At 41.8% G+C, this 113,587-nt stretch overlaps 4 protein-coding genes and 1 long non-coding RNA gene across 7 annotated transcripts; 3 read left to right on the top strand and 2 right to left on the bottom strand.

Annotated features, from left to right (window-relative positions):
- The first annotated feature begins 33,329 nt into the window (after positions 1 to 33,329).
- On the top strand, positions 33,330 to 34,742 carry LOC307035225. Its single transcript, XR_013807055.1, has 3 exons — positions 33,330 to 33,841; positions 34,220 to 34,281; positions 34,585 to 34,742. It is a non-coding gene; the product is annotated as an uncharacterized lncRNA (long non-coding RNA).
- Positions 34,743 to 34,921: 179 nt separating this feature from the next.
- LOC307035222 (uncharacterized protein) lies at positions 34,922 to 50,488 on the bottom strand. 2 transcript variants are annotated; one of them, XM_079674303.1, is made up of 23 exons: positions 49,898 to 50,488; positions 48,646 to 49,316; positions 48,481 to 48,526; positions 47,997 to 48,088; positions 47,780 to 47,890; positions 46,980 to 47,631; positions 44,563 to 44,737; positions 40,831 to 40,900; positions 40,287 to 40,482; positions 39,903 to 40,104; positions 39,626 to 39,699; positions 39,078 to 39,357; positions 38,947 to 38,997; positions 38,804 to 38,857; positions 38,624 to 38,697; positions 38,441 to 38,512; positions 37,978 to 38,183; positions 37,698 to 37,794; positions 37,451 to 37,611; positions 37,188 to 37,291; positions 36,885 to 37,029; positions 35,859 to 35,985; positions 34,922 to 35,552 (listed from the first exon to the last, which is right to left on the bottom strand). In XM_079674303.1, exons 12-19 carry the CDS (start codon positions 39,252 to 39,254, stop codon positions 37,536 to 37,538), a joined length of 807 nt encoding a protein of 268 aa, XP_079530429.1. In that variant the 5' UTR covers positions 39,255 to 39,357; positions 39,626 to 39,699; positions 39,903 to 40,104; positions 40,287 to 40,482; positions 40,831 to 40,900; positions 44,563 to 44,737; positions 46,980 to 47,631; positions 47,780 to 47,890; positions 47,997 to 48,088; positions 48,481 to 48,526; positions 48,646 to 49,316; positions 49,898 to 50,488; the 3' UTR covers positions 34,922 to 35,552; positions 35,859 to 35,985; positions 36,885 to 37,029; positions 37,188 to 37,291; positions 37,451 to 37,535. The 2 variants fall into 2 exon arrangements, with proteins under 2 accessions (XP_079530429.1, XP_079530430.1); XM_079674304.1 differs by lacking the exons at positions 46,980 to 47,631; positions 47,780 to 47,890; positions 47,997 to 48,088; ... (1 more) ...; positions 48,646 to 49,316; positions 49,898 to 50,488 and adding an exon at positions 45,041 to 46,933.
- A 284-nt stretch (positions 50,489 to 50,772) lies between these two features.
- Positions 50,773 to 76,620, top strand: tmem91 (transmembrane protein 91). 2 transcript variants are annotated; one of them, XM_079674306.1, is made up of 6 exons: positions 50,773 to 51,002; positions 51,287 to 51,391; positions 51,703 to 52,009; positions 61,706 to 63,292; positions 64,608 to 64,754; positions 73,793 to 76,620. In XM_079674306.1, exons 4-6 carry the CDS (start codon positions 62,867 to 62,869, stop codon positions 73,946 to 73,948), a joined length of 729 nt encoding a protein of 242 aa, XP_079530432.1. In that variant the 5' UTR covers positions 50,773 to 51,002; positions 51,287 to 51,391; positions 51,703 to 52,009; positions 61,706 to 62,866; the 3' UTR covers positions 73,949 to 76,620. The 2 variants fall into 2 exon arrangements, with proteins under 2 accessions (XP_079530432.1, XP_079530431.1); XM_079674305.1 differs by lacking the exons at positions 50,773 to 51,002; positions 51,287 to 51,391 and having other exon boundaries at positions 51,558 to 52,009.
- A 132-nt stretch (positions 76,621 to 76,752) lies between these two features.
- On the bottom strand, positions 76,753 to 89,514 carry exosc5 (exosome component 5). The gene is made up of 6 exons (XM_079674307.1): positions 89,324 to 89,514; positions 87,052 to 87,165; positions 84,648 to 84,769; positions 84,416 to 84,556; positions 77,092 to 77,181; positions 76,753 to 76,925 (listed from the first exon to the last, which is right to left on the bottom strand). The coding sequence occupies exons 1-6, from the start codon at positions 89,421 to 89,423 to the stop codon at positions 76,830 to 76,832; spliced, it is 663 nt and encodes a 220-aa protein (XP_079530433.1). The 5' UTR covers positions 89,424 to 89,514; the 3' UTR covers positions 76,753 to 76,829.
- A 4,924-nt stretch (positions 89,515 to 94,438) lies between these two features.
- On the top strand, positions 94,439 to 98,976 carry LOC307037147 (uncharacterized protein). The gene is made up of 4 exons (XM_079677928.1): positions 94,439 to 94,817; positions 95,530 to 95,731; positions 96,303 to 96,457; positions 97,134 to 98,976. Exons 1-4 carry the CDS (start codon positions 94,440 to 94,442, stop codon positions 97,536 to 97,538), a joined length of 1,140 nt encoding a protein of 379 aa, XP_079534054.1. The 5' UTR covers position 94,439; the 3' UTR covers positions 97,539 to 98,976.
- The last annotated feature ends 14,611 nt before the right edge of the window (positions 98,977 to 113,587 follow it).

Genomic DNA, 113,587 nt, shown 5'->3' with positions numbered 1-113,587 from the left:
ATAGTGTCACCATTATGTAAAACTTGCACTTTTACTGGCTAGCACTCAAATTTCAGACAGAGGGTGAAAAGAGGTGCTGCAGCACAGGCAGTATGAGAAATCTAAAGAGCTTTTTGAACATTAAAGCATGAAGACATGTCACAGTCGAGTACAAATATAAAACCAACAACTGCTGTAGCTTTATGAAAACAATAAACCTGAATAAAACCGTTGCATCTGGGAACCACTCGTATCCGTGCACACAGACATTGTTGCTGACATGATATAAGATGCCTCTGTTTTAAGATGGCAACCAGTGGACCCATGTTTCATCAATGTTGTATTGCCTTTAAAATATTTAGCATGCCCCTCTCAGACATGCTTTTCAAGAGATTGCTTCTGTCACACCGGCGGCAGGAAAGTATCTTACAATAGCCACTTTCACACCAAGTACTTTGCCGTACTTAGTGCCGGCACTTATGGCGCATTTCCACTACATGGCCTCACTCGGTATGGCTAGGCCTCGTTAGGCCTTAGGACTGGCTCACTTTATGCTGCGTTTCCATATCCATAGTTACGCAGTGTAGGCGGAGCCGTGACGTCATCTTCAATGAGAACCACAGAAAAACAACATCAGCCGTTAGCTGTTACCACGCTCACAGCTCCTCATATCTGTTCAGAAACTAGACAAAAGTTAAACAAATACAAACCACAGACTGTCTGTGTAATTGTGAATACAGTCGTTGGTTTATTTATGTCTGTATAGGCCGTTGTTGTGATTGTGGACTGTCGGAGCATACTGCGTTAGCTTAGCCGATCTCCATTTAGAAAACACGCATTTTAAAAGGTTTTTTGCTTGCCGTCTGTCTGCAGACTTTGCAAAGCATTAATTCATGGTTTTTACTAACCGGTATCAGTATGATGTTACTTCGGTATCATTTTGAAACGTGTAGTACAAATAAATCACGGTCAAATATTTTCATTTTGTTGTAGTTCTAGCCCCCTTGCCAGCAATTCTCTCTCTAGTTTAGCATACTCAGCCCGACTCAGCCTGGTTGTTGGCCTGGAAAGAACCTCGATTTTATGGGGCCAGAAAAACGGTGAAATAGTACCCGCTAGCCGGAACTACGTCAAGTGGAAACGCAACCAGGGCACATCACGCTTAACCCTCTGAGACCCACATAGGACATTTTCGTTTTTGTATATGTTTTGCCTAATACATTTTCATTTCTTTGCAGTAAAATCAAGTTTTACACATCCCAGAAATCGGCACAACCTCAGCTAATGATATGTGTCACTCATTAGAGACTTATATATACTATAATAGGGGATATTTGCCCATAAATAAAAATAAATAAAAACGGAGCTTGAATGTTTTACTTATTTCATTAAAAAGAACTGCTAACCATAACATTGAAAGAAACTTTCAACACAGAAAATTGCACACATTTATTATCATTGTATCAGAACTGATTAGAAGATTCTAACTTATTATGTTCATTAGTTATGCCCATTCTTTTGGGCAGTGTCCATGGGCGTTTTTTTTGCGAGGAATTGTCATTTTTTGTCCTGCCAATTTTGAAGAGTAGGCCTACACACTGAGCAGATTCATCTGAATTTTCACCAACATTGTCCCCTTGAAAAATCTGCTCCAAAGCCTCAGCTGTAGTAAACGTCCTTGCCATACCTCAGTTTACTTTCAAAACACTAAAAGAACGTATTCCAACTTTGTGCAATTTCACCAAAATAAGTAAACGCCTCTCAATGAAAAACTTTCTGTAGTTTAAGAGGCTGAGAAGTTATGACGCTTTGAACACAACGTGATCTTTGGGATCGTATACGGCCCCGTGGGTCTCAGAGGGTTAAAGCGAGCTCCGCGCTGTAGTGGAAATGCGCCATTAGTGCCCCGGCACTTAGTACCCCCATGGAACTTAAGCCCTGGCCACACGAGGACGATAACGGTCGTATCTGCTACAGTTCACTATCAGAAAGACGGTCCGGCCACACAAGGCCGACATGGAAACGCAGAAAACGATGACGATAACGTGGGTAGATCTGCAAACGAAACGCTCTGGGGTCGGGAAACGGCTCCGTGTTTACGCCTATAGACAAGTTTACGCGCCAAAACACGGGTAGCGCCATAACCCTACACAAATGCACTTCATTTCCGCCGGAAGTCTTTTGCACAGCGTCTGTCGGTGTAAACCGGTGTAAACAGTCAGACGGGCACTGGTGTAAACACAGCGATTTCGATGCTAACAGTGATGCTAGCTTGGGAACACGATTCTACTTCTTTGACTGGAGATGGCGTTACTCTCCCCCACCCGAATTCAGTGCAAAACTGGGAGGATAACATGACGACGTGGCCCAGCATAACGTACAGCAAAATTTGCTCCTACTTCGTTCAATCCATGGCAATAGATGGAAAAGCAATGGACAGTCTGAAGGCATATCATAAGGCTGCGCACATTCTACTTTGCCCACATGCTCCCGAAAATTGTTGACGATTTTGTTGAGGGAAGGTTACAGTTCTGCAGTAAATATCTCAGCATTTTAAAACCAAAATAAACTGCCTTATTTAGGTCATGCCCACAGGAGCCAACAGTTGTCTGTTGTTTACATAATGCACAATTTACATGATCTCTTTATGCTGTGCAATATATCATATGTGCCTGTACTGTTTGAGTGAAAATAAAGTTTGATGTAATTTAATTTCATTATTGCACTGTTATTGCATTTCATATGTTCCTTAGAGTGCTACAATTTCTTTTAACACAGTTCATCATTCATATTAAGCTCATACTGTACATAAATAACACTGAATTAATTAATTGTTGAGAGGAAACTAAAGAAATGGCTTCAACAAGAAAGATCACATGTTTAATCCTAACAGGTATTACAAATTAAAATATAAAAGCAGCCCACACAATTACATCACTATGAAAATATTCATATATAATATTAAAAAATACAATGCATGCAGTATTTATTGTGTTTATCTGTATTTAATGAACAACATGGCTGGGTGCTGGTTTGTGGTCGTAGCACTCTCTATCTAACCACTCGTTCAGGTGCTTTCTCGAGTGATTGCAACCAACTACCGCACACGTAGTTCCCGAACCACTTTTCTTCATGTTGTAATTGTTATATCCTCTTTGTCTCTGCGATATCAGTGCTTTGTCGGCACAACGGAGCTAGCTAGCAAAACAAACCCAGTCCGCCAAAACGGAAGTGCATTGCATCGAAGGGAGGAGTTCAGGATGTAGAGCGGAAACGGCTCAATAACTTGTGTATACGATAATTTCCTGATAACGTTGAAGCAATAGCCCCGCCTCTCCCCACCTCTCCTGCTCAGAGATCAGCTGCTGGGCTGTCAGAAGAGGGGGAGGAAAAGAGAGGCTCCGTTTTTTATTCTTATATTATTATATAGAGTCGTTATTAATTTGTTTTAAAGCTCAATAAATAACAAAGAAGACCTTTGACCGGCACTTTTCAAATTTTGTCCGGAAGATTTAAACTTTAACGGACATGTTGGCCGGCGAAAAAAAATCTAGCTGAAACTCTGCTGCACGGTCCCCTCATCCCTTGGAAGAGGCGGAGAGGTGGGGGTTTTTCATCTGCTGGTGGCAAAGAGAATTACAACAGGAGCACACGCTTGCCTCGGGGAGGGAGAAAAAGAGCCAGAGCTTCCACAGCGGAGAATAAACAGAAGGACAACCATGCGCGGGAAGCCTTCTTCGCTGCTTTTGTGGCAGGACCACAGCGCCACTTACATGCCCGGCATATGTACTACAGCGTCTCCAGCGCTTTCGAGCGGTCTCGTGTGAACGGACACGTTTCTGGTGCATATTGCGTGTGGACTAGAGATGTTAAGATTCACCGATTCGCATCGGTGCACCGGCATAAACGTTCAAGATGCGAGTGCACCGGTTGAAAGAGTGCACATCGGCTACAGTTTGGGTTGAACTCGCGATGCATCGATTGCGTAGCGTCTTTGCATCGGTAAAAAACCGATTCATTCATATAAAATCCCCTTATCTTGTCAACGTTCAGCAGAGACGATCTTTGATATTTGCTTCGCCACTACGGAGAACGAGAGTCTCAGTTATCAACACACACGGAAGTTGAGGAGAAAGAGAAACACAGCGCAGCGAAAAATACCTACAAATCAAACGTTTGGCAACACTTCGGATTGTTCAAGAAAGACGGTGTAATAGTCATTTATGCTATATAGTTGACCGCAGGTCATGGAGAGTAATAAGGTATCCGTAGACCTTTGTATGAGGTATCTTTATTACTTAACAGGTCTACAGCCATGATACATAGATCCGTCCTAGATGCGGACTTGCATACACACAGTATCACTCCGCAGCCGCACCCCATCAGTAACGTCCTGATGGTATATGTGCGCGGCACTATTACTACAGACGGTCAACTTGAAAAATCACTCGCAAATTGTTAACGATGCCGAGCCGCTTTAAAGTACACAAGTAGTACGAGGAACTTAGCGACGCACATAAAGAGGCGACATGGGGTCTGCGGCTGAAAAGAGAAACCTGAAAGTGAGACATATTTAAATCACTCAGTGAGGTGTTCTGTCAGAGAGAGGTGTTTAGCTTACAGCAGCCTGTGACGGCCAATAATAATTTAAATGTCTTCCTTACTGTAAGCAGTTATGAAATACCTGTTTGTGAAAGGTTATTTGTTTTCTTTATTGTTCAGATAGAAACCAATGCTTTCTGCTCACTGGTGTGTTAGCCTCTGAGTGTTAAGCACATCAGGCTGGCAGCTGTATGGGCATTGCTCTATGGTAGCTGTTATTTGCACATTGTTAATCATGAGCAATGCATCCTTACATTGTTTAACTGTGAGGTGTTATACAATTGTACTCTGGAGAGCTTTTAAAGGTAAAAAAATAAACGGCATGATGGGATGTGCAGTACCAAATATGTAAAGCACTTTTTTGTTAATGTATGATTTGCTGCATATCAGGAATAAAACAAAAATCCTCTGTCGTACCATATTGAAGTATCATTATTTTTGCATCGTGTTGAATCGCATCGTATCGCCCCGAATCGCATAATGTTGAATCAAATCGTATCGAACTGTATCTCAACAGGGGTGAATCGTATCGTATCGCATCGCCTGGTGTTTCAAAGGTATCGTTAATGTATCGTATCGTGGTAACGTATCGAGATGCGCATCGCATCGGCCTCAGTGATGGAGATGCACATCCCTAGTGTGGACGGAATACTTTTTTGATAACGATTGCGGTCCGTTTGCTCTTGCGTGTGTTTTTGTGTTTATACATGGTTGCGACAACAGTTGGGTGACGAATCACACCACATGCCATGTCTGATTTCCAGCAGTCGTAACAGGAAGTGGACTAATGTCTTCATGTATTTGAGAGTATTGCATGCGACAGCAAAAAACTGCTTGGAGGGAGACCCTTTGTTTGTGTATGTGTGTGTGTGTGTGCGTGCGTGCGTGCGTGCGTGTGTGCGTGCGTGTGTGTGTGTGTTGGGGGGTTGTTTGCATGTGTGCACGTGTGCCTAATGTTTTTGCATGCATGCTCCACTCTTGCTCTGACGCTGAGGTGGGCAGATAGATGTGCAGCCCTGCAGAAACGTTATCGAGCCTTGTTTCAAGGTTAAAAAGGGAATAAAAACGAACTTAGATAAATACTAAGAAAAGATGGGATTCGGGGGTACAGCCTAGAAAAACGTCCACTCCACTGCTGTCTCTTTCTTTCCCGACTTCAACGAGCCGTGTTCCCTCTCCGTGCTCCCGTGGAGTAATGAATAATAGAGGAGTGCTTGTCCTCCCTCGCTCCCGTAGTTAATCACAGCTCGCCTGGCTGCCCTCCTCTCTGCCACTCCTCACTTTAATAAATCATTCAGGTCTTCAGGAAAACAAGTCCGTCAGCACGGTCTAAGCATGGGTAAAAACCTTCTTCCCTCACTACAACCTCCACCTCCTTCTACCCCGCTCCAAAACCAGAAACACCCCTGTCTTACTTTCACCTCTTTCTTCGTACCTCTCCTTTTTGTTTTCGTGCTTCTCTCACTTTCTTTTTTCTATTTGGGAGACAAATCAGACTAGCATGGAGGCCCATTCCATTCCACCTTCCAACCCCTCCCTCTGTCTCTCTCCCATGGGCAACCATTTCACTTAGGCTCTCATGCTGCCAGAGTTCGACCCAATGTTTAATGTTCCTCATCTCTCCCCTCCCCTCCACATATGTCCCAAATGGATGGTTGCAAACGGTTGCAAACGGGGTAAATAGAAAATGATCTGCAGTGTGTCCGTAGAGACATTTCCCTGACCATCATTTGATTCATCTCTTGATATAACTACACTCAAGCATATAAGATATTATAAACAGTTTGTTTCAGAATTGCATTCTTGTCTAGGCTATTGGTTATTAGGAAAATGATTTATATTTGATTGCAGAGCATCAGTGCAAACATGATGAGACCAGAATGAAGGAGGAGTTTGGTAATAAATAAATTCATCCGTCAAAAGACAATACATCCAAGATTTGTTCAAAGCCATTAAGACATAGATATGATAAAAAAAAAAGATATGATAGGATAAGATCAAACTAAAAACTAAGATAGATACTACAATGGAGAAATGTCTACGTATTCACCTTTTGTAGCCCCACCCCTTTACCACTTCCAGTTCAAACACTTATGTCTTTTTTCCCCCAGTTTAGCACTAGCAGCATTGTAAACAATTAATTTGATTTGAAATAATGTACAGCTACACTTCGGTTGTGAAATGGTTTTACAGTACAACATCAATCATCTGTTAGAGACTGGAATATGACAATGGCCCAAAATCTAAGGAGATAGGATGGCCCCTACGGAGCTACGAAAAGTACCAAAACATATCAGCCGGTCGGACTGCATGTTAAAGCTAATGTTCACAGTGTTGACATTTATAAAATCAAGGAAACCTAGACCGAATGTTATCAAACTGTCAGTGTGCTATTTAGCTCGCAAACGTTAGCTATTAAGCTGATGAATGTTAGCTATTTAGCAAGGGAACGTTATCCATCTATCTATCTGTCTATCTATCTGTCTATCTGTCTGTCTGTCTGTCTGTCTACCTATCTATCTATCTGTCTATCTATCTATCTACCATACGTTCGCTATTTATCTACGTAGTGAGCTAGCTTACCTTAGTTACCAATCTACCAAGCTGGCTAGCGAATATGTGTTATTATTTAACACCCCAAGGTTAGACTTGCAGTGTGGACCTGTATTTACCTTTCAGGCAGTGAGAGTAATTATACAAGCATGGTTGACATGTTTCTTTTTTAAGCAGAATGGCACACTCATACAGCCAGCAGCTCCTCACAGCTCCAAACATGAGTGTATATTCTCAAATATTCGTTTCTTGGAAAAAGTCATTGCAAATTGAAATTGTAATAGTTAGTCTCTGGCCTAAAAAACAGTTTTCAATGATTATCAGTTCATTCAAAGATTAAAACATTTTTTTAGGCAGGTAAAGGTTTATGGAGCTAGCGACACATGCAAATAGCAATTACGCTTCAACAAGAAGTACCCAAACTATTACAGCAATATGGAAGCGCCCTAGAGCCTTTGAAGAATAAGGTGAATACGTTAACAGCTGTTTTAAAAATGCAAAGGAAAAAAGTGGTGAATAAAAAGGGTTAGGGGTTACATTGCATGATGTAATGCTTGTGTAAAAAAGTTTCACATGTTGTTGGAACAAAGTGCCTGATGTAGTGCTCCTTCATGGCAACATTAAAGACAACAATGCTAAACCTCAATGTCATTCCCCCTTGCTATAGTTCTTTATGCTAATAGAGTACACATTTCTAAACGCTGGCAAAAAACAAGGATCAATGTTAGAATGTGCAGCGCTCACACTTACGACCTCTCTGGATATCATTTGTGCAGGAACCTTCACATCTAACTGTCTCCTCTCCTCCCTCTTCTGGGTGTTCTCAGCCTCTCTGACACCTTTACAAACCAATGACCGAGCAGCAATTATTACTAATCTGGCTCGATTAACCAAGTACCCCCAACTCCTTGGCGGGATGGTATTAGTCTCTCTAATTGCCAAAAAGCACGAGACCCCCATCCTGTGCTTCATCTCTCATTGTCTCTTTTTTCACTATCATAATGTCTTACTCTCTCTTACTACAGCAGTGCCCGAGTGACTCATCTGGAGCTTCTTCTTCATCAAAGCTCCCCTCTCACTTTGAACAGCTCATCACTTTAAATGGCCACTCAAGCATTTATTTCATTATTTGCCACCATTTCCTTACATAAAATCCAGCATAGTGTACGTGCAAATTATCTATGTGTTTGTGTGTGTGGGCATGTGTGTGATAAATACACCCTGGTTTGTGTGTATGCCTTGGTATTTTCTTGCTGTCTGATCCGATTAGTGGCCGTTCCACCATCCCTTCCAATGTTCTCAACAAGGCGCTGTTTCAGTTCACTGTGAGGTTAATGAATGAGAGGATGTGGATGTGGATGCATTTGCTGCAGCTGGGGAAACATATAACTAGGAATCAAACAACAAAAAGCATAAGGGAGATAGAGTGAGAGGACAATGGAGTGTGGAGTGCAGAGGAGAGTTGTGTAATGTAATCATTATGTGTGCTTACCTCAGTTAAATATTGCAATCTGTCTTGTTGCTGTGAAGCACTCCACAGCAGGCAGCTCTGTCAAGAATGTTAGCAGGTTCTTGGTGGAAACGATTATACATACTAAACAAGACTTATACTGAGTCTATAGTGTCCCATCAAATATGTTAGTTTTGTCATGTTTGTGATTGTCATGTTCATCCATCCATCCATCCATCTTCTCCTGCTTATCCGTGGTCGGGTCGCGGAGGTAGCAGTTCCAGCAGAGAGCCCCAAACTTTCGTTTCCCTGGTCACATCAACCAGCTCTGACTGGGGGATCCCAAGGCGCTCCCGGGCCAGAGAAGAGATATAATCCCTCCATCTGGTTCTAGGTCTACCCCTTGGTCTCTTCCCAGCTGGACGTGCCTGGAACACCTCCCTATGGAGGCGCCCAGGTGGCATCCTAACTAGGTGCCCGAACCACCTCAACTGGCTCCTTTCGACGCGAAGGAGGAGCGGTTCAACTCCGAGTCCCTCCCGGATGACCGAACTTCTCACCTTATCCCTAAGGGAGACACCAGCCACCCTGCGGAGAAAACCCATCTCGGCCGCTTGTACCCGCGATCTCGTTCTTTCGGTCATGACCCATCCTTCATGACCATAGGTGAGGGTAGGAACGAAAATGGCCCGGTAGACAGAGAGCTTTGCCTTCTGGCTCAGCTCCCTTTTCGTCACAACGGTGCGGTAAAGAGACTGCAGTACTGCTCCTGCTGCTCCGATTCTCCGACCCATCTCACGCTCCATTGTTCCCTCACTCGAGAACAAGACCCCGAGATACTTGAACTCCTTCACTTGGGGTAAGGACTCATTCCCTACTTGGAGTGGACAGTCCATCGGTTTCCTGCTGAGAACCATGGCCTCAGATTTGGAGGTGCTGATCCTCATCCCAGCCGCTTCACACTCGGTTGCGAACCGATCCAGTGAGTGCTGAAGGTCGCAGACCGATGAAGCCATCAGAACCACATCATCTGCAAAAAGCAGTGGTGCAATCCTTAGTCCACCGAACTGCAGACCCCCTCCCCCATGACTACGCCTCGAAATCCGATCCATGTATATTACAAACAAGATTGGTGACAAAGCGCAGCCCTGGCGGAGGCCAACCCTCACCTGAAAATGGGTCCGACTTACTACCGAGGACCCGGACACAGCTCTCGCTTTGGGAGTACAGAGATTGGATGGCCCTGAGTAGAGACCCCCTCACCCCATACTCCCGCAGCATCTCCCACAGTACCTGCCTGGGAACCCGGTCATACGCCTTCTCCAAGTCTACAAAACACATATAGACTGGATAAGCGTACTCCCAGGCCCCCTCCAGGATCCTTGCGAGAGTAAAAAGCTGATCCGTCGTTCCACGACCAGGACGGAATCCGCATTGTTCCTCCTCAATCTGAGGTTCGACAATCGGCCTGACCCTCCTTTCAAGTACCTTAGAGTAAACTTTCCCGGGGAGGCTGAGTAGTGTGATGCCTCTGTAATTGGCACACACCCTCTGATCCCCCTTTTTGAAAAGGGGAACCACCACCCCGGTCTGCCATTCCTTCGGTACTGTTTCCGACTTCCACGCAACGTTGATGAGACGTGTCAACCATGACAGTCCCTCAACACCCAGAGCCTTCAGCATTTCTGGGCGGATCTCATCCACCCCCGGGGCTTTGCCACTGTGAAGTTGTTTGACGACCTCAGTGACCTCCCCCCGGGAGATTGGTGTCGATCCCCCGTCATACTCCAGCTCTGCCTCTAACATAGAGGGCGGAGTTGTCGGGTTCAGGAGTTCCTCAAAGTGCTCCTTCCAACGCCCTAACACTCCATCAGTTGAGGTCAACAACGTCCCATCCTTACTGTACACAGCTTGGATGGTTCCCTGCTTCCCCCTCCTGAGGTGTCGGACAGTTTTCCAGAACAACTTTGGTGCCGCCCGAAAGTCTTTTTCCATGTCTTCTCCGAACTTCTCCCACACCCGCTGCTTTGCCTCGGCCACGGCTGAGGCTGCTGCCCTTCGGGCCTGTCGGTACCTTGCAACTGCCTCGGGAGTCCCCCGGGATAACAAATCCCTGAAGGCCTCCTTCTTCAGTCGGACGGCTTCCCTGACCACCGGTGTCCACCAGGAGGTTCGAGGTTTTGCCCTTGAGGCACCTAGGACCTTGAGACCACAGCTCCCCGCCGCGGCTTCGGCAATAGAGACTTTGAACACCGACCACTCTGGTTCAATGTCCCCAACCTCCACAGGAATGCCCGAAAAGCTCCGCCGGAGGTGTGAGTTGAAGGCCTCCTGAACTTGGGCCTCCTCCAGACGTTCCCAGTTCACCCGAACTACACGTTTGGGCTTACCAGGTCTATCCAGAGGCTTCCCCCGCCACTCTCTTTACCCGAGTGTCCAAAACATACGGCCTCAGGTCCGATGATACGATAACAAAATCGATCATGGACCTTCTGCCTAGGGTGCTCTGGTACCACGTACACTTATGAGCATCCTTATGTTCGAACATGGTGTTTGTTATGGCCAATCCATGACTAGCACAGAAGTCCAGTAACAAACCACCACTCCGGTTCAGATCAGGGGGGCCGTTCCTCCCAATCACTCCCCTCCAAGTGTCTCCATCATTGCCCACATGTGCGTTGAAGTCTCCCAGCAAGATTAAAGAGTCCCCTTCAGGAGCCCCATACAGGACTCTTTCCAGGGTCTCCAAGAAGGCTGTATACTCTGAACTGCTGTTGGGTGCATAAGCACACACAACAGTCAGAGTTTTCCCCCCCATAACCCGCAGGCGTAGGGAGGCAACCCTCTTGTCCACTGGGGTAGACTCCAACAACGAAGCACCCAACCGGGGACTTGTGAGTATCCCCACACCCGCCCGGCGCCTCACACCTTGAGCAACTCCGGAGAAGAATAGAGTCCAACCCCTATCCAGAAGTAAGGTTCCAGAGCCGACGCTGTGCGTAGAGGTGAGCCCAACCAGATCCAACTGGTAACGCTCCACCTCCCGCACAAGCTCCGACTCCTTCCCCCCCAGAGAGGTGACGTTCCACGTCCCCGAAGCCAGCTTCTGTCGCCCGGGTCTGGTCCGTCGAGACCCTCTGCCTTCACTGCCACCCTTCTGGCAGCGCACCCGACCCCATCGCTGTTTCCCGTAGGTGGTGGGCCCGCGGGACGGAGAAGCGGAGGTGTTGCCCACGTCGCCTTTTCGGGCTGTGCCCGGCCGGGCTCCGTGGCAAGCCCGGCCACCAGACGCTCGCCGATGAGTCCTCCTTCTGGGCCTGGCTCCAGAAGGGGACCCCGGGCTTCCTCCGGGCCGGGTATCCTCACTTCGTGTGTCGTCTTTCATGAGGTCTTGTGAACCAATCTTAGTCTGGCCCCTTGCCTGAGACCAATTTGCCATGGGAGACCCTACCAGGAACACAAGGTTCCAGACAACACAGCCCCCAGGTTCATCAGGGCACACAAACCTCTCTACCACGGTAAGGTGCTGGTTCTTCGTCATGTTCATGTTTCATGTTAATTTAGTTTATGTTCCACTTCCTGTTTTATTTTGTACTCACCATGTCTCATTCCAGGTCCGTTTACTGCCTGCCTTGGTTCTTTTTCCCGCCATCGTCAGCGTCTGCCCCGCCCCTGATTGTTTCCACCTGTGCCCACTTACCTCATGTATAAATTGTCCTGTCTCCCCTTGTCAGTTGCCAGTTTGTCTTGTTCGTCGTTCCAAGAAGCCAGATCCAAGCCATTGTTTAAGAGAGTCAGTGTTTTGCCTTTTTTCCTCCATGTGAGCGCTTTACTTTTGAGATTTTGTTATATCCTCTGAAAGAGTGATTTTGTTTTTTCAAGTAAAGATTATTTTCTTTAAACCTTTTTTGTCTCTGGCTTGTGCATTTGAGTCCTCATACTATTGAGTCAAGGTTCCTAGCAGAACTGGCCAGTATAATAATAATAATGGATTACATTTTTTTATTTAGAGCGCTTTTACAGGTGCTCAAAGCGCTTCACAATGAAGTATTACACATATTACATGTAAATGTCATTACTGTGGACATTACCCACAGTATGGACTCAGCCAACCCCAAGAGGCTCCAGACCGCCCTGTCTGCACAGGGAAACATCATCCATCAGCACCAGGAGCAGCTAAAAACCATTAGCCATGCAGTGAAAGACCTTTCAGAACGCCAGGAGGATTTCCAAACCTCTGTCACGTCACAGGTGAACCATCTGGCAGCACAGCTCCACAGAGTCCTCACTCATCTAGAGGCAACCTCTACAGCTCCGATTCCTGCTACGCCACCTGGAGTGGAGTGCACCAGCTGGGCGTAAGCTGGGCGTAATTCTACATCCGACGTAGAACCGAAGGTTAATACCAAACTAAAGTTATGACTAGTGCACCACTTAGACTTAAGCCCTGTATGCGTTTTGCCCGGGTGTAACGGGCGCCCCCTTCCTCGGTGTGGCGTGTCCCACCGTCGCTCCTCTCGCCTCGCTTGGATCTTGTTATGGCATGTCCTAGCCATATGCCCCATCTTTCCGCATGTGTAGCATTCAGTGTCGGCTAAATCCATCTTCTTCCCTCTTCCACGTCCTCGTGTCCTCGCCCCGCTAGTCCTCATAACGCCGTCCTCGTCCGCATTCATGTCACTCGTCCTATATTTGTCAGTACTCTCATAGCTCCGCAGTTTAGCTTTGAACTCACCGAACGTTAGACGGTCGTTGGTTTGAGTGACGTGCACGACAAACGGGTTGAATGAGTCCGGTAACCCCTTCACTACCATGGCAATCTGTAACCCGTCACTGATATTTTCTTCGGCCCTTCTCAAAGACGTGAATATAGTCTTGAATAATATAATCAGTAACAGTCTCGTTGCTTGCTTTGTGGAGAGAAGAGAGTTCACAGTACAGGCTCACGACTCGTGGTTTGTCCTTTCCTGCGTAGTGCTCTCGGAGTATTGCCAACGTTTTTCTTCCATCTCGTTTCGCGTCTCTGATTATGAGTGATAAACTCTTATTATCTAGACACTGCACTAATTCAGCATAAGCTTCTGCATTCTTTGTTGCGTCTTCTTCAAGTGCTTGTTCGTCGTTGTAGTCTATCACTGGCTCTTCCAGGATAACTTCACTGAGGCCGCGCAGTTCCATGTGCATCAAAAACCTTGTCTCCCATAACTCAAAGTTTTTCTCGTCACCGTCGAATAACAACTTAAATCACCTTTGGCCTTCTTGACTGGGCCCATAACATGTTGCGTGAGACATTATATTCAGCAGAAGACTCCACGTTTGCAGTCAGCCAAAGTAGTTTGTAAGTATGCTAACGGAGAGAAAAAACACACAACCACATCGCTCAGAGTTTGGCCTGGAGTACGGGCCATTTATTGTATCTGTGCATGCTCATTAGCATCACCACGTTTCAGGCACATTCTGATGATGTGATACACATGAACTGAAACATGACTTTGTTATTATACAAATATGCTCAACAGGGAGACATGATTAATGTTCATCGCACAACTGCATGTCAGGCTATTAGACAAGTTTCCTTGGCTCTCCAGCGCCGCCTTAGGAATTATATTCACTTACTAACACAAGAAGAAGCAGCAAAATCCTCCTGGCACCCGTGAAGATATGGGTGGACGACAATCACATAATAAACAACATATAGCCCTGTATATATGTAATATGAACGCTGTTTTTTTGCAATTGCATTTCAATAAGCTCTCATTGTGACCACATATTTTCATTAGGCCGTTTTTCTAGCCTATTTTATTCAAAAAACACACACAAGAACATTAGATAACAACATTTGGAGAACTACGGTATTAACCTGAAATTGAGATAAAAACAAGTACAGCAAATATGATTAGAGAATGGTAAATGACAAATTGTCTTCTTCAGTGATTCTTTGCTGATTCTTAAGAATTATAATTTTGAGTCTTAATTTCTCCTTCTCCCGCTCAATTTTGGCATGTTCCGCTCTCAGTTTTGCGGTCTCCACCTCCACACGAACGATCTCTTTCTCCACAAGTTCACGCTGTAGCTCTGTAAAATCCCTTTCTTTTTCGGGGTGTGGGCGTCATTTTTCTCTTCTTTTGGCTTCTGTTATCCATGACTTCGTTATCCAAGTCTTAGCTTGCTCTAAATGGAGGAGTTTGAGTGTTAAATTATGTAGACGTGTGTTGCATGGCAACAATTACTGTTTTGTGTGTATTCACGTGGACGCGCATCTTAAGACCAGGCGCAGCTACGACCTAGACTAGTCAGGCTTGGTGCACTCGGTGTAAATTCGAATCACTAAATCGGACGTAGCTAAGCCCGACGTTAGACTTAAGACCTACTTTTTTACACCCAGCTGGTGCACTCCACTCCTGATGCCAATCCTGCTGCTGATCAGGCCAAGGTCAGTGCTTCTCCTGTCCCACTGCGGTTGGCATCGCCAGAGAAATATTCAGGTGAATCTGGCAACTGCAGAACCTTCCTAGTCCAGTGTGACCTGCATTACAAACATATTTACAAAGATACAAACATAACTCATGCAGCTCAAACAGCACCCCTGGCCAGTCTTAGATTATGCCATAGAGTTCCGTACCTTAGCCACAGACAGTGGCTGGAACAGCCCTGCATTAATAGATGCCTTCCGGAATGGACTCTCAGAAACCATTAAAGACCACCTGGCTCCACTAGAACTACCACAAGACCTTGAATCTCTGATTTCCATGTCAATCCGAGTTGATAACCACCTCAGAAAGAGAAAGAGAGAGAGAACGGCGCCAAACTGCAACAAGACACCCCAGCCACCAGGGGCGCACTCTGGGTAGGCAGCCTTCATGGGATCCCTTGTTCCCCTCCTCATCAGGCCCAGCAGGAACAGCACCACCACAGGCACCAGAGGAGCCAATGCACCTCGGAAGAACAAGGATTTCTCCAGAGGAAAGACGGCACATAACCCACATATTGATTGGCTTTCAGGAGAAATTAAGGGGTGGGGTGGGGAATTGTGAACAGACCTGTAAGTCTGGCTATTTTCCCCACCACGCTGTCACCAAAACCCCACAAACTGTTGCAGTCCCTGATAAAAGCTTAGATTATCCCCAGATTGTCAGTCTTATGTCATGCATGTCCGCCAAGTCCTCCGGAAGCTTCTTGAGAATCAATTGTATGTGAAAACTGAAAAGTGCGACTTCCATGCAACCTCTATCTCCTTCCTGGGCTACATTGTCACCGCCAATCAGGTGCAGATGGACCCATCAAAGGTCAGTGCAGTGACCAACTGGCCCACTCCTGATAGCAGCAAAAGAGTCCAACAATTTCTGGGGTTTGACAACTTTTACCGGAAGTTTATTCGCAACTTCAGTTCTGTAGCTGCACCTTTGCAAGCTCTCACCTCCTTTATGATTTCTTTTCAGTGGACCCCCCAGGCCGAGTCCGCCTTCCAGTGCCTCAAGAAAAAATTCACCACAGCACCTGTACTCACTGTTCCGGACCCCCAGAGGCAGTTTGTGGTTGAGGTTGACGCGCCCAACGAGGGCATAGGGGCTGTGTTCTCCCAGAGGTCCTCCGAGGATAACAGGATACACCCCTGTGCCTATCTATCGCGTAAGTTGACCTCAGCTGAAAGAAATGAGGATGTGGGGAACAAGGAGTTACTAGCTGTCAAAGCAGCATTGGAGGAGTGGAGACACTGGTTAGAAGGGGCGGAGCAACCATTTATTGTTTGGACGGACCACAATAACTTAGAATATGTTAGGAAAGCCAAGAGACTAAATTCACGTCAGGCCCGGTGGACTCTGTTCTTCAGCAGATTTAACTTTACATTTTCTTTTCGACCCGGTACACAAAACTGTAAGCCTGTCTCGTCTCTAACAGCCTGAATCTAATGCCAAGGAACCAGAATCAATCCTTCCACTGAACAGTGTGGTTGGGTCGGTAACTTGGCAGATAGAAGCAGATGTGAAGCAGGCGAATGTTATGCGCCCGGCACGTAGCGAGTGTCCGAGCAACCGTTTGTTTGTCCCTCTGTCTTTATGCTCTCAGGTAATCCACTGGGCTCACACTTCCAAGTTCAAATGCCATCCGGGCGTCCGACGAACTATGTTTGCCATAAAGCAGTGGTTCTGGTGGCCGGCCATGACAAAAGAGGTCTTGGAGTATGTGGCGGCCTGTCCAGTGTGTGCCCGAAATAAGACCTCGTCCCAGGCCCAGGTGGGTCTGCTCCAGCCCCTCCCAGTGCCTCAGCGATGGTCGTACATCTCCATGGACTTTGTGACTGGACTACCGCCTTCCAAAGGTAACACCGCAGTAAAGACCTCGAAACCTGCCTCAGGTGCCTCCTGTCCCAGAAGCAGACCACTTGGAGTGATCACCTTACCTGGGTAGAGTACGCCCACAAAACTCTCCCCTTGGCCGCCAGTGGTCTTTCCCCTTTCCATTGTGCTGACGGGTACCAGCCTCCTCTCTTCCCTGCTAATGAGGAGGAAATCAAGGTTCCATCCGCGTACGCCATGGTCCGACGCCGTCGGCCGATTTGGGCCGGTGCTCGGCAGGCGCTACTCCGGACCTCGGCCCGGATGAACTCAGCGGCGGATCGTCAGCGGCGGATCGTCACCGGCGTGCGGCTCCTCTCTACAGGCCTGGCCAGAAAGCCTGGCTCTCCACCAAGGATCTACCCCTACACATTCCCTCTTTATGGGCCCTTTCCCAATTTCAGAGGCATTAGCCCTGTCTCTGTGCGTCTCAAACTCCCCAGGTCTTTGAAGGTCCACCCCACGTTTCATGTGAACAAATTCAAGCCAGTTCGAGAGAGCACTCTGGTTCCCGCCTCCAAGCCCCCTCCACAACCCCGAATCATTGAAGGCGGCCCGGTGTACACAGTCAGGAAACTTCTTCTTTTTGAAGGCGAGTTTACGCTGTTGACAGGAAGTTGTCGTTTCTATGGAACAAGAAAAGCTTCACAGCGGGCTGAACTTGTCATAAAGTCTGCGATAATAAAACCCACCTATTTAGAGGGAAGATATGATTGGTCAATTGTACTGTCATTTGACATTACTCTCTCGTTCAGTTACTATAGCTGGCCCTCTGTGAATTCATAGTTAGACAACCAATCAGCTCATGTCTTCACAGAAACTCGCAGAGACGGCTAAAGGAGCTTCTTTCATTTAACCCTTCACATTCAAACAGAAACTGAATAGGCAGATTTGAAGGATTTATTTCTTTGGAAATGTTATTTGAAATACAATTAAATCAAGTTATTTTGGTAAGAACCAATGAAAAATATAACTACAAAAATATTTTTTAAAAAATATAAAAAATAATATATGTATTTGTTTAATGTTTTTAAATATGATTTTGTAGAATATCTTAGGCCCTCAAAGAGGCCTAGAGGGCCCTGACGGATCGCCACTGACATTCTCTGATAATCATAATTTCCATTACAGGAGGGTCAAAGGGAGGTTCGGAGGGAAGGATGGAGGGTTAAAGGGATGTTGGAAGAAAGGGAGAGTGGGTCGAAGGGATGTATGAAAGGGATGAATGAATTAAGGGGTGTAGGAAGGGTGGGTTGAAGGGAAGTACATAGGGCGGAAGGATAAATAGAATATAGAAAAGGATGAATGGATGTGGGGAGGGGGACTTGGATAGATTTAGGGAGGGATGATGGGAGGGCGAGATGAATGGATGAAGGAAGGGATGAAGGGTTGAAGGGATACAGAAAGAGGGGCATGTAGGGGTGTGCATAAAGATTATAGTAAGGAGTGGAAAGGAGGAATTAATGGGAAAGGAAGAAATGGTAGTGAACTCAGAGAAAACAGGGAGGGATGTGTGGACCGGGAATAAGAAGTTTATCAGGTGGTCGAGGTGTCGCCCTGCTCCCAGACCTGTGTTGACTAATTGACTTCAAGTAAGTGTGAAGTGTAACAAACAAGCCATTATATTATTTTCATCCCATTTAACAGGCGTCTCTCGGATGTCATGGTGACGAAACGGTGATCCCGCTGGAAGTGTTTACATCACAACAAGCTGCTGTTTTTACTTGTTGGTCCCCAAACTCTCCTCCTCAACGGTGCTCACTTTTTGTCCCCCACACAGCTTGCTGTGTAATCAATTTACTGCTACATTAATCTCTCTCCTCCTGAGAACTCCTCACCCTTCCTCTCTCTGTCCCTCTGTCTCTGTCTCTCTCTGACTCTCTCTGTCCCTCTCTGTATTGCCCTGTTAATTCAAACAGACCAGCACTCCAAATATAGCAAACCAAAACTGTGTGTGTGTGTGTGTGTGTATGTAAACTTGCCTGCTTGTGTGTGGGTTTGTTGGTGATGCTGACACGTGAATGTTTGTGGGTGTGTTTGTGTACCTCACACTGGGCTCTCTCCATTTTCATTGTCCTTGTATCCCTGTGCATTTTTTTCCCCTTATGTAAGATAAATTATTCAGGCCTCCATAGGCAGAGAGTGGAGGGAGAACATTCATGGGGAAAAAAATGAAAGAGTCATGAGCCCCCGACTTTCTCCATACATTGTGTTTCGTGGAAGGACGGAGTACAAAGGCTGCATTTCCTCTTTATGGTGGTGCGTAAACCCCTGCTGTACCACACACACACACACACACACACACACACACACACACACACACACACACACACACACACACACACACACACACACACACACACACACACACACACACACACACACACACACACACACACACACACACACACACACACACACACACACACACACACACACACACACACACACACACACACACACACACACACACACACACACACACACACACACACACACACACACACACACACACACACACACACACACACACACACACACACACACACACACACACACACACACACAGTGCGATTTCAGCATCTCTTTCTCAGCATTGAGAAATCAGCCATCTTCAGTTGTGTGCAGCCCGGACGGGAGATTGAGCTGTTGTATTTGCATTTTGCCCCAAAGTGCTTGGCACACAAACAGGATCTCTTCTTAGCCGTTGTCTGTAACAGAGATAATAGATTACATCTTGCTAAAATATCGATATGCCTCCCAGGGCTGTTTCACAACAACAAAAACAACAACCGGCCTGAAAGAAGAGCATCCTGGACACTTCAGCACATCATACCTGGATTTAATAAATAAAATGTAATGTCATAAGACAGCCACACAGATTCAACGCTTTCTGTGAATAATGAGGTTTGTGAGAACCCCCCCCCCCCCCCCCCGCTTCTCTCCAGCCTCCCTGATGGGTGTGCTGAGGTGGCCATTCATGTATGTTGCAGCCACAGCACTCCTCAACTAAAAACATAAGATGCCTTGCTTTATTTGCTTGCAGCTTATTTATTTTCTTGTCATCAAGAATGTTGTAATTGAACCTAATATCTTACGGTGCTGTGTTGGCAGATTTGTTACAGCATGTTACCGTCTCTTAGGGTGGCTTGTCTTCACATATGTCTCAATCCCCAGTTAGCTCATTATTCTCAAATCAGTTTATAGGAAATGATGGATGCGTAAGGACATAAGAGTATTATTCTAACCTAGTTTCACGTTCCCCCAACATCAGACATGTTATGAAATTAGAAATAACTTTGCATCTGTTAAACAAGGGATGCATGCATAAAGTAACAAAAAAACATGTTTATTGAAATAATCTATCCATTTATTTTCAGAATTGCTAATTTTTACATTTTGAAATTGCTTAAGGAGGTTTAAGTTTTGCTTCTTTGTAAACTGATGGATCATTTCAGGTTTTGCTGCAACCAAATAGCGATTATTATGAGACGAGAAGAAAAATCCTCCATTTGAAGAATCAACTATAGTTTATGAATGGGTCACCTACTCCTGAATGAGCAGATTATGTCAAATGTGTCTTTTTATTGCATTTTTTGTTTGTCTTTCTGTATTTTGGCTCTTTTTTGTGCTTGAGATTTACATTTTTTGTTTTTGATTTGGAGATAATCAAAATTATGTTTACGTAAAACTTGATTCTGCCACATCAAATGGCAGCATGAGATGGAGGCTGATTCAGCTCTCTTTGGCATGAATTCACCAATAAATATTATACCGACCAATTATGTATTCCAAAATATTACTATACTGTCCTCCTGATGATGTTTAAATCAAAAGTAGGCAGCCAGCCAAACTCCCAAATAATGGACACGAGAGTCAGGATATAGCGTTAAGCTCCAGCTTTACTATGGACTCAATGGACATGCCGTTACAGCAAAGGAGTAAAACTAAAATAAAACAGACATATACATTGAATTAGTTACATAGAACGGATGACATACTAAAACAACCAAACAACTCAAATAAGCTTTAAAACTAGAAGATATAGTTTTAAACAACAAATAATTACTCACAAGCAATGCGTACGTTGAGCCAAATCAAAGGATTGCACTGGATAGAGAAAACCATGTGGCTCTGCTGGGCTCTCACATAAAACTGAGCATGTGGCCTGATAGACTTTTAAATACTGGTCTACGGTGCAGTACCACGTTTAAACATAGGGGGTGCTAAACAACACAAAACGCAAGATAAATTGCCTGGAGGGCAGAACAATTACCAATCAGCTTGCTATTCACTGCACCCAGGTTGCCCTTAACAAATCGCACCAGCCTGTCCTCCTACAAAAAACGACCATATAGGCCGATTGTTCATGCCCTTATTACGACCCAGAGACACGTTTTAAAGTGTATGTTGTGCTCTAGTGGTTGTGTAAGAAACAACATGCTCCCGGCCCGTTCATTGCAAACGCTCCGGAGGGACAAATAACCCTCTCTGGAAAATCCTAAATTGTGGAATAGTTTGGCCATTAAAATGCTTTTTGATTCGATTTCTGTATATTGCACTCTTAGAATCCATGTCCAGTCGATGTGTAGGATCTATAGTTTGATAGATATTACGAATATTGTTTGAGGTCTCGCCAGGATAACGTGTATGCAGCTTCCATGTAAAGTTAGTGTGGGTGAAAACAGTTTTTCCGGTCTCGAAGTTTTCATAATAAAACCGGATATATTCCCCTCACTATCAAATGATTACACAGTGATATCTGCATTACTCATCCACTATAAAACATCAGTTTATCCTTGTTGATTACACAACATTGATTGGTTTAAATTGTGTACAATGCTTTTGTGTTTTTAACCTTCGATTCAGAGAAACAAATAGTTTTTTCGGAATTTAGACACTAGAGTTTCCGAAAACACTACACTACCCAGAATCCCCAGCTATCGTTTGGGACTACAACATCCGCCTTGCTTTACAAACCCCGTGATTAGTCATCAAGCCCTGTGATTGGATGTTGGAGTGGGAGTGCGACCGGGGCTACATCAAATCTTATTTTATGCCCCTAAAGAAAAGCCCACCATAAACATAATTAAAAATAGTATTGATGTATGTTACCACTTTCCTTCTTCATCAGACAGCCCTTTCTAACGGAATCTAAGCTAACATCTACTATCGTTTCAAAGCCTCCTTCCTTCTGTGGTGATGCAGGTAGACGGCGTGTGATATGTCTACCCCTACCACCCCCCTCTCTACTATACTAAAAGTCACCATACAAACTGTATTATCCTATCTAAATTAGATTAAGGTTTTAACATGATTTGTGTTAATTAGTCTACTAGCTATGAGGGAGTCTCTGTCTACATTGCAAGGATTAGACCGATTGGTTGTAATTGGTTGAGCCATTGACCTGGCTAAGGGTTTATAAGGAGATCTAGTTTCTACAGCAAGAGAAAGGTGATGATGAACCACCCTGGCATTTCTTCTCTGCGTTTTCCCGAACTGGATCTGATCCTGAAAAACTCTGGTAAGTACTTCATATAATTATTAAATGTTGTATGTTGTGTGTTAAACAACCTCTGTGTATATATTGTATTTATTGTGTATTAGCACTATGATTCATAAGGGTTTTTAAGTTTTGGGGAGACTGTTAACTAATGTTGAAGTACTTTAGTTTATTAAGGGATGGAGTCTCACACAGTGTCTGTCAAGGTGTGTGTGTGTGTGTGTGTGTGTGTGTGTGTGTGTGTGTGTGTGTGTGTGTGTGTGTGTGTGTGTGTGTGTGTGTGTGTGTGTGTGTGTGTGTGTGTGTGTGTGTGTGTGTGTGTGTGTGTGTGTGTGTGTGTGTGTGTGTGTGTGTGACTGTGTGACTGTGTGAGCTTGTCCCTACCCCCTCCTCCCCCCTTCCTGCCATCTTATCAGTAGACAGAGGGGGGATGGAATTTAAAAACAGTTACCTTACACTTGTATTGTTCTCTCTAAAACACACTTTCTGTAAAGTTGGGAGTCTCCCCCCTTCCTGCCATATCTCTGTTTTTGTTGTAAGGCCAGTAGACAGAGTGGGGGAAATATTTTTAAAACAGTCACCTTACACTTAAGTTGACCTCTCTAAATTAGATTTAAGGTTTTTAAAATGATTAGTGTTGATTAAGGGCTATTGTTATTTTGGATTATAAGGGGATAGGAGTTCAACTGTAAAAATCTGTAAAAAACTGTTAACAACTGTTGTAAACTGTTCAACCCTGTTACACAGTGGGGTTTGAACCCCAGCCCATGCAGCCAACATGTCAAAGTATCCTTGGGCAAGATACCCAAAATTGCTTCCGTAGTCATATCTACGGTATTAAATTGTATGTGAATCGTTTTGGATAAAAGCATCGGCTAAATAAATGTAAAGTAATATAACTGTACACATGAATGTGAAACTGTACTCTAGGTTTTTCCGAGTTGTTCTAGGTATTTGTGGCCAAACCTCCATTGTAACATGGTTTGTGTTTTTTGAAATCGATACCGGTCTGACATTAACAAAGCCATACATCGGTATTACCCTATGCAATATCATTAGTGACTTCATCTCACTTCCCTCACCAAATCAATCCCCCTCTCCCCTGCACTGAGGGGGGGCTGTAGGAGGAAGAGACAGGTTGAGGAAGAAGAGCGAGTGGAAGCAAAAGAAGAGATGGAAAATAGAGTGATGGGGGAGGATGTGCTCAGACTAAGGAGGGTGTATTGATCCGTGCTTCATGATGGACTGAGAGGCCGCGTGTCACTCTGACAGCCAAAGACAAATGGAGCATCGGATAGGCAGCTTTGCGGCTGTGCTGACCAGCTGGAAAGAATCAGAAGACAACAACAACAACAACAAAAAACAGCCGAAATGTTAAACCGTTTTTTTCTGAGGGAGGGGGATTCTAAAACAGTGCACCTCATTAGATACTCAGCGTAAGCCCTATGGATTTCATTCATTGCTGGTGTCCAGCAATGCGGGAGCTTTATCCCACGAGGCCTCACGGGAAGAGGCGAAATGAGCATAAGGCTGAGGCAGGGATGATTATTTTCACATCTTGACTGTATTTCTGACAGGAGATCTTAATGTTGGCATGCAGCTAAAACTGGGTCATAGGGTGAAGCAGACATAAAAGGGCTGACTCAAAGTGGAGTCATCCTCACTGGGGGGCATCTCACTTCCACAACACGGGTCTACAGCACACAAAGCTACTGCATAATATATTTTATTTTTCAACCTCCCTCAGTGTAACCCAGTGGTTCTCAAAGTGGGGGGCGCAGAGGCATGCCAGGGGGGGCGCGAGAGACCAGGAGGAAAAATGGCTATTAAAAAAAAGAAAAAATCATAAATTGAAAAATTCTTGATTCGAAAATAATATGATGCAGTGCAGTGCAGTACTATTACGTCTGGGTCTCTGTGTTTCATTAAAGCTCGGCTCTGTGTGTGTGGAACGAGCCATTTTGTGTGCGCGCGCAAGCGTGCGCGAGAGAGAGATAGAGAGAGAGAGAGAGAGAGAGAGAGAGAGAGAGAGAGAGAGAGAGAGAGAGAGAGAGAGCGCACCGGTACCGGAGATCGCTTCTGTTGCTAGCGAGCTAGGCTAACGGATATAAGGAGTTTTTTCAACAACAAAGTGGAGGAGAGTCCTCTCCTGTCAGATTGAGAGGCTCAGTGAGCTAAAGGACTCTCTCAGTGTTTAGATAGTTAACTTTAGTCTAAGTTATGTCAGTGGGTCTCAAATGTTTTGGTCACCATTAATGTAAACAATTATTTCCGAGGCACACGTTTATTTGATCATTATAGTTATACAAAAATAAGAGAATAAATGAAAAACAGTTATGAAATACTATATGACAGTAAAACAAGAATAAAGTTTAAAAGGGTGATTTTTAAAATATCCATAAAGAAAAAGTAAATCTGTTTACAGTTGTTTCAAATGGGTGTTGAGAGATGTATCCATAGATCTCTTCATGTTGCTCTCAAAGTGCACCAAATTGATGTATTTAACTTCAATATTTAAAAATACACACCACCTATAAAAATAGCACTTTACCCCTGCTTACATCTACGTATATTCCGTGAGCTGATTATCGAGCCTTCATTGTAACAGTCGTGGGTACACTGTGTATTTGCGTGGGGAATGTTGCAGTAGAAAATTCCACTGTAGCGCCCAGTTTGAGCACCCTCTATGAAACGTCAAGCTACCCCACAGCACCCCCAAAAGAAATCTCTGGCGCCGCCACTGAGCCTGACTATTTGTGTTGAGGGGGCCCGGGGCCCGATTTTTTTTTTCCTCCAAAGGGGGGGCCTGACAGAAAAGGTTTGAGAACCACTGGTGTAGCCTCATGTAGCAGCAGCACCAGCACAGTTTCATCTCATACTTCACCTATTCCGCACACTATAGATATTACATTCGCAGCTTATTGTCCAGAAACCCTATATGGGCCATTCCAAATTGGACCAAAGTCAGGTTGGAAATGTTTTGAAATTGTGTGTTTTTTCCCCAAAACTTTGTCCATATATATTTTGTACCATATCTAAATTACACATATCTAGTAAAAGAACCGTACATTTTTATATCGTATTTTCAGACTGTATTGGAATGTTCTTCCTCTACCAAAAGTTGTCGCTTCGAAACATAGAATACACTGTAGTAAAAACGTATTATATTAACCTGTTAAGATTGTTTTTGTATCATATCATTTTAGTTGATAACTCAATATACTTAATTTTTTACAAAACATCCAGTGTTTGGGTAGTGACCACAGTATTTTGTTCTCAAGGTTGTATCATATTCCCTCAACCTTATTGCTTAATCTTGACTCATAACATGCCTTATGTTGAAGTGTGAATGTTTGAAGCTACTGACCCAGAATCAGCACTTTAGTAACAGCTGAAAGAGAGGGGGATGAGGCTAGAATGGGTGATCTATTTTGTATTTTGAGCAAAACACTTCATAGACATGTTTTTTATATATCTAAGACCTATAATATATGCCTAAAAATAGTATAATAAGATTCCTTTAAAGTAACACACAGATTTTCAGACTTTAAAACACATTTATTTCAAAACTATGGGATTTACCTGCTTACCATTCCATTTTGTCACTACCGAAACGATCATGTCAATTACCGAAACGTAACCATATGTTTCGGTCGTGACTGTTTCGGTAGTGACGATTCTAGCTCAAATTGAGCATAACTAAAGAATGCAAGTAGCCTACATGGTAGCATACACGTCTTTGAAGAGGTTTGCACACATAAAAACCTAATACTTTGCATAAAACCCCGAAAAAAATGTACTTAATTAAAGATAATATGTGTTCGGTAGTGACAAATCTTAAGGTTACACGGCGATTTTCAGATTTTGTTACAGATTTATATCAAAAGTATGGGATATAGCTACTTGCCATTCAGCCATGAGGGACAGGGATGCAATGTCACTGCCTTGTCAAAAATGCAGGGGTGTGGCTAAAAACCAGGCTCAGCCATTGGACTAAAATACCTTGTGTTTCGGTAATGATATGAAAACTGGGGACATGTTTTAAAGAGCAACTTCCAGGTTAAAGACACCTGTGAATAAATGTGTAGGAAAATGATGAATACACTAGATTTTCAAAAAAATATACAGAAATATACACTACAGTGACATCTGGCGTCGTTTTTGTAAGAAATGTTCACTTCTGCATAAAAAAGCCTCGGCACGTGACCTCCCGCGTGTGACGTAACACGGGGGACACAAAGGGAGAGCGGCAGGTGTAACGTATTAATAAACATGGATCCCAATGCTAGTTTCGACACAGAAGACACAGAAGAAGTTGAACATGAATATTCGAATGCATATGACGGACCACAACCTTATAATTATGAGCCTGCTAGGCGTCCAAGAGACCAGGAGCAGCCAAGAATTAGAAGAAATAACGTCCATCGGAGAGAAATTGAGCTGTGGTGTGAGGAGAACCAGTGGAGAACTGGGCAGCTATCTTGGTGAGTGACCGGCGTTAGCTACAGAATGTTAGCTAACGTCACATCAAAACATTGTAAAGTTAGCTATCATATATCAGGCTATAACTAAAGCAGCATTGATAATATAGTAACGTTACTGGCAGGACTGTTGATACTGATCCATAACAGAAACTAATGCGCAAGTATCAGCCGTATCTCGCGTTACCTAATGCAACTCCACACTCCGGTGCTGTGTACCGGAGGAGAGACGCGAGATACGGCTGATACTTGACGATCTGGCGGAGAAAGGTTGTGGAGCCTCCGTTGATATGCCGTTGTAAATGGCTTGATGGAAAGCAGGCGTGTAGTTGGGGAGGGTGCAAAGCTGATTGCAGCAGGTGAGTGGAGGTTGAGCCGGGAGCCGGGAGTGACAGCCACCACGCACAAACAAACAACACAGACAGGGGGAAACAAACAAACACAAAGGAGACGGCTGGAGCAGTACAGCCACCAAAGTGTTACCTAATGCAACTCCACACTAGTCTTACGGTGCCGTGTACCGGAGGGGAGAGAGATAGAGCAGCGAAGGGGGGGGGGAGAGAGAAGTAACACGGTTTACTGATAAAGCTGTGGAGAGTATGTGCTGCAGGGAGGTGGATGCACAACGCACCCAGGAACGAACGCTAGCTCCAGTCCTTTTTACTGTGGACTCGATGTCCTGACAGGCTGGTATTTGTGCAACCTGCACAAACACAATACTGCACCATGATTACAAATGGTGAAATACACTGTAAAACTACCGAAAAATACCAGCTCACTAAAACACAACCGCTCAACTCAACGCAACTCTACTATACCCGCGGTCAGAGAGCGGAGATGTGTCCCCTGTGTGATGTAATATGACGCGTTTGACGTATGACCTTAAAAAAAAGCCGTTTTTAAGAGCAGAGCTCAAAATTGCTCCTTTCCCTCTGAATTCCTGCCCTTATGTCTCGTAAAACATATCAAATCCTGCATTCACTTTTTTAATTGTAATTTTCAAGCAAGTTTAAGCATAAATGTAGAAAAAATAAAAACCTGCAAGATGCTCTTTAAGTGTTATTTACAGAAATTGAAATTTAGATGTCAGGGTTCGGGACAGCTACTTCCCAATAGAAAGTAGCCTATAAATGATGTTTTTTTGTATATATTAAGCTTAACACTATCTAATTTAATGCCTTATGTTTAAATAGACCATAACATATTCTTAGTAAATATCCATGTCTGAATACTTAATTGTTTTGTTAAATAGTTTTTCTTGTTGTGGGACCGCACTTTGTACTAATTTGGTAGAATGCCCCATATAATATCGCCTTGCATCCCTTAAAGCAGATTGATTTGATGTTAACTTTATATGACCTCCGCTGCTACAGTCTTAACTCAAATCCTGATTCCAACCCAAAATCAAGCCCTGACCCTACTAATCCTCTTAAATAAGTAAGAAAATGTCCTCACATTGCGCATCAGAAAACAATGCAATACAGTTATTGGTATTTGTTTCAGTACACTTATTTATTTCAGATATATCTTATAGTTATTATAGCTTCAGCTTAAGTTATAGTACAATTTTTGCATTAACACCATATCATATTTATATAAAAATAAAGGCAATGAACATCTACAATTAAACGGATGTTTGAGACGCGTTGCGGCTCGCCTCGAAAGTAGACGAGAATAGCCGATCACAGCCGGGGGAGGTCTCAAAAAACTCGCCTGAGGTCGGACAGCTCCGAGTCGGCTGCTTCTTCTTCTTCTTCTTCTTCTTCTTCTTCTTCTTCTTCTTCTTCTTCTTCTTCTTCTTCTTCTTCTTCTTCTCTCGGTTTTTTGGCGGATTGCAAACAACTTTAAGGTGCATACCGCCACCTCCGGAGTCGGCTTGACTCGGTTTGCATTTATAAAGAATGCACACATGTGTTTAATCTTTAATGTCAGATATCTACTAAGTAAATACATTTGTTCCTGCTCAAGATTAGATTCAACTGTATTGTTATTGCACAGATTACAGGTACTGAGACAACGAAATGCAGTTTAGCTTCCATCCAGGAGTGCAACAAGCAGTAAAGTGAAAAGTAATGTACACAATCTACAGAATAAAATATAGAATGAATTGAATGATGAATAAACAGTGAGGGGTATGAATACACTGGATATACACAGCAGCCTGTGAGCAGTATGAACAGTGTGTATGAATATGCTAAGATATATAAAGTATGAAAACGGTAAGCAGTGCAAGTATAGTATAACATATATAGATATTAATTTCATGATGATAAACATTGTTGAACAATGATGAAAAATGTTAATGGAAGGGGCAACGTAAAACTTCCGCGCCTCGCTCTCAAGTCTTTGTCCCGCGAGATTTCAACGTCTCATGTAGGCGAGCCTCCAGAGCAAGTCGGACAAAATGACTAACCATCATGCAACGCACTAGCAAGATGTTGATCGCAACTGCGCAGGTCTGCGCAGGTCTCGCTTGTCTCAAACAAGCCTATTGGCTGAGATATGTTTGGCCATGCGTCACGAGTCACAACTCTTTTAAACATCTCTGTTGCCGGAAATGCATCCGTGGAGGAGCCATCAGTGTATCCTTGGTTAGAGCTCCTCTAGAGAGCCTCCTCAATGCTCGATGCTCGATGCTCGGTCCTCGATGTGCATTTAGAGAAATGAGATGTCCTTCAACATGGCGCGCTGAAATCCATTTCCGGGTCACTACCGGAGGACCGAGGAGTCGAGGAGGGGAAATTTGAGAATTGAGAAGCCTTCATTGGGCCCTTCTCACTTCGGTTAAATAGATTCCTTGCGTCCCTCACTTGCGTCGTTTCCCTGCGACTAGTCCCTCCCACCAGGGAAGCATGGAGAGATGCAAGGAAACCACGAGAAGCAGGGAAATGAGTTTTAAGAGCAATGGGACGTCCTTTCCTCCGGAGCGTCACGTGAAGCGACGTCCGTTTGTGATGACGCTGCACAGCTGATCGTCTGACAGCAGCCAGCTCTGTCCCCGCTGTTTCCACACACACCCCCACCTCTGTTAGTACACATTTACTGACACAAACATTTGTATCATCTGTCGTAGACCCAAATAAATAAAATAAAATAAGAACTAGCCTAATTCTCAAAAAAGATAAATGCCATTCTTAAAATGTATAAACGAACAATAGTTTGATTAATATTGATTAGAGTGCGCAATAGAAATAAAATAATTGAGAGAAGAAAAAGAGATATGTTATCTATCAAAACCCAGTTAGATTAACATTCATTGGATTGCACACTGTTTGTTTGTTTGGATATGTAGCAAATTAACATTTTAAATAGCACTTAAAGGTGGGGTAGGTAAGTTTGAGAAACTGGCTCGAGATTCACTTTTTGTTATATTCCATGGAATGCTCTTAACATCCCGATAGCAATGAATATCTTAAGTGCTTTGACAAAAAATCCATTAAAAAATGTCATCTGTGGAAGCCATAGTACTGTAAAAAGCACGACCAATCATTTTACCCGGTCCTGCTAAAATAACTGGATGGCCTACCTGTATGGCGGCAAATCTATGGCGGCAAATCTCTGTCATAAATCGCGAGGGCATATGAGATCCACGCGAGCACAAGTCAAGCAGCCGCGGACATATATTATTTTCGCGAGCATAAATCGCGAGGGCATATGAGATCCACGCGAGCACAAGTCAAGCAGCCGCGGACATATATTATTTTCGCGAGCACTAAAACGGCACTCGCGCGAGAGCAATATTGAAGCCTGCAGGGCAGAAACATGCCTTGAGCATGAGCAGCATCTACATGAGCTCTCCTGCGCTCTCGCGAGCAATTCCTGCTCTTCTGCTCGTGAAACTCTGGCCTGCTCTCGCGCGCGGAGAAACGTTAGGAAGTGGGCGTACCGTGTCCCAGTAACGCCAAATCTAATTGGTTACACCCCTCCTCTTTTATGATTGGCCGTTGTCTGGATTTAAACCTAAACCAGAAAGTCCCTCCAACCTCCAACGTGATGAAATATGGCTGTGGAAACGTCTCACGTAAGTTACTTTACTTTACTAATGATTGTTTTTAATAAAAGGCATGCTTCTGTATTCTGTGGTTATTCCACAAGAGCCGTCCTTACTTATAAATGGATTGAGTTTTTTAGATAATACATTTTTATACATATTTTTCAAAAGTATTCAAACAATTCTATTATAAAGATAAGAACCAATTAACTTTTCGGTCTTGACATGATAATATAAAATGTAGCTTTCAAAAACAGAATTTGGAATTAACAATTTTGATTACTCTAGCAAAATATTTTATTCACAAATGTCGCTTTTTCAAAATGTCCCCAGTTTTTATTGCCTTTCTCAAATAAATAATACTATACAAAAAAAGTTTAAAATGATGTAAATGTAAAAAAGACCAAGAATTTTGCAAGTTTCTTGGCACTTTAATTTCTGAATGACCTCTTTTTTTTCTGTTCAAACGCCCTCAGTTTATTTTTTGGAACGTTTATGATGATGTTTATGTGCCTTATTCTGTATTTGACATAATTGTTTCAATAAAGATTTACCACATTTCTTAAAAATATAATTAAATACTATTTAATACTTTATTTTTCTTCACAGCATATTCTGAAACGGCAGATCCTGGAGAGACTCCTGTCGAAGTTTGAGCTTGCACTCATTCGAGCACCACTTGACCTGGATTTCCTGGAGTTTGCATGTCGCCAGGAGCTGTACCTCCTGCAAGCACTTTCGAGACATGTTGACATACCGCAAGGAATAATCCAAGCTCTTCAAGAGCTGTTTGGACTACTTAGGCAATATTTAGATTCAGAAGCCCCAAATACAGCAGTGGGATCAGTTATTGGTCTAAGAGGACGTCCTAAGTTTGAAATTGAGAGGCAGCAGTTGGTTGAGATGTTGGGGACAAACCTATCGGTGCCTTGCATTGCTAAGCTGCTAGGTGTTTCTTCAAGCACAGTCTTTAGAAGGATGAGAGAGTTTGGCTTATCTGTTTCAGAAATGTATAGCTCCATCAGTGATGAGGAGTTGGATAACGTGGTCATATCCATCAAGAATGACATGCCCACTGCTGGATACCGAATGGTCAAAGGACGGTTGTTATCCATTGGTCTACGTGTACAATGGACAAGAATGGCTGCCTCAATGCATCGAGTGGATTCCATAGGCATCCTCTCCAGACTGGCTAGTCTGGGCTGTGTTGTGAGGAGAACATATTCAGTGCGAGGGCCTCTGTCGCTTGTGCACGTGGATACCAACCACAAATTGATACGGTAGTGGTATTTATATTTCGCTAAGTGATTAAGAAATAATCTCTTTGTAATGTCCCAGTTTTGGAGAATCAGTGTTTCAATTCCAGAGTGCTATAACAGTGTGTTCTTTGGTTTTCCAGTTATAACATTGTCTTATTTGGTGGAGTGGACGGGTATTCGAGAAAGGTAAGACTGCATTTCACTTCAGTAGACACACATTAAACAAACATGTATTTTTTGTACGAGTTTCCGACTAGCTACTTAAAACCACAAAAGAGGTCCCAACGCTGTGTCCTGGCTTTGCTTAAGGAATTTGGTCCAAATGGAGAAAGTGTATGGACTAAAAAGGAAGCAGCAAAGTCAAAGTAGATATAAAGGAGATTTTGTGCATTGCCTATTTTTGCTGCACAAGTATTATGAGTCAGTATACTGTATGTCAGTATTGTTTGCTTATTTCTATTGCAACAGGAATTCTTTAATCTCTGCCTTTTTTTCCCTATAATACACAGTTTAACAGAATGTTGTCTAGTTATTGTGTGTAATTGCCCTATTCTTAAATATTCTCTGCTTTTCTGCAGGTAATGTACTTGGGTGCTTCGACCAACAACTGTGCGTCAACAGCCTATGGCTTCTTCTTAGAGGCAACACAAAGACATGGAGTGCCTTTAAGGTGAATTCACAGAAAAAAGCACTCTTTGGAGAAATAGATCAATACTGTGACACTTTTGGATGAGTATTTTCTTTGACAGTCCTTTGGTGAACTGTGTACATTTCAGGGTCAGAGGAGACCAAGGAGTAGAAAACGTACAGATCGCGAGATTCATGTTTTCGGTTCGCGGCACCGACCGTGGAAGCTTCATCTCTGGTAAAAGTGTTCATAACCAGAGGTAAATTGCAGCATCTTTAGTAACTCAATTAGTGAGGTGAACTTATCTGATGTGTAGACCAAGCACCTTGCACTTAACCCATGCTAGGCCAGCATGAAAATAGATCACTTGAACTGGTTTTCCCTAAACCATTTATTTTCATCCATAGGATTGAGCGTCTTTGGCGTGATGTACGAGTCATTGTCATCAACAAGTACTCTGCGATACTGCTTTCCATCGAAGAGGATAGTCTGCTCGACATCTCATCAACAGACGACCTCTTCTGTGTGCACTACATCATTCTTCCCCGACTTCAGATGGACTTGGGGATTTTTACAGAAGGCTGGTACCATCATCCACTCAGCACTGAACGGAACCAATGTCCAGAGCAGTTATTAGACCCTCCAGAAAAACACGATTCTGCGATCGCAGAATTTACCGCATAATCAGCAAAATGGCGCAGATTTTTAAAAGGCCGCATAATCCCCGCATTTTTCCACACAAAGTTGAGAAGAAAAAAAAGTTAACTCGTCTTGACGTGATGTCATCAGCTCGCGCATCACAGAATGTAAACAACACTGTATAGAGCTCATTTACAAACGAACATTTCTACTAAAGACCGGGCAAAAAGTGGGGGGAAACTATTCTGCACCCCGTGCAACTGTGTGTTGGAGCATAAGAGAAAATCGACAGTGACGACCCACTTTGATTCATTCAAACATTCGAAAATGCTTTCTGCTGCTGCGGACAAGAAAGCCATTCAACTCACGTTCACCGAGGGATCAACCTCCAAAACCCTTTCGAGGGCTACAAGAAACGAAGTGAGTAGCCTACAAGATTGAAGCTGGTCAGATAATGAACGAGTAAATGAAAACAGAATGAGGCGGAGAAGTGTGTGTGTGTGTGTGTGTGTGTGTGGGGGGGGGGGGGGGTGGGGGTGGTGTGTGTGTGAGATTAAAATAGCCCAATTGCTTTTACAATAAATAAACATTGAATGTGTTTAATTGAATAGTAAAGGGGCTTAACATTGTTATTCTTTTCCCCCGCATATTTCGCATATTTCGCAACTTCCCGCAATTTCACCGCATAAAATCACATAAAAACCCCGCAAGTTTAATCGCATAATCAAGGATTTTAGCCCGCATAATCAAGGAATTTAGCCCACATAATCAAGGATTTTTGCCCGCGTTTTTCTGTAGGGTCTAAGTTATGGCAACTTGGACTGATGCAGACAAACATTGATCAGCCGGAGAGCCCAGAGGTATTGATCTCGTTTCAGTATTACATTACATGTCACTTGTTAGACGCTTTTATCCAAAGCGACTTACATACTCAGTACTGTGGGCAATCCCACAATAGTAATTACTTACCATTTACTTTGTGTAATATACATTGTCAAAAGATTACTTTCTTTCCCTACTCTTGGCATGACCATTTTCTGGGCACAGTTTGTTTTATTTTAACTGCAAAAATAACACAAACTATTACTTGATGTCATTGTTCCACATTGTTTATAAGACATTTATTTCACCAAAGTGTTCAAAACCTCTGTTATTGTTATTAGGAGCCAGATGTTGACTGGGAAATTGCTGCTGACCACGATGGAGAAGAAGAGGATGCAGGGATTGTCGTCCCCGAATTCGACTGCCCTTTGAGTCCAGAAGACACAACTGAACTTCAATCAGTATTTCAGCAAATTGAACCAAACACTCCGGTCAAGGAACTGTACTTACTCTGCCGTGAGTATGTAGCTGAAAGATGTGGCTCTTAAGAAATACAGCTCCCTTAAATGACACTGATGAGGTCAAAGTAAAATTCCTGTGTTCAAAGTGTTACTTAAGTACCAAGAGTAAAATAAGTCATGATGCCGATTTCCGGATAGAGTAAAGTTACTTGGCACAACTGGTGACTGGGTTTTTATTCCATTAAATTGAAACAATTGACACAAAATACAGCTCAAAACTATAATGGTTCCCCAACTTCACCATTTGTTTCCAAAACATTTTGACTAGAACAGTATGTCACTTGAAAGTTTGACTGTATTCTCATCTTGAACAAATGAAAACCTTGTCAAATAAAGTCCAATAAAGACTGTCTAACCCTAACCCAGAAAACATCGATTCTATGACTTTTATGAGCGGCTAAACTCCCTGCTATTCATAACAGCCTGTGATATGATGCTCAGGAACTCTGGATATGAGCCGAGGTGCCTTGTCGGAAAGGTAATGGAGTTGGAGCATGCATTCACTACGGGAAAGCATACCGTGTGTGTACCATAGCGCACGCTGCAATCATGGTCGAACTCAATTAAGATTTTAAACATCTCTCTCTCTGTTGAGGTGATGGGGACGTGTGCCTGCCCCGTAAGCCATTGAAGGAAGCAACCAACAGTGATCTTGGGTTTTTCCTTCATCTCCTCTTCATCTTTTGCCGCTTCACCTGTAGACTCTGTCTCTCTTGAGTCTCTTTCATCACTCTCTGTTATCTTCACAGGGGTCCCCCTCTCTTCAACCACAAAGCTCTTTTCTTCCTCTAAAAACAAGTTGAAAATGAATACAAAGAAATGCATATATTCACCGAAGCAATGTCAATAAATATGGCTATTGTTTTTAAATTGTTTTTTTATGTGGATATTTTGAAGAAGAAAACCTCATTAGCCAGTCCTGCTTTAGTTATCATTGTTTCATCGCAACCATCATGATGCAAAGTTGTGTTTAAACTGAGACATGTAAACATGAATAAAAAGGGTATGCAAAGCTGTCATTGAGTTGCCTGTCGTAATCGGGGGTAAAATTCAAGAACAAATACGTTTATAAAATGTCAGGGCAGTAGTATCACCTTCTTCTTCAATGTGTTAGATGAAGTCTTGTAAAAAGTTAACAATCTTCGATTCCCTCTGGCGTCGCAGCGAGCCCAGCTCGCTGAAGACTGGAGATATGGCTCCCATCAGGAATTCAGCATCCGGCTTGGAGAGAGGAAAAAACAAAATGATGTATGCTCAAAGTTGGATGAGGTTAACCCTTTAATTGCCAGACCAAGAAAAAAAACTATGGAAAAATTATTTGTTTGCATTTTTTTATCAAATGGGACACACATAGCACATTTAAAAAAAAAAAGGTATCAATATTGATATTGATATAAAAAGTAATGTTAAGTGTTTTTCATAATTAAAAAAAAACGTGCTCATCTTACTGTAGATGCTGAATTGGCCTAACAGGAAACCACTGGCCTAACAGCAAATGTCTATATCCTGTGTTGGCCTAACTTGCTCATCTGTGTGCAACTTTGGGCTGTATGCCATGCATGAAAGCTGCTATATAAATTATTATCACTCTTTCACTCTGAGACTCATAAGGCAGTATAGATGTAGTAATAATGTAATATAAGATGTAGTAATATTACCATGAATCTATGTATTTACCATATTGTATTGGAAAACATCTCTGAAACTCTGAAAAAGTTATATTGCTAGTTTAGTTTGTTAAAACTTTTTTTGTGCATCAAGTTATCTAATTATGTTCAGTCAGTGCTCTGACATTAAAATATGTCAAATGATATGGTTACCTTACAAAAGTTGACCAAAAAGAGTGATTTCTTCAGCAGTGATTTTTTAGCATGCCAACTTTCTCAGTGGAAAGCTGAATGGCTTTCTGTTCTAACCACAGTGACATCTAGAGGTTGTTTTGGGCATAACATGTCAACCAAATGGTAGAGATGGCTGAATCAGGTAGAGTTAAACTTTTAAAACATTTTTTCAACAGGATATCAAGACACAAAATGTGCTCTACCAAATGGTGGCGCTGGCTGTTAAAGGGTTAAGGTTTGAAATTCAGTGGTAAAATCAGCTGGAGACATAATACTGACCTTTTCATGAAGGCCAGCGACGAACAGATCCCTGAAATGCTGTGGTTGTTGTACTATCATCTCACACAAGCCATACAGCTTCATGCCTGAGCATATCTGCTGCAGCATTGGTAGAGTGCGGACCGATGAGTGCAAGATAATTGCCCTATAATTCAGTAACAGATAACAGCAATAATATAAAATCATACATAACAAAGGGAAAGAGTGACTGCACACTCTATATGAAGTATGAGTGTAAAGGAATAATTGATTGGTTTTAAACATGGGTTGTTATGGGTTAAATCACTTCGCATATGTACATACTTTATTATGTCTTCCTTCCTCTCCCACGTTGCAGGACCACTGTACCCGCATGCTGTTATCCGATCCAGAAGGTCGTACATAGCTTCAGGTTCAGCTATCTCAACCTTTGCAATTAGAAAAACAGTATCACACAGTAGCTCATGGGAGCCTTAGCTTATTTTAAGAATTAGAAAATATTCACACTACAAAGAGGTGTGTGTGTCAACCATACTAAAACAAACCTCATGTTATATGAAGGAGTATCAGGAGAAGACAAATATTACCTCTTCCATAAGCTGGCTGAGCTCTGGATCAGTCACATCTTCCTTGGAAATGGAATCTCTATCAATCTCCCCAGTGGATATGTATTCATAGCACCACTTTGAAAAAGTTAGGTGGAGGACCACCTTGTACTATACTGACTGCCATAATCTCTCCAGCTGTCCTGCATTAACAAAGTTTAATCAATGCATAGACATTAATAAATGAAATAAACATCGAAAAGACATTGCAGAACACAATTCTACATACTTGAAATGCTCTTTGTGGTAGTCGGTAATTGAGTACTTGGGGGTTTTCCCTGTACTCCCTCCCTGAAAAAACTTCCTTTCAACACCTGCCATCATTTCTATAATTGAAAGGAAAAGTGGATCAATACATTGATAATCTCAATTTGACCACTGTATATGTTAAAGAACAGCACGCGTCATGCAAAGCCCTTAACCTGTGCAAGCACAGAAATTGCATGCAACCAGAGAACCGCCACACACTGAGGAATATTTTCATTTATTATAAGTAGTTAAACATATACCTGTTAAGAATTCTTTCCTGAGAGCCCCATGGTCAATTCCAGACTCTCCAATGAAAGACACTCGGAGGTTTTTTTTGGGAGAAGACCTCTTCTGACGTCTCCACTGCCCTAAACCCCTTTCAAACATGTCCTCCCTAGTGACACTAACATTAAAGAGTGTCGTTGTGTCCACTCGTCCACTAAGTGTTTCGATGGCTTCAGCAAGACTTGAAGGAAACAATTAGAAGTTGATTAGACAACTGGATCCAAAACGTTTTCCTTTAAGAGACCCCTTTTGTATCATTGAGCAAACTGACGACCCCTGACTGATGTAAAGTGGCGTCTTTTAAATGATATTCAAGGCATAACAATAACAATGCAGGGCAACTGATGAACAGTACAATTAACACAAATAGTGAACACAATAACTGCAGGACGTTTTTGTTTAAAATAAGCAATTACAGGTACATTTTAAGCATATTACCTTTTCTCTCGCCCTGTCAGTTCTTCACTGGCATGTTCTTCCAAATCGATAATTTGTGTCGACTGCAATGTACTGATGAGGGAAAAAATATTTCAATGGGGCATACCTTAATCATGGTTTACAATATCTAACACTGCAAGAAAAAAGTATATAAAGAATGTGCATAATAGGAGAAAAAAAAACCTTTCTCTACAAGTGCTGGCATGTATTTCAACCAAATACTCAGGAAATAACTCTGAGCACAATGGACAGGCCACCTTTAAAAATACAGAAAAGCAGAGCAAATATTCAAGTGAATTACTGAGACGCAGAAACCTTCATCATCTGCAATAATGTAATTGATAAATAATGCCCTGATTTTACCTTAATATCGATTTTAGAACAGGAGGTCCTACACGGGAGCACACTTGGAGAAGCCTATAATAAAATGTAGAAAGACTGCCAATTAATGACACATACAATGAAAATTGTTTAGAAACAAACACCTACAATATTAGTGAGCTTACATTCCCAGGATTGCTTGTAGCTGGAGACTCATCTAAATCTGGGTCCAGATCCTGAAAATTGTAACCAGTTAAAAAAGCTGTCGATTCAGGATGATAATGATCCTGCATAGTTATTTGTGGAATAACATTACCGGTTCCAGATCCATGCGGTCAGAACAGCTGCTTGGTTCACACTCTTGTGCATGTAAAGCCAACAGCTGGACAGGCATGCTTAGATGACACGTGGCACATCTGGCTTTTGGCATATTTTCGAACTCCTTCGATGAGTAGGGCAAGGGGGAGGTGTCCAAAGTGTCCTGGATGGGCATTATATAGAGACAGCCTTTTCCACCTAAAGCTTTGGCAAGGTAGGCCCCGTGTAACCCTCTGCCTCAGGTGCCAAAACACTTAATTTCCACTGACCTGATCCTCCTATGTGGGAATACAAACAAGTTGATGTTATTTAATGCACAGAATGTTCTAGGGGAGGCAGTTGATTTTAACAAGATGCACACTTGCAGTGTTAGGCTTTCTCATGGATTGCTAAAAACAAGAGGGTAGGTAAATATGCTAACCATCAAGGGCATTAATGAGCTATTATAAGAGCAGCTATTGTAGGAGAAGATAGAGGGTATAAATAGGATTTAACTGCAGAAATACTAGACCACAGTTGAATTTACTAAGGGAGATTGTATCTTACCAGCAGCTTTATGTTGGCCAGGCCCCTTCCAATGGTATCATTTTGGAATATGATTCCATAAGTATATATGATATCTATGTGGGAAGAGCAAAACAAGTGTGCAGTTAGAACTATAACCCTCCACACATGTCACCACTGTTGAAGCTGATTTGTGACCAGTAGTACTTCAGTGGATTGGGAAACTACAGTAATACATAAAAAATTTCCCCAAATTGGGATCAATAAAGTGCTTCTTATATTATCTCGACTCCTTCCCTTATTATTTGTTCTATCTTACCTGGGAGTGGTCAGCATTTTCGGGGATATTGAGAGTCCTCCTACCAAGTCCAGCCTGGAGAAGGACCATTTCATCCGATGACTTTGGTGTTCTTTCTATGCTCTTATTGAGCAGAAAGAACTGGATTGGGGTTGACCTAACAGCCCTTCTTTTGGGAGATGGGGTATAACTTTTACCCGATTTGAATAGGCCGGGGAAAGCCCTGAGGAGTTGAAAACAATGTGTAAGAGACGCATTTAAGAAGCTGTTATACAATATATTCATTCTAAACAATCTGAAGAGCGTTAATTTCTATGAAAAAATACCCTGAATTATAGTCAATTGCCGAGTTATTACAATGGCAATTCAGTTCAGAATTATCTTTATTTCCTAACGGATCCAAACCTGGCCATATTTTGGTCCACTGTATTTCCTGCTGTAGAAGGAAAGCCAGGGGTCCTTTGTTGCTTCTGCCCCTGGACTGCCTGACGCTGCCTTGTCCCAGCCTGCTGCCTGTTGCCAAGAGCAGACTGCTGCTGTCCCTGTATAGTAGGCTGTCTGTTGCCCACCTCCACCTGCTCTCCCTGAACCTGTACTTCATCTGTGAACACAATTTAAAGATGTCTATGATTCCCTAGAATCTAAATAAACTGAGAACTAAATACATAAAGTAGTTAGAATATATAAAGGCTTCATTAATTAAACATTACCCAGATAGTCACAAGCTCTGAAAAATAAATAGAAGAAGAACAAGAAGAAGATGAACCTTTAATTATCCCTCATGGGGAAATTCAGTTTTTCACTCTGGTTTTAATATAGGTTGGTAAAACTGTCACTGAAACACCTCGGCGTGCTTCCGCCGGCCAAGACTGCAGCTGTAATTTTTTGTAAACGACTGACCATTAGATGAATCTGTGAAGACAAGTGATCTCCCCCTAGTTTCACTTACGATTTTGAGAAGTTGGTTCAGCCAAGGCACTTCTCAGCAACTCAACGACACGCCTGGCAGCATTTTGTAACTGTTAAAATAGATAGCATTTTTCATTTTATCATTTATTTCAATCGGGACAATGCACATAAATGAACACTTTAGACAAATAACGCTTCAAGTGTAAATGGATCATGTCTTCCTATACTGTCTATTCTGTCTTGCTGTTTTTAAATTATTGTCTTGTTGTTGCGCACTGGCACTTTGAGTCGATGTAATTTCGCTGTACTTTTTACAATGACAAATAAAGTATCTATCTATCTATCTATCTATCTAAAACAGACACAAACAAGAAATAGTCAAATTGATTGTCACAATCACAGTGCAAAGACATGTCGTCTTGTTTATCCAGATCTGCTAACAGTTAACTTTAGCTAACTTTTATTATTGCGGGCAGACAGCTGTGTCACTTTCTTCTCATACCGTGGCTTGTAAATAATGCAATGTCAATATCAGTGATGCAAACACAGGTATGGTGAAAAAAGAGAGAACTATTCGAAGCAGGAAAAAAACAGCGTAATATACCATCTGACAAAGGCCTCTGCTATAATGCTTCAATTAACTGTTCTTTATAATATACTCAGATCAATAGAGACATATATGTTAAGTTATAAATCAAGGGTTTTTATTATTATTTACAGCAGGGGTGGGGAACCTTTTTCCTTTCAATTTTTACAACATCCTCCGAGGGCCGTACAAATTATTGAACTCAACCTCTGCTTAAAAAAAATAAAATCACAGCCAATTAATTTGGCCTTTCTTTCATGCTGTGCAAAGAAAAAGCAACCTCTTAATCCAGATATCTTACCATGACTCGCGCATGCATGCATGCATGTGCACGGTGTGGCATGACCACCAAAACAGAAAGATATGGACACAAGATGTGTGCAAATGTATTTAGTATCCTATCCATGTGAACATGATTTAAGTGGGGGGGACCTAACCTCCTCTAGGGGGGTCTGGGGGCATGCTCCCCCGGGAAGATTTTTTTTTTAAATATTGAAGTTAAAAGCATCAATCTGGTGCACTTTCAGAGCAACATGAGGAGATCTATGGATACATCTCTCAACACCCATTTGAAACAGAACTGTAAGCAGATTTTTCTTTTTGGATATTTTACAAATCACTTATTTTTAACAACTTTTTTGTTACTGTCATATAGTATGTTATACCTGTTTTTCATTTAGTCTCTAATGTCTAATTAATCATTATAATGATCATATCAAGGTGTGCCTTAACCTCACTGAGCTGAGGTTATTTGAGCCTCTCAGGAGAGAGCTCTCTTCCACCTGGTTGTAGAAAAGCTCTTTAAATTCGTTAGCATAGCTAGCTAACCAGAAGCAAATAACAACAAATCGCCACTGTGCTTACAACTAAAGACACAGCCACCAAACACTGCAGCATGTGTACGGCTCCTTATGGGTACTGCAATATTTGAAGAGCTGGAGCGGCGTTCCGGTGCTCTCCGTAAGCACGTCTAGTCTACACTTATGGCGGCAAATCTCTGTCGTAAATCGCGAGGGCATGTGAGATCCACGCGAGCACAAGTCAAGCAGCCGCGGACATATATTATTTTCGCGAGCACTTAAACGGCACTCGCGCGAGAGCAATATTGAAGCCTCAAACCTTAACCCTTTAACAGCCAGCGCCACCATTTGGTAGAGCACATTTTGTGTCTTGATATCCTGTTGAAAAAATGTTTTAAAAGTTTAACTCTACCTGATTCAGCCATCTCTACCATTTGGTTGACATGTTATGCCCAAAACAACCTCTAGATGTCACTGTGGTTAGAACAGAAAGCCATTCAGCTTTCCACTGAGAAAGTTGGCATGCTAAAAAATCACTGCTGAAGAAATCACTCTTTTTGGTCAACTTTTGTAAGGTAACCATATCATTTTTGACATATTTTAATGTCAGAGCACTGACTGAACATAATTAGATAACTTGATGCACAAAAAAAGGTTTAACAAACTAAACTAGCAATATAACTTTTTCAGAGTTTCAGAGATGTTTTCCAATACAATATGGTAAATAGATAGATTCATGGTAATATTACTACATCTTATATTACATTATTACTACTGCCTTATGAGTCTCAGAGTGAAAGAGTGATAATAATTTATATAGCAGCTTTCATGCATGGCATACAGCCCAAAGTTGCACACAGATGAGCAAGTCAGGCCAACACAGGATATAGACATTTGCTGTTAGGCCAGTGGTTTCCTGTTAGGCCAATTCAGCATCTACAGTAAGATGAGCACGTTTTTTTTATTATGAAAAACACTTAACATTACTTTTTATATCAATATCAATACCTTTTTTTTTTTAAATGTGCTATGTGTGTCCCATTTGATAAAAAAATGCAAACAAATAATTTTTCCATAGTTTTTTTTCTTGGTCTGGAAATTAAAGGGTTAAGCTCATCCAACTTTGAGCATACATCATTTTGTTTTTTCCTCTCTCCAAGCCGGATGCTGAATTCCTGATGGGAGCCATATCTCCAGTCTTCAGCGAGCTGGGCTCGCTGCGACGCCAGAGGGAATCGAAGATTGTTAACTTTTTACAAGACTTCATCTAACACATTGAAGAAGAAGGTGATACTACTGCCCTGACATTTTATAAACGTATTTGTTCTTGAATTTTACCCCCGATTACGACAGGCAACTCAATGACAGCTTTGCATACCCTTTTTATTCATGTTTACATGTCTCAGTTTAAACACAACTTTGCATCATGATGGTTGCGATGAAACAATGATAACTAAAGCAGAACTGGCTAATGAGGTTTTCTTCTTCAAAATATCCACATAAAAAAAACTATTTAAAAACAATAGCCATATTTATTGACATTGCTTAGGTGAATATATGCATTTCTTTGTATTCATTTTCAACTTGTTTTTAGAGGAAGAAAAGAGCTTTGTGGTTGAAGAGAGGGGGACCCCTGTGAAGATAACAGAGAGTGATGAAAGAGACTCAAGAGAGACAGAGTCTACAGGTGAAGCGGCAAAAGATGAAGAGGAGATGAAGGAAAAACCCAAGATCACTGTTGGTTGCTTCCTTCAATGGCTTACGGGGCAGGCACACGTCCCCATCACCTCAACAGAGAGAGAGATGTTTAAAATCTTAATTGAGTTCGACCATGATTGCAGCGTGCGCTATGGTACACACACGGTATGCTTTCCCGTAGTGAATGCATGCTCCAACTCCATTACCTTTCCGACAAGGCACCTCGGCTCATATCCAGAGTTCCTGAGCATCATATCACAGGCTGTTATGAGTAGCAGGGAGTTTAGCCGCTCATAAGAGTCATAGAATCAATGTTTTCTGGTTAGGGTTAGACAGTCTTTATTGGACTTTATTTGACAAGGTTTTCATTTGTTCAAGATGAGAATACAGTCAAACTTTCAAGTGACATACTGTTCTAGTCAAAATGTTTTGGAAACAAATGGTGAAGCTGGGGAACCATTATAGTTTTGAGCTGTATTTTGTGTCAATTGTTTCAATTTAATGGAATAAAAACCCAGTCACCAGTTGTGCCAAGTAACTTTACTCTATCCTGAAATCGGCATCATGACTTATTTTACTCTTGGTACTTAAGTAACACTTTGAACACAGGAATTTTACTTTGACCTCATCTGTGTCATTTAAGGGAGCTGTATTTCTTAAGAGCCACATCTTTCAGCTACATACTCACGGCAGAGTAAGTACAGTTCCTTGACCGGAGTGTTTGGGTCAATTTGCTGAAATACTGATTGAAGTTCAGTTGTGTCTTCTGGACTCAAAGGGCAGTCGAATTCGGGGACGACAATCCCTGCATCCTCTTCTTCTCCATCGTGGTCAGCAGCAATTTCCCAGTCAACATCTGGCTCCTAATAACAATAACAGAGGTTTTGAACACTTTGGTGAAATAAATGTCTTATAAACAATGTGGAACAATGACATCAAGTAATAGTTTGTGTTATTTTTGCAGTTAAAATAACACAAACTGTGCCCAGAAAATGGTCATGCCAAGAGTAGGGAAAGAAAGTAATCTTTTGACAATGTATATTACACAAAGTAAATGGTAAGTAATTACTATTGTGGGATTGCCCACAGTACTGAGTATGTAAGTCGCTTTGGATAAAAGCGTCTAACAAGTGACATGTAATGTAATACTGAAACGAGATCAATACCTCTGGGCTCTCCGGCTGATCAATGTTTGTCTGCATCAGTCCAAGTTGCCATAACTTAGACCAGAGGTGCCCAGTACGTCGACCGCGGTCGACCGCGGGGGCAATGCTGGTAGATCGCGAGTCATTCATAAAAATAAAAAAATCCAGCTCCGTTAAAATAGACAAAACAGCTTTTGAGTCCTCCTCCCTTGGCCTCCCTGCCACTTAATTCAGGAGTTTACTTGATTGACAGAAAAAGCGACCTATTGCTTTCCAGTCTGTTAACCCAGAATGCAAAGCGATACAAAATCAGTCAAGTGCCGGGAGAGACAAACAACAAAATGAGTGCAGGAACGAGCAAAAAGCTAAAGACATACCACTTCCACACAGAATGGGAGGGAGAATCTTTTTTTGTGATGTCACATTCAAAGGTTATTTGCCTTATTTGTAAAGCAAGCGTCGCTCTGCCAAAGAAAGGTAACGTGGAGAGGCATTATCGGAGTGTTCACAAGGCATATGACAGCGACTTCCCTCCGAGTAGCGAGTTGAGAAAGAGAAAGGTCATGTATTATTGCTACACAAACATTATCTCTTTGTCTTAGTGTCGCCAACTCGTTTCTAACATGCAAAAAGACAAACAAATGCGTCTATGGTCGTGTATTTTCTATCTTTCCAATCCAGAAGAGATCTCTCTCTCCCCCGTCTGTTTGCAAGGGGGCGGGGCAGTTTACACACACGCAGCTGCTACATGCAGCAACACACGGAGGAGATGGTGGAGAGAAGCGCTCCAAGGTGTGGTTACATGTTACCCGTCTTGAGGTGGACAATGCTCGTCACCAAAAGTGTTTAGCATGTAAGGGCGGTAACACGAGCAATTTGTCTAAACATTTAGCAAAAGTGCACCACATTCAGACGGAGGAATGCCCGGGTTCGACTGTCTTTCTCGTAGCTCTGTAGCCCCATCCACGAGTAACGTTTCCACGTCAGGTGTTATGTATGCTAGCAGCAACACACGGAGTTAACTACATTATACAAACATGGGTTAATGATTAGAGGTAACTGAGTTATTTATTTTGTTAAAGTTTCAGCTATTCTGTTTACAGTTCTGTCATCACATTATTTAATACGATTTGTTAAAACATTGTTGTTTCTTTTGATGTGAAATATTATTTATTTAATTCAAATAAAAAGCAATGTTAATTTTGTTCACAATTTGTTCAGTTAATTTAATAATATATGTATTTTTGAATCAGGTATTCATCTTTATTGTCTTCATTGTTAGTTTCCACATGCCTAAAACAACCTCAAACTAAATCTAAAAGTTGATGGCTAAATAAGAGCGTTTGAGAAATTGTGCAAAGCACACAGCAGTAGTCCGAATAGTCGATTGATCGTTTCATTAATCTATAGATTAATCGATAATCAAATTAGTCGTTTGTTGCAGCCCTATTGTAGTTATCCCATGTAAAAATAAAACGTGTTATTCAGCAACCCTTGCAATTTGGGATTTTATTTTTGGTTGGTAGACCTCGGTTAGCTGGTCATTTCAAAAGTAGCTCACCAGCCAAAAAAGTGTGGGCAACCCTGACTTAGACCCTACAGAAAAACGCGGGCAAAAATCCTTGATTATGTGGGCTAAATTCCTTGATTATGCGGGCTAAAATCCTTGATTATGCGATTAAACATGCGGGGTTTTTATGTGATTTTATGCGGTGAAATTGCGGGAAGTTGCGAAATATGCTAAATATGCGGGGGAAAAGAATAACAATGTTAAGCCCCTTTACTATTCAATTAAACACATTCAATGTTTATTTATTGTAAAAGCAATTGGGCTATTTTAATCTCACACCCCCCCCCCCCCCACACACACACACACACACACACACACACTTCTCCGCCTCATTCTGTTTTCATTTACTCGTTCATTATCTGACCAGCTTCAATCTTGTAGGCTACTCACTTCGTTTCTTGTAGCCCTCGAAAGGGTTTTGGAGGTTGATCCCTCGGTGAATGCGAGTTGAATGGCTTTCTTGTCCGCAGCAGCAGAAAGCATTTTCGAATGTTTGAATGAATCAAAGTGGGTCGTCACTGTCGATTTTCTCTTATGCTCCAACACACAGTTGCACGGGGTGCAGAATAGTTTCCCCCCACTTTTTGCCCGGTCTTTAGTAGAAATGTTCATTGGTAAATGAGCTCTATACAGTGTTGTTTACATTCTGTGATGCGCGAGCTGATGACGTCACGTCAAGACGAGTTAACTTTTTTTTCTTCTCAACTTTGTGTGGAAAAATGCGGGGATTATGCGGCCTTTTAAAAATCTGCGCCATTTTGCTGATTATGCGGTAAATTCTGCGATCGCAGAATCGTGTTTTTCTGGAGGGTCTAATAACTGCTCTGGACATTGGTTCCGTTCAGTGCTGAGTGGATGATGGTTCCAGCCTTCTGTAAAAATCCCCAAGTCCATCTGAAGTCGGGGAAGAATGATGTAGTGCACACAGAAGAGGTCGTCTGTTGATGAGATGTCGAGCAGACCATCCTCTTCGAGGGAAAGCAGTATCGCAGAGTACTTGTTGATGACAATGACTCGTACATCACGCCAAAGACGCTCAATCCTATGGATGAAAATAAATGGTTTAGGGAAAACCAGTTCAAGTGATCTATTTTCATGCTGGCCTAGCATGGGTTAAGTGCAAGGTGCTTGGTCTACACATCAGATAAGTTCACCTCACTAATTGAGTTACTAAAGATGCTGCAATTTACCTCTGGTTATGAAGACTTTTACCAGAGATGAAGCTTCCACGGTCGGTGCCGCGAACCGAAAACATGAATCTCGCGATCTGTACGTTTTCTACTCCTTGGTCTCCTCTGACCCTGAAATGTACACAGTTCACCAAAGGACTGTCAAAGAAAATACTCATCCAAAAGTGTCACAGTATTGATCTATTTCTCCAAAGACTGCTTTTTTCTGTGAATTCACCTTAAAGGCACTCCATGTCTTTGTGTTGCCTCTAAGAAGAAGCCATAGGCTGTTGACGCAAGGTTGTTGGTCGAAGCACCCAAGTACATTACCTGCAGAAAAGCAGAGAATATTTAAGAATAGGGCAATTACACACAATAACTACGAAGCATTCTGTTAAACTTTGTATTGTAGGGAAAAAAAGGCAGAGATTAAAGAATTCCTGTTGCAATAGAAATAAGCAAACAATACTGACATACAGTATACTGACTCATAATACTTGTGCAGCAAAAATAGGCAATGCACAAAATCTCCTTTATATCTACTTTGACTTTGCTGCTTCCTTTTTAGTCCATACACTTTCTCCATTTGGACCAAATTCCTTAAGCAAAGCCAGGACACAGCGTTGGGACCTCTTTTGTGGTTTTAAGTAGCTAGTCGTAAACTCGTACAAAAAATACATGTTTGTTTAATGTGTGTCTACTGAAGTGAAATGCAGTCTTACCTTTCTCGAATACCCGTCCACTCCACCAAATAAGACAATGTTATAACTGGAAAACCAAAGAACAAACTGTTATAGCACTCTGGAATTGAAACACTGATTCTCCAAAACTGGGACATTACAAAGAGATTATTTCTTAATTACTTAGCGAAATATAAATACCACTACCGTATCAATTTGTGGTTGGTATCCACGTGCACAAGCGACAGAGGCCCTCACACTGAATATGTTCTCCTCACAACACAGCCCAGACTAGCCAGTCTGGAGAGGATGCCTATGGGATCCACTCGATGCATTGAGGCAACCCTTCTTGTCCATTGTACACGTAGACCAATGGATAACAACCGTCCTTTGACCATTCGGTATCCAGCAGTGGGCATGTCATTCTTGATGGATATGACCACGTTATCCAACTCCTCATCACTGATGGAGCTATACATTTCTGAAACAGATAAGCCAAACTCTCTCATCCTTCTAAAGACTGTGCTGGAAGAAACACCTAGCAGCTTAGCAATGCAAGGCACCGATAGGTTTGTCCCCAACATCTCAACCAACTGCTGCCTCTCAATTTCAAACTTAGGAGGTCCTCTTCGACCAATAACTGATCCCACTGCTGTATTTGAGGCTTCTGAATCTAAATATTGCCTAAGTAGTCCAAACAGCTCTTGAAGAGCTTGGATTATTCCTTGCGGTATGTCAACATGTCTCGAAAGTGCTTGCAGGAGGTACAGCTCCTGGCGACATGCAAACTCCAGCAAATCCAGGTCAAGTGGTGCTCGAATGAGTGCAAGCTCAAACTTCGACAGGAGTCTCTCCAGGATCTGCCGTTTCAGAATATGCTGTGAAGAAAAATAAAGTATTAAATAGTATTTAATTATATTTTTAAGAAATGTGGTAAATCTTTATTGAAACAATTATGTCAAATACAGAATAAGGCACATAAACATCATCATAAACATTCCAAAAAATAAGCTGAGGGCATTTGAACAGAAAAAAAAGAGTTCATTCAGAAATGAAAGTGCCAAGAAACTTGCAAAATTCTTGGGCTTTTTTACATTTGCATCATTTTATACTTTTTTTGTATAGTATTATTTATTTGAGAAAGGCAATAAAAACTGGGGACATTTTGAAAAAGCGACATTTGTGAATAAAATATTTTGCTAAAGTAATCAAAATTATTAATTCCAAATTCTGTTTTTGAAAGCTACATTTTATATTATCATATTTCAAGACCGAAAAGTTAATTGGTTCTTATCTTTATAATAGAATTGTTTGAATACTTTTGAAAAATATGTATAAAAATGTATTATCTAAAAAACTCAATCCATTTATAAGTAAGGACGGCTCTTGTGGAATAACCACAGAATACAGAAGCATGCCTTTTATTAAAAATAATCATTAGTAAAGTAAAGTAACTTACGTGAGACGTTTCCACAGCCATATTTCATCACGTTGGAGGTTGGAGGGACTTCCTGGTTTAGGTTTAAATCCAGACAACGGCCAATCATAAAAGAGGAGGGGTGCAATCAATTAGATTTGGCGTTACTGGGACACGGTACGCCCACTTCCTAACATTTCTCCGCGCGCGAGAGCAGGCCAGAGTTTCACGAGCAGAAGAGCAGGAATTGCTCGCGAGAGCACAGGAGAACAAGGAGAGCTCATGTAGATGCTGCACATGCTCAAGGCATGTTTCTCCCCTGCAGGCTTCAATAGTGCTCTCGCGCGAGTGCCGTTTTAGTGCTCGCGAAAATAATATATGTCCGCGGCTGCTTGACTTGTGCTCGCGTGGATCTCATATGCCCTCGCGATTTATGACAGAGATTTGCCGCCATATACCTGCCTGTCAGCCTTCCATCTGTGCACAAACTTATCTCGCGCCCTCATTGGTCATGTGCGAGTTCGTGAGTGTTGGAGGAGGGGCTCTGTAAGGAAGTGGCAGATTTGTTCCGGATGTGTGTTTTCAAATTCTTGCGCACTCGAGCTGGTTTCTCCAAAATTACCTATACCCTACCTTTAATGACTGACTGAATGGAAATGACAATAAATGAAAATGTAAAACGAAAAAAGCGATCATGAAAATGTTTCCAAAAAATGAATAAAATGATTTTTCACCACTTTGTTGTTCAGATATATCACATATTTGTAACTAAATGATACATGAATTGAAACAAAAGACGGTATAAACTGAGGAGTGACTCCCGTGAGGTTCATGTATTTTCTTCACTCCGCTGGGAAACTGCTCTCATGTCAAGAAGCATCAGATCAGTGAATGCACTGCATCGTCCAATCAGTGAGCGATACACAGTAAGGGGCTGGGCGAGTGTCTGAGGATTTCATCGGAGGATGGTCTGATGGTTCCTCGGTTATCGCTCCTCCATTATCGCTCCTCGCTCCTCCGGCAAAAATAAGACCATTGGGACGCAGACAAATCAACTTCCGGTGAGACCGAGACCGAGGATCGAGGAAATGAAAAATAAGAGAAGTGAGAAGTGCCCACTGACTTCCAGACGAGGGAATCGGAAGTGGTAAAATGCTAAGTCATTTCTGGGATTCAGGACTCATCACTCTATTGTTTTAACCATTTAGTTAGGGTATATTTCCTCACACACGTAGGCACACGCTAGTGTGGCTACATCCTAACCCCCATTCACATCAGATACCTTTGCCGCTACTGCTCAAATAGGTATCAATTGTTTTTTAAATCTAAAATCTCTCCTGAGGATCGTTCCTTCTTATCTGTGTACACACACATTTAGAAAACATTAACTATATTTGGCGGCGGTTGCTCAGGGGTAATTTGTTATTTCAGGCATTCAATCAACTGACTCTGAGGACTCATTCCTGCACCACTATCATATCCTCCGACAGGCTTTAGGACCCTGTATTTCCGCCGTAATAAGGTACTGGAGCTGAGGTAAGGCTGTGTGTGTGTGTGTGTGTGTTGTGTGTGTGTGTGTGTGTGTGTGTGTGTGTGTGTGTGTGTGTGGTGAGTGAGAGAGAGAGAGAGAGAGAGAGAGAGAGAGAGAGAGAGAGAGAGAGAGAGAGAGAGAGAGAGAGAGAGAGAGAGAGAGAGAGAGAGAGAGAGAGAGAGAGAGAGAGAGAGAGAGAGATGCCTGTAAAGTCAGAGAAAAGCTGAGAGCGGCAGAAGAAAGTTGACACCGTGTAAGATGCAGTGCGACCGCAACAAGGATTAATGAGATAGCTTCTCTGGTCCGCGCGGAGCAGAGCCGAGCACGAGGCGAGGCAGGATGTCGAGCGGCGGGAAGTGGGGACTCTGACGGAGCATGCACACCGATGCAGGTGTAATAGGCGCATCCGCAGGCATTCACAGCCGCATCAGCACTGCTGCACGGAGACACCGAGGAGGCTGAGGCTCACATTTCCTCTCTCACACAAACAATAGACGTACGCGCTTTCTGCACGTGCCCACGCTAAACGCAAAGCGGTGTAACGGCACTCGCGCGTGGATGGTTAGTGAGACGCTCGAGGACTCATCCCAAGGAGAGGACGCGTAGCGGGGAACATCGTAAAGGTGAGGAATCATTCAATTTGAAACCTTGAGATGTGTGCTATTTCACATCATAACATTTATTGATTTATTTTTCTCTTATTGTTGGTTGTATCCTCCTATGTAAATCACATGTGTGCATTTTCATGATGAAGTATCCTAATAAATACACATTTGAAAGCATTGCTATACACAACTGCTTGCACAATAACAATTGACATTGCTTTACAATTAAATGGTTTGTATTGATGACAACATGCTTTGTCTTTCAACTTCAACAAGATATTGAATATTTCTATGAAATGCAATTTTAGATATTAAATGTAGACTGTCATGACAGCAGTGTAGGTCTTATTATTTTATTTATGATTGATCATTATTTGAGAAAGGTGATTCATTATTAATACAAATCTCCTTCCTCGCAAGTGAGAAACATTGGCTATTATGAAAATGATATTATATAGCATACTGCATAGCACATACAGTATGTGAGCTCATCATTTATTCAACTAAAATGTAATGTTCTCACTGCTTTGTCTTTGTATATTCATGACCGCAAACAAAGAGAATGCTGCTGTGGAGTGGAACCCTCACATCCGTACCCTCACACTCCATTGTTCATGTTTGTATTTGTTGACTGCTGTTCGACCTGCCTGGTGAGCAGTAATGTAAAACACGCTCCTGCAGCATTCCTGATACCTCAGATAACCTGACATATCCACACACCTCAGCAACATTTCATCCGTGTTGGTCATAGCTAATTAGATGCCAACAAATATGCCCCCCCCTCTGTGATGATGATGAAAACATGTCATACATAACTGCTCATGTAAAGATCTTTGAGAGGCTAATTACTTCCTTCAGCCCCATGCTGCACACACACTTCTTAGTTACTCGTGAGCACGTTTTTGTTGTTTACCATAACTGTTCCATTATCTCAATGTTGTCCTGTCCCTGAACTTAACCCGCGTTTAATTCCAAGCTTAAACAAACCCCAGTAATCCTGAAAGGTCAATGGTTTACGTACGTTGTGTGTACGGGCGCTTTGTCCCCAGCATGAAGGTGAATCCCTACAATGTGTGTGAACAGATTTATGTCACCACATCAAGATTATTACTAGTCCTAAACCCCCCACGTCACACTGACACTCCCCCCCAGTGTTTCCGCCAGACCAGGGGCCTCATTTATAAAGGGATATGCGCTCAAAAAATGGCGTACGGCAGTTTCTACGCAATGTTTGCGATTTATAAAATACTAACTTGACGGGAAAACGTGCGGTCCTCCACGCAAACGTCTAACCCATGCGTACGCACTAAGCACAAAAACGGGATGGACGAGAAACTGCGACACCGTTGGCAGAAGGAAGAATGGAGAGAAATATGTGGAAATAATACCATAAATAAAATGTTACCTCTCATTCATCATGAAGAATTCATTTTCAAACATTGATCAAAGCCAATCTTAAAATGATTTAACGAACGCCTGTTTGAGACTCCTCAGTGCACACAAAAACATAACTGGGAGAAATAAATAAATACGTATATGTTATTTAAAACCACCTCGAATATGTTGTGTTAATGTTATGAAATGTTTTCTCATAAATGATGCGGTAAGCAGGAGGACATAATTACGTCTAAACTGACGCCGTTTTGCATTTCTATAGGTTGTAGATACGAGCATGGTTTTATATACTATCATATTTAATCGTGTTTTATGCCGTTTGCCAAGACTTGATAAGTCGCTCGTAAAACACAGGAGGTATGGAAACTAAGAACACCATATGTGGTAAATTGTACAGCTAATATAACACAACACATTAGTTGTATTTCCTTTAACTGGTGGAAATAGAGTTGCTGCGGAGGGGGGTTGAGAGGCACAGGCTGCAGTGGAGACGCTGCGCACAGCTGATTGACAGCTAGGACACAAACCACCAAATACAAAAACATAATTCAGATCCAGCCGTCATGACTCCACTCCGGAGGGATCCCCCGATCATTTCTTACAGTTTCTCATCAAGGGGGTGTCTCCTGTCCCCGGTACAAACACACTGCCTGAGGAAGGCTATGCGTATTTTTTTTGTCATTAACCTTTTTCGGACCACTTATTTATTTATTTTGGTGACGATCCGACCTCCATGCTGCTACTCTGGTTCAAACTGCATCCACCAAACAATATGATTTATCTCGACCTCCCCAAAATAACAAAAATCTGACACGGTGTGAGATGTTTTTTTTAGCTGGTCTGTCGTCATTTCCTGCGATCTTCTCCATGCAGTCAGTCAAAATGAATGAATGAATGGGCGTTTCTTTGACTATTTATAGGCAAACATGGGCGTTACGTGAAGCCCGCAAAAGCTGCACCGCATTTCGAGTCGGTTGTGATTTATAAAGGGAAACAGGCGTAGGAAGTGCCATACGCACTTTCCTCACCGGTACGCAATGTTTGGTGAATCGGAAAGTGGCGGAAAATGTATGGACCTGTTTTTCGGATTTCTACTACGTAAGCAACCTTCCCACGTCAATCCTACGCACGGCGTTATACATGAAGCCCCAGGGCTGAGAGGGCACCCCGAGAGCGGGGGGGGGGGTTTGTTTTGAATTTTGACTTGAGCCGTCCCTTTATAGATAGGCCTACTGTATTTTTACATTAGTGAGCCGGATCATTTGGCTCGGCTCTCTTAAAGCGCCGGCTCTTTCGGCTCCCAAACGGCTCTTCATGTTACCTCAGTTTCGCCGCTGCGAGGCTCCGGTGCTCGCAGCTCATGCGCGTGCTCCACTAAAACCCCCCCGCTCATCGCGTCCAAATCGCGCACGTTCCGTGTTGTCCTGTAGCAGGCACCTTCGATGTCGGGGAAACAATCTTCAATACTCCGAAAATAATCCCACCAGACTCCTTTGCCCCTTCAACAGCGGGATGTCCTTGTCCTTTTTCCTTTTCGTCATTTCAAGCGATAAAAACTCTCGATCTTCTCTCAAATTATTTTTGGACGCCCTTGGCTCGCGTTCAGGGCGTCCCGAGCTGAATAAGGGCGTCAAATGACGGCAGGACGGCCCCCTGGCGGAAACGCTGCTCCCCCCTCTGTTTTCACTCTTTCTTTCTCACACACACACACACACACACACACACACACACACACACACACACACACACACACACACACACACACACACACACACACACACACACACACACACACACACACACACACACACACACACACTTACATTAATGTGAAACAGTCTAAATCACATTTACAGCTTTTGCATTTAAGCTTCTGTTCAGCATTGTGAGGTTCGGTTATTGGCTTGAACACATTACAACAATAAAACAGCTTTATTATTTATTAAGAGTTCCTGGTCAAAATTTAAAAAATTGGGAGAAGAAACGGAACCTTTTTAAAACAATAGACATGCTTGAATGTCGTTTTTTAATCTTTGTGAGAATTTTTTTTTATAGTTTTGGCCATCACTATGCAAACTAACATTGGATTAAAATTAATACACAACTTGATAATCTTAAAAAATGCAGTATTTTACATAATTTAGCAGTGATGCAAATTAGTCGCTTTTCGGCGCCTCCCGCTTTTTTAACGCTGATTTGGGTGACTTGTGTAATTCGTGGAGAACCGAAGAGTTTTCTTTTTTGGGGGGGGGGGGGGGGGGGTAATTAAACAAGCGAGTGCCTGTTTTTCCTGGCCAAGGACAGGTTCATTGAACACAACACGTGTCTTCACCATAGGTCTTCACGTGGTTATGTCTCGTCTGAAAGTAACGGAGAGCATCGGAACGCCGCTCCAGCTCTTCAAATATTGCAGTACCCATAAGGAGCCGTACACATGCCGCAGTGTTTGCGAGGCTGTGTCTTTAGTTGTAAGCACAGTGGCGATCTGTTGTTATTAGCATCTGGTTAGCTAGCTATGCTAACGAATTTAAAGAGCTTTTCTACAACCAGGTGGAAGAGAGCTCTCTCCTGAGAGGCTCAAATAACCTCAGCTCAGTGAGGTTAAGGCACACCTTGATATGATCATTATAGTTATTAATGAGACATTAGAGACTAAATTATTAACAGGTATAAAATACTATATGACAGTAACAAAAAAAAGTTGTTAAAAATAACAAGAATAGAGTTTGAAAGGTGAGTGATTTGGTAAAATATCCAAAAAGAAAAATCTGCTCACAGTTCTGTTTCATATGGGTGTTGAAAGATGTATCCATAGATCTCCTCATGTTGCTCTCAAAGTGCACCAGATTGATGCTTTTAACTTCAATATTTAAAAAAGATCTTCCCGGGGGAGCATGCCCCCGGAACCCCCGAGAGGAGGTTAGGTCCCCCCCACTTAAATCATGTTCACATGGATAGGATACTAAACACATTTGCACACATTTTGTGTCCATATCTTTCTGTTTTGGTGGTCATGCCACAACCGTGCACGTGAATGCATGCATGAATGCGTCAAACATGAGTCATGGTGAGATATCTGGATTAAGAGGTTGCTTTTTCTTTGCACAGCATGAAAGAAAGGCCAATGAATGGGCTGTGATTTTAGTTTTTTTAAGCAGAGGTTGAGTTCAATAATTTGTACGGCCCTCGGAGGATGTTGTACAAATTGAAAGGAAAAAGGTTCCCCACCCCTGCTGTAAATAATAATAAAAACTCTTGATTTATAACTTAACATCTCTGTCTCCTATTGATCTGAGTAAATTGTAAAGAACAGCCAGTTAATTGAAGGATTATAGCACAGGCCTTTGTCAGATGGTATATTACGCTGTTTTTTTTCTGCTTCGAATAGTTCTCTCTTTTTCACCATACCTGTGTTTGCATCACTGATTTAGGCTTTTCTTGTGTTGTTTAGATAAGATGATGAAATATTTAAAATATTGAAATAGAGTGTTGCAGGAATCATTCCTGAAACCCGGAAATAAGTCATTTAGAATCACTCGTTTGGATTGTTGTTAGACTGAAATAACGATGGAGGGTTAAACACATTTCCGAGTTTTGTTTACGGCAAATTTCAGAAGATTTTACATTAATCTAATTAAAATTAGACTTGTAAACGTCATCAGGTCATACTTTAGCCGCCTTTAGCTTAGCGGTGTTGACGTTGAGTCATGCAACCTTGATGTAGTACCTTTATAGCCTAGCTTTAGCTTTGTACTTCTAGAGATTGCATTTACGCATTTTGTGTTTGCCACAGAGGCTATTTTCTCCAATAATCCGAAATCCTATGGAAAAATCCCATTGCTTTTTGTTGAGCCCTTGCGATGCTAACCTTTGGATGGAATGCAATATTACGTCATCACTGCAGCACTCTATGTCTTTTATCCTCTGCGCTTTGTTGTAAAATAGGTTTGTGAGCAAAACATAGGTCCAAATGTATCTTTTTTTAAACAGAGCCATACAAATTACTGCCTATTTGAAATATTTGCAAATGGCGTCCATGTTGTACGTACATGTGTACAACATGCATTTAAGTAACCTATCTTTCATGCTCTACGCAGTAACATCCCAATACAACCAGTAAACATCCATACATGTAAACCCTGGAGAATTTAGCAAACGGCAGCTGTAGAAAACGTGCACGCATGACTGCACACACAAACATCAGTGAGATATCTCTGCAGAGTGTGTCCCACGACGCTCACAGAAACACGTAACAGGACACTGAGTACAACACACAGCCCACTCTGCAGAGACGCTGGAGCCGTTTGCTACATATTGCAGATGGGTAACTTCTCATTCCCCGGGCCTCATTGCACACAAGCACCAGCTGTGTGCGCTGAATGTGTGTGTGAAGTGGGTAGTTATGTGTGTGAGCATGTAGGAGGCAGGGCACGGAGGGCTTGTTTACTGTGCGTATGTCTGAAAGGGAAAGTTGATGCAAAAGACTGTTTGTGTAATTATGTAGTCAAAATATTATGAAATTGTGTGTGTGTGAGGTTAGGTTTGGGCACACCGTGGACTGATTGTTGAGCTAACACTGTCACACACACATTCTGCACAGGGGGTTCAGCTAGACCCAGTGCCAGGCGTGACTACGCTCATTTGTTATATAGAGTAATTCCGTGGAAATTATCCATCCTTTGCAGTGTAATGTGACAGAATCCCATCCTCACTGGAAGGCACGGCAACGCTGGAATTATTCCATCCAATCATCATCGAGCAGAGGAACAGTACCGAAATGGCAAATTAGCATCTGCTTCATTTATCCTGCAGTGAACTCTCCACTACAGGGCGAATGTGTTTCCATAGGAACATGATGTTTCTTCACGAGCTGTGCAACACGCTCTACAGTATGTCGTCAGACTCTCCACACAGATAAAGGAAGAGTTTGGAAAGGCAATTACAGATTTTTGTGTTTATCTTGAACCTCATTCCGGTCTTATCTGCCTGACATCTCTGTTCCTCTGAGCGTGTTTTTTATTAGAGGCTACAGGCGTTTACAGCTCCAATTTCCTGTAGCCACTTTGCCATTTCCTGTATCTGCATCGCCTCAATCTGTACAGGCTGAAATATTACAGCAATTACTGCCAGCTCTGTGCGAGTGTGTTGAAAAGACTGCACAGTTTCTGATAATCTGTACAAGAGTCAGCAGCAACAGTTTTATGCTTTTGGGTTTAAAGCAATTTGGTTGCACATTTCCACGTCTTAAGAACAAGCTTTCTCTTCATGCAGCTTGGTCAAATTGAACACATTTGACAGAGAAAGATAGGTTTCTTGAAGGGGCTTCTTCTCCAGAAGTATTGGCTGGATTATGACGAAGGGGAAAGGGTCGGATGAAAAGCAAAATGAGTGGTTGTGTATGCAAAGCACTGGAATAAAACGCTGAGAGAGAGATAGGGCGGGAGGGAAGAGGAGCTCTTGTAAAAGTGTCAGTGCTGATTTGCAGCGGCGTCCTTGCAACCTTCCCTCTACCTGACTGGATGTTTTACGAGCGATGCAGAATCAGAAAAAAAGAAGGCAGGCTTATAATACAGCTGACAGAAGTCTTTTTATGGTGGCTGGGCAGAGGTGCAGGAGGGAGGGTGAGTGTGTAATAAAGCTGAGTGCATCTCTCCTGGAATGAAGCAGAAGCGAGGGGGGGGGGCTGCAAGAGAGAGGCAAGGCTGGTGAGGTGCTACAAATATTACTGAGCACAAGTGCGTGTGTGCACCATATGTCTAGATGTGTGCATTTGTCAGAGTGTTGAACGATCACTCAGCTCGTTCAGAATGAGAGCTACTAGCCCTGCATTAAGGGTTGAGGCTGAGGGATGGAAGGGGGGGGGGGGGGGGGGGTTTGCACAGTGAGGCAGCATCAGAGCGGAATGCAGCACCACGCCAGCCCAAAGACACACAATTATGGCAGTTTTCTCCGCGCCATGCAGTCGAGCGTGCAACAACGACTCATTGAATTGATCAGGAGCCCGTGAAGAACTCCGCCATGCAGAATGAATACGCGCTGATGAGATATAATGCGGTTTGTTGAAAAGACCCCTTCACACTCAATACGAAGACTTTAAAGAAAATCGCTTCTCACATCTCCAGCTCTCGGGCTCTAATTTTAGAAACACCCGGTGTGTAGTCATTCCTATGTGTGTTTAACACTCTAGGTATGATGTTTTAAATCACTTCCGTGTTACAGGGCAATCAGGCGCATATGTCCAATCATCCATCTATTTTATAAGCGGCTTATGCTGCACAGGGTCGTTGGGGGCTCGGGCCAATCCCAGCATGCATTAGGTGAGAGGCAAGGTACACACTAGATAGGTCATCCTTGCTTACCCATAGCCTGTAGACTGAAGTAACAACATTTAAAAACAGTAGTTTATTTTGCTCTAGCAGGTACATTTTTTAATTGTATTAAAGATCTCTATTTAAACTCTTCTCTGTTTCATTTCAGCAGAACTCATAATTTAGCTGAATAAGTCTTTTTCAAAGTAAGAAAATTGACATTTTAGTGTGGCTAAAAGTGAAAGAAAAGGGTGAATTTGCAATAATCCATACTTAGTGTGTAGTCATTTTACTCAAAAAGTGCTGACCACTTAAGTAAGGTAAAAAGGAATATATACCTGGCCACTACCTACTGGGTTTCTAAACAACTAGAGTGTAGCTTATCAAAAATATATAATGTAATTTCCATCAGAAAACTAATGTCAGTGATGTGGGTGTAAGAGAAGTAATACATCTCTCCAACATGTTGTAGGTTTTCATTATTAATTCAGTGAAGTCTGAAAAGCCGTCAATCAAGCCATTACACTTCTACCCAATGTTTAAAAACTCTTCTTCTTTAAACACTATAATTGGCCCTCTCCTGAACAGCAATGACTGGTTGAATTACTTTATACATTACCAGAACACTACTAAAATAACAAAATGTAAACAAGATGAATTGAACGTATGTTTGAACATACATAATTATGTTCCAACACATTATAACTAAATAACACAATGTCAGTCTTACAATACACTTGATATTTAAATCTTTAAACCTTTTTAAGTGTGACCTGGCCAAGAGTACAGCATAGACATTGCTACAACAATCAGCACAATCAATGCACTCATAAGAAAAACAACCGTAATACACACACAAAAAAATAGACTACAATATCCAGTTATAATGGAAAAAGTACAAAGAGGCAGCATCTTTGCTTAACTATGTTCTAACCTTGGAAATCAATATCTGTAAAATATTTAGAATGTGCAATATTACATAATTACATGTCATTTAGCTAACGTTTTTATCCAAAGCAACATTCAAACATTTGAATGCGGTAGACATGCCTTCGGTAACAATGTGGGCTTAAGTCTCTTGCCCAAGAACTCTCCAGAGGCTGGGGATTGAACTTCTGACCCTCTGATTGGTAAACGCCCATTTAGCCCCTGAGCCGTCGCCGGCCAATATTGTTCATGATTTGAGGATGTACTACCCAGATAAGTAGGAACCATCCTCAGGAGAGATTTTTATAAAAAATCTTTAGCAGTAGTAGTGCTGATGCTGCATTGACCTATTTTATCTGATGTGATTTGTTGATAGGGGTTAGGGAGTAGCCACAATGTGTGCGTAGTGCGTACGTGTGTGAGGAATAATAGCCTAATTATTGGTTAAAACTTTAGAGTGGCGCCATAATTTGTCCTACAATTCAGAATTGACATAGCATTTTACCACTTCCAGTCCCCTTGTCTCGAAGTCTATGTTTTTTGAATATTGTTTTGGTCAGATGGCAAAAATAAAACCAATGTTTAACACAAGCTTATTCAAAGTTTTTTTTCTACCACAAAAAATAAAATATGTCAGTAAAATCACATTTGTGAATCTCCGAAGCTTCTAATGTAGGTATCATAAAATCGGCGGTTAGTGATAAGTGACTGAATAAACTACTAAACTTCATCATGCTGACATGAGTTCACCTTTAGCTTAGCGGTGTTGACGCTCGGCTATGCGATTGTGATGTCGTTTGTTTATAAATTAACTTTTTAATTCTGCCTTTTGAGTTTATCCTACAAAAATCACTACGTGTCCTGTTGAACGAAACATGATAAGTATCTTTACGTGTGTGGAGACAGAGCCTTATTTTCAGCAATATTCAAAAAATCCAATGGAATAATCCCATTCCTTTCCTTGAGGGAGCCGTTGCAATGCTAACTTCTGGGTTGTCCTACACAAATACGTCATCACTGCACCACTCAGACATAGGAGCTGTATAGTCTAACGTTTTGTGTGACCCTGTCCCTCTCTTTACAGACTTCCTGTCCCTCATCAGAGAACTGGATCCAGAGCTGTCGGACTCTTCGTCTGTCCCGAATGGAACCCTCTTAAGGTGGACGTGGTACATTAAATATACATGTCCCAAAGGAGCGCTGCCGTGTCAAGCAGCAAACCCACAGCCATAAATCAACACCGGAGGACTTTGATTTCTCCATTGTCGCTTCCTGCAGCGACAACAGAGGAACAGGCGTGCTGACCTGCCGATGTGCACCGTACGATTCTATTTCTGGAACCTCATTGCTTTTACAGATTAACTGCCCTCAAATATGGCCCCAATCCGATCATTGCGCCACTAGTTTGAGTGATGACGGAGGTTGTGGATATATTCAAGCTTCAGAACACCCCATTGTGCATCAGTCCAGTCTGAAAGGCCGCTGCCTTTGGAAAGCTGTGCTAGTGCAAACTAACACCTTGACTGTATGTCACAACAGACTGAAGGTCATTTTTCGTTATTCTCCTTACAATCATTTCACAACTCACAAGGCATTACTTATTCCCATCCAGACTTTTCAGGAGATGATAAACATTCATGCTAATGACGTGACATTGTGCATAGAATAAGACTTCATATTTTATTGCATGAGACATTTTCCATGAGTTCCTGAGGGAAAATCACACTGAAATTGCATTGCAGAGTGTTTTCATTAGCCTGTCTGGGGCTAATCAAGGTCCTCCATCATCTGAATTGACATTTCCATATTGTATGAGATAGAGAGTCGCCAACATTAGCATATTGATGAACACTGGGGCACTCAATCATGTGAAATGGAAGACGTGGGGCAAACCCTGAGCCATCAAGCCCCGGAACAAATAGCTTATGACATGTGAGGAAAAGAGGATCCTGAATCCCTCATCACAACTTCAGCACATCCCATAGCACACAGGGGAAGTCCAGCACTGGCACACTGAGGATATATTTGATAAACCTGGAATGGGTTGTTGGCCTCTGGACCAAGCCCTACGACAACAGAAAAATTAAAGAATAGGATTAAAGATGGATTATCGCTGAAAGCCACCAAAGCAGCTGCCTGTGCATAAACCCCCGGACTCTCTCCAGGGAGACACCGCAGACTGATTAGTAGATTGTTTGGCTGTTGATGTGGTGGCCTCTTGTGTGGTTGGTATTCAAACAGAGTGATGGACAATCTAGATGAGCTGGAGCACCCTCTTCTGGGAGAAGTCCCCAATAACAGCCGGACATCTTTGGGGCCCGGGACAGGACAGAACCCTGGAGGGATGTTCAAGGGCATCCTGGTTAAGTGTGAGGAGGACAGGGCCTACCCTCCCTTAGCATGGAGGGGCTATTGTGGACATCCTCCAGAGTTCCAGCAGCAGCAGCTCCTGGACCCCTGCGCCTTGCCTCGCACTCTGGAGTCCTTTTACCCAACGGCTCCCATCTGGGGACACTCAGACTCCCTGCTCAGCAAGGACTACCTGGAGACCACCTTTGTGGACATCAGGCCCGGCTCCACCCCGGAGAGGAAGCTGCTGGCCGAGAGGCAGGACTACCACAGTGACTCCTACAGCGTGGACGATGAGGACGATCTGCTGCCGGACTCTGACGTAAGACACCCCACTGACACCATGTTGAGAATGATTCTTTCTCATAACACAACAGCGTTTAGTGTATTTGGAATCCAACTTGTAAAATATAGCATTTAGTTCAAAAGTGGCATTGAATGCTCATTTACAGGTTCATACATGCATTATGTTTCTAGAAGACATGCTTACATCCAGAAAGCACCTTAAATATTTCATACTGCTTTATCTGTCGCTTGATTATGTAAATAAACCACAAAGTCTTAAGATGAGTGAGTCCAAATGTCTCTTAAGAAAGGGCCATTAAAAGGTATTTCTTGCTTGGGCAGCAGTTCACAATCCAACCATTAGTATCAACTGATTTTATAGCACAGAATAGCTGTTGTCAGAAAATGTTTACAAGACAACTTATAAATGTTCTTATTCTTATCAGCACCATTTTCCAAAGGTAATGTGTACACAGATTTCCTTTTTATCTTTTAAACATACTTCTTAGTAGAGCATGACAATTTGAGCAGGAAATATGCAAGAGCTTGTGAGAACAATATTGGTCCGCTCTTTGCAAAAGATACTTCTCAATAGGGTGGAGGATCAGGGTTAATATTCGAATGAGCCTGAGTGTGACATGAGAAGGGGAGTCACATCTGGCATTTTGAATCCCATGTCCCAAACAAATCTGACTGGGTTGTTGTATTTCAGCGTTTGCGAAAAAAAAAGAAAATGATCCCCAAAAGTAAGTGACTCACCGGCCACTGAAAATGGAACAAGATGTATACTTTAGATGGGCTTTTGCTGTTCTGTCCTCCCTGGTCCTCAGACTCCTATTGTTCAACTGGTCCTCTTGGAGCCTCAGGTAACACCATCACTTGGAGCTAAACACACTGGAATCAACCCACATCTACAAAATGCATCCTTCAAAACCCTTCAGCAAGCTGCCAGGATTCCTCCTTTTCTCTTTCCTACCAAAAAAACCTCCTAAAATCAAACACTTCACTCTCCCTTTGTTCCCCTGAGTTAATTGAACACCTGATCCGTACCTACAGGGAGGTGACAGGGGAAAGAGGGGACACACTGAATGCTATATCACACACAATTGCAAATCTACATGTTCTGGAACTTCTTTGATTCAAATAAATAGCCCCAGCTAAAAACGGTTCGCAGGGTGTTCTGCGGATTGTCAAGAGTAATAGAGATTCTATGAAAGGATGTTGCTGTTCATATCTGCTTAATCAAATAGATGAAAAAATGCTAAATCATCTCTTTTAACAGACAACGTCAGATTTTATTTTGGGGGTATTTGACCTGAACTCAACCTAAGAGCACTCTGTTTGAATCCCAGGACTCATCCATTGAAGACTTCAGTGAGACAGACAGTGAGAGCAACTTCCCCCTGATGATCCCTCAGGACTACCTGGGTCTGGCCTTCTTCTCCATGCTCTGCTGCTTCTGGCCCCTGGGCATCGCTGCCTTCTACCTCTCACAGAAGGTACACACACACACACACACACACACACACACACACACACACACACACACACACACACACACACACACACACACACACACACACACACACACACACACACACACACACACACACACACACACACACACACACACACACACACACACACACACACACACACACACACACACACACACACACACACACTTGTACCTTAGCTGACAAGATATAACCTGGCACTGTAGTTCACAGCCGCAGGTCATTTCCTCCACTCTGCAGTGTAGACTAACTCCAGGTCCAGTGTTTTAGTGTTCTCCAAGTCTATGAACATAATGGAATTGGTTCAGAGTTTGAGGGAGGGATTATGTCTAGATGTGCAGGATTATGCCAATAGATTTTTTTAAACAGCACAAAGGTGTTAGAATGGATGTTGCATCACAGGAACCCTAAAGCCGCCTTCACATGATCAGCGGTAAAACAGCTCTGCATTGCCGTTGTGTTTCCATGGAGACAAGGCTGAAGAGCTACCCTTGGCGTCGCCCAATGCTTGTGATTGTTGCTGAGCACTGCCCTCAAAGTTCAAATTATTTTATTGTTGACCTTGATTGCTGCTTAACTTTTGTCGCACAACCAATCAGATAACAAGTGAGTGAAGCGACACAAGCAAGTTGGTGATGTAACCATAGAAACAAAACTTAAGTAGCTGTTTTTGCAGCAAGGCTCTGCGCCCAACCTCACGTAGGGCGAGGAACAAATCACGTATTATGTGAATGAAGTTTAAGAGTTGTGAGATTCATAGCAAATAAAAACCGAAACACAATAGTGAAGCAGATGTGCGGGCTGGTTGTGGCACACTTGGTTCATAGCATCAACCAATCAGAGCGTCAGTGCTTGAATCCCAAGCCTTTGCAGTAGTGATGGGATTTATGGCTCTTTGAAGGGAGCCGGATCTTATGGCTCCGTTCCTTTCAAAGAGCCGTTCAAAAGAGCCGTTTTTTAAAAGGGGGTGGGGTTACTAGGTTTATCTGCAAAATAATCAACCAGGATAATGATTGACTGTATTGCCACACTTAATGCAATAATCTGCATTGTAAACATGACACAAGGTGGTGCCATATCCATGTCATTTGTCTACTTTGAATTTACCCTCTATGTGTTTAGTAAATAAAGTTGCCTTGCCTTGAATGAAATTCATGCAACTCTTAATATTAGATACTGTGTTTTTAAGTGGCGATGGAGATTATTTGTTGACCCTGCTTTAAAGGATATTTTGCCTTTACAAATGGTGCGCTTCATCCCTGCCTGGGTTTAGGTTGAAGTGCATCCAAGTGCGTTTGGCTCATTTTCCATCCGATAAACACGTTGTCTACCTGTCCTGTACCACTTGTTATGACTTCTCTCTCTCGCGTATTCCGTTAAGACCCACCCCATCTCACTCCTCGTGCTGAAACCTGGGCCCTTTCTCATTTCATCAAATCCCCCTCCTCGACTCTTCGACTCCTCGGTCCTCCGGTAGTGACCCGGAGATGAATTTCAGCTCGCCATGTTGAAGGACATCTCATTTCTCTAAATGCACTTCGAGGACCGAGGATCGAGCGTCGAGGAGGCTCTCTGGAGGAGCTATAACCGAGGATACACTGATGGGTCCTCCACGGTCCTCCACGGCTCCTTCGTGGATGCATTTCCGGGAACAGAGATGTTTCAAAGAGTGGTGACGCACGGCCGGACTTATCTCAGCCAATGACAGCTCTGCATGCATCCCCTGGATATTATTATATTAACTGCTTTCATCGCGACGCGATGTTTCAAGTGAGAACAGCTGTGAGGTCCGTGCAGAAAGCAGAGCAGTGTGTATAATATATATCACTCAGTATAACAGGCCTACTCTCTTTATTTGCTTTAGTTTAGTAGATATCTACAAACAAGGAGTCAATATTTTTCTAAAACCATTTAATGCTTCACATAATAAAATACACAACGACTGTAGCCTGTAACGGTAAAGTATCTAATTACTTATTTATTTAGTTTTCTATAACTTAGTAACAGAGAAGGTCAAACTGAAGAGACATGGCAGAAATCCTACAATGAAGCGGGACAGTGAACTGTTCACCCGTGAGAGGGCAGTCAAGAAAAGAGAGCTAGCGGCCCCGTTGAGGCAGTTTACAGATGAAAAGACACAGAAAGACAGAAGCACAATAACAACAAGTAGGCTATATTTAGGTGTTTTTTTGGAAATAACCAACGGTATCAAGAAGAAGTAAAGTCCCCTGGTTTGTCCCTTATACCCTAACTGCGCCATGAGACAACTCAATATCAAGTTTCCAAAATCCGACACTGAGGTGGTCTTAACGTACCGGCAGATGACAGCACTGACAAAGTGTGTTTTCCGCAGCGAGACGCTACAATACTAATTGTGGGCTTATCATGTTGATTCGGCCACAACAGGAAAAAGAAAAACAAACTCTCGCTCTCTCCAGAGGGGTTATGGCTAGAAAGGATCCGTCTAGTGTAAAACTCTTGCGATAGTTTGCAAGTCACGTGGCTGAATGTTTACGTTTGGCAGGCAGCCTTTCAGTTACGATCGTTAACATCAGTGGGCCACAGCAAATGATGGTGAGAAGCTAAACCATCTATTAATTATGTCAATGACAGGGAGTGTGATTCACAGGCAAGTCAACATTGTCGCAGTAAAAGTCCCAAGATAGCTCCTGGTGCAATACAATGTTCCCTTTCAGTGTTTTACTATTATGTCTGATGTTTCTCTATTAATATTACTGCTGCATTAATGTGTATGTTGCATGTTACTGCTGTAGGTGTGTTTCCGAGCCGCTCCAACGAGAGTTACAACGAGAACGGGACGTCATATTTACACAAGACGGATCCTTTCTAGCCATAACCCTCCTCTCGCAACAGAGAGTGCAATCTACTGTTTCACCATAACATCTAGAGGGGCGCTGTTTCACTCTTTGTAAAATACTCAATGAGAATGGAGAGAGACGGGCCGGTGTCGGTACCAGATGTGTTCGGGGTACCATATGTGTTCGGGGGCCGTCTCTTACCAATGACGTCACGCATTGTACGCATTGTGATTGGCTGTACGGTAATTTACCCAGGGGTGCTCGGGGGCAAATCACATCTACAGATCATGACGAATCGAATTGAATTATTCCTATGCTCCTAGTAAAAAATGTGTGAAAATGTTTGTGAAAAACATGTTAAAAAAACATGAAAACGGAGCAATGGCTGTACGCCATTTGCTGTACGGCAACTCAAGAGGACCATCATACACGGTTAAATTCCGAACATTTAAACATAGCCTACACTTCATTCTTTACTTTGTCCGTTATTATATGTAGAAGATGAACTACCTCTCTGAAAGGTCCCAATGTGTTCATTTTGATGGGCTGTCTTCTGAGTGGTTAAACATCACTAATGATTTTCTGACTTCTGACTGCTTTGGATATATAATTACACCACAATAAGGTTTTACTATCACAGTGCACTGAGATTTGTGACAAACTGTAAAGCACTTACGCATCACTGTACACTGTAAACCAAGGCGGTTTTGCCATCACTTACTGTACTGAGGCTCAGTCACTGGTACATTTTCATTTACAAAGCCATGTTGGATAAAGTACCATCTTATATCTGCTCCCTGATCTCTCGGCAAATTGAAAGTACTTATTGCCTGAGATCTCATGCTGTGGTTTTATTAAATGTGCCAAGTGCTAGGACTGTCTTAGGGAAGAAAGCTTTTAGATGTGCAGCTCCACTAACTTGGAACAGTGTGCAAAAAGAATGTAAAATTACCAAGCTGGTACCACTACATGTTTTTAAAGCTCGGTTGGATGCTCCAGTCAGATGCTGTTGGTACCTGTACATGTGGATAGATATGTAAATTGTAATCCCTGTAATTTTTGCTGTATGTCCTTTTGTTGTTCTGTTGTTTATGTTTTTATGTCTTCATGTGGAACCTACTGCTGCAGGTCTCCCTTGAAAAATAGATCATTGATCTTAATGGGATTTTACCTGGATAAATAAAGGTTTTGAATTGAATGTCGAGCATTAACTGCAAGTCACTCAAATGCATAAACTGGAGAATAATTATGTTACAAGTGTTACAGAAAACATATCCAAGTGTAACAAACATCCAGTATTAACCTTACTGTTTTTTACTAACAGTAACCAACTAATAATTTTCATAAAGTGCATATTTATTCCAAACTCACAATATATGTATATATGTAATAAAACATAATGCACAATGGTACGCAGTATCCAAACTCTTTAGGCACTGGTCAGAGGCATTCACCTGGTCAGAGGCATTCTTGTAAAGCAGATCACCAGAATCCAATACTGGTAAAAACGTTGCAGAGATCAAATGTTTCCTTGTCTGAAAGGAGAAACCTAATTTTAAAACAACATTTTCAGTGTGTGACTTGAAAGATAAGTTCTGATCAATAATAAAACCTAGATATGTGTATGTAGTGACCCTTTCAATGTCAATGTCAGTCCCTTGAACAGTACAAATGTTGGGGAGAAAAGAAGTTAACTTTTTGCCATTTGAGAATATCATGAGTTTGGAGTTGTCTGCATTTAATACTAACTTGAGTTGAGATAAATGGGATGGAATAACATCAAAGGCAGACTGGAGGAAATCAAGACTTTGCTCTATAGAAGAGGATGAACAATAAATAACAGTATAATCTGCATAAAAATGGAAAGCAGCATTTGAACAATTATTAGAGATTATTTACATATATGGTGAAATTATTGGTCCTAATATGGAACCTTGGCGCACACCCTTTCAAATCAAATCAATCAAATCAAGTTTTATTTATATAGCACGTTTATAAACGATTTTTGGTCGAGCCAAAGTGCTGTACAAATAATAAAAATACCCTAAAGTAAAGACATTTTACAGCTAATACAACAGCAGTTTGTTCAGAATATCAGTATGAGAAGAAAACGACACCCTCTGTCCTTAGACCCTCACATCGTACAAGGAAAAACTTCCAGAGAAAACCCACAGTTTAAAGGGAAAAATGGGAGAAACCTCGGGGAGAGCAACAGAAGAGGGATCCCTCTCCCAGGACGGACAGACCTGCAATAGATGCCGTGTGTAAATCGAAGAGATAATACATTTTACAACATAGGTAGACCAAATGTTAGGAAATGCATGCGTCTATAATAATAGGATGAATCCACGAAGATGTCAACAATCCTGTGGGAGCCTTCAGGGAGGAAGCACGACGAGACCCAGGCAGGACCGCAGAGACAGGTTCAGCCACGACCCGAAGTCCACGACTTAATCCAGAACTCAGGATAGAGGATCCAGGATGCGGGACCACAGCAAGAGGATCAGCCTCGACTCAAGATCCCGGCGTCGATATAGACACAAAAGAAGAAAAATGTGGCTGGGTTAATCGGAACATGAGAATACACAGATACAGACAGACAGAAGGAAGAACAAGCACTCCCTTTGGAGTGATTTTTTAAAAATATTGAAGTTAAATGCATCAATCTGGTGCACTTTGAGAGCAAAATGAAGAGATATATGGATACCTCTCAACATCCATATGAAACAACTGTAAACAGATTTACTTTGTCTTTATGGATTCGATTGTGGACTTGATTGTGATTGCTGCACATTATCCCTTACTTAATAAATACTTTTTTTGATAATCTATTATATAGAAAAGTATATCATATTGATATATAGTATATAATTTATTGATAATATATAATATAATCAAATATAACAATCAAAACAAAATAAGTAGTATTAAGTATTAGGGCTAAGAAAATATTGTACATGTGAAATAGTTGTATGTATTGATTTAAATTGACATGCATACGCTAAGAAAAATAGTCCGTTGTTACTGTTTGAACTAACGTACCAACGGCACTGAACATTTTACATATTACCTACCATATTACGTTATATACTTCTTACCTTCGATTTCTCTTATTCTTCTCCTCATTCGTCTTTGTTTTTCTTCAAGTTTTATTGTATTTCTTCAAGTTTTTATCTTGTTGGTCGAATGCACTTAAGCGTCAGCTAAATGCAATGTAATGTAATGATCAAAAAAACCCTCTATACTCTAGACAGCATGGGTAAATTACCGTACAGCCAATCACAATGCCTGACGTCATTGACGTCATTACGTCGTACGTCGTTACATCACTGGTAAGAGACGGACCCCGAACACATATGGTACCCCGAACACATCTGGTACCGACACCGGCATCAACACAGAACAAAGAATTTCCGAAACTAAACAAAGTGTTTTTATTTATTTATTAAAATGATGACTCCAATCTGAAAAAACAGGGGAAGCCTGGCTTCCCTTGGCCTCCAGGAGAAAACGCCACTGGAACCGAGTCGTACTTGGTGAGAGCCGTTCTTGTTATCGTTCAATCGTTTGTCCGCACTCACTGCCTGCCAAAATCCACTCGCCTTTTAAAAAGCTTGATTTTGTTCCCCAAAACGTATTCTGTGAAGACCCGCCCCTACTCTGACTGTATCTATCTCTGACACGGAATCCCCGTCTGCTCCTCACAGCAGCTCCTCACGAGCAGTTGCGCGTCGCTTGACCAATCAGAGCTCACTGGGCTCACAGGGAGGGGGGGGGCGAGCTCCAACAAGACGTTTAGGACAGAGAGTGAACACCAGGGCCCTTTCTCATTTCTCTAACTCCCCTCCTCGACTCCTATCTTCGAGACTTAGTCCCGCCCCCAGGAGACGCGAGCGGAGGAGCCGAGGAGGGGAACCGAGGAGAGAGGAGGGGAAGCAGCAGGGTTATGGCTAGAAAGGATCCGTCTAGTGTAAATATGACGTCACGTTCTCGTTGTAACTCGTAATCGGAGCGGCTCGGAAACACATCTACAGCAGTAACATGATGCAACATACACATTAATGCAGCAGCAATATTAATAGAGAAACATCAGACTTAATATTAAAACACTGCAAGGGAACATTTTATTGCACCAGGAGCTATCTTGGGACTTTTACTGCGACAACGTTGACTTGCCTGTGAATAAAAAATAAACCAGTGTTGGTGATCTACGGTGTTGTCATTCTTCTTTGAACACCAACAAGACCGCTATCGTCCTATTTCAACAATCACACTCCCTGTCATTGACATAATTAATAGATAGTTTAGCTTCTCACCATCATTTGCTGTGGCCAACTGATGTGAACGATCGTAACTGAAAGGCTGCCTGCCAAACGTAAACATTCAGCCACGTGACATTCAGCCAAACTCTCGCGAGAGTTTTACACAAGAAGGATCCTTTCTAGCCATAACCCGAGATGAGGCCAGCCGAAATTGGCTTCCCTTGGTGAAAAAAAATGGAGGGATTGACCAATCAGATGAGGCTCACGTCGTGCCCCTGCCAACCTGTGATTGGTCAGGGCCATGCCAAGGGAAGCCAGAGGCGGCTGGCTTCCCTTGCCTCACAATCCAATCCAATCGCATCAACTGAGTGTTGCAGTGACGCGTCCTGAAACCCGGAAGTAAGGCTCGGTTTACCTTGACAAAAAAGCAATGGGATTTCTCCACAAGGTTTTGGAAAATAGCTCGAAATAAGGTCAGTGGAAAACGAACCTGTTAGATAAATGCACGTTTTGTTCAGTCGGATAATGTCCACATGTCTACCCTACTTTTATAATTTTCAAATCATAAATCTAATTGATAGAAGATAGATAGCGCCACTGCACCACTCTCACGGCCGTTAGAAAGTAGCAAGCAACTGAAGCAAGTGCAATTATGGAGGGTGGAGATTTGGAGTATTTAATCAAAAATAATTGTACTAAACTTCCGCTACAGCAGCAACAACAAATACAATCTGATGACAGGCCAAGGCCCAAACTGGAGCTGTTTACAGGAAAGGGAAAAAGGAGCGAATCGGACGTAAAACGTTAAAGGTCTCCTGATTTAGTTTGTGAATGAATGCCTAGAGTTTCGGCTGGAGAGTGCGTGTGGACCTGTCGGTTAGATAACAGGCGTGTGTAAGTCCTGCATCTGTATGATACAAATGTGTGTAAAATGATACCGGGTGCTGTAATCACTCATCTGGTTACGTTATTACATTGACCACCACACCCCCGACCCAAAAGAAAGGACGTATTATTGGCTTCCCCTCATTTTTTCCCCACGCCACGCTACTACTCGGTTCCCCTCGTTCATACCAAAGAGCCGTTCAAAAGAATTGGCTCGTTCGCGACCGACACATCACTACTTTGCAGTCAATATGTCAAAGTGCCTTGGGCAAGACAGGCTGTGGCTCAGTGGGTAGTGCCCTGATCTTCAAATCAGGGGATAGCAAGTTTGAGTTCCACTGCAGTCAGCATGTCATTGTGTCCCTGGGCAAGACACTTCACCTCAAACTGCTCCTGTGGGGATTGCCCACAGCACTAAATGTATGTAAGTCGCTTTGGATAAAAAGCATCTAACAAGTGACATGTAATGTAAAGACACAGAAAATGCTCCCGTATGTCTAAGATTTTGAACTGTATGCAAGTCACATAAGCTCAATGACATGTCATGTAATTCATATTCAATCATTAATCTAGTGGCCATCTTTCAGCAGGAGCCTTAATCTTACCAATATCAGAATCAGAGTACTTTTTTTATCAAAGTGCAAAATTATGTCAGTTGCACCATTTTTTTATTAAAAAAAATAATATTTATTTAATCAAGTAAAACTGTGCAGTTAAAATCCTTAGCCCCTGCTCTCACGCAATAGATAAGAAGCTGGTTCCCCCCTGCTACCCAGCTTTCCAAAAATCATAGTTAATTTAAAAGCGGAAATGTCCAAGACAAAACTGGTGTGAATATGGAGCAAGCCAAGGGGAGAAGGGGTGAATTAGGCACAGACACCGGGGGTGATTCAGATTCAGAAAGGGAGCATAATATGGGTTTAGTGTGTGATTGGAATGAATGGAAGAGGGTAGTGGAGGCCAGGAAGAGACTTTGACAAATGATGACGAATGCCCCGTCCCTCCTCTAACCCCCCCTCCTCTAATTCTTATCTCCCTCTGCTCTCTCCTACAGACCAACAAGGCCTCGGCTCAGGGGGATTTTCAGGGGGCCAACGCTGCGTCTCGCCAGGCTCTGTGGCTCTCCGTGCTCTCCATCGTTTTCGGAATCATAACGTACATCTGTGCCATCGCTGCGTTGATTTCCTACCTGTCCGGCAAACCCCCTTAAGACCAACTCATTCACAAGAATACACACACAAAAAAAAGATGTACACACATCACAGACACAACGTATCACCTTTATATGTAATATAATCCGTCCTTGTCTGTCAACCATATCTCCAGTCATGTTTTTATCTGCACCGCGCTTGGAGAAAGACTGGTGCTTAGATTGTAATCACTTGTAATTGGATTAGGACGTAATTCAGCTCAGAGGACATTCTTCGGACGTAAGGAAAAACCCTTAAACACCACTCCATATAGAATTCTGTAAATGTGAATTTTGTTTCACTCGCCCAAGGACTTAAGTTCTGCCATCCCTTAAATGTGTGCTGTAGTCGTCTTCACGTTAAACATTACTGAATAAAAAAAGACAAAAGTGCCATAAAAAGAACAACAACACTGTAGATATCACTGTCTCAACAACGGAGGATAAATGATGAGAGGCAGAGAGAAAAGTATGGGGACATGCAGCCGTGAGCGAGGGGCGGAGTGCGGCGACGGACACTGCAGATTTACGAGGAGGTCGCAGCAAGGACGAGGCGTCTAAATCCTGACGGAGCTGCTGTGGAGTGAAATCTGGGGACAGTTTTTAAGATCCCAGGAGCGTTTTATACGAGGGTCCAGAAGCTACTATCCAATAGAGTGGTGCAGTGATGATTCCAGGAAAAATAATTAGCATTTCCGCTTCTGGTTCCATTGTCTAGAAGTCCGTTTTTGTATTGTGGTAAGAAACCTGAAAGAAGGTCTGTGGTTAACACAAGCTGAAGAGATGTTCACGTTGTGTTCCAAGGCAATACATCAGTAAATACCCTTCCGGGGAATGTCTGAAGCTGCTATTTTTCATAAAAACAACCGTTGCTAACTAGGGTCTGAATCATAGGGGTCATTTAAACTGGGGAGGCTGGGGACATGTCCTCAACACTTTGCATTAGGATCATTTGTTGCAAATGTTCTGAAAATAGCGTGTTTAAAGAGTTGCACACTTTGGGGTTTATTTGCACAAGAGAGAACATGTACAATCGGGAGGACTGTTCACACTTCTTGGGTACAGTATTCCTGGTAACCCGAGTGGTGCAATTTGGACCAGTGACACGTTTAGTATTAGTAATAATTGAATAGAGCAGCGTAGCATAGTTACTTTACTAGTTGTCAAAATAAGTATTGTGAGCATGTTTTTATGTATTGTTTACGGGGTGCGCTTATCGCAGTAGTGTTTTTTTTAATCGGAAAAAAGTGTCCCACCACAGTTTCAAACAAAATGACGCCCATGTTCTGAATAAACTACTAAACATAATCACTCCGAACATTAGCCGCCTTTAGCTTAGCGGTGGTGATGCGCAGCCATTCGACCTGCTTTAGTTCATTTATAGGTTAACTTTAGCTTTTTCTTTGATTTACATTTTAAAAATCATAAAGTGGTGATAATATGTGGAGATTATCCTGCTGAACAATAATGTGAAAGTATCATAAACGTGTTTGCGACAAAGATTATTTTTTGCAATGTACTGAAATCCAATGGATAAATCCCATTGCTTTTTGTCGAGGGAGCCCTTCCGAAGACAACTCCCTGGTCTGGCCTACAAAGATACGTCATCACTGCACCACTCAAGGGACCTTCAGGGAACCGCTGCACTTCCTGATTTTCACATTCTTTATCACTTATTGTTTATCTGCAGAAAGGACTGCTTTGTTCAATGCCAATCTTGTGAGTTATCCTTATGTCGAGCACACACTGACAAAACATACAGTGCAGTTATATAAGATAAATATTAATGAGGCAAATGCAAAGTCATGATGTGAACCAGCGGCTCTACACAGAAATAAAGGAGCTGCTTCTGTATACAGTGCTGACGAACTGATGACAGAGGCTGCAGACCTGTGAGAAAAAGGGACAAAAATATGAAAATAAACTCTTAAAGATGATCCTTCTATGAGTTGTTCCATTAATAGAATCAAGCAAGCTGCCACTCCACGCTCTCTAAATATAGACTGCACTCGTTTCTCCAATAAAAAAGACGACTGGAATCCTTCAGGAACTTGCCTCTTGCTGAACTTGAAAATTAAGCTGTGTAAGCAAACAGTATTCAGATGAGGTAAAGGTTAAAATATAAAAAACTTGTCTGGCAAGACACGCCATGAGTCAGAACGATCTCCATTTGGGTCACGACTGAAACATGCACGGCCAGTTTGTAGTTTGTTAACCTGCTGAAAGCTTCCATCACGTCCTTCTTTTGGACTAAAACAAATCTTCGATGAAAGGAAATAACTCTGGCCATATTGGTTTGAGCTTAAATCTACCATTAAAAAAGCTGTGAACCTGAAATAAATATTTAAAAAAAATGACTGGTACAAGTGGACATTTTCTATTTAGATGTATAGTTTTTAATAGTCCCTGGCTGAACTGCAAACCCAGTGTTGTATCAAGACTGAGCTGATGATATATTATGGGTCCTGTATGTGGACACTCCTGTGGTGTCAGTGTCTAACCCTGTCCACACAGTGAAGTCAACTCTGACAATCCTCCGTCTCCACTGGACGTAAGAAAGAACGAAGGACCCTACTGATTTATGTATGAGAATGTTGACTGTCATGAGACGGGTTCCAGTCAGATTCGTATCACATGTATAGATAAAGGTCAAAGGTTGTGAAAAATGAGCTGTATTAATACAAGAGTTCTTGTATAACATGTAAATATTTAACTGAAAGAAAACGTAATGAATCCCAATAAATGCACTTGTTTGACATTCATCTTTGCTTTATTCTTTTGCCCTGACTTCTACATAGGGAGATCTCACAAAATATCCAAACTCACAAAATCAAGAATATTTTATTTTATAACATCAGCATTTATATTTATTTTAAAAAGGAAAAATGGAGCTGCTGCTACATCAGAGGTGTTTGGAGTAGCGCCTCCTGACGGAGTCTCTGTAGAACTGGAAGATGTTCTCTGAGGCTTTCTGGCTGACTGCTATACACTGCTGCAGCTGCAGGAGAAGAAACACACATTAATGAGTTAATCAGGTCCAAAAAACCTCTCGTCTTCATCAGACCTGGAGCAGGTCACGAACAGTGCTGGCACAATAATCTGTCCAACAGATGTGGCAATGACACAGACTTCAATTTGACAATGTTCCACAATAATGTACTGACCTCATGAACTGAAAATGATCCCTTGGTGTATGACATCATCACTCTTTGTTCCTTGCTGTCAATAGCAAAAGTCATAAAAGCTCGACTTTCCTGTTGAGAGAGAGGAAACAGACAAGATCAAATTAACAAATTCAGCGAGGATTGTGACAGAAGTCACTTTTTGAGAAGACATGCAAATGTTGGTCTTACAACATTTTTCTTAACAAGAGACAAATCCAGTGACATTTCACCAATCTGTCAGGTCCACCGTGCTCCACAAGTTATTTTGTTATGATGCATTAAAGGGAAATTCTGTTTGTTGATGTTGGTGCATCTACCATTCCCTCAATAAGCCTGTTTTTTGTTACACTTCTAAATGTTCACAAGAGTCTAGCAAACCATGAGTTATAAAAAATTGAGTGCAATCAATAGTGTTATTAAGACATAAATGGACTTGAGTAGTCTGGCCTGTAAGAACTACAAGTGTACAATACATTTGTTTGACGTAGGGATTCAGCAATGTTTCTCAGCCAATAACAAAGCTGGTTTTTTTTCTAGTTATTTTAAGCCAGGGAACACATCTATCTTTATTAAAAAATATGAACTGTTTCTGTTGTTCAGCCCTTCATCACCAAAGCCTCTTTGGTCTGCTATACAGTCGCCAACTGACATGATTCTCATTGTCCATTATAATCTGTTATTACCCGTCTTTTATCGATGGCATTACATTTTCGTTTATGCATTTATAAATGCATGGGAAATAAAGATGAACAGACCGTGTACTCACTTTCCATGTTAACACACGAAGCAGATTCGGTTTTTTACCACTGCAGTGACAACTCAAGACATTAAGCACTCCGGCTAATCTGTCTCAACTGTTTAAATACAGTTTAACAAGTTACGTTTTCGTGTATTTGACGCATTGTTATGCCGACACCTTTCAGACTGAACCAGCAGCCCCCCTTGAGACAAAGTTTAGAAGTTGATCAGAAGTCGAAAATACTTTTTTAAACGTTGGATTTCATTTGCTGATCGTACAAAACACTGGCTGGACGGTTAATAAATCCTGCAAAGGAGAGAGGGCCTACTGTATATTACTCTAAAAGTTACGGTACACTGCCTTCTAGGGGTCGACCGATAACCGCATTGACCGATTATCGGTATCAGCCTTTAAAAAAAAAATCAAATTGCCGATAAAACTTAGGCTCTGATGCGGCCGTTTCTCTGGCTGCAGTCACCACTCTGTGTACAGTCAGGGTATATGCAGGAATCCTGAAGTCAAATTTAATACCTTTTAAGACCTTTTTTAAGACCCTCTCAATACATTTTAAGACCTCATCGCAACTTTGAGTTCTAACCGGTTACATTGGCAACACACTTTACCTCACATTTACTATATTGATTGTAAGATAGCAAAACTAAACAGAGTGCAGACAGACTACTGAAGCCTTCTCTCCACATGAACTTCAACCTCTCTGTGAAGGTCAGGTTTAAGGCAGTATGCTGCTTTTTTAGCTTCTGTACTCTGTGCTCTTTCATTCCAGTAAAACTCCTCAGAAAACATTAGAAACCAGTATTTGACCAATAAACAAAACAATTGACAAAACTTTGAACTATGAAATATGTTAAACTTTGGTGAGCTTCAGCGGGGTAATGCCATATAGGAGCTCCCTCACAAATACCCAGGGATTAAATTGGGCTGGGGCTGTCCGGGGCTAAGCCCTGGCACATAAGACGATGCTCTGACGTCATCACCCTCACACATTTGTCATATGTTTACAAAAAAGGATATATATGTTATGATTTTTTTCGTTCTTAATATAGACTATATTTAGGGTCGATATGTGTTGACTTTACTTTAAAATAGCAGATCTCTGTGACCGTATATAGTTTGGCTTAGACCCCGGCCCCACACGGTAAAACGCATACGCAAGCGCAAAAAAGGCTTCCTTTCACACGCATTCGATTCATTAACGTGTCCGTTCACACTAGACCGCTGCAAATGCTGGAAACGATGTAGTACATATGTCATGCCTGTAAGTGGCGCTGCTGCCGCCCGAAATACACCAAAAGCAGCGAAGAAGAACCCGGAGCATGGTTGCACTTCTGTTTATTCTCCTCGGTGGACGGCGTGTTCTCCTGCTGTATCTCTCAGGTAGTCCACCAGCAGATGAAAAACACCCACCTCTCCGCCTTTTCCAAGGAACGAGGGGACCGTGCGGCAGTTTCCGTAAAAAAAATGTTCCGCCGGTCAACATGTCCGTTAAAGTTTAAATCTTCCGTACAAAATTAGGAAAGTGCCGGTCAGAGGTCTTCTTTGTTATTTATTGAGCTTTAAAACAAATTGATAACGACTCTGTTCTCTGTATAATAATATAAGAATATTTAATAAACGGTAACTGCCTCTCTTTTCCTCCCCCTCTTCTGACAGCCCAGCAGCAGCAGGAGACGTGGGGAGAGGGAGGCGGGCTCTTTCATCGTTATCAGAAAATGATCATATAGGGCTTACACACGGAGCCGTTGGACCCCCAGAGCGTTGCGTATGCCGGTCTTCCCACCTTGGGACCCGTTACCGTAGTCGTTTATTCCCCCCCCCCCCACACACACAGAGCGGAGCAAGGCAACGAAACTTAAAATAATAAGCAGCATTTTACGGCGCGCTATGCATGGGGCCGCCTTGTGGGGTTTCCCGACATGTCGTTTCAGTAAATTAAAGGGTGTTTCATGTTGTCGTTGCTGTGGGACTTCTTAATACCTTGGAAAATGCCATTTAATACTTTTTAAAAGCCTTAATTTTCGCTAAATTGATTTATCAACTTTTAATACTTTTTAAGACCCCGCGGAGACCCTGACAGTGTACACAAGCAATGTCCCGCCCACAGTGCTATCTGATAGGCTATTACTGAAGTGTCAATCAATGCCAGAGAGGCGGGACCTTCTCAGATTATAGGCAGGTGCGAAAGAACGCAGACACAGACTGAAGCAAGCAGCAGCGCTGAGCAGCAGAGCCATACATATGTTTCAAAGGTAAGTCAGTTGAAAGCCGAAGTTCAATAAACATTCCAATCCCCTATGTCGAAGTTGCAAAAACACCACGATCTTATGATCCAATTCTATCAGTTTCCCAGTTACACAGGGACGCGGGAAGTCAGTCACGGCCCGTCTACACAGCAGGGGTAAAAAAAATCTTCCAACGCTTCTGCCCATTCACTATGAATGGGGTGACGTCACTTTGCCTCGCTTTTCGCCGAACTGCATTGTGGGGAAAAGCGAAGATTTCCAGGATTTCCAAGATTCAAAAGTTGAGCAATGTTCAACTTGAACATTGAGCGGAGCCCAAGCCCCCAGGAAGTGCGCCGGACTCAGATGAAAATATTCGTGGTGGCCAAACGTTTGGTTGCCAGGCCCGGAAACACTTTTTCCCATTGACTTACATGGGGAAAGAATGGTCTGTAAATCATTGGATAATTTTTTTTAACTAAATAAACTACCCAGTATGAACACTTGTATAGCCCTTATTAAAAACATTCGTTCCCCAAGTTGTAAAAATGTGCTAATAACGTTATTCTGAGGGTTATTTCTCTCTGCATTATGAACGCGCATCTAACCCACGGGACTGCGCCGCCCGGCACGTTCATGTGATGTGATGTGTTCAGCACTACATGAGTTTTACCTTTACCCATGGATGCACAATAAGAACGGACCCATATCGCCTTACTGCCAGCCCACGGAGCTGTAATAATGGATATATTGCACATGTTTGCTGTAATTCATCATTTGTAAAATATTATACTACATGGGCTGTATGATGCAAATCTTGTATTAAATAAAGTTAATATTACCGACGTAGATTAACGTCCCTGTAGCTTCTTATTGCTCATGCAATATACCATTAAAAAGGAGTTGAACGTTGCTGTTTGCTATTACTATAATACCACGCAGGGATAAACCAGAGTTTACAACCTTTGCATGTGGGCACAACACGTTTCGACCAAGATTAATTAGCTATACCATATGATATCGCCCGAGGAAGTTGTCATACTTATACATATATAAATAAAGATATATGTGTCAAAGCTCTAATCAAATTAACAGTTATATTAATTATACTTGTATATGTATATATATATATATATAGCCTGTGTTGTATATTTATACACACAAATGAACAACCTTGTGTGTGTCAAATAAGAAGTTGTATTGTAGTCTTTATTTTAGTGATGTTTTATGCTTATCCACATTTTGATTTCAGAGCACAGGAGAATGCTGGGCACAACATAAAGCTCAACAGTGAAGCTGTCAATGCTGAACAAAACCATCACTAGATCGTGTTAAATCAGCGTAATATAAAAGTAAATTACGATTTATGTGTACGTACATTAGCATAATTACTAATGGCTCGGACGTTACACTAGCTAGCCGCTAACTGCCGCCTCGTTATTAGTTAATATCAAATCCATCATAACAATCCAGAACGTGCGGTGCTGTTACGTGTACGCAAATTGACGTGCTTGATGTGAACGAGCCTTTTGGGGGACGTGGTTAAAGTTGCGCATGCTCTATGAGCGCACATACGGGTACTTCTCAGGCATGCTGGGTAATCTGTGACGTTTCACTCTCTCAAAAGTTGGGCCATTTTGTCATCCATGCGCCAATGAACAACTCTCATAGGAATGAATGAGGCCCCGCCTCCCACGCTGTATCCAGTTTTTATTATACATCCATGGTGGAGCCTCGCAGTTTTTCAGGTTGATATGTGAAGCTTATTAGCTAGCCAACATGTATCGAGCGAATGTTTAGCAAAATATTAGAAGTGAGGCTACTAGTTAGGTCTACTGTAAAAGCCTCACTTTTAATAGTTCGCAAAACATTAGCTAGCACTAGTGTTTTGCAGTTGCTAGCAGCTTATTGGGATTTTATGCTAGATAGACAGGCAATAGACAAGCATTATTGTTAGTTAAGCATGTCAGCCTGCAGCCCCATTTTTAACTCTCTGTCTCTCTAACTCATTGCAGATGGCTGCACTACAGAAAAGGGCACAGAGGAAATCAGTTGTAAGATGTTTAAAAGTTCATTAAACATAATGTATGCTTAAATGCATTTCAAAGAAGTTGTGTTGGAGTTTGTGTTATTCTACATTTTGACACCAAGATTTTCTGATTTTACTGCAAATGTATATCGGCTCCAAATATCTGTTATCGGTCTCCTTGATTACTAATAATCGGTATCTCTATCGGCCTTGAAAAAGCCATATTGGTCGATCCCTACTGCCTTCAGTCTGTGTTCTAATCCTACAGTTATTCGTAATCGGTTTTCAAATGTTTACCGGGGCGTGTTTCCACAAACCTAAGGCCTTTATACGTATCTAAATAATATACACTACACTTGCTCTTTACTGTCTGACAATGTGGGTCGTTATTAGGGATGTAACGATACCCAAAACTCACGGTACGATAATATCGCGATAACAAGTCCACGGTACGGTATTTATCGCGATATTGAATAATAAAGGGAAGAATAAAATAATTCATAATTTTTTTTTCAATAAAACATTTTTTTACTCGGAAAATGTTTCTTTATTACATAATAAATCTGATTTTTACAGCATTTTTGTAGGATAGCAGTATTTTAAAGTGTCAAAAACAAAGTGACAGTAACAGACTGGAACAAGAAAACCAGTGTTTTTGTACCTACTAGTACTACCAAACAAAGTAAGCATTTTCTTTATGCCACTGCATCTCACACATAAACAAGGACATTTAATAATCAGACCCTGCAATAAAATAAATCAAGTTTCACTTTAGTTTTTCAAGTAACTCAACTCAAACTCACTAGTCACTCACTCAGCATCATCAGACAGGTTTTTAGGAATATGAGAATGTCCACCTTTCCAGGTATTTATAAGCTGGGATGTTTGGGCCTTTACAATATCCCCTGCTCTGGAAAAAACTCTCTCGCTTGGTACTGATGTTGCTGGGACACCAGTGGTCGCGTTAACCAAATATTTTATTTAACAAAATCTGAAAGCAGTCTTTCATTTTGACAGATTAGAACAAACTCGGAACAGCGCCAACGTTTCCCCAGAGCCAGGCTCTGGTGTTATGCCGTGTTATGCATGCCCTCCAAAAGGAAATGATATAGTTTCCAAACCGTACTTTGCCGTACAGATCAATACATGTCTGGGAGGTTTTGCTTTACGCTGTGCGCGTCCCGCGAGGTGCATGCACACACGGCATAATACCGCCGCCCCCCCTGTTGACAGTTCACGAGCATGCTCTATCGTGAACTGTTCAGCAGACCCGACGGGTAATAAGGGATTATGACGGATATTTTACGATCCTGTCTGTCAAAATGACGGACAGCGAAAAAGTCTAACGCCAGGCTTATTGACATGGCGAGATATAAATATATGGTTGGTACTTGTCAATGTCTCTAGGTGTGTAAATGTAGCCATGTAAATACGATGTCCTTTTGTGTTATCTGTTGTTTTATTTTCATGTTGTAACCTACTTGCTGCCATGTTGGACAGGTCTCTCTTGAAAAAGAGATCGATGATCTCAATGGGACCACCTGGTTAAATAAAGATTTTTTTTTTAAAAAAGTGTTTAAAAAATAATAATACTTTTTTTTTTTATTAATTTGTTTTAAAAATCGCGGTAGATCTTGTCAGTCTCACGACGGTATTGGGAAGTTTAATTACCGCGATATCATTACATCCCTAGTCGTTATCAACTGATCTAATGATATTTTTTCTATGTAGGATTTGTTTTTCTCACCTCAGCTGTGGTTAGCTATAGTAGAGGAACAAACCCCCAGAAAATGTGAAAAATGCTTATTTTGCCATTGCTTATTGTTTCTAGTATTATCTTTATTTGTTCAGACCACGTTTGGGGGGTGGTTTGTTGGTATGTATGTCACCTGTTGAATGCCAGTTTGTGGATGACACAGAGGGTGAATTGCTCCAACATTTTATTGTTGACCCTGAGGTCTGGACTTGGTTATGTTTGTTTTGTTTCTTTACTAAACATTGGTGAACTCTGACTATGGAACGTCATTTCTACTTTATCTTTAATATTTGTATGCATGCTTCTTGATTATTTTTAAGATATCTTTGCCCCTTTGCTTGTCTCTGAGGGACTAATAAAAAGGTATTATGATAATCCTAAAGGTATGTTTATACTTAACCGTCATCATTTAAGTAAGGAGGCATATTACCATAAAATGTAACTTGTATGCGTAAAAGAAAATGAAAGTTACATAGATGAGGTTATTTGACTTCTCACTCCCCCTCTGCTGTCAACTAGTGCAGCCAAAGCATCCTGTCCTACAGGGCCCTCTGATGTACCTTCTCCTGAGACGCGGTGGGGTCTGTGATGATCTCAGAGTCTGCGTTGATGGCGCAAGTCACCCCACAGAACAGGCAGCTCATGGGCAGGCCTGCGTCCATCAGGGCCATGCAGGCTGCGTTCAGGAAGCAGGCCAGGCGCTGAGCAACAGCTAAGGAACAACTCTCACCAGGAAACACCTTAAGGCCCCATTACGACGTCCTACCGGCAGAACGTTTTACTGAAGGATACGGAGCCGTCGTCATGGATCAGCTGGAGGACCAGGGTGAGGGAGGAGCGGGGGTGGAGGGTCAGGAGCAGAGACGCCTCGCAGGTCTCTCTCACACACTGCTCCTGGGATCGCTCCCTTACACCTGGAGAATGAGGAGTTGATGGGACACATCAGTAGGGTTGGGAACTGAAACTCGGTTCCAGATGAGAACCGATAAGAAAATGCCGGGTACCGGGTACCCATACAAATTAAACAATTTTTGTTCTGCTTAACGGTTCCTAAACGCGGTAGAGCCTGTATTCGACCGGGTCCGTCTGCGCCGCGGTGACCCGGTGGAATACATAGCGGACTGGCCATCTGTGTGTTCTGGAGAATCACAGAACGGCCGGTCGTCAGCGGGCCGTTGACGGCCGGCGCCGCCCTTCATTTTTTAAAACGGCATCATGTAAGTTGCGCTGACAGGCGACAGAGGTCCACAGTTGCCCCGCAGCGAGGCTCCCCCCGCCCTCCCATAGATAGTTCACGAGCTCAGTCACTTCATAACACCAAAGATGGATCGTGGTAAACGCTCTAAAGTGAGGCTCCACTACACTAAAAAAGAAAAAGACAAGGCACAGTGTAATGCCTGTTAATAGCTTGCCACAGGCATATCTCAGTTAAAATAAAACACAGCTATTGTGCAATACATTTGTATTGCATGTACAATTTTTATTTGTAAAAATGTCAGTTAAAGCTTAAAAGAATAAAGATATATCTTTGTTGTCTAAACGTTTGACCTCTTTCTTTTACAATTTTGGAATCGAAACGGGGGATCGATAAGAACCGGAATTGATAAGCAGAACCGGAATCGATACATTTCAAACGATACCCACACCCAGTGGCTCAAACCTCCCACCTTGTGGTGGGTTTTGGAAGTGCAGCTTTTGCATAGTAGAAGAAGAAAAGTTTGTAAAAACAACAGTTACAGTCCTTCTAACGGCCCGTCCACACACAGGCATGAAAAAAATCTTGAAATATCTTGATGCTGGGCGTGTCTGAGCAACACGACCAACAACCAATCACATGAATCTCCCGCCCCCGACATACAAAGCAATAGCAATGTTAAAACGAAGTAAACTGGATATAAACTCCCCAAACAGGCGAAAACCTACCAGTTTCACCCACTGTCTCTGCCACCTCCCTCCATGCCTGGTTCCTCCGGCTTTTATCCCGGTAAATAGTTCTGGTCGTAAAGAACCGGGTGATTTGCTACCGTAATTTCTCGTTTGGAATATGAGGAAATGAACTGCGGTCTGGCTCTCCCAGCTTGCACGCGGTTTGATTGGCTAGCGCTTGTACTGTCGGGATTTGCATAAACGGGATTTGATTGGCTGGTGCCATCTTCGAAAGCATCGGGAGCATCAAAAGTTGAACATTGCTCAACTTTTGATGCTCACGATGCTTGCAAAGCCATGCTCCGCTCCCCACAATGCAGTTCGGCGAAGATTAAAAATGTTCTACGTCACTCCATTCAAGTGAATGGGCGAAGCTTTGAAAGATTTTTTTCATGCCTGTGTATGGACGGGCCGTAATGCTCCAAGAACCCCAGAAATCCTCCCCTGTTCAACTGCCAGAGCCTATACCGTGTTCCCTTTAGTGTTAACTTTCTGTCAGTCTTCTAGTGGCAATTACTCTGTTGTCCAGTGCTCTGTCTTTTAACCTATTTCATTCTGTTGAGCAGTTATTTTGTTCTTATTCTTTGTGTCTTTCTGTTTCTCGTAAGGTCTCCCTTTCTGTTGGTCGCTTGTTAGCAGACCCTTCACGCGATAGCAGAGTGAACAGGTACAGGAGGCGTAGAGCGAGAGATCATTGTCCACTAGTTAGCAGATGGCGTGGTGCTCGCGGACGGATTAAAAAAACGAAATCGGTCGCAAAATATACTTTGGCGGCCGTAAATATACCTGGGCGGCCCGCCCAGGTAAAGTCTATGTGTGGGAAACCTTGTATACTGTATTTGATGTATTAAAATCTTATAGGATTTAACAATTAACTGCCATTTCACTGAAATCACACTAAGAACAATGCAATATTCAAATCACACGAGTAGCAATATTTGTTACAGGCAAAGATATGTGTTAAAAATAATAATAATAACAAAACCCAGACCATGATCAGAATACATAGACTTTCAATGGTAATGAGTAATAATGCATACATGATCAATCCCTCCAATAAAATTAATCATATCAAAATTGCAATTTCTGCAAAAATAATCGCAATTAGTCATTTTTTCCCAAACATGAAACCCCAATATCTAAGTGCTCTTCTCAAAAGTACTAGAAAATGAAGATTGCCATAATTCATCAGAACAACATTAGGCTGCATTTGACTCAGAATAAACAAAATAAATAAAACTGCCTGATGAGAAATACAATCCTCACTTACTGGGCAGTCCCACTTTGGGCTGGATCAACACCTCCAGGGTTGCTCGGTCGTAGATTTCCTTACTGACTTTGACCTCAGCTGGTCCGTACACTGCGGCCATCACACTCGTGTCACCTTTACAAGAGGAGGAAAAACAGTATTGTTAGAGCCAGTATTATCGTCTATCCCTATCGTCTATTCCTTGGCCTCTGTGTGAAACGTCACAGGGTTAAGGTATAGTGGATAGGAGAATCTGCAGGTCACCCTTGAAAAAGAGATCTTTTGATCTCAAGGGGCTTTCATCTGGTTAAATAAAGGCTACAAACAAACAAGAATTGAAAAGGATTTAGGAGAAGAGACTGCGGTACTTTAGAGAATCCGACTGCACTCTCACTATCCGACGTGTTTATGATGCGCCAGCGGACGTCATAAATGTGCGTCTGCTGCTGTGGGGAAACTATAGGGAAACTACAGTTTTCTATACAGCGGACTACAACATGGATGTATAATAAGAACGAGGGACTCATCTAGAGACTCTGCACCATGCTCTGATGCTGTTGTTTTATGCTTTATGAACGTGGACAACAGAGAAACATATTCTTCATGACCAAAGTTGGAATTGAAATTAAAAAGGAAAGTGTAACTTATGCTCGTCACCCTCTCCCTCCGGTCCACATTAATACAAATGATCCCAATACGTATGATTGTATGAACTATGAAAAGATCTTAAAATAAATACAAATGTATTTATTATAAACGTTAGTCCTTAACATCTATCACTGTGTATATCAACATTCAAATATCTTTTAAAAAGTTGAACAAACCCCACACAGCTCAGTGAAGACTGTGAAATGTTGACTTTATTTGATAATTTCAGTAAAAACTAACGTTCATATTTCTCTTTTTGATTATAATACTGATGAAGGTTCAAAACAAAGCACTTTGGCAACTTACCACATACGTTTTAAAAAGCACCCTAACTTTCATGATATAATTTCTCCGTCATAATAGTTTGTTTCCGTGAACGGCCGACTGTGGTGTGCTGGCAAATGCTACGACCGCAAGGCATTGTGGGGCAGCATTTTCTCTTTTCCTTTCGTTAAGGAAGTTTAGGGGAGGGAAGTTTATTATTTTTATTATTTTTTATTTTTTATTTAACTTTCCTATCATCTAGAGAATTCGAACAGCTCTTATCATGGCTGCCACTGAGGTACTTCCGGGTCATTTCACTCGGTTAGGAAGGTTCCTAAGCTAAATGGACTATTCGACTGCAGCCCGAGATGGTCAACCTGTCGGAACGACGCTGTCAATTCTGCTGAGGAAACATGCTCTTATAAGTTAACATTGATAGAAGAGATCAGGAAAGTTGTATTCGACCCACAGTGGGGACATTTATGACGTTGCGGCAGCAAAGGCTAAATGCAGATAAAAGACAGGAACATTTGAACATTTACATAGCAAATAAAGAGGTAAGAACACATGTTAAAACATAAAGACAAATAAGTACACCATAGTTAAAAAAATAAGTAGCAGTAGTTAAAAAAAAAAAAAAAAAATATTGAAAGAGCCGGCAACATTGTACGTATATTGAAAGGGTAATTTATATACAAGTAAAATCCCAGAAGATTATTTTATCTGCTACGGACAGACAGAACATCTCGTATACTGTGCCTCTGCAAAACAGATGCCAGTGTTTCCCATACATTGATTTATTTGTGGCGGTGCCCCCACAAATAGAATCAAATTATGTGGGAAACACTGGATGCACTCACGGTTTGCTGTTTTTTAACACAGCATTCGGGAAATAAATGATAAACATAGGTCACAAATGGGTTACCAAAAAGGTTTAACACTAGTGTACATTTTTACTTCATTGATTTTATTTGATTAATTAAAGCAACAGTAATCTGCAATTCAGCATTCTGAATGAGGTACACTAAGTATATATTGATGCTAATATTTATGTACTTTTACTTCAGTAAGAATTTGAAAGCAGGACTTTAACTTGTGAGTATTTCTACATGTGTAGTGTACTACCATGTTTACTAAAGAAGATATCTGAACACTGCTCCTAACACTGATGGTGGGTAATATACATATGCGCTATTGTATATGGCTGTAGTTAAGACACATTATGAATAGATAAGAACATATAGGTTCGAGTTAGGTGCCGATACCAACTAATGGGACTTGACTGACTTGTGCACATGTGCTAAGGAGGCTAACAACAGACGGACTCCCGTGGCCTCTCACAGCCTTCTCTGAGTGATATTTCAGTTTTTTAAAACGTTACCTTGTACGAAGGAGGCTGACCCGTCCGGTCGAGACAGTAACGTTTGTTCGCAGCCGAACTCCCTCAGAGAAACGCTCGTAGAGCCGCACACTTCCATCATGCTGCTACTACACTACAACCGCGATGGAGGACTAATTTATGTTGCGGGCTAGTGACGAAATCTGTTTAGCTATTTGCGGCACTCACTGATGACGTCATTGTCTTCTTCTTTTTCTTCTTCTCTCGGTTTTTGGCGGATTGCAAACAACTTTAAAGGTGCATACCGCCACCCACTGTACATGAGTATGAATCATCATATCATCCCATCTCTTAACCTATGATCTAATCAAAAATAAATAAAAATAAAATAAATAAATAAACAAAAAACATGATCTTTCCTGATCTAATGTTAAATTATTTTTCCTAACCCAGTTTTGCTCAGGAAGGTAAACAGTGCCTTTCTGGTAGCTCTTACTCCCTCTCCTTTTGTTCCCAACACACCAACCACACTCCATTCCCTCTAAAACTTTAGTCTTTAGTTTTTCTCTTTCAGCTTTATAGACGTTACAATGTAACAAGATATGTTCTACATCTTCTTTTACTCCACAGTTTCGCAGTAGGGGAGGCTGTGGCTGTGGGATTATGCGATGAATTTAGTGCGCTGAACTTTGACTCACGGGGTAGTAAATTCGAGTCCCGCTGCAGTCAGCATGTCGTTGTGTCCCTGGGCAAGACACTTCCCCCCAAATTGCTCCTGTGGGGATTGTCCACAGTATTGATTATGTAAGTCGCTTTGGATAAAAGCGTCTAACAAGTGACATGTGTTCCCACACTTGTCACTGTCACTTTTCCCATATACAGCGTACCATTCAAAGCTGTGTGATTTATTCTGATTCTAGCTATCATGATTTCCTCCCTTCTTTTTCTTTCTTTATAAATATTAATTGTAACTGTCTTTTGTACTTTGTGATAGTCTTTGTCTTTCTAGTCTTTGCCTTTCTGGTCTTTCTCCCACCTTTTCTGCCAGATCCCCATCCCTTTCTTCTTATTTTTTTTTCTTCTCCTTCTCCAAGTTGAACTGGTAATGTTATTTCCTTTTGTAGTGCACTTTTTGCTAATTTATCAGCACATTCGTTCCCTTCACCCTCTCATGTGCAGGCACCCAGCAGAATTGCAGATCTCTGTGAAGTCTTAACAGGCTATGATTCAGTTCTATGAGAATGTCTTCTCTGACAGTTGTTGTTGATTGTGTGCTTTTTAATATGGACAATGAATCTGTGCATATCTGGTCTGACCTCTTCAACCCACTGTAATCCTATTATTACTGCCAGTATTTCTGCTGTATACACTTATAATTGATCAGATGCTCTTTTTGAAATGGGTATTTTAAAGTCTGGGATATACCAACTCCAACACACTATTCCTTGTTCTTAGAACCATCTGTGTACATTTTTAGGTAATTGTAGTACTTTTCATTCAGATACATACTTCATTTATGACGTTGTTATTCTCCTTCTTTTTGTCCGAAGCTCGTTTCAATTGAATATTTCACCTCCTCCTTTCCTTCACTCGCGTCCACCCATAGGATTCTGCAGTTGCCGAGAAGCCCTTGGTAGGCGGAGTCGGCCACTAACGGCTCGACAGTGACGTCAGAGTTCAACTCCCGCCTACTCCAGCCTGCTCCAAATAAGGGCAAAGAGGCGGAGCCAAGGCGGGACCTGCTGCCACCGAGCTGAAAGTTACAGAGCTAGCTGAAGCTACCAAGCTAAGCTAACATGCCGTGGCATTTTACGTTTCTAAGGTAAGCGGACATGAAACTATTCAGCAAAACTATAAATAATAATCTAAGAAGTTATTGAGTTTTTAGCATAATACTTCAGAATCTTAAAATCCCTTAACGTTTGTATGCAATTGTGCTAAATTCAACACTGGAATCAAGCAAATATTAATATGTTTGCAAGACATTAGTTATTTATATTTTGATATCACTTAACTATACGTTTAATACATTTAAGTCAAGCTAAGGTACATGTGATGGTAGCTAGTTAGTGCTCTTACCTGTGAGGCCTCCTCCAAACAGCATAATAACCACACTGTATCATTAAAACTAAGTACCAGTTCTAGATCCTTGACTTTAGACCAAGCGGCAAACTCTGGGGAAGATTCGGAACGCTAATACGGAAGGGCCTCAAACTGCAGTTCATCTAGTGGCCAGTAGGAGCAGTCTGCAGAATGGAGCAATTTCCATAGACCCCCATGTTAAAATGCCCAACTTTACAGCAGAAATAAACATGTTTACATCGTGGTTCAAAAAACCATATTCTCTGTATGGTTAGATCCCCCCTTCATGAATATGGATTGGGGGGGTGAATTTTTTCTCAACTCATCTGTTTAATTAATATTAAGCCTTAAAGCTTTTGCATCAATTAGGGCGTGGTCACTTTGATGGACATGTACATGCCTCACTGTCAGCTAACAGCAACTTGTCCACTCTGCTAGGCTACAACCATAGAGGCTACAACGTTAGTTAGTTGTAGTTACTGTACTTGACCCTTTAGCTTTAGCCGTGTTCGTGGTGATTGTGCCTTTTGGGGAATATTGTCACAAATACCAGACAATTAAAATGTTGTGCTGTGCGCTTGAATGTACTAACAGAACTTCCAAGAAGTCTAAAACGATAATATTATACATGTCCCGTTCACAGGTGTTTGTGTGCTTGGTAGCTTAGCTTGTTACTTATTAGCCAGCTAAGGACGTAACCCTTTATACATACATATACATTTTAGTTTATGATTCAGCCTTGGGCAGGACTTTTAGTCTATGGCTATGACGCCCATAATGCTAAACGGGAGCAAATGTTAATAGGGGACCCAATTATCCCAGTGGTGGCCGCCGGAGTTAACGGAGCCGCAGGGGGCTAGCTCCAGCCGGCGTCCCGGAGCTAGCCCACTGCGGCTCCGTTAGGTCCGGGCGGTGGAGTCCGTCTTTTCTTAACGTGTGAATGACAAGCATTAAGAATAACAAAATATAGCAAATTTTCTTGCAGATTGTCTTATTTGATTATGAATGTAACGTTTATATAGGGGAACTACACTGTTAGGAGTAACTTGGTATGCATGTATTTCATGTTAGCTTAGCTTCTTAGCCTGAGCTAGCTCTGTTTACTTCCAGTTCGGAGGCAGCAGGTCCCGCCTCGGCTCCGCCTCTTTGCCCTTATTTGGAGCAGGCGGGATTAGACTTTGACGTCGCTGTCAAGCCGTTAGTGGCCGACTCCGCCTACTAAGGGCTTCTCGGCAACTCTGCAGAATCCTATGGGTGACGTCACGGACACTACGTCCATTTATATACAGTATACAGTCTATGCTTTAGACAAACAATTCAAAAGACAACATGTATTTAAAGACCAATCTTTATTTGAATGTGCCTCTTAACCTGATATATTAGTTATACAGTAATAGTATTGACAATCTAAAAAAACTGAGCAACTCAACAGTCAACTTTATGTTTCTTATTGTCTAAAGCATTTATTATTTTCATTTTCCCCCTCTCATATTCAGTGTGGACGGATTGAGACAGCGTGGTGTCCAGAGAGCTACAGAGACTTCAGGGAGAAACCTCCGTGTGATGGACGTCTGTTGGTTTGGAGAGGACTGAGGGTCTTTCCTCAGCGAGGAGGACCAGGCCTGATGGAGGAGCCCAGCTGATACCAACTGCACAGGCCTAGTCTGTCACTTTATTTGACTAAATGTGTTTACTTATACATTTAATAGGTTTACAACCTCTGTCCATATGTGCGTTTTATTTAAAACATTTGATTAACTTTTGGTTCACATTTCAATAAATTGTATTTGTATTTGCAATCCTTTTGTCCATTATTCTTACTGAAAATGTTAGATTACACATTCACATCTGACTGAAGATTGGCCCTATTTATTTGTGACGTTGAAAACTCTGCGGTACAAGGCACAAGTGATGTGAAGCTCATAAAGCGAGGCAAATAGAAATAATCAGCGGATGGAGTGTAGATGTGGAAATAGGTGCATTCGATCAGCTGACTGTTTTTACAATAAAAGTAGTTTCTTAGTGTACTGGTCTTAAAATCTCATAACATCAGCTTTTAATGTTCCTCTTGGATGTTCATCTTGACCCTCAGAGAAGGAAAAAATGTTGTGTCTTTCAGGCATGTCCTTTCCTAACAAACATAACAGGAAACATAAAACATATTATTGCAGAACAAGTGTGTTATTTATGAAAGCGGTGTGTTTGTGTGTTTAGGGGCTGTAGATATAATTATTTTGTGATTGTAATGTTTTTTTTTTATTTCAACAGTGAGCTACAAAGACAATCAGATTATGAATGAACAGTATGTAGTTCATCAACATTGAAATATATGTTATCAAAATAATATTTAACTGTTATCAAAACGTAGTGCAACTGTAGAAGCTTGCTCTGTTGTCTCGCTAAAATAATAACTTTTACCACGTTTTTTACAGACAATATTGAGAGATAAATAGTAGCAGTTCTCACTATGTGTTAAATATCTTTGCCTTCAATACATTAAATTAGAAAACTGACAAAATCACATTGCTTATTAACATCTAAATGTAATGGAAATTGCATGGAAAAACCCTCAACTTAACTGATGTGTAGGTGATCTAGTATTTAGTATTGTTTAATGGAATGTATATCAGTGTATTAAAGTCAATACTTCATTTATTTAAACCAATGTCTTTCTTGATTCTTTGTACAGAATGAAAAAAAGAGTCTTTGTACCTGAGCTGAAGTTCACTGCTGTGAGGAGTCCAGTTCTGTCTCTCACTCTGGTCCAGCCTGTCTGCATCACCTGGACACCTTAAAGGGAGGGAATCGTCATGACAATCATTTTTAAATAATTATCATCCGATAAAATAGACCAGTCTCTGCCAGTCTTTTTAAAAAAAATTTTAATCAGATGACGTTATCAGTGATTTTAAGCTGATTAATTACCGAAATAACATCAGTCCTGTGGGCGGCGCCATTTTGACGAGTCACATGACTTATGTTACCGGACGTGACGTGAACTGTGCGTTTGTTGTCGAGGACATATGTGCTTTGTGCATGTTGTTTACTGTAGTTACTCTCACAATTATATTTAAATATGCCTCATTGTATCGAGAAACATTGCCACAATTCGGATAGGAACAATCCATGGAATGCTCGGTTCCATCTATTGCCAACGGGTAAGCGTAGGAAGTACGTTCGAAGGCAGTGGCTAGCGAAATGTGCTCGGCCCGAACCGAAAGATCCACAGGCGCGTGTTTGCAGCGAACATTTCAAGTTTCCGGACGACTACTCTGAGAGTATGGTGAAACATCAAATGGGATTTATTCATCAACCAGTACTTAATGGAGATGCAGTGCCATCGGTCTTTCTGGTGTCATCACCGACCAGGACACCAGTTCAGCCAGTTGATAAATCGCCCTCTGCAAGTGTGAAGCGACGGAGGACCAGAAGTAGTGCTAGGAGTAAGAAAAAGGTAAGGTATGTTATGGCGCATTTCCACTGCAGCGGATAGCCCCGTTTAAAAGTCCTTTGGCGTCCTTAAGCGGCCAGGCCAGTTTTTGGTGGCCTTTCCATATAGCGTAGTACCGGCTAGCGGGTACTTGTTCCCAGTTTTTCCAGCCCCATAAAATCGTGGTTCTAGAGCCAGGGACAACGAGGCTTGAGTATGCTAAACTAGAGAGGGAATCGCTAGCAAGGGTGGTACTACATCCATACATAACTAGTAATGAAATTCATTGTATCTACTAAGTAGGCCTACATTTTGGTTGTATTGCTTCCCTGTAGTTGGCCTTTAAATTAATAAAATATTTGAATTTGAAGTTTTGTAGATAGGGATCTTTTGGAATTATCTAGTCTTTGTAATTGTCCGGCGACATTTCTCAGACTGTCCAGACTGCTTTAATTCTCTAGCCTAAATCAGTAAATGTTCTAAAATGTTTGCTGGGGCCCTGACAATACATTAGCCGACAGGAATGTCAGTATTGCCAACATTTAGGCCTGATGACTAGTGAAACAAGCTTCCATTTTCCTTTTGCCTTCAATGATAGTAAAAGTTTCACCTGAAAGTTAGGGACAACTTTAGCCCCCCGTCCCCCGTCCCATTCTGGCATTCATGTACGTTCTTGTAAAAATTAGAGACATTTTGGATACAACATCCCTACAAGGTTTTATATTTTTCATTTCAGCTGTTAGAAACCCTGCTCACACCTAAAAGTGACAATGCACCGACTGCTACAGTGTCAAGCCCTGGCCAAGCTGCGACCAATTCATTGGATGATGCAATCGAATTTGAAACTGACCCAGCACTGTTAGTGCCATACATGCCAGAGGGACCACCAGAGGCACATTGTAAATGTTGCAAGCATGCAAATCCAGTGTCAACAAATGGTAAGTCTGGAGATTTATTCCTAAAATGACATCAATAATGTAGCGTTCCCGTGAAGGACACTGGAGCTGTGGTTTGTCAGACTGGCCTTTAAAAAAAATGTGTTTGCTCTAACACTACCTACCCAAAATGTGTGGCAAATAAAAATATTTTGAGTATGCAAATAATTTTATTTTCCACCAAAATTTCAATATTTTTCTGTTTTTCATGGTGACTTACCATTTTCTGAAAAAATAAAATAATTGACCTTGATTGGAGTGGACCAACTTGACAACTGAATATCGAGGCCTAAATAGATGATTCAGGAATTTGTCTCCATTGTGACATGCAAATAAGTTGTTCTGTTCCCTTTCCACGGGTCAAGTAAGTGTTATGTTTTAGAGTAGTGTAGACTGTAATGCGTCAATTTTTAATGATGTGGTCCACCTGTGGAGGGTGAATTGAGGTGGGGTAGTTTTAGGGGGGGGGGGGGGCAGAATATATCGCATGACAGCACCTTGTTACATATATTGCATTGATCTTCTCTGTATCTAGATTGTGCCATTAAATGTATTGTTTTATTTGCACTTACAGATATGTCAGTGCAGACCGACATGGATCAAATGATACGCGCCATTGCAGTGGACCACACCTATTCATCAAACTCGAATAAGGATGCAAGTGCATCAACGCAACCACAACCATCTCCTGTGTCAAGTGCAGCTCAATCTTTCAACAGTCCTGCAGAGGTAAGTGCTTAATGGACTTCTCAGAATGACAACCTGATAGGAGTGTTCAACATTTTCGTCAATACTTTTGAACTCCTTCAGTGTATCAAGATAGGTATTGATGCTATGTTTGATAATTGACCATGGCTTGGGCTATACAGTACTGTTCAAAATTATTAGAACACTTGGAAAATGCATAAAGTATTCATAATTTGGGGCTGCAGCTTGAGTATATTACATTGTATTACCTACAACTTCTAAATATCCAAATGACAATTTAACCGACAAAATTAAAATATCACAATTTCAAAATATCATTAAAATGTGATTTTTAAAATCTTTTTAGGTTTTTCACGAAAAATTACTTCAACAATAATATATGAATGAATTTTCCAAGTGTTCTAATAATTTTGAACAGTACTGTATGTACTGCCATGTGAATTTCTGGTACATAACATGCATGGAGTGACAAAAAATGAGTGATAGTGGACATGAGAGTGGGACATTTGGATTAACCCCTTGTGGTCTACATGCTTTTTGTATCAAGCTGCACAATGTACAACCAGTTGATGTCAGTTACGATTAAATAATCAACAAAAGTCAATCAAGAGTTTCTTGAATTCAATTGGATTTTATTAGGTATCACAAAAAAAAAATGTCCTCCAATTTTGCTAATTCCACACTCTTATTCTTACAGATCTCCACCCCGGGCAACATAAGTCCTCTAGTCGTTACACCAGAGGCTGAACGTCAAATAGATGAGGAGATATTTACCCTGGATGACAGTTTTGAGATGGAGGATGACGCAAAGGATTTGGACTTTGTTCCACAAACAGAAACTGAAAGTGAATCGGACAGCGAGTGTGACCCATCTGATGAACGTCCTACTGGTACCGATTTCGAACCCATTCAAGCTTTCACTGTACCTGACAACACTGCAGATGAAAGACAATTCATTGTTTTCGAATCTTGTATTGTTAACTTGTTCAGAAAATGCCAGAGAACAGGATGTGCTGCAGAAGTTAGGGAGTTCATGTTCAGCTTCCAGAAGTTAATCAAAACATGTTTGATATTGAGAAACCTGAGAAGAGTGAAGTCGTAAATGCAACACTCCAGAATACCTGTTAGAAAAAAAAACTCTACCTAAATGCCCATGCTCTGAATAGTTTGTGAGATTTTTAGGTGAAAAATCAATTGTACAGTGCCACTTTGATGTTGAAATCAGACTAGGTCTTAAGGGAGCCTTCACTCATTGCTATAAATTACAGTAATCATTCTGCAGATATGTTATGCCTAACAATAGGTATTCTGAAAGTTTCGCTAAAACATTGTTAGATAAAACAATTTTATAAGTGATTTTAATTTTACCAATTCTATGGGGGCTGCCATTAACTGAAGATTGTGATGACACTACAAACAGTAGTAGTAGTAGTATGTCACTGTGTAGAAGCATAAAGGAATCAAAACTGGTTGATTATTTTATGGTAGAAGGCATGTATGAAAAGATTGACTAGTTCTGAGCATTAATGTTTGGATAACATCTTTCAGCAGTTCACCACTTTCACACATAGCTTAGGGCGGTCTTAAAAATGTAAGGGTTGACTAGATTTTGATTGAACTTTTCTGTATCACAAAGTGATTGCACATTATTGGAACTTTTTCATGCATGTCATGGAAAGCTTACATCATGAATTTGTGGGCTCTGGTTCATGAATGGAACCACAGAAGACTTTGGCTGGCCTTAAAATATTCTTTGTTTGCTGTAACCCTAAAGTGACCAAATTAAATGGTAGGTTAAGGTACATGTAGGTAGGCAAATTATTATTATTTTTTTAGAAAATGATCAAATCTGCATGAAAAATGGAAAAAAATTGAATTTTTTGTGGGAATTTATTTTATTTGTCTACTCAAATTATTTTATTTGCCTAACATTTTGAGTATGTAGGGTTACAGCAAACGAACATTTTTTTAAAGCCAGCCTTATTCAGCAGTATTTCCCTGAGAGTGAGGCAAATAATAAAAGATTTCATATTTTGTTTTTCATATTAATATATATTTATTACCGTAAATGTCCAGTGAGTCGGTGGAGTAACCAAGATTTCCAGGAGGGAAACAAATCTTTAACTCTCTACCAGATCATTCACATAGGCATCAATTTCAGTCTGGATACACATTGTCAGTTTAATCAGCCTCTCTGAATCCAGTGTAGTTTTCTTGAGGATCTGGGTATTTCTCTCATATTACTTTGACAACACAGCTGAGGATAACTTTCCGCACACCTTTGCCAAGCCTCTTGTGACACCACCAAGTGAACTGCCTGTATGCCGCCAATCTGAACGTTCTGAAATAAAAACAAATGTTGTCAGTTTCTGTGGCACCTGATTCCTAGAAACTTGTGGGAAGACTGATTTCTTTGTTTGTTTGTTTGTTTGTAACCTTTATTTATTGAGATAAGTCCCATTGAGATCATAGATCTCTTTTTCAAGGTAGACCTGCAGCAATTAAGTTCCACATGAAACATAAAACAACATAAAACAATAGAGGATATCATAAAACTTATTTACAAGCTACATTTACATACTTATCAACATTTACAAATACCCATAGTTTCAAAGAGCATTTCACTTAGACTTGCTTTAAAAACATTCAGAGGAATACAATTGCTCAGTTTCAGTTTTAGCTGTAGACTGTTCCAAGCAAGTGGCGCTGCGCACATAAAAGCTGTCTTACCTAAGACAGTCCTTGCTCTTGGCACATCTAACAACACTACGTCAAGTGATCTCAGACAATAGCTGCTTGCAACTCTGTGTTATCAGAGAGCAGATGTAATACGGGAGTTTACCCAACATGGCTTTATAAATAAACGTGTACCAATGACTGAGCCTCCGTACAGTAAGTGATGGCAAACATGCCTTGGTATACAGTGTACAGTGATGTGTAAGTGCTTTACAATTTGTGACAAATCTCAGTGCGCTGTGATAGGCGGCATCTAACTTGTTCAGGCAATGGGCAGGTGCATTCATATACAACAAATCACCATAGTCCAGCACAGGTAAAAAGGTCACAGTGACTAGCCTTTTTCTAGCTTCAAAAGAGAAATAGGACTTGTTTCTGAAAAAGAAACCTATTCTAACCCTCAGCTTTTTAAGCAGGTTATTGACATGAAGTACCTTTCTTCTTCTAACTTTCTTTATTTGATTGATTAACTACTATGGAATTTATTCAACTACATTGTACCATTATTATGTTAGGACTCCTAGCCTACATTGTTCTATAAAGAGTGCATTCTGTCGATATGCTTTTTGATTTATTTTATTATGGCTATACTTAGTAAATTTTGGTTTTGAAAATTATCTGTCATTGTCCTTCATGTCCTTGCCATGCAATTGTAGACAGAATCCATTTGACACGCTTTAGAATTAACAACCATAAACTTCTTATTGAATATGGTCGATACACAAATACTCCTGTAAATGACAGGTTGTGCAAACATTGCCATGAGATTGAGGATGAAAATCATTTCCTCCTAGAATGTAAACGTCATTATAAAACTTTTGATAAAGTCAATTCAATCTTTAATCCAGAACTTCCTTACCAAATAAAATGTCTTTAGATGATATGTCCATTAATTATAATAATAATAATAATAATAATTGTAAAGTATATAATGCTAAGAAGAAAGGGCTGTACCCGTCACATTTACCCACCTTTCATTTATTGGTTCAACCAAAGAGGTGCGTTTCACATCCTTCATGGCAACCAGTGCTGTTCTCAATACAGCTTTTCTAACACCACAATGACGAATTCCCTGTGTAAACATTATGCAATCCAAGTCGTCTGTGGACAGTTTATTTTCAAGCTCTTCAAGCTCATGACAACACATGTTCATAAGAGGATTGTCCATGGCTACACACCGATCGCAAGTACAACATTCATGTACAGGTTTCCCAACTCGTCCCCCGAAATCAATTGCACGAATAAAGGGATCGTCTCCAGCAAGATCACCGTGCTGTTCATCCTCATCGTCACTGGATTCCTGACGGTTCTGGCCACTTGGCTCGAACCTGTATGGCTGAATTCCCCCATCCAATCTCTCCACATTGCTCAGAACTTCTTCCCCGGCCGACGAGTCCGAACTCAAATACTCCGCCATGTTTTCGTGTGTTTACAAAGTGAACGCACAGATGACGGCACGACCTAGTTTTTCGGATCACGTAACTACTGAAATTTTCCAAAATGGCAGCTGCCTGACGGAATATACAGGTTTTGATCAAAAAGAGCTACAAAATCATTATTTACCGGGGAATATCGCTGATTTCTTCAGGGTATGGTTTAAACATAATGTTTGACTAAATACTGAAGTTTTTATAAAATATCTAATGAGTGGAACATTCCTTTAAACAAACAGATATATATGTAAAGTACCATGTGTACAAACAATATAACTGATTATCTTCTGTTGAACATGTTGGATTGGGTATTGTCCGAGTCAGGGTTCCTTTTTATTCTAATGTAACTTTGGAAGTTGTGTTACCAATGCTTACTGTTTATTTTATACCAATATGGTAATGCGATTCATAAAAACAACAAGGTTTGGGTTTGTTCTTCAGATGACTGTGACGTTAACGTGTAAGCTCAATAATGAACTCCAGCTCAACCAACCATATTGTAATATCTAAGTAACCATCTTGAAATATGACATTAATAATTGTAATATACACACATCTTGTTGTGAGGTTGATTTCACATACACTACTTCGACATTAGCTTGTCTACATACTTGAGCATAGCCAATTTAAATTAACCTTAGCGATGCATACAGTTCCTACCTACATAATAATCATCCCTCTAAGTTACAAGGATGACCTTATTTTATCAACCTCAAACAGAAGCCGTTTGTTGTACAGTATTATCCCACTTAACGCTTAACACTTGTCTATTTCGTTTTAACCTTTATAAATATAGTCTATGATTTTAACTTGGAGGCTACTATTAGCATCGTTAGCACCGATGTAGCTACCACTCGCTTACACGCTAACCCAAGCCGTAACATTAATTACGTAGCTGATTAAAATCATTAACACATAAATAAATACTCGAGTTTCACTTACCGCAAAACCACATTTATGCACCGTCTGTTTCAACCGCAGAGCGAGCCACAATAGTCCGATATATAAACATGAAGAATAGGGATGGGTATCGTTAGGATTTTATCGATACCGGTACTGCTTATCGGTATCTGTATTTTTCGATACTCTTATCGATACTTTTCAATAATTTGGTGTTAATAAACTAAAAAAAGACAAGGCGATGTGCCTGCAAGACTGCACCCAGGTAAACAAAACATATTACCCGTGCGCAGCAGCTGACCTGCCTGCGAGCCTTCGCTCAGGTCACATTTACACACGGCGCGGCTGAAGCCCGCTAGCACTATTAGCACTATTAGCACTATTAGCACTAGCAGTATCGCTAGTGTGACCCATACAAAGTGTGTATAGAAATAAAACACATATAAGTATGCAGGCTTTACATAACATATAAGTAGCACTGTACAAACGACACACTCTGGGTTTCACCAACTAATCGACTAGTCGACTAGTCGACTACCTTTACCACTAGTCGGCGCTGTAGGCCCTAGTCAACTAGTCGCGAAAACAATGGAAGTAAATTAGGTGCTGCAAAATGCTACAAAACACGTCCGACATTCTTATGTATGGCAGTACTTCAACGAAGATGTAACCAACTCCACAGTGAAGTGTCAGTTGTGTACAGCTGTACTGAAGTACAATACAAATGCATCTGCTATGCGCAACCATCTGAAGATGAAACACCCGCTGCCGACAGCTAGCACTAGCAGTAATGCTAGCACCAGTGAGCAACGGACCGGCGTCAGCACTGAACAGAGGCAAACGAACAGCAAGAAAACACGGGTCAACAGTGATGCGGATGATGAGCTACGGGATTACTGCCAGCGGACACCGCATATCCCCACAATGGATAATCCACTGGAGTGGTGGGCAGAAAACGTGCACCGCTTCCCCCGCTTTCGAGGAGCTACCTGGCTATTCCAGCCACAAGCACCCCGAGTGAGAGGGTTTTTTCCCTGGCAGGCAACACTGTCACCCGAAAGCGGTCAAGCCTCCTTCCCTCACATGTCGATGCGTTGGTGTTCAAACCAAAAATATGGAAAGGTGGACGTTATCGTGGAGGACAGCGAATAAAGTGTTGCGCACTGGATTTACGTGGCATTTATGTAAACAAGAGTTTTTTGCTGTCGATTTTGGTGAGTCCAGTTACTGTTTGTTATTTGCTCAGCCATGTAACACAAATTAAAATGCAGTGTTTAATGTTACTGTATGATTTCCAATAGAAAATACAGTTGTAAACCTCTCTTTGTGTTTCTTTATTATGACGTAACGACTAGTCGACTGCTATTTTGAAAAACGTGTCGACTAGTAAATATTGGTAGTTGTGAAACCCCTACGACACACATACTACTATTAGGAATTAGCTATCATTAGCATCACTATTCTAGCACACGTCAGAATCGTCACTTCCTGTACTGACAGTGGAGGTGTCCTGAGAGTGGAGGTCTGCACCGGAACTGTCCTGAGAGTGGAGGTCTGCAGGCAGACCCCTCTCCATCGTTGTGACCTATGTTTAAATGTATATGTACGGTAAGGGACCCGAACAAGACCTCTTGATTAAAGATGGCGAAGACTTTAGCACGGAGCACGAGTCAGTTCATTAATAGACCAACAAACAAAACATGGCACCAGGAGTAAATTATGAAGTTGTGGTGACACGTTATTGGACATAATTCACCTCTTGCATTGTGTTACCGCACGGACTCTTTAGTGGGAACACCGGGCTGTAGCTAATCATTCCTGCTAGCTTGTCATGCAGAGCAGTTCATGTATTAACCTCCGAGAGTTTAATGGATAATAAAGTGTGGAAGTCAATTCTTAATACAACGCCTCCGACTCCCTTTTCACGGCACTACAAAGTAAAAATAAAAACACATTAAGTGAGGAGTTGTGACAAGCGACATGGATTCATTAAAGCCACCGGAGACGCTAAAACTTTCGGGGAAATGTCGACAGCAACTGGCGGACCTTCAAGCAGCAGTTCCAGCTTTACATCACGGCCATGGGACTGGAAACTAAGCCGGATGTTAGGAAGGTAGCGCTACTGCTAACTATAGCAGGCCCACAGCCGATAGAAGTGTACAATATTTTTGTGTATGAAGAGCAGAGGTGGGGACTCGAGTCACATATGTTTTGACTTGAGACTTGCTTGACTAACATTGATAAAAGACTTGACTTGACTTTGACTTGGTATTCATGACTTGAGAATTGACTTAAGCTTGAGACAGATGACTTGAAAGGACTTGACTGTTAATTAAATATTTGCGTTTGTTTTTGTAGTGGGATATTACGTTTAGTTTTTTCGAAAAACGTGATTATAACGACATGCGCGCAAACCTGGCAACCCACTAGACGGCAGGAGTGTCAGTTAAAGAGCCTGAGACACGAGTTTCCCCCATCATCCAAACCCATCAATTTGAGTAAATATTGTCCCCTTGAAAACCGTTCCTGAACTGATTTTGGATATTTGTACTTTGATAACCATTAATCTGCCCTTCAATGTTGACAATTTTCTAGATCTTCTCGGGGATTCTTCAAGTCCCGCCAAATTATGTGTGACGTCATTGCGTTCACAGCGCTCCAGCTGCACCGTTCAGGATCCCAGCATATGCATGTAAACGCACGACGGGGCACACAGCAGCAAGCTCAGACAGCGATGACAGTTTAATTTTGAACGTGTCTGAGAGCTCATATGAGGCTGAAGGATCGGTTTATGTTGTATCTGTTAGAAGTTTAGGAATTAGGTGCGTCAATATGGGCGATCATACGGTCATGTAGCCAGTGGTGGACTGGGACTAAAAATCAGCCCGGGACTCTCGACCGGCCCACTTCGGTACCACTAGTAAATTGTCAACGGGGGGAGTGGGGGATGTGCTAGTGACTTATCCGACCGGCCCACTTCGGTACCGGCCCATCGGGATTCGTCCCGATGGCCAGTCCGCCACTGCACCCAGCCCAGCCCACGTAAACTGTCAACGGGGGGAGTCTCGCTGCGGGCAAACGGTGGACCTAGTGTCCCGATCGGAGTGGGAATAATAATAATAATAATAATCCGTGCATTTTATCCATTAATTTCCCCAACATTGTGGTAAAAAAAAACACACGTTTAATCCATGTTGGTGTACTACTACAACCAGTGGTGTAGTGGGGATGTTTTTACTGGGTGGACGGGAAACACTATGGTTGCGCGCGTGAACTGTCAACGGGGGGGGAGGGCTTGGGGACCTCTGTGTCGCCTGTCAGCCCAACTTACATGATGCCGTTTAGACAATATAATAATAAAGTGCGGTGCCGGCTGTCAGCGAACCGATCCGGCCTTTCTGCGCGACTATCACTCAAATGCGGGACATAGTCTCAATGTGTGGGACGCGGGATAAATAATAAAAATGCTGTGTGTGCAGTCCCGCACAGTGCGGGACACCTGGTCACCCTACACACACAGTTCTGCCCCTCACACACACACGCTTCAAATCAAGTTGCATAAATGCTTGAGCTACGTTTCTATTATAATTACTGTGAAATCTGCCTATTATGTTTTCGTCATTATTACAACAAACACACACTTGCAACTGATAACACTGGCAATGATTTTAGATGTATTAGACTATTAAAAAAAGAAATCATGCTTCAAATAAGTGGGGGTACGGCGTACCCCCGCGTCCAACGCCCACTACACCACTGACTGCAACTACAAAAAGCTAAGGTTTGTTTTCTCATCAGGAAATGCAGACCGGCTCAAACAAAAGATTTTTAAATCATCAGCCTCACGATCATTTAATGTATCATATGTTTGCCAAATTGACATGAAAGCACTAATAAATGTAGTTTCATCCACTTGAGTTTACAACTATAAAAAAAATCGATTTGTTTTTATATCACATCCGACGGGAGGAAATTCAGCAGCTCTCACTACCGATTTTTAATCCTAATTTAATCATCATCATCACCACGATCATTTATGTTTATGTTCGCCGAATTGACATGAAAGCACTGACAAATATGAATATACTGTAGTCAACTTCATTAAACGTTATTAATGTGCCTCAACTCAGTAATTCACCATTTCTACGCATGGCAACACACTTTGTCCGTGTTTGCCTCTCTCGCCGCACAGTGAAGCGTTCCCGCATTGACGTCACTTCCGGCTTCCCCCAAAACCTCAAAATGAGTCGAAGGAATTTTCCCGCGATGTTCGAAATTATTGATATCTATCGGAGCGGTATCGCTTTTTCTTTTTTAAACTAACGGTTCGAGATTACTAGCCCACTATTTCATTGCACAACAGTTGTTGGGTTCGTGTCACAGGCTCTTTAACATGGCAGCGGCTTGCTTTACTCCAAAAATAGTGAAGTTTGGATTCAAGGATTATTTTGTCGATGACGCTAATAAGAAGAGAACTGCGGTATGCAGGGTCTGCAGCATAAAGATCAGTGACAGGACCACCACAACATCCAACTTCATTCGTCACTACAAAAAAAAAACACAGAGAAAGGTAGGCTACGTGACTGTGTTGTATTAGCTAGAAAGCTAACGTTAAGTTTAAGCTACGTTAGACTTGGTTTCAAATCGATTAAGCAAAGAGAAGAAAAAATGGGGTAAATGAACACTAGAACCGCCTAGGGATTCATTTTTGACTAACCCTGATACTGACGGGCTGTCAGGAGAGAGAGAGAGAGAAAAAAAGATGCCTCGTTTATTTCCCCTGTGTTATTATCAGAAGTTACTGGAAACTTTTGAATAATGTAGTTCATCTACTTTTAGTAGTTTGTTTAAATGTTTTAATTATGTTGTTTTTGTTTGTAGAAGTGCATCATTCCTTGATTTATTGTAAAATGAATCTGAACTTTTTTATCTATTATGATGATAAAATGAAACCATTTCTAAATTAACTCAATTAATTGAGTTTTAAATCGTCCTGCTTAGTTTATAAGGAAATTATGAAGAGGAACAAATTAAATGGTTTGAAAATGATATCTATGTAGGTGCTGACGCTGTTGGCGGTTCTAGTGTTAACAGAAATTTAAATTAAATATGTGTAATGGCAAATGCCATATATGATTTTCTTACCTGGAATTCTGCCTTTTTGAACAGACTTTTTGAGTCCTAGCTATATTGTCTACAGTTCTGGGGTTAATATGAATCTAACAAACCAACTGAGACCCGTCTGTCCGCCGCATCTATGCACTGTACAACACATACACACTGTACCACACTAACACCTACACACACCTACTGCTCCTAAAGCATAATCAGGTTACAGCCGTTGTGTATTTTATTATGTGAAGCACTAAATGGTCTTAGAAAAATATCGACTCTTTGTTTGTAGATATCTACTAAACTACAGCATACAAATACAGAAAGTAATGTAGGCCTGTTATACTGAGTGATATATATTTTACACACTGCTCTGCTTTCTGCACGGACCTCACAGCTGTTTTCACTGTAAACATCGCGTTGTGATGTAAGCAGACAGTTACTAAAATAATATCCAAGGGATGCATGCAGAGCTGTCATTGGCTGAGATAAGTCCGGCCGTGGGTCACGCCTCCACCGTTCCCGGAAATGCATCCGCGGAGGAGCCGTGGAGGACCCATCAGTGTCTCCTCGGTTATAGCTCCTCCAGAGAGCCTCCTCGATGCTCGGTCCTCGAAGTGCATTTAGAGAAATTAGATGTCCTTCAAAATGGCGCGCTGAAATTCATTTCCGGGTCACTACCGGAGGACCGAGGAGTCGAGGAGGGGAAATTTGAGTATTGAGAAACCTCTTATGAGAACAACACTTACGGCGGAGAAATCGAAAAGTAAACGTGAGATGTCTGTCAGCGCCTCAATAATGCCGTGACTGACATTTTCATCTGAAGCGGGAGGTCAAACGGTAGGTAACCACTTCATTTTTACAAACACATTATTTTTACAAATATCTTTATTTTGATGAAGTCAACGGTGGGTCTGACTACGTGAGACTGAACGTTACACAGGCTGCTGGTGATCAGTGTGGCAGGTTGCTGCGGTGGGTTTAACAACAAACAACCGTGACAAATAGCAGTGTTAGTTAAATCATCATGTATTTGCGTGTGTGAGCAAATGGATACTTACTATGAGCTAAGGGAATTTACAGTACTGTACCTGTGCTGTTTGCATTTATGTCTAATACAATATTCAATCAATCAAACAGTAACATGTATCTATCTTTTGAGACTGGATCATTCATTCCTTAACTGTATACTTCGATTTCTGTATGATATTTGTCTGTTAGTTTGAAAGTCTGAAAGATGTCAGGTAGACTCTTGGCTCTTGTCACATTTTATTAACATTTTCTCAATAGATTGTAAAGTTTAATGACCACATCTGAAAAACAACCCGTTTCAGCTACATTACTTTACCAGATCAGTGCACATTGTGTTCTTTTTAGGTTTCCTAAACTCCTCCCATACAACGGACCTGACGAGCGTAAAAAACTGAGTGAGGAGTTTCTGGACTACCAGTCCATGGACATTGCCATGCCCGAAGACCCAGCCACGTTCGACATTGAGAGCTTTTGGGGGAACATGGAATCAATGAAGAATAACAGGGCTCGACATTATAAATGGCCCGCTGGCCCGGAAGCACTATTTAGACACCCCGGACCAGTATAACGTACTTTCCACTTGCCCGCTCGGGCCACTAAAAATATTGCTTTTTAAAAAAGAATTGTTCTGTGGTATTGGTATTTTGACAAGCAATTTAGTTAAATTGTTTCGTTTATTAACGCTACAACATAGCGTTCCTTGAGTCGGTTGTCGTTGTTGGGTGAAAAGCAAACAGCTGAGCGCAGCGCGAGCAGGCTCCCGTTGTTATGATAGGCTGAGTCATAGAGTCTCTGACAGGGTTGACCAACAATCTTTGAGACGATTTTTAACAGGTGGAGCAGTTTTGATTTTAAAATTGCTGAAAAACATTTGTACCAGGTAGTATTGCAGTACTGCAGAATAGACAAGATCACAGATGTAAAGAACAACAGAAGAATTTCTCTGCTCGCCCCAAAAGACCTAAGACGGCGGAGAAAATAAAGTCTTTGTTTTGTCCTTTTGCACAGATATTCAATGTGATCCTTCCATGACAGCAGATGGTCAATCATTCCCCCCAAGCATTTATATGAAACTGATTTCATCTGTATGGATGACAATGGGGACTTTATGGGAGTCAGATGGTGAGCCAAAAATGATTTCCTAAGTTTTCTTGGTGTTTATCTCAAGAGCATTGTTATCAGTCCACTCAACCACCTGATTTACAGCCTGTTGGTGCAGCTCAGGGTCGTCTGTGTTACTGAGCAGAGATATTATTGCAGTGTCATCAGAGTACTTAATGATGACTTGATTTGGTGTGTTGGTACGACAATCATCAGTGTAGAGAGTAAAGATCACAGCTGAACTCACACAGCCCTGGGGGGCCCCTACATTGGTTGTGATGGCAGATGACAGGGTTTTGTTAACCTTCACAAGTTGCTCTCTACTAGTGAGGAAAGCAGCATACCAGTAAATAAGGTATAGATTTACTTCCATTTTGGCAATTTTAGACACCAAGATGCCTGCTTGTATTGTGTTGAATGCTGATGAGAAGTCTAGGAAGAGGGCTCTTGCATAGGTGTTGCGTTTATCTAAATGTTTAGTGATGATGTGAACCAGAGTGGCCACAGCGTCTTCCGTGCCGCACCCTTGTTTATAGGCAAATTGGTGTGGATCCAGTTTGTCTTGTGTTGTACTGATAAGAAATCGGAGCAGAATTATTTCTAGTGATTTCATAATCACTGAGGTGAGGGCTATTGGTCTGTAGTCCTTATGTTCTTTTGGGCATGGAATTTTGGGTAGCGGTTTGATGTGTGAAGTTTTCCATGACAGAGGGATGGTGTGCGTGTCCATAGAAGCCTGAAAGATGGGTTGCCACACTGGAGCCAGCTCAGTAGCAAAGTTTTTCAGCAGAAAACCGCTGCACCCATCTGGCCCAGCCGCTTTCTTGGTGTTGGTGCACTGAAATGTTTTTCTGACCTCTTCAACACTGATGGTAATTTTGTCAGAGGAAGCAGGTATTATGGTTTCGAGCATTTCAGTGCACTTTGCAGAATTATCCAGTGACTCAAAACGGGTAAAGAACGTGTTTAGTTCGTTAGCAAAACAAAATTCATTGTTCGTCACAATAGGTTTAGCTGAGGATGACATTCCTGTCATGGTTTTCATGGTGTCCCATACCTTTTGGGGGTTTTTGGCTTTAAAAGCATTTTCCAAAAGCTCTCTTTGTGCCAGTTTTGATTCCCTCAATTTGACTTTCAGTTCTTTCTCTGTCTGTTTAAGTGCTCCATAGTCTTTGTTTTTTAAAGCTATTTTCCTGGTATTTATAACGGTTTTAATGTCCTTAGTCACATAACATTTATTATTTGGATAGATTTTTATTTCTTTAGTGGGAACAACTAGTGCTACACAGAAGTTGATATAGTCATTGGTAACAGTAGTTATTTCATCTAGTGAACCTTCCTGAAAAATGTCCCAATCTGTCCAATCAAAAGAGGCTTTCAACTGTTCTGTTGACAGAGTCACATGTATAGCAATAAACTGGTCATGACGACGAGGTATTCTTTAGCCTTAACTGGCGTGGTTTATTTTCATATGTGCATTGCACCACTTGACCTGCTCTCCATGAGAGCTAGAGAGAGAGAGAGAGATAGAAGGGGAGGGAACAATCCCTTATATCTGACGTCAGCTACAATAGCTGCGCCTCCTTACGCCTATAGCGCCCTCTTACTGTGGAACAGTTATAGTGCAGTTACATGCAGACATATTAATACTTACACTTAACACTCCCACTTATGAATGACGTGTATACTGTACAACTTTTCCAAGAAAAATAATAATTCAAAACATCAAAAGAACATGGCAGTCAATATTACATAGTAGGCAATATTTTACACACCGAACATGACCCCTGCAACATTTTTTTATTTCAGTTTGGAGACAGGCTTGGTCATAGCGTCTGTAACCATGTCATCTGTAGGACAGTAAACCAGTGTCACCTTTCCTTCTCTGATGACAGATCTAATGAAGTGATATTTTATATCCACATATCTCTTCTGGGATATTTTTACACAACTGGCAGACTGTTCGAAGTCCATGCCTAGAAAATGTTTTAACCTGCCCAGGTCCTTCATCTTGAATCTGGTGGAGAGCATGATTTTTTCATTTTAGCCCCCAAATAGTCAAATAGTCAATTACACAGGGCCTAGCTGTAGCTTTATCCATGGCTGTGTCAATACAAAGTGTGAAAACTCTTCTAAGAAAAGGCGTTATGACGTGACTCAATGTTGCACACAAATTAGACCTAAACACAGACAAACCTTGTGCCCTTTTCAACCAGGTCCTTGGTAAACAACAGCACGTTTCCTTTCGTGAGGAAGACACACTTTTAAACTTTTACCGTCATATACGTCTTTTACTTCCTACCGCATCCTGCCTTCAAAATAAAAGTACCCGTTTTCATAATGTATCCAAATTCGTGGATTCCACGTAGCGTCGCTATGCCCGAATCTGGCTGTGCGTCGCACAAGGTCAAAATGCCCTTGCTATTTTTAAGCTGTTGGCTGAAACAACAGTCGCCAAAGTAACACAGATATAAGACTTTATTCAATCCTAAAAGAGGTAGATCGGCGGGATAAATGGCTGTCTTTAATTAGAAGAGACCACTGTCAGCCAACATCTACCCTCAGATTGTGCAGTCTCCTATAAATTAGCACTAGCTACATTTGACCTCAAATTATGTAGCTGCTAGTGCTAGCTAGCTAATTTTTTATCTCCATTTGACAGGAAAACACTGACAATCCAAAACACTAATCTTCAGTTGCCACAGCTAATGTTACAATTAAGCAGATAGCTGTGTCACGTCACCAAACACACGATGATCTTAGCATTATGTTAGCTAACGTTAGCTAAGCGCTAACGTTCTTCAGATTGCGTGGTACCTAGCTATGCTCTTGAAAAGCCTTCAGGCTATCTCTGGTGTATGGGGATGGATTTTGTGTACAAGATAAATGTAAATGTCGGGAAAATAAAGTTGGGGCAGACACTTAGCATAAGGGACACAATAAAGTTCAGAGTAATAAATATGGATTGCAGCAAATAATGGATGTATTTTCCAAATGTCTTTCTGTCTCACTAAGGTGTGCTGTGCTCATTGCCATGAAGCTATAATAGCTAACTAGCGCCACTAGAATCAGAAATACTAAATTTAAAAGTTGAAACCAACTATTAACGAAAATAATGCTATTACTACTTTTATGTTAGTATATATGACTACCTAGCTACGATTTGTTACAAAAATCTTAAAATATAGAAGTGAGACCCACCGTTATTGTCGTCTTCATCTCCTTCCCTGTCAGCATCCTCTTCAACGGATGAGGGGGACGGAGGGAGCGCAGGTGTTGGGCTGATGTCGGGGCTGATGATAACAGGGCTATCAGCTAACAGCTCCGGTGTTCTAGCCTCACTATCTGTAGCTGAGCTGCTGGCCGATGTAGTTCCACAAGGACGTTTATTGTAAAAGGAAATGTTAGTCTGAATGGCTCGCTTCATTTTAACAGTTCATACAATTTTTGTAATGGCAAATAGTTGAAAGTAAATTAACATTTGTCTATATGCAGTTTTTTCCCCTTATTAAGACCCGCCCTACTCTGCCTCTGATTGGTTTTTCATCAGTTCTCGCGCTGAAAACCTGACCAATCTAACCAGCGAAGGCATAGAGTTAGCCAATATGAGGCAGAGTAGGTTTGTGTCATGAGTCTTCACAGTACTATGAAATGACATTGAGCCACTACTAAATAATGCGCACCAGCGGTGATTGAGAAGTGGGTATACGCCATGCTGTCTGAAAAATAAGTGGGTATACGCCGTATACCTTCGTATACCCTGGACTACACCACTGCTCATGCCATGTCTGAATATCATGACTGACATTACACACATCATTTTCATTACATTCTGTTTGTTGACAATACATTCTCTTGTACACCTCAATGTTAAATCTCGTACCATCAGGCTCAACAAGAACATCGTTACCTTCATTGAAGAACACCTTGGCACCATTTGCAGTAGCAGATTTGACAGAAAATAGTTATTGGGGGAACGAGGGTATGTAGAGGGCGTTCTTCAACGTCACTGTACACCGGCGCCCCTCACTGTCTATGAGGCATACCTGTGCGTCTCCTCTCCCGTGCGCCAACCCAAAAGTGCGCTTCCCGTCTGCCAGCTCCATGCTGTGTCTCTCCGGCTCGAAGGGTCTGTCAAAGTTCTTGAATCGGTTCCTGTCGTTGATAATGTGGGACGACGCACCTGTGTCCACGATCAGTCCCTTCCTTTTGGCCTGCTGCTGCTGCGCTGACCAGCTGGCTTATGCTGTCTGCGCCCCGAAGGTGAAGTCCTCTCTTCCCGCTGCTCTCCGGGCGTCGTCTCGACTCGCCTCACGTCCACCGCTGCCGCCATCTTGTCCACAGCCGCCATCTTGCACTCGCGCGTACCGAGCGCTCTGTTCGCGCTTCTTTCTACACACTCTGTCTGCGTGTCCCGAAGTTTTACAGAAACTACACCAAACAGTTTTTGTGCAATTATCTTTTCGTGACCCTTTTCTCCACATCGCCAACACGCCATCTCCGTCGGGGGTCCGGTCTTTTTCTTTGGCGCTACCCGGGCCTTCATTACCCTTTTTCCCGCCTCCTCGGCGACCGGGTCTGAGTCTTCTGAGGCCTCGTAGTTCCGCAACTTGGCTTTGAACTCCCCCAGCGACATGTCCGCTGAACCGTGCGTCACCAACAGTGTGAACGGTTTATACATCTCCGGTAGTCCCCTCATAACCATCGCCATCATTAATCCATCGCTCGGTGCTTCTCCTGCACTTTTGAGCGCTGTGATGATCTGCTCCGCCTTGATGACGTATTCAGTCACCGTCTCTGTGTTAGCTTTCTTCAGCGCGGTCAATGTTATATACAG

This window comes from Notothenia rossii (genome assembly GCF_949606895.1).
Source record: "Notothenia rossii genome assembly, chromosome: 4".
Taxonomy (NCBI): domain Eukaryota; kingdom Metazoa; phylum Chordata; class Actinopteri; order Perciformes; family Nototheniidae; genus Notothenia; species Notothenia rossii.
The sequence above is the reverse complement of the archived record's forward strand: the minus strand, read 5'-3'. Positions and strand labels throughout refer to the sequence as shown.

Coding starts and splice junctions, on each gene's coding strand:
- LOC307035222 (XM_079674303.1), bottom strand. CDS start 39,254: ATGCCCATCCAGGACACTTTGGACACCTCCCCCTTGCCCTACTCATCG. Junction 38,513..38,623: donor GCCAGCACTTGTAGAGAAAG/GTTTTTTTTTCT, acceptor TTCCCTCATCAG/TACATTGCAGTCGACACAAA. Junction 37,612..37,697: donor TACCACAAAGAGCATTTCAA/GTATGTAGAATT, acceptor TTGTTAATGCAG/GACAGCTGGAGAGATTATGG.
- tmem91 (XM_079674306.1), top strand. CDS start 62,867: ATGGACAATCTAGATGAGCTGGAGCACCCTCTTCTGGGAGAAGTCCCC. Junction 63,293..64,607: donor ATCTGCTGCCGGACTCTGAC/GTAAGACACCCC, acceptor TTTGAATCCCAG/GACTCATCCATTGAAGACTT. Junction 64,755..73,792: donor CCTTCTACCTCTCACAGAAG/GTACACACACAC, acceptor TCTCTCCTACAG/ACCAACAAGGCCTCGGCTCA.
- exosc5 (XM_079674307.1), bottom strand. CDS start 89,423: ATGATGGAAGTGTGCGGCTCTACGAGCGTTTCTCTGAGGGAGTTCGGC. Junction 87,166..89,323: donor GTCAGCCTCCTTCGTACAAG/GTAACGTTTTAA, acceptor CCTCTTGTAAAG/GTGACACGAGTGTGATGGCC. Junction 84,770..87,051: donor GCCCAAAGTGGGACTGCCCA/GTAAGTGAGGAT, acceptor CTCATTCTCCAG/GTGTAAGGGAGCGATCCCAG.
- LOC307037147 (XM_079677928.1), top strand. CDS start 94,440: ATGCCTCATTGTATCGAGAAACATTGCCACAATTCGGATAGGAACAAT. Junction 94,818..95,529: donor GTGCTAGGAGTAAGAAAAAG/GTAAGGTATGTT, acceptor TTTTCATTTCAG/CTGTTAGAAACCCTGCTCAC. Junction 95,732..96,302: donor AAATCCAGTGTCAACAAATG/GTAAGTCTGGAG, acceptor TTGCACTTACAG/ATATGTCAGTGCAGACCGAC.